The sequence below is a fragment of the Anguilla anguilla genome, chromosome 9, assembly GCF_013347855.1.
Source record: "Anguilla anguilla isolate fAngAng1 chromosome 9, fAngAng1.pri, whole genome shotgun sequence".
Taxonomy (NCBI): Eukaryota; Metazoa; Chordata; class Actinopteri; order Anguilliformes; family Anguillidae; genus Anguilla; species Anguilla anguilla.
In genome coordinates, this window is record NC_049209.1 from 2297949 (window position 1) to 2422948 (window position 125000).

Here is a 125000-nt window from a genome sequence, read left to right on the forward strand (position 1 = left end):
GTAAATGAAGGTGTAGTATCAGAGAATAGACTGCAAAGCAAATGGATTCACAGAAGTATATGTAAATGCATCAAAAAGGGACAAGCTATTTTCTTCATGTGGAGATTTGAATTAAACTTAAAGTGATAAATACATGCATGTCAACAGCAAACACATGAAAATGAGCAATTGTATGCATTTTGAGTGATACTGTCCTACACGCATGTAGGGTTACACTAGTTAAACTTTTTGCAGAAAATAAAAATGCTATACTGTGCATATTCAAGTTACCCGAGAATAAATATTACCAATACAAACATAGTTATATTTATCACTTATTTAAGTGATGCAGACAATGAACCTGGAGAGTAGAATAATTTTAAGTGTGTTCATTTCAGTCATGTATCAAACAGTTTCCTGAATTTATCCCTGTTAATACTTATCTTGTTTCCAAGAGTTGGATTTTTAAATTACAGTTACTTTCTCTCCCTCCTACATTACAAGTAGATTCAGCATTTTAAATATATGATATATATATATGATATATTACGCATTGTTTATTCCCTCTATATGCAACTATAATTAATATAACAGTGTATTCAACTTTCTCAGGCTGAGTCCATTTTATTCTCCTAAGAAAATGAAATTTACTTTCTGCAGAAGGAGTGGAACAACAGAATTAATCGACATCACAGTGTACCTCAGCATCATTTATGGTGTGTGGGTAAGAGGTGTGGGAGGTGTTTGCAATACAAATCCCTCTCCACACAATTTTTCGTGGAGAGGTAGTCCATCCCTCCCTCCCTCCCATCTCAAACAGCAGTGGCTTACACTCCACCCTGCATCTCTGTGCCGAAAACTTTGCATGAGGCGCTGAAATTACTGTTAGGAACTCTCAAAAGAGGTATGAGCGTGGGGGGGCTGGGGGGGCGTGGGGGTGGGGCCAGTCATAATTAATACGAATGAAAGCATTCAAATTACTGATGCGCATAATCGCCAACAATTCCCAACCACCCCCCACCCCCAACTCACCCCCCTCCCCAGCTGACTGCCCCCCCCCCTCGTTGCCTGTACCTGGGAGCTGGTGAGGAGTCATTAGTCACACAGGGTTTGCTCGCGCACACAAACACGCCCGGGAGAGGGGAGCACACAAACACGCCCGGGAGAGGGGCACACACAAACACGCCTGGGAGAGGGGCGCCACCCAAACACGCCTGGGAGAGGGGTGCACACAAACACGCCTGGGAGAGGGGCGCACACAAACACACCCGGGAGAGGGGGGAACACAAACACACCCGGGAGAGGGGGGCACACAAACACACCCGGGAGAGGGGCGCACACAAACACGCCTGGGGGAGGGGAACACACAAACACGCCCGGCAGAGGGGCGCACACAAACACGCCCGGGAGAGGGGCGCACACAAACACGCCCGGGGGAGGGGAACACACAAACACGCCCGGGGGAGGGGAACACACAAACACGCCCGGGGGAGGGGAACACACAAACACACCCGGGAGAGGGGCGTACACAAACAAGCCCAGGAGAGGGGCGCACACAAACACGCCCAGGAGAGGGGCGCCCACAAACACGCCCAGGAGAGGGGCGTACACAAACACGCCCGGGAGAGGGGCGTACACAAACACGCCTGGGAGAGGGGCGCACACAGACACGCCCGGGAGAGGGGCGTACACAAACACGCCCGGGAGAGGGGCACACACAAACACGCCCGGGAGAGGGGCGCACACAAACACGCCCGGGAGAGGGGCGCACACAAACACTCCTGCTGCTCCGGTGGTCCAGACGGGCGGCGCTGGAGAGAGAACGCCAGTGATTCATCCGAGGGAAAAGAGACAGACAGGTAAATAAGTCACAGCGTTTGGGACAGAGAGAGCACAGACAGCAGTCAGACAGGTAACAGGTAAATAAGACACAGTGTTTGGGACAGAGAGAGCACAGACAGCAGTCAGACAGGTAACAGCGTTTGGGCACATGCGACAGTCAGACAGGTAAATAAGAGAGAGAGAGAGAGAGAGGGAGAGAGAGACAGTGAGAGAGAGAGAGGGAGAGAGGGAGAGAGAGAGAGAGAGAGGGAGCCCCAGGGCCTCGTCATTGAGGCCTGCTCGGTCCTGACAGCCCGTCGGCCTGATTGACAGCTCTTCCACATGCCAGTCTTCTCTTAAGAGCCACAGCTTTGAGGATGAGGCCAGGCCACCAGCTCTGTCTCTCTCTCTTTGTCTCTCTGTCTATCTCTCTGTTTCTCCCTCTTACCATCTCAGTGTCTGTCTCTCTCTCTCCGTCTGTGTTTCTCTGTCTGTTTTCTCTATGTTTGTTTCTGTCTCTCTCTCTCCCCGTCTGTCTCTCCATATCTGTGTCTCTCTCTCTCTGTCTGTGTCTGTCTGTCTCTCTCTCTCTCTCAGTCTCTCGGTTTCTGTCCCTATTTCTCTATCTGTCTCTCTCTCTCTCTCCGTCTGTTAAAAAAGGGTCACACATGCAGAAGTGCCACCTCTGTCCCAGTCTAACCCTCGCCTACCCCAGTCCATTCTTCTTCATGAAGGCACACAAACGAAACATGTTGCCATAGCGAAGCGTTGGGACTGTCAGATGCGCGGGATGGCGGGAAGCCCCCACCCCCACCCCCGCCCCCGCCCCCGCCCGCGCGTTCAATGGCCTGGGTTTGCGTGTGCCGCTGTGGGAAACTTCTGGAAGCCCATCGCATTGAGGCTAACCAGAGTTCCAGAGTTTCTCCCCCTCCACCCCGAGTCCCCCCCCCCCCCCCCCCCCCCCCCCCCCCCCCCACAACCCAACCCACACCCCCCCCCCCCACCCCCCAACCTGGACTGGCCTACTGGATGCAGGCCTGGGCCGTCCCGACACAGAAAAAGACCAGGTCGTTCCCAGGAACCAATCCCCTGCTCCCTGCTTTTTTTAAAAAAAATTTTATTGGCCCTCTTAATTACACCATGTTTGGGTGATTTTTATCAGAAAGCAGAAGCTTTAAGCCTGCACGTAAAGTGGGGGTAGTGGAGTGCTCCTCGCTAAAGACTCTCCATGGGCACTTTTATGAGAACAGATTCCGTTTTATCTGACGATCAAGATAAAACCGCCATGGCTGTTCATTGCTTCGGCGTTTCTCTCCCCCCCCCCCCCCCCTTCCCAGATCTGGAGCCCGAGGAATTCCTGGGTCGGGGCAATAAATCGTCTTTTCCGACCGAATCCCTTTTTTTTCCTGAATAACTTTTGTTGACAGGGTAGGAATGTGAGCTACACCTACGTCTCTTTTTCTCAAAAAGCTCACCGACAGCATCTGCTGCAGCCCGCCGCTGTAAATTACCCTTTGATTCCAACAAACATGATGGCCGTCCTGGAAACAAAGTTCAGCAGTGCTTTATGGGAATTTGAAAAAATTAAATAAAAAATTTAAAAAAATACATAGTGGACATACTGTTGCTGGACTAAGAGCACATATGTCACTGAATAAATATATTGTGCGTCTGCTTTTGTTTTTTGGCCATCAATAAATCCACCGAGATAAATCATGGGAAAATATTTTATGAAATTTTGCGAGAAGGCCAAAATAGTGTCACAAAGTCAATGTAAGCTACATCTCAGCAGCAAGGTAACCTTGAGTTACAGTAAACCGATACTCTCTTTTCTACCTCTGCACTGCACTCAGAATATGTTTACAGCCTGTAAGGTCACAAACTCAAAAGGTTTTCCATTCATGCAAAAAAAAAAAGGAGAATGTAGACTAGTGGTTTTACTGCAGTGTGCTACAGTAGAAGGATGTTCTACGTTTTATATCAGCATGTTCGCTAACTACAAGGTTACAAACTCAAATAGGTTTCCATTCATGAAACAAAAAAGTTAGCATGTAGTGGTTTGACTGCAACATCTTCGGACATTGCAGTCTCTCAAACTGTTACACGTAGAGCTGAGTGACACGCTCGCAAATTAAACCCAAATGAGTTAGTCATACTTAATCACTGTTTTCCTTCTGCAATGGCCTATTAGGCTGATTTAGGGGAGATTACCGAGGAGCCTTCAAATGTGCTTCCTTAGCAACGGCCACTGGCGGGGGTCAGTCCCGCTCCATTTGCCAGATGGGTTCTTTCAATGTCAAAGCACCGGTGTATCTGCACGTAGTTTCATAGGTGCATAATCAAGGCGCGTTTGTCCTTCACGGATTTTTTTTTCCAATTATTTATTCACATGTCTCTTAGCAGGTATTCATCTTTGTGTCTCGTTAGAGTTTTCCACTCTCTTTGTTGACGACTCTGTGTGTGTGTGTACGTAGGGTACCTGCACTCTACCTTTTCGCAGAGCAAGCTCTGGCAGCGTTTTAATCATTCGGGCTCGCTTTTTGTTTTGTTTCTGACAGTTCTATGCCCTCGCGCGGCGACGCACAAAGCCCCCGCGAAACCGGCTCGGCTTTCAGGGCTCCTGAAGCGAAACTACCGGCTGCGCTGGCGATTCACCCCGACGCCGTGCCTCGCCGTCCCGAGGAGCAGGCTCCCGTGACAGGGCTCCGCATTCCCCTTTTTGTCTCGCTGTTTGTCAAAATTGTTTCAATATGTATTTTTTGAAACTGTAATGTTTACGCGATAAATCTTCTTGTCAGCGCAAACAAAAAAGCGGCAGAGCCCACTGAAACCTAGCCGGGGCTTCTGCAGGTCGTTTTTTTTCCAAGCCTCCGTTTCGGAGCTCATTGTTGGGAGGTAAGGAAACGGACCAGGCCCTGCAACACTGACTAAAAAAATATGGTTCTTCTGAGCACCGTTCTGCCATTGAGTCAGGCCCACCTAACTCTGTGCCTCCTGAATCAATGCCAGCGCCGTGCGCAGTCCTGCTCCAGGACGGATCGCGCCCCAACGCAGGCCTGTTTTCGCCCTGTGCCGACACAAATTTACATTACCGTCATTTTCGCTGCATTCCAGCATCAGATAACAAGAGACGGAGGGAGACAGACGGGCAGATAGAGCAGAGAAGGAGCCGTCTTTTGTCGAAGCGGACCAGAGAGAAGATCTGGGCAGGACGGAGCTGGCCAGTGCTCTCCCAAACACAGGCGAACGCTATAAGCCCTGGCAATAAATCTGTAAGTCTGGGGAGTCACAGCCAAGCCCGGCGCTGTGTACGGTGATCAGAAAAGCTAGAAACCAGATGTTGTGGAGCGGGTAAATAAGGCAATCTATCAAGAGTGTGCTTTAGCCATCAGTCAAAAAATAAAAGTTCTTATTGAGCAACCGATTTCAGCAAAAAAAACTTCAGGGAAGGAAGACCATGAAGGAAGAAGTCACAATTAACAATATTGTACCCCACGTAAAGCATGGGAAGATACTTGAACAAAGCATAATTTATGATTATGTTTATTATTATTAGTATTATTGCTGTTGTAGTAGTAGCAGTAGTCATAGTACTAGTAGTAGCACCAGTAGTAGTAGTCGTAGTAGTAGTAGCAGTAGCAGCAGTAGTAGTGGCAGTAGTAGTAGCAGCAGTGATAGTAGTAGCAATAGTAGTAGTAGTAGTAGCAGCAGCAGTAGAAGTAATAGTAGTATTATTGTATGAATCATTTTATTAACAACAGGTGTCAGGGTTATACTGATCTTGTGCTCCATTCACCTTTTCCTGTAGGTGAGCGGGTGGGGAATAAGAAGCAGAGCATTCTGGGAGAACAGAACAGGAGGGCATGGCGTCTCAGGCTGGGATAAACTCGGATGGCAAACCTCAGAGGAGAAAAACGCGAGGAAGCGAAAGCCTCTTTTCAGATGAAGAATGTACTGAGGTTGTTTTTTTCTAAAATCCCTAAATCCAGGTATGGCCTAAGTAATATTAATTTGAGGGCGTACAGGAAATGATGGCAAGGTCGTTTCCCAGACAGTGTAGAGGATCTGGGAAATTAGCAACAGGGGCAACAATTGCCATGGTTTTTTATGAGGTCAGAGACAGTGTGTGTTATCTTTCACAAACAAAAGGCTGCTGAGATTTACTGCGACTTATTTTAATTCATTGGAATATGTTGGTGTTCAGGTTCACAAAATGGGGCTTGAATTCATTCCCATAACTTAGGATGAATACAGATACCTGTACTGCTGTTTAACCTTCCAGGTGTTACAGCAACAATGATTGGACAGAATCGATGTGATTCTCAAATTCCTGTCCTCTCTCAGCAGGTACACACTATGGTGGTGAAACTTTTCCACTGTTTATTTACTGCAAGTGCTTCAAACTCCTCCTGCTCCTGTACATCATTCTGTACATCAGCCATTTCAGATAAAAACTACACACACACACACACACACACACACACACACACACACACGCAAACACACCTGCACTGAAAAATGGTTTCAGTTGTTGACTGTCCAGTCAAACTATCACCTGCCCAGTGTGTTTTTTTTCTTTTCTTTTTTTCCCCCAGTTTAAATACTGTACAGGTAACTGTACAGGTAACCATCACAAATTAATACACAGGCAGGACAGTCATCTCCCCAGCTCCCCCAGACTGGTAATTCTCCGGGTCTATTTACGGGAGAGGGGAGACAATGACACCACTGCACCTCCGGGGTAGCACTTATCTCCCAGTCATTGCATAATTATAGCACTTACTGCATAATTATGGCCCTGTGACACGGGAGTAAACCATTCTGAAATGTATTTATCTTATATCTCCCAGGAAAGGCGATTACACCCAGGGGATTGGTCCGGCTGCGTGCTTCATTCATATGGATCCACGCGGGTCGGAGCTGCTTGTGCACGCATGCATTGGGAAGAGGCAAATAACAACAGCCATTCGTGATGCCTCTTATGAAGTTAGTTATGATTATAATTTTTTTTTGCGCTGGGAACTGACTTTGCAGCGTGACTGAGTTCAGATACGCGCTTTGAAATTATTATCTGATTGTGGGCAGTGTGGCCATGCCCCAAAACGTTTCATTTTTTTCCCTCTCCATTTTAAAAGGACTCCAAAAAATATATAAGAACAGGAATGATCAGAACAAGAACAACAGTAAAGATGCTGTAATCTCTAAATTTCCCTTCTCATGCAACAGATACGAGCCACCTAACAATCACCCCCAAATCATAATGACAGGGCTTTACATAGCTGGAGTCCCCCCCCCCCCCCCCCCCCCCCCCCATATTACACAACCAGGCTTCGGAATCCTTATCTTGACACGGCTGTCAAAAAATTCAAGTGTAAATAGGCAATGCCCAAACCTTTGCGCGGGGGAGCGTGGGAGATTGTCTGCGCAGGTGATGCTGCGAAGTGTTTGAGGTAAGCGCTCGTGCTCGGATAAAGACGAGGCCCCAGAGACCGGGAGACCGCTCTAAGACCGGGCTTATCCCGCGGCGGAACGGCGAATGCCCTCCCTCCGTCCTCGCCGTTAAAGAAAACCCAATTTCCTGCTCCGCTTTCTGGCGCTACCCACAAAAGAGTGAATGGGTGAGAGAGGCGTTTTTGGGAAATTAAATTCACCTCCCCTGGAAGGAACCAGAGGAGCCCTAGGAGGGACGTGTCCCGCTGAACTCCTGGGATGTAGGCCGACTTCTGATCCCAAGAACTTTTTTTCCCTCCTTTATTCCTTCACTTTTTGGTACGGCGAAGAACACTTTGCTCTGTCTGAGCCCAGAAAGAAGGACCAGTCTCACACTGTCTGATATATATTATATATTTCCTAAATGTATGCTGAAAATACAAAATAAAAATGATAAGCACACAGTGATATGTTCTGGGTTAAATCAACTCTTACAGAGTATATATATATATATAGTCCCAATTTCGACTCATAAGTAGTCTGTATTTGAGTTGAATTAACAACTCAATCACTGAACATTTTACTGTGTAGGCCTATGAAAAAAAATGGATGGATAACACTGATTTATTTGTTGGTGCTTTTATATTTATTCGTTTATTTATGTCACTGTATAACTACACCCATACGTGCTGACCTCTTTTGTCGTATAAAAACACTGATTATACGCATAAGCCCCTGGTGTGTGCGTTGGGCGGGCAGTCCCGAAGACCTGGAGGTGTGGAATTTCGTTTTGCACAAGGGTTACCCGTCATATCATTCCGTGAAGGACAATTCTCATCTCGCAGTGATGAAGTATAGGCATGTAGGCTACAATGGTTTATTAAAACATAAGTATCACCAGGTTTTAGACTGATTGAATTAAATTGTCTTCAAAAAATTGTATTTACAAACTAAACTTATAGCACATGTAACATGCGCATTTTTCCTAAAAAGTTGGTCTGATTTTCGAACATAGACTAAATACTGAGCCTGACAATTTAATGTTTTTTTTTGTTTGTTTTTTTTGTTGCTTTTTTAAACACCAAATGTATTACTTTCTTAGCGGTTTCAATAAGCTTATGGTGGTATAAAGTTGCATTATCAATAGAAATAAAATAAAAAACAATAAGGTCTGTACTTTTAGGGTCATGGTTTTCCGCGACATTGGAAAAATGGCTTGATTATATTATGTGAAAATAAAATCATAGGCTACATAAAAATTAAAATACTCAAAATAAATTCAAGAGCACGAGAGCTATTATCCGTTTTTTTTTTTTTTTACAATTTTCTTCTCTCCTTCTCAAATGTATGGGAAGTGATCCTTTGAACAAGCCTATTCTATGATTCTGAATGAAGTGTAGAGATAGAAATAATTCTCAATATTCAGGTCAGCTCGATTTTCCATAATTCAACATGCAGACATGTTTTCTTAATTCTCAAGCTACGGCCGACTGAAGTGATGACGAAGAGGCTTTTGAGACACCGCGGAAGAATGGTTTTAAAAACATTGCAGATTTACCAGTATGTCTGAATAAACTATATTCAAAAGATATCCTTCGTCAGTTTTACAAGTTTAAATTCGATTTCAACCTGCCAAATTCATGTCTTGCTCCTTAGACAAAATCACTCCAACTTCTGAAGAACAAGGAGGTCAAATTTTCATTAGCACTGATGCAGTTAAAAATACAACACGCATACAAGCCCAGGCAGACCGAATTTTATATATTTTAATAAACTTACCACAAAGGTGAATACCACAATAATATTCTGACATTTGAGATATAATATTATTATATATATATTAATATAACACACACGCACACACATATATATATATATATATATATATATAAACACATTACTTGATACAGAAGCCATGTTCTGTGAAAAGTTAGATAATGAAAGGTTAAAGCATGAGAGCTTAAACATCACCTTCATTCGAGCCTGAAGATCCATCCAGTCATGTCCGAACATCGTTATTTAAAGTAATATTTTCCATTTCTCCCAATCTCAAGTAACAATGAATTCTTAATTCCTATAACTAATCCATCTAAGTTCACAACAAGTATAATTGAGAATGAATTATTTCTTGATTATTTGTAAACGAACGGGAAAAAATCCCGTTAATTGAAAATGAAATAAAATGTCATATTTTTCTTGAAAAAAAAAGAGCGTTTGTCGTCTATATTACGTATTATTTATTTCGCATTTTGTGCTTACATTCGTTTCAAGTGTATAAGAATTTCTATTTGCGTAAAATACATTTTAAGACACGAGTAGATCTTTAAACATTACTGTGTATGATCTGAGTTCTGTTCTGCCTGCATAATGTCTACATTATTTAAATGCGAAAATAAAAAAATAAAAATCTTTGGCATAATAAACAGTTTTTTACGCCTTACCAGTTTTAGGGTGAGAAATACTAGGTGCTTGTCTGTGGTTAACTCTACGGAAAGGCTACACTTAGCACAATTTGTGCAAGCAAAAGTTTATGGATGCAATTCATATCCAGATGGATTTCCGACATGAAATATCATTTGATGCATAAATTCACCTTAGTTCAATAGACAATTAATCAATGATATGCCATTTTATTTATTTATATTATTTAATCTAGTCTAACATCGGGATTTACCCCCTCAACAGAACATTTGAAACTCGACTTCTGAGTGATACAGTGGCGGCCTTGCTTTGAACTTTTCATACTAAAACCAACACGTTTCGAAGAAACTTCAAATATATTGCTCTTTATTTATACTACCTTGCCTTAACAATAAGTTCATATTCTCTGAAGTTTTACAGTTTACAAATGACCACACAAAAATGACACACAAAGGCGAGGTTAAGACACGCAAATGAGTCTGCGTAATGTATTTTTCAGAGGAGGACATTTTGTAAAATTATTCAAAAACAATACAGTAACTAACTAGGTTTTTTAATGATTTATTTATGTGTTTGTTTGTTTGTTAGCAACCAACAACTTTTTTCCCAACATGGTAATGACAGAGAAAACCGGTCCATCTCATAAAGATTATTTTCCTGTTGAGATTTATTATTTATTTCAAAGATGTTTTTGACTATCTAACCGAAGATCGTTTGCTTTTTGTGATTATTTTTTGATCTTGTGTTGACTAGGTAGACTTATCTCTTTTCAGGAATATCCGTCCAACGTGATCATTGATTCTTCACCTACTAATGTTTTGGACCATGAGCTTATAAATATTATAATATACCATCCATACTCTACACAGCGTGAAATAATTAGGGCATCTCTGTATAATTTGCTAATTGCATTGCTTGGCGCAAATGCAGCCGCAGTTTTCACTGTGATAGTGTAGCCTATTCATGAAAATGACAGCAATTTGTGAACTGTACGAATAATGGAAGGGTCTCAACCGGAAAAAAAATAATCGCGAGAACTGTATTATTTTCAAGTCTGACCATGGATTAAAACATCTGCTCATATAGTTATTAGCTCTTATTTCATTGTATAGGCCATCTTGCCGTGTTCATTACTTCTGCTTTTTTATACAAACATAGCCAAAAAACTATAAAAATGCATGTGTGACTGATATTATATAAATATATTCAGTCTTATACGCGATTCAATGCGTATTAATAAAGTAAAGAATACAATGAAATGGCAAACATTCCAAATTGTTTGTTTCGTTTTTATCTAACCTTGAAGAGGGCCAACAGTTCTAAACATCCACCTATAATATGTTCTCGTGCAATATCCGAACGGCAACTGGGACCGTGCCAAAGTGACGTCACTAGAGCGCGAGAGAAAGCAGCTGAAGAAAACCCCAAGCGACTCAGAGAATTCATCACTGTTCTTAGTTCGACACGGCATATACCGACCCAAAATACCTGCACAGTGGATCTATTTTACACCTGCATGGGGAAAACATAATATTCTAAAATCCTTTGTCTGTGCTGGAAGCGAACTGGTGAGTGTCTTTTCGCCAAAAGCCGCGGATGAAAACATTCATAGCACGTATATACTTCACATGTAGGGAAGACTGGCGAGCCTATATAGAAATGTGTACTTGGTAAGAAGATATGTGTTTTATCGGTGTGCGGCTAAATCGCGTGTTGAGGTATATTTGTAGGAGGAAATTTCGACAGGAATCAAGGGAGGACTTGCGAGGAAATTATAGTTTTTTCTCACCCAATAGGTTAAACACGGTAACGGCAGCGTCGTAGCCTTCGTATGATAGCTTTTATACAAGTTGACAATGGACACTCCTTGCGACGCACGTTTTTTGTTCTTAGCGCTACTAGTACTGATACTTCTACGCAAGCGTTCATCTTTGGTTTGTTTGGGTAAGTTAAATGCATCTGTATTTACATTAAAGTGAACTTGATACGCGTGCTTGTAGGAGGTCGAGAGTAGGAGGGAAAGAGGAAAGGTATTGGTTGTCTTGCATTAAATAATTACTCTGTTCGATTGTCATGTAACAACAGTATTTTCTTGCGTACCAATATTAAATACAGTGTGTGAATATGGTAGCCACTTTAAATTTATATATTATTATTGGCTATTTTCTTTGAAACCATGTTGTTAAATTCTTCTCTGTTTATCGAGTTAATGTTTCTAACATTCATTTAGCCGGCACCGATAGGAGATAATAGACACAAAAATACACCTGGGATCTAATGGAATACAGAAACGTATAACCCTAAGGAGAATTGCAAAAAAAGTGGGCTTTCTGCCTAATTGTATGAACAGGGAGAGAGATTACATCTCTAACAGTGGTGCAAATAGCAATATACTTCATCTTCGTCTCTTTGGGTGCCACTAAAGCATGTTTTTTATGTCAAAAGTCAAGTGGCAGAGGCCGAATGGACAAATGAACGCATCTCGTGTGTGTGTGTGTGTGTGTGTGCATGTGCGTGTGTGTGAAACAAGGAGCCGGGCTTTCAGTCACGATTTATTGTGGACATAAAACAAGCAAAGGGATTCCTGAAGATAAGAGAGGTTATGCGAATATATTACGATAACGATAAACTTTTGGCCTGCTCCGAGGGATTGATTCGAACCGTCTTAAAACTAAAGCTAACACAGTTAAAGTTAAGGCCAGTTTTTAATCACAAAACTTGTGCAATTTTCTGAAATTATGCTTTAAAAAATGCTTTTAATCAGCAATTGTGAAGTGTGCCTGTTTTAGGCTAATTGGAATCATCGTGAGGTTTATTGTCTTAATCCTCCGGATTTCTGCAATTACGGAATTACAGTTTTGCTAACTTTTGTTGAAATTGTTTTGTTTTTCAGGCCTTTGGAATGGAACTTAATTTGTCTAAGAATGTAATCTCTTGCGGGGATCCAGGTAATATAGCATGCCTCTCTATTTTTTGTGTGTTTCAATTGTTCTCTAGGATCTCGGTCAAACCTTTATACGACTAGGCCTACATAAAAGGCAGTCATGAGGGATTTTTCTTTAGATTTAACCTGGCGCAAAAACCTGTAAACGTGGACTTAGTTGTTACATTGTGAATGAACTGTTTGATAGTTAAGACTGGTATCAAGGCTTATGTTAATTTATTAAAGAATGTAAAATATTAAAGAATCCCATTCAGCATTTACGCTTTAAGATCGCACAGTCGGGAAGAGTAAGGCAGCCAGCGCCTTCCCTATATAACGTGTGTTCACATTTTGTCAAATCCCTTTCAAATGAAACCAAACTTAATTCGTTTTAGTATAGGCGATGCTTGTTGTTCATTCCATAGAAACTGTTTATTAAACATGCACTTATTTGGTTTATACACACACATATTTTATATATATATATATATATATATATATATATATATATATATATATATATATATATATATATATATATATATATATATATATATATAGTACAGCTGTGATTTTATGGTTATTACTGTTAATGTGTCAGGGAAAGTAAATTGGTCATGTCCTGGCCTAACTGTCGGATCTGAAAATGCTTCTAAATTGTGCTAACTGCGTAATGTTACTGCACGGACCCATAAGGATGAACCATCAAATTATGAATATTATAGACGTAACCTAAATACAGTGTCTGTACCTATGGAACCACTGCAATATATAGTGAGTTATATGTATGGTATGGTGTAAAACACGCATAGAGACATATAGTCTAATTAATGAGTCCGTTGCAAAGGAAAGATTCGGTTTTATGCATTATTTTGAATAGGCATATGTTTTTTTTATTCTTGTTTTCTTTTGAATGGGAAAAAAGATTTGGTGTGAAGTTTGTGTTTTACCTAGCCTGCCTGGCACCGTGTCGCGCAGTAGTTGTGGTCATTTGGAAAACGCCATAGTGGTCAGATTATTCCATATTTGTAGAATAAAGTGCTCTTATTTACAGTTTTTCCCCTGTGTGTGCTGTGTTCATTATAGGTTGAATAATGGAAGCAAAAATAAAGCCTTGCATCAAATGGAACAATGTTATGCTTTATGGAACCGTGTTAACAAATCACAAGATTTCCAGTTACGCTTTTCGTATGCATGTTTAACTCCAACCCGTCTTTCTTAAAAGAATATATCATAGATGCATAAACCATTCTCACCCGGGGTCAACCATACCCAACCTGCATCTCAGCTGCGTATACAATATGCGCCTGAAAGGGAAATGGGGAGCGTATACGTACCTAAACAGCGCCAAAGCTATATTGATCTTTGTAGTTAGTACATTATGACTTCTAGCGTATTATTTTCACTAGCCTGGACATATGCATACGTCTACATCCCTTATTTGACAGTTAAGTGGCAGGCTAACCGTAATCTCGAAACACCTTTCCCGGCTTTCTGCCGCAGGAACAGAAACCCAGGAAAGAACTTGTACAATACAGTTCACGATTAATGTGGACTTGCACATTCTCAGTCCTTGTCGCTGTAATGCAAACACCTGTCAGACGACGTAGTCAAGCTGGTGAAGATCTCCTAGGTTAACGTTGCCACCTGCTAGGTAGCCTGTCTGTCTCTGAATCAGTTGTGGCACAGCCTGGTCTCCGCGAGGGCAAGCACATAGGTGATGATTCCGGCTCGTGAACTTGGGCATCTTTTAACATACGCGGCGCTTGTTACGCACGAGCACGCACTGGGTTCTTGGAAAAACAACACCTTTACTTCCACTTAAAGGGCGTCAAAAGAAGGCCTTTAAATACATGTCCGCGTTCTAGATCCAACCAGCTAAGGTTTGTTTATCAGGCATTAATGCTGCTCAAGTGCCCGTCACCATGATAACGAAATTAGAAATGTGGTTGTTGGTTTTTTTTTAATTTTTTTTTTAGTCATCATTCCTTCATATGAATTAGTTACTTCTTTCTGAATAAACAGGCTACATTTTTGTTTCCCACCCGTGACTAAATTGTTAAAGCAATACCGCGTTGGAGTTTCGCCTAGATAAAGCGTTGTTGTAATTAAATGTTTTACATGAAAAGGCCCAAGGCGTCTTTTTGACAGGTGAAATATTTTCTTCCACTGCATGTGCATATTGCACTGCATGTGTATATTGCATATTGGATCACTCGTATAGTCTGCATGTCTACAACAAACGTTTTTCCGGTTTTGTGCAGACGAATTATCGTTCGAAATATGGCCTTAAGAAAATGAAGGTAACCTTTCCTGAAAAAAATTCAACACACACACACACACGCACACGCACAGAGAGAGAGAGAGAGAGAGAGAGAGAGAGAGAGAGAGTAAAAATATAAAAATTAGCTGAAATATTTTCTGTTGTCAGAATGCCCTAGCAAAGTGTGGGCTGTAATATAAAAACTGCAAAAAGAAAAAAGAAAGCATAACGTTCAGTTAAGGGTATAAATGAAACTTCACGTTATTCAGTTTACAGCCCCTTTCTCTTTAACGTCGCAAAGTGAAGAGTTTCAGACTCCCAAGGTCACCTGCTCACACGGTGGAGAAATCTATGACGAAATTCAAATCATTTTATGGCACGTGGCTGTGCTCGCGTGAGCATTTAACCAGTAGGCCTAATGTATTCATCGAAGTACTTCCACTGAAACTTCAAAAAATGTTTTTACTGAATTTAAGATTTTTGTATAACTTATTTAAGCTGTAGCATTAAGCTGCAGAACTGCATCATATTTTAAGTTAAAACCGATATAAAGATGATAGGCTCACGGACATGTCCTCGTAGCAACTAGTCCTCCGTAAAAATAAAATGTTAATGTAATTTTAATCAACTCTCTAGCAGTGTGCAAACAAAACCAAGCCAAAACAAATGAACATCTTTGTTTAATATACACAATTCAAATACATGATTAAGTAAAGTAATGTCTATTTTTAGACCAGGAGCAGTGACATCTGTTGGAACCAAGGTTGGAACCAACTGCGCGCGAGTAAACCGCGCGCTCCCCAATTAGACGTGCCCTATTGGTGAAGTGTGCTGTGAACAAGAACAATATAGCTGTTGTTTGAATAATATTATATTACATTGCCATGAAACATATGAAGGAAAAAATTGTGATTTTGGAGAGAGGTTGCGCAACCGTTGCACTGCCTGAATGAGGCGTAAAGGGAGACTTACCGGTTTGACGAGGTCCCGTGTCAAAAGTTAAATATCATAAGTGACCCAAAATGCCTCTTAGGACTGGCGCCTGTGACATGCCTCGCGACTCGACAGAAGGGAGGCAGGGCGAGCGCGTGCGTCAGGCCCGACGTGCGTCCAGTGGATGCCAGAAATTCGTTCGTTTATTCTTCACTGTTATAACCAACCATGAGAAAATAGCCTACTGAGCGTAACACCCGATCCTGGTTTATAATTGAGAGCCCTCGTGGGATTTAACAATGATAATAATCAGCGCTATTGTGGCTGAAACTAGTCTTTTTATGGTACCGTCTATTATTCCCTACTGTTTCATTATGTAATCTGTAATTGCGAGCCAGAAGTTTTATTTGCTTCATTGAAAGAGTTGTGAAATTAAAATGTAAATGCTTTTAGGGCTAAATATACATTTATTCTGTAAATAACTGTAACATTTGAAAAGTACCACGTCATAGAACCTGGGAAAATTTCGTGAACTGCTTAAAATTATTTTATGGATTTTTGTTGTTTACCTAACAAAATATTATTTTTTATTATGCCATCTTTTTCCCCCTTTCCCCCAAATCGACAAACGACATTAAATGCAATGACAAATAACTTAACGTCAATTAACGCAAGCCATCTGGATCGGCATTTATTTTAACACTCAATGGACGGATAGGTTGGTCCATTAGTAACAGGGGTTTAATATAAACGGCGATATGGAAGAGGTTCCGCTTTCTTCTGTAAAAGAATTTACATTAATCACGTTACTTATTTTGTATCTGCGGAGTCATTTTTAACCACCAGGCGACGCTACATTACAAATGAACCGGGTGTGGGAATCTACTCGAGGCAAACTCCTAACACGAGTTAAAGCGTAATGCAGCAAAACATGTACATGAATACATGAAATCCGCACTGTTTTATTGGCTCTCATTTCGCAAACAGCCCATCTCCTGACAGCTGCCAGTTTTAATAATTTGTAATGCAAGAATCATGATGAGAGGCAAGGCACACATTTTGGTAGGTACCTCTGCAAAGTAAAATGTTCAGTGTTAAATCAGCTCTTACGGAGTTGCCTACATACAGTTAGTTGGATGCATATGTACTGTGTTAGAGTTGAATTAACACTGGACATTTTACAATGCGATTTCTAAATAGAAAATAAAAACACGCTAGAAATGTCTCATAACTGTTTCCGTAGGCCTATTTATTTTCATTTATTAATCAGAAGTCATTATTCAGAACATTAGTGCACTCGAAGAATCAACTGCAACACACACAGCTTAAACGGGGTCATACACATAACTATAAACCAAAATAAATTCGAAAACTACCTTCAACGTCAATAACCAAGTGGCAAAGAATGGGGTAGAAAATAGGCTGTGTATTTTGGCGAAGTTCATTTGGAGCAGAATAACGGGTAATACCGGCATTATGAACCTCTGCACAGTAAAATTTTCAGTGTTACTCCAACTTTTACAGAGTACATATGGTCTCTATTGGACCCATATGTACTCAGTTATGGTTCAATAAACACTGGACAGTTTACTGTGTATATTGAAACTAGGTCAGTTGATTTATATTAAAGTGCCTCAGATAGATCGATAAATACATAAATAGATAAATAAATTACCAAATGTTGCTGTTGTTGTTACTACCACTAGTGCAGATCTGACATTTAAAAGGATACATAAAATATGAATTCGAAATTTTAACCAGGCTATTACAGGATGCCACAGAATTTTCTGTTTAAATGACACAGCGATCCCTAGTCACGGAGCTTTTCTTTGAAGAAACAAGCATATGTTTCACAACGAAAAAAATTTGCTCATTATCTGAGCCAATGCTTGGTTTTATTTACTTATACTGCTAATAAGATATAAAGTAGTCGCGTACTAGAATGCTATTGCATCAATTCGAGGTCAGCGATGTGATCACGTAGATTATCTATTAATACAAATAGTATAAACACGATTTAATACTGTCGCCTGAATATGAAATAAGCTTGCTCAATTAATTCCTTAGCGGGCCAATAATATATAATTGTCAACTTGATAAATATTCTGCTTTATTTTTTTCCACATAAACCCCTTGACGCGGATATTTTCTTCTAAGGAACGGTCACATCATCAGTTACAAAAAACTTTCTGATGTGCAGTAATGTGCGTGTCCTGCGTGTTTAAACTCCCTACCCCTTTTTTCGGCCTATTTTGTCGGAATATCAAATTACTATCAGAAGGAAACTTTAAAATGCACTCACATAATAAGCTTTCCTCAAGAAAGTGATCAATGAACTATAAAAACACATTTTGTAATATAGGCTTAAAAGAAAGCCAACGAAATTGGGTTATAGGCCCGCATGGTTTTCCCAACGTAACATTATTTTTACATTTTACATTTGATTTGTTAGAAGATGGCAGTTTTTGTTCCCATAATTCTTTTTCATAATTATGACACGGCATGATAACACCTTATTCAAAAATAGCTAGGTTAATGTGAATAAATTAAGTTGTTTATAATTGACAATCTCGTACGTAGTAGGCTACATACTTGCACACGAATAGGTGCGTGCGAAAACAAACATATGTTGCACACTTTGTATTCGTTCTAAGATTCGAGGAATGATTCTGAGTTCTGAGATTGTTGACAAGTACGAGAGTGCGCAGTATGCGCGTTCATTTAAAATGACAGCGTGAAAAGGTATACCCACACATTTAAGTGATACGGCGCTTCTTGTCCGCGCATAGCTTACTTTTAATAATATAAACGTTGGTATGCATTTCTGTATTTTACATGATTGTTTTGGTGCTGAAACTTAACATGGCCGACTTATGGCTAGTGTTTATTCAGCTCACTTCACATCCGACATATACATTGTGTGCATGTGTATACAAGCGCACCCAGCTGCCCAGAGCACTTCGTGCGGGCCTATTTCAAACATGCCCGAATAAAGGGCCCATTTTCTTCCGAAGTTTCCAGTGCGGCTTAAATCGGCGTGGCCTCGTGTGTTCCCCTGAGACAAATCCTGAAAGTACTCTTGCCTGCAGATAGATTAGACCGATCGTACTTTGTGGGTGGGACTCCTTCGGAGACCGGGGAGGTTTAATGGAGAGTATGGGTGGATCTAGCCGTGGCTCTAACGCGGACATTTCCATTCGATCATGCTGACTGCACTCCCTTCAGGGGGAAACCGAAAGCGTACGTGTTATCACCGCCGCGCGAAAGAAGGCCATTCTAAGGAGAATCCTTTGGAAATCTGACAGCACAAAAGCCTGCAACCTGATTTCTTTGGCGACCCTTTTCCCACAACTGTTCTGCTCAAAGGAATATCTGAACAAAACACACTGCAGTCCACAGTCGCAGGATTTGGTTGCATTCTTAATGCGGCATCATTCTTTTCAAGGTGGAATGAATTTGGACAGAATCCCTGAGACCGCGAGACCCCAGCCGACGCGCGACATGGCTTCTACCTTTCACGTGCCGAGAACCTCGAGCAGCACGCGAGAAACATTAGAAAATTCAAGCAGCGAATCATCCGATACCGAAATAGCAGGTACAACAAGCAGGGTAGAAATGCTGGAATAACTCCGTTGCTTTAATGTATGTGATTGTTATATCTTTAGGCAATAATATGCTCCAGTGTTTTGTATTTTTTGCTTTAAAGTGCAAATGTTAGTTTCAAGAGAGAGAACGAGAGAGAACGGCCGCCAAGATAGGCCTTCAAAATATAGTGCACTTGTGCTGTCGCAAGAAGCTTGAACAGTCATTATTAAAACATCTGAGCAAAAATGACAATCTCATGTGTGCCATTTTAAAAATATTTTATCTGAATATTGTTATTTTACTTACAAGCTTTTTTATGTTTAGTGCTTTAAGCTGTGGTCTTAACGCTGAATTTTCCACAGGTGAGGCGTAAACTGTAAATGACAGTTTATAAACGTATTACTTATACATGAGTAACAATTCGTGTATGCATGGTCGATGCAGATTATCTCCCTGTCCTGGAAATATAGCCCATGTTATACAGTGTTGTCAGACCATAAAATATTATCCTTTTGAGTTTATTTTAATTTTATATTGATAACAATTCTGCACATTTAATTTAAACCACGAATTTGTATCACGTTAAATCCGAGTTAATATTTACGCATTGCTTAACAGTGTTGGTAATTTCTGTCTGTGACATTGAAATGAAACCAGCTGTAAATTTCCAGCGCAAAACGTTTATTTTTATGATTTATTCAAAAAGTTTCGAATTTCTGACAACTCAGAAATTGTGTGCCACTCAGACGCAAGTAAGCCCGTAGAGTTTGGATTTTGATTAGAAACTCTCTTAAAGCTATAAGATACATTTACAAATACACACAATTGGAGTTGCATTGTGTTAATATAAAAAAACCCATCATAATTAAACTCATAAAATACGTTCTATAGCATACAACATAGTATAATTTATATATTTTGATTATGGTAGTCCAACGTTGCCATTAGATGTGTTTTTACATTTAGCTTTCTAAGGTTTCTTAGACCCAAAATTCATTAGGGAGAAGATATGAATGTGCACCTTTTCTGTCATCGAGAGTGGACCACATACCTTTGACGTAGGCTACGAGTTTGACAATACTGTGGAAATGCTCTGCCAATGCATAGGCTTTAGTGGGAAGTTCAAAATCTGACAAAAGTCGAGCTTCAGTAAATCAACGATGAATTAATGCTGGACACGAGGCTTGCCTATCTGTTGATATTTAACCAGTCGAAAGCACGTGACGACTAGGTTTTTATTTCGTGACGCAATTGCGTCGAACTAGATTGCCTTTGTAACTGGATGCATCTCTTTTCTAACGACACATTTCCCACACAATCAATTGCTATCACAGTGTACATATTACTTATGCACCGACGACGGAAAGATAAAGACCCCGTTTTGGTGCTTTAAATGTTTATTAACTGAAAATTGTGGTGGGTGCATTTAATTATGAAATCTTGGAAATGTGTCCATGTGGAAAATGGGAATTGCATATTTCCCAAAGATCATATCTGTCTCCATGTTAAATGGAATGCAACCCTGCGGTGGAGGCGGATTCCATGAACAATACAATTCTTTATAAATCCGGTAAATGCAGAAACGCATATATTCGTCTGTCGTTCTCCAGAAAAGGAAAGGAGTGCGGAACACCGAAGTGACGATGGAAACGCCGACGACCCCAAAAAGAAAAAACAGCGGCGACAGCGCACGCACTTCACCAGCCAGCAGCTGCAGGAGCTCGAGGCCACGTTCCAGCGCAACCGCTATCCCGACATGAGCACGCGGGAGGAAATCGCTGTGTGGACCAACCTCACGGAGGCCAGAGTGAGGGTAAGAAAGGGCGGAAAATCACGGAACTGTAGCGCAAAGTCGGCTACTAGGCCCTATACCATAGACATAAATGAGCAACAAAGAATCAGTCGAAGGGTTTCTTTCAAACTTAGATGACGCGGCCTTGTTTAAGTAGCCTATTAAGTTTCCACTATCTAGTAGCCCAGACAGTTCAGGAACATTACATTTTCATAACTAGAAATGGTATTTATCTTACAATTATCAACGGAGCTAACATCAAACTAACCGAGGTAAAGCATGCATTAGAAAAAAATATTGTCACTAGCTGCTCTGGGTTATTTTCGGTTTGTTTGGTTTTTTTTTCAAATATGTTCATTTTGAATTTACTCGTCTCCTGACACCAAATTTCTGTTACCAATTATCGTTAGATTTTTTTAAAAAGCCCTTCTGGGATCTGCGGAGTGCTGAAAACCACATTTATTCTTCACTTTAAAGGAAGAAGAGCAACAGCCGGCAGCATAGGAGGATGAGAAGTGGGATTATTTGAAATAGAATGATTTCACTTAAGTTATGAGTACAACAATGACACTCAGAGCAGAATCTAGACCGTTGGCTAAATTTTGGTGCCCAGTCTACCTACTATGACTAAAAGTGGCTATAAAGGAATATCAGTTAGTTTATTATAGGCTACTGTTTATCTCGTATTATTTGTGGACATATGTTATAGTATTTTCTCTGGTAATCCTCAACATATTACAAATAATTTAATTCCATTATTTTGAGTGCAGAATGGTGATGGTATTCAATCATTTTATTTTAATGCAATAGAATATGTACTTCTGCATTTTGTTGTCACAATACGCGTTGCTGTATGGTGTTTATTTTTTTGGAAGCAGATTCCTTACGTCCAACTTTTAAAATTTTACAGTTAAGTATATCATGTTCATGTTTGTATTTTTGTTTCAAAAGCCAACAGCCATTCTGAGAAACAGATCGTTCAAATACGTTGTTCAGTCATGTAACGCTTCTGTCTGATCTGATAGTGATTTATAGACCTATGGTTGATAAATAGCTTTAAAAAGCTTAAAGAATTAGCCCTTATGTTTTAGAGAAGTGTCAAATAGCGCTACCGTTTGTGATCGACATTGTTAATCGAGCAAAACAAATTGTCGATAATTTTCAATATTTGACTTCTGACACATTCGAAACAGCATTTTGGAAACAAAAGATGCGCAGGCAATTAATATATTGCCACGTCTGTTGTTCCAGTATTGTGGTATATATTGGTTTTATATTTTTTTCCATTAGTGAGCTTTGTTTTCCCACAATAAAATGCAGGACCTCGTTCGGAAGGTATCGTTTTTTTTTCAGCGAGTCAAAATGGCGGCATTAATTCGTTCAGTGCAGAGAAACACCTACATGAGTCAGGTGATACTACAGTCTTTTTAAATTTAATGTAGGCTTATGTTTTTTTGCTTAAGGTGTAGGCCTCAATAGGAACCTTAATGTGGCAACGTCAGAACCTTAATAGGCCGTGCATACCCTAACACAGCCAGAGCACTTGTCCATGGAGGCTATTGCGCATAATAATTGCTCTAAGAACCTGTTTAATCAGGTGAATAACTTTTTCAAGTGGAACCATTTCAGTAGTGTAAGGTTAAATAGCCATCTTAGTTTAAAATAATTTTACATTATGTACATTCATATCTTGTGTATTCAATCGTCGGCATATTTGCTATATTATGTCGTGCAGCACTTCGTGATTTCACTGAAGCCGCATATCCTAATGGTCGCTGATGATGATGATGATAATAATAATAATAATAATAATAATAATAATAATAATACCCGATTTCTTATGCATGCTTCATTTTTTTCGCTTCTTGTTTGTTTTATAGGTGTGGTTTAAAAATCGCAGGGCCAAATGGAGGAAGCGCGAGCGCAATCAGCAAATGGACTTGTGCAAGAACAGCTACCTGCCCCAGTTCAGCGGTCTGATGCAGCCGTACGACGACATGTACCCGGCCTACACTTACAACAACTGGACCAACAAGGGACTGACCCCGGCGCCGCTGTCGACCAAGAACTTCACTTTCTTCAACTCAATGAGCCCGCTCACCTCCCAGTCCATGTTCTCCGCCCCGAACTCCATCTCCTCCATGACCATGGCGTCAAGCATGGGGCATAGCGCAGTGCCGGGCATGCCCGCCGCCGGCTTGAACAACATCAGCAACCTTAACGGTATAAGCAGCTCTTCAATCAATTCGGCTATGTCCCCGTCCACCTGTCCCTACGGACCTCCAGGCGGCCCTTACAGTGTATACAGGGACACTTGCAACTCAAGCCTCGCGACCCTCAGACTGAAATCAAAGCAGCACCCGACGTTCGGATACAGTGGGTTGCAAAGTCCTGGCTCGAGCTTAAACGCCTGTCAGTACAACAGTTGACGAACTAGTCAATAATTTTTTTTTTTTTTTTTTTGGGACATGGACTTGCGAATGGTGCAAAAAAACAAATTAAGAATAAAAAGCTACTACAACAACAACAACAACAACAACAAAACAAAAACAACTAAACAAAACTGGATTAGTTGCAATCATGTTCAAATGGATTATGCGGGTTGTTTGTGTTTACGTATGCACAGTAATTACTTGCACAACAATTTAAGTATCCATGTTTTTTTGGATTTCGCGGTGAAGACATTCTGAGTCGCTGCAACTTTGTACATAAGAAACATACAAAGGAACAATCGCTCATTTTCGCTTGTTTGCTTTGAAGACTATTTGAAAGTTACTTTGGTTGTTGGTTCGGGCGAAATTAATGAAACTGACCGAAAATTTAATGGGATTTAAGACAGCGGCAAAAGAGATTTCTGATAGGTCTAGTTATATGTAAACCTTTATACTGCTCCTGTGTGATTTTACCGTAAGCCCTAAGTTCACAAAAGCAAGCGTCTTGTATTAGTAGAACAAACTGTCATTTTTTTACGCTGGACTTTGGAGTATTTTGTTTGTTGTTTGTTTGTTCGTTCGTTCGTGTTTGTTTGATTGTTCGTTTGCTTATATTAGAGAAACCGCATGCTTTATGAGTGCAAATTGTTTTGTTAAAATGATATTAATCTAAATGAAACGAACTAAGCAAGTTAATTATACTGTATATGAAAGGTGATTGGAAAATATCTGCATGTGTTTATGGTCATTTGTTTAAATAAACTACAGCAGGTTAAGTTTCCACTCATCCTTTTTTTCAAGGAAATGAGTCATGCGATAAGACACAGCACTGCACTAATAATTCATATGCAATTATTAATAATTAATTTACAATTATGAAATGTAATTATAAACTGTACCAGTAAATAATACTTTCGGGAGTGTAGATTAATTCATGTCCAATTATGACCGCCAAAGAGTGACCTGTTAGGCTAATCAAACTTAGAAATTCGTTTTGTAACGAGTTAATTAATTTATTCAGATTTTTTATTAGCCGACTAAATTTGCCTTTGATTTTTTCCCGCAAGTAGGCCTTGTATGAATCAATTATTAATTATTAGACGGTATATGGTGCATTAGTGTTTGGTTTTTGGTGAGCAGTAACGATTTTAGCATCTTCTTGATTTCGATTGTGATTAGCCTCTCATGATTTAATTTACCCTTAGTTTTATTCAGTGATAGCCCAACTGACTCGCTCATGATAACTCAGGTAAAATCCAAGTTAACATTTCCGTGAGCGACAATCCCTGTCTCAAAGCAAATTTCCTTTGAGAATAAAATTTGGACATTTTATTGTTATGTTACCCATTTCATTCCTATTATTTATTCATTACTTCAGGCCGCAATTAACCTAATTTAATGTTTTAGGCCTACAAATCTAAGCAAATTTGATTAGTCTGTTTTTTTTTTCCTGACCGTTGTATATTTAGTTGTCACGGAAATGTAAGATAGGCCAGCGAGTATGGCACGTAATAAGCATTAAGCTTCAAATCGTAAATTAAAGCTCGCCTATACTGGGACAACGGACGTGTCAATCAAATTCCAAAACGTTCCATTACCAGTGCCTTTCTCGAAATAGGGTGAAAAAAATGATGGGGCAATCTAACGACATCTGAAGCCCCTTTTGTGTTTTATTATTATTATTATTATTATTATCATTATTATTATTATTATTATTATTATTACGTATGCTAAATGAAACCAGTCATTCGGGAAGCAGGCCCACACGAAAACACATTGACCTTCAAACGCAAATCCTTGCGAGAGCCTACTAGTTTTGATTGTTCACCCCATATTTCACACGGCCCTTAGATACGAGTCAAGAGGTAAAATTTAATCAGACGAGTTTTAATATAATTCTGTGATTTATTACAGCTACACAGTGTCTTTTATATTCTGTTGTTTTAGTTTTGTATTAAAACGACATGCACAGTAAAATGTTTAGTTTTAAATCAACTCTTACAGAGGACACATGGTTTCTATTGGACTCATATGTACTCTGCTGGAGTTGAATTAACACTGGATATTTTCTGTGTGGGAACACGTGGGCACATAGTATATTCCTTTGTTGCTTTTAGCGCTTACGTGGAGCTAGACCCATTGTACGAGATGTAAATAAGCATTCTTTTCATATTTTAACATAGATAAGTGCTCGACTAAGACGTTAATATTTGCTGAGCTTTCAGGGAGAACCACGTGTTGGAACTGGACTAGAAAAGAATAACAAATGGGATATGTCTAAAGTTACAAGATATTTTCGTCCCTTTCAAATTTTAAGGTGTATGTTGCAGCTTGTGTAAATGAGTCCGAAGCCAACAATGCACAAACTGCTGAACTGGACACAGGCGCTAGCTAATAATAACTACAGGTACTCTGGTGGAAATGAAAAAGAGTGGCATTAAATCATCTTATTTCTCAGTTTAAGGAAGCAATTACGTAATTTCTAAAATCGAATACAATTCTGTTATGGAACTAGCCTACATTAGGTTGCGCCTGGGAAGTAGGTTATAGGCCAGTGTTTGTTTTTCAAACAAGCCAAAATCTAAATCACAAATATAGGCTACAGTCGTGCCGACCACCGTGGTATCCAGATTTAGCAATAGAAGTCAACATACAGTCTCGCCCACGTTTCTAAGCAGAATCGCAGATAAGTGCAGTATTTTACGCGCTGCCTTCAAATTCGCTTCTCGGCGACATCAACGACATGGTCTGTGACACGTTTTTGCGGGTAGTTACAACACACCGCGCGCAGCAGCATTCTGCCGCGAGCTCCTGTGGTTTCGCCTGGGCCAAACCATAGATTACAGGCACAGTAGCCGAATGAATCTTTGTCCACTAACCACCCGTGATATGTTGAAATGTCTAGTTTGCTGGAGTTTTAGTCACTATAAAACAAATTGCATCCAACCATAACCGTACATACAGTGACGCGTTAGTCTGAGATTATTGAACTAGGCCTATTTAGGACTACATAAGTCATTTAAATGTTTTTTTTTTTCCTTTTTAATTCGAGATTCGACAGTGAATATGCAGTCACCTGCACAAAATATACGCACATACAATGCGTAAATACGCACGCGTCAATATGCCCCAGAAACATTCAGATTTAGGAAACATCCCAACATCTTCCACAGCAGAAACGATTCAGGAAAACAGTCTCGACGCGGAATGAAGCCATAAACCCGGTACGGTTTTGCAATTGCTATGGAGTCGTCTTTGAGGTAGGCCTATCCCATTTAAAATATTCCACATGACACACAAAAACAAGCCAAGTAATATATGATGGCATTAATATCCTTTTCGTAACTATGTAAATGGATTTAAGATTTAAGGTATCGGCTTTATAAGGTGCTCTCGTGACCTTTCAGCCCGTGTCACGCTCTCTCAGACACCACTGACTGCATAATCAATGCGGTATCGCTCCACAGCACCATACCAGCTTTTCCCATATCTGTGTTATTGACACAATTGAGCAATATTAACACAACTGTCTACACCAAACCATGTCTTTTGTCAGCTTTGTTTGACCTTTACACCCAGTAATATGCGATGGTAAATATAATGATTGATATATTGTGAACAATCCATACTGCAATTGTATGCATTTGGCAGCCACCAGGAAATCTTAAAGCGTTTTCATTGTGTCAAATGAAATCAAGTGTATAAATGGTCTATTAAAATATTTACAAATATTGACAAATTTTCACATCAGTCAGTATATACTGACTGATGTGAAATATATATACATATATATAGTGAAATGTCCAATGTGAAATTTAAATCAAATCTTACGCGACCACAGCGACTCATGTAAACTCTCTTAAGAATTGAATTGATACTGAACATTTTACAGTGTGCGTGTGTGTGCGCGCGCGCGCGTGAATGTGTGTGTGTGGGTGTGTGTGTGTCTATATACCTTTTATCAATAAATTGCTACCTAAAGAATAATCACAAACCATACACTGCATACAACTTAGACGGACTCTGAAAATGACCTGAAGTAAAAAAGGCTTTCTTCCCATGAGTCTCTGCGCTCGAATTTGAATTGAACTAAGTGCACAAGGAAAACACAGGTCTATCACTCAGCGCCGGCAAATCCGGGTTGGATCCTATTTTTCTTACGACGGTGACTTATAAAGCCAATACGTCCCAACAAGTTAGTGTAAATAATAATAGTAGTGATCAAATATAACGCGTTTCAAGAGAAATCTCAAGTTGAATTTCCCAGCAACCCACTTTTCTCCTTTCAGCAGAATGAGACACGTATAAATGCGCGCCGTTTGTTATCATAAATATTTATGGTAGAAAAGGCATCATTAATTTATGCAGCTGTGGCACGTCATAAACACAGGACAAATAATATCGCCTACTGAGTGGCTCAGAAACAGACTGCCTGTCAGATACAGTGCGATACTGTTATCTTAATGAGCTTCTATCAATGGACATTATTGATTTTACTATCGAATCGAGAAGAATTCCAATAAAAATGACAGGGATAATAAATATTGATGGGCATGCTATAAATCAGTCCTTCTCCCTGGAATTACATGTTGGATCTCTTTTCATTCAGAATGTCATCTGAAGGTTTTTATTTATTTTTATTTTTTTTTACTTGTTCATGTGCACATATTTGAAAAGATAATTTGAGAAGTTAATGCCGCCCCCCTAACCCCCATCCCCCGGCACTAAAATAATAAAAAAATAACTCATGTAAAATTGTGGAGAATGTAACTGCAAAGTGAAAACTATGCTTGGAGACTCAAACAAATAGCTACAGTGCAATTATTTAGATATCTTTTTTTTAAATCCACACAGTAAAATGCTCGGCATCAATTCTGAGCCAAAAAAGCTATGACGTGCGGTGTCATAGTGAAATATATTACATCAGGGTTTTCTTTAACACTAATTTTATTATTATTTTTGCATATCTTGATGTCGCCAAAACAAATCAAGTCAAATATCTACAGTGACTCCTCCTAAGAGTGGTGATAATGCTGAGAATCAACCTCCCTGGCACAAAGCAGCCGGACGAGAACCTGAAAACCTGCCAGTCACTGAGCTCAGCAGCACAACCCCCCAGGTACGTCTGTCCCCCACTACCTGTGACCTGATCACAACAGCACAACCCCCCAGGTATGTCTGTCCCCCACTACCTGTGACCTGATCACAACAGCACAACCCCCCAGGTACGTCTGTCCCCCACTACCTGTGGCCTGATCACAACAGCACAACCCCCCAGGTATGTCTGTCCCCCACTACCTGTGACCTGATCACAACAGCACAACCCCCCAGGTATGTCTGTCCCCCACTACCTGTGACCTGATCACAACAGCACAACCCCCCAGGTATGTCTGTCCCCCACTACCTGTGACCTGATCACAACAGCACAACCCCCCAGGTACGTCTGTCCCCCACTACCTGTGGCCTGATCACAACAGCACAACCCCCCAGGTATGTCTGTCCCCCACTACCTGTGACCTGATCACAACAGCACAACCCCCCAGGTATGTCTGTCCCCCACTACCTGTGACCTGATCACAACAGCACAACCCCCCAGGTACGTCTGTCCCCCACTACCTGTGACCTGATCACAACAGCACAACCCCCCAGGTACGCCTGTCCCCCACTACCTGTGACCTGATCACAACAGCACAACCCCCCAGGTACGTCTGTCCCCCACTACCTGTGACAGATATCAGCACTGCCAGGTGCCACAGGTGTCAATAATAAATACCTTTTTCTCTCTATTTCTGTTTTATGTTTTGCCACCATGTACAGTGACTATTCACACAAGTCTTTCAAGACCTCACGTACAGTAAATGATGGTTCACATCACGGTAACCAATAATTTAATGATTGAACTGTGCTTTATTATATAAACTGCTACGCATCACAACCATCTACGCTGCACATTACCAGTAAGGCAGATATAAAATCTTGCCTGGCCTATACTTGTATAAGGCATGGCTATATGAATAAAAATATAGGCTTTTATCAGTAGACTGGAGGGAAACAGGGTGCAAAACCTGTCATAAATAACTGCTTGGATCTGTTTGACACTCAGATAATTACCATAATCTGCAGAAACTGCAATTACAAGGCATGTCTGATTTCGTGGAAAAACATGCTTTTTTAACCAATACTTTATATCTGCGCATTTCTGCATGCATGCATGTGTATGAGCGTGTGTGTGTGTGTGTGTATGTGTGTGGTGTGTGCCTGTGGGTGTGTGTTTGTGTGTGTGTGCATGCATGCGTACTTGTGTATGTGCGTGTGTGCGCCTGTGTGCGTATGTCTGCGTGTGTGTGTGTGCACACGCTTGTGTGCTCGTGTGTGTGTGTGTTTAGGGAAAGAGATTGTTTTCATTTAAACATTCAGTCAGAGAAGAAATGAAACTGCAGCAATCCCTCCACGGAATGCTGTGGATGGTGAGAACATTCTGGCTGTTTCCAGAGATTAACTTAGTGCAGACTGTTGCATTTTCAAAACTCCCTGCAATTACAGTCCGTGCATTCTCACCCATCCCCCTCAAACTATCATCGCACACGCACTGCAATTACCAAACAATCGGACAATAATGTGATGAATATTTTTGAGAACTCATCTGTTTTTGTTGCTTTTAAGAATTTGTAGAACATAAGACCAAGAATTATCACGCTAGCATACTGACGTAGTACACTCTGAGCCTCAGACATGCGAATCTGAATGAAAGATGGACAAATGCAGTTGTGTCCACAATTACTCTGAACGTCAAACTGTAGAAGTTTTAGAGAAAGTCTAAGATAAGTAAAGTCATTCTGTCTATCTGAAATCACTAAGAATTTTGTAATAATTTATATTAATATCAAAGCTCGGGTTGCTGTGCTTACATTCTAAAACACATTTTAAAAAATATTAAGGAAAAATCTGGACTTCACTGAAAATGATACCGAGTTCCTCTCCAGTCACCAAACATTGGAACAGCCAGCTGGTCAGTAAAGGACAATGATTAACCCTTTATATGGATGTCAGTGGAATGTGCCCTAAAGACTCCACCCTAATGCTTTGCCCTCTCATTTACGATATCTTCAAGACTGTCACTGAGGTGAAGGGCATTCTAGTATTGAGACTCTCCATGATTAATTCGGATACAAGATCTACTGCAACTGTCCCACCAGCTACGAAATATCCAAATTTGCTCATTTATAGATTTATAAAATTATGTTGGCTTTTTTTGTTTAGTTCAGAAATGATAAAAGCGCTGCTCTATGACTGATCTACAAATGTACATTATGCATTTGCCACTTATTTAAACTATATCAATTATTTAGTTCTCAAAATCAATAAATTGTACGTGTTACTTCTTATATGGACTCTTCGATTTGAGGCCTAATGGCACACTAAAAGTCTAAATCCTAAAAATCATTTATGCTTTTGTTTTGGGGGATGTTTCTGAGTTTTCTGTGTAAATGTGGTCTTAATCTGTTTCTATAGACTCATTGTGAAGCCCATCAGATGTGGGCCATGAACTCAAGAGATTTTTTAAATTTATTAGAAAGAAGACTCACAGCCCCAACAAACATTGTTGTCTTTTGTCTCCTATCAGATAAAAATATAACATTCTGCATATAAAACAAAATAAGAGTCACATTGTATTTGGCGCCATCTACAGGCCCAGTGAATGCGCTGTCTGTTGCACCAAACATCTGGGAGTGAAGTTTGGTGCAACAGATTGCAAAATTCAACCTCGCAAAAAAAAAAAGAAGCTGTTGTGTTAAATTATATCTTGTAACTTTAAGAATCCACAAAGGTTTCAGGCTGTCTAAGCTTTTATATGTTTTAGGTCATTTTAAATGGCAAATTTAAACTGCAACTTGCTATAGGTATGGTAAGTGCATAAGAGTATTTAAATTGAAATTTTTACATTTTTCAAAGTGCTGTTTGAAATAATGATATATTAAAGTGCTGAAGCATTAAGCAGAGGGGCATAAGGGTGCATCTGTGTATTTTTGTTGAGAAACATCATATGTCTAGTATGGTAGCACACCCCATAACATGACCAACGTGGTTCAAAGCACTTCTTTTTTTTTTTTTTTTTTTTTTTTACAAGGGAACTGTGCTATTTTGGTTTTCAGGGCTATTCCAAAGCAGTAGCTCCGCTCTCGTTAGCAACCGACAAAGCAGTTAGGCCCTGGCCTTCGAGCGAGGAACACGGCTCAGACCTTCGCGCTATCATCATTCACAGGGATCAAATGACTGGGGCCGGCCTTCCTACCGCTCGGCTAAGGAGAGCAGCGTCGCCTTGAAAAATGTTTAAATCAATCTGTAATAATTCTTGAGATACCAGCTCCCCGAGGGACGTTAATTATGCCTCCCGCTCACACAGTCCTTTCCCTTTCGTTTTGACATTTGACCAAAGAGTGCAGACATCAACGTTTCAGAGAATTAACATTTTAACATTAAGATGTCTGAAGAGAGAGAAAGGGCCATGTTATAAATTCTCTGGTTCTGCATGTGGGTGAGATGTGGTGGCTGTGCAGCGATATGCGATGCCGGGGGTTCTGTGGGGTGAATGAATGACAGGCCCGGTTACCAGCCACATCGTCACGGGCATCGGCTGCGTCCGACTATCGAAAAAGGGCCACATCTGGATGGAGCGGGAGAGAGTCTGGCCACTGCTCCTGATAAACCCAGAGGTCCACGTCGCGGCAGGTCAGCTGGAAGGAGCGAGGCTTTGCGTCAACACAACATCAGAAGCACTTTCCCCACAGGCGTCATTACAAAGAGCCCTTAAAAGCTAACTGATCACTCTAGAGTATACACTGAAGTATCTGCCCAGAAAAAGTAAAAACAGTGGAGGAGTTGTATTTACATTTTACATCATTTGGCAGACGCTCTTATCTAGAGCGACTTCCAGAAGTGCGCTGAACTTTGAACTTCAGTTTGACAAAACAGCTTCACATCCACATATCAGAGAATTAAAAAAAACTCTCGAGACAAATCTGGTAGAGATGAATTCAATGATAGGCTACACCCCTGGCCTCCATGTTCTCTATGCCAGGCAATATTTCTACACAGGATGCTGCTGTCATCAGATTTTCAGAAATTGTGCATGAACTGTCATGTTCTGCTTCGTATCGTGAAGTTTAACTCTCACCTGTGAAGCACAGGTAACAGAATGCCTGAATGGCACTTTGTATCTGTAGTTCCACTCTGTACTATATTGACTCTGCCTTTCCAAGCCAGCTTCTGATACAGGGCAGTAGTGAATGCACTGGTGAATTAAAAAAAAAAAAAAAAAAACACCATGTTACTTAAGCCTGTCTGTGATTAAGGTAGGTTAAAAACAGAAAGAACATGGAAATGGACTGATAACAGGGCCCGTAGGCTAATATTTGTTTAGCCCTAGTTAAACGGGTGCAGAGCAGGCTACATGTAGCTTGCATCGGAGTGCCATTCGACAATAATTAATAAGGTTGTGTGTAAATTTCATTAACTACATCATAACTTTTATGGATGAGGTACTTCAGATTGCTTTCATAATTCACACCAGCCCAAGCTCCCTATTCAGCTTGAGCATGTTTCCAGCTCAGCTGTGTATCTTCAGATTATGGAGCACCGACTGGTTTAATGCATCTTTAGACCATGATATCTGTGGCAGATTCTAGATTTGGCTAAAGGAACATTATTCCACGACATGCGTTACGGTCTCAAGCTCAAACGCGCGTTTGATGAGTGATTCCACGCGAAGTTCTGAGGCAGCGAACGCCAGATCTGGGACACAACCACGCCGCGTGGGTGGCCTTTCAATGATAGCAAAAACAGGTATCTAGAACCGGACTTGTACTCACATGATAAGTCACAGGAGTATAAAGACTTCTTACACCGGCACACCGGCCTGCGCAAATACGAGCAGCTATTATAGAGTTATCGGTGCATTTCAGTGCAGGTTTCCACCATTTTGAAAAGATCGTCATGGTAACGCCGCATATAACAAAAAGGCCTTTCTTTGCGGCCGACGTTTAGGGAGGCGCGAGTAACGGTGGGTGAAGGAAAACATCGATTCTTTATTTCATAACACCACCATAAATGTATCTTTCTGCTACGCTAGCTTTTGGTCCAGTTAAATATTATATCTGATAGTGGCACGCGTGTAATTTATGTAATGTATGGGGGAATATGATGTTACAACCCCCCCCCCACTATTACAAAACAGGACAGATCCCTCCTCCCTCCCCCCATAATATAGCATGATGAGAAAAATAATTTCATATAATAAATATTTCATGTTGCGGTTGAGATATACTGATCAGCAGCCTGAAGTATTTTTCCCCTTAGAATTCACCAGAAATTATCATCTCAAAGCTGTCTTTTAAAAAAACCTAGAGGGTTGCAGTTCTCAGGGTCCATGCAATTCAGTGGATATTGGGCTGGGGGGGACAGGCTCCAGCCCAAATCAAGGTAGGTTTACACGTGGAGTGCTGAATGGATGTAATGTGTTGTAAAAGTGCATTTGGATTTCAGGCGGGTTAAATATAGCTGTAGGCGTACTGTCAGAACTAAAGATCTAAGAATGTGCTGTCAAAAATCTTTCCTGCTTTCAGGGTCTCTGCACAGCAAAGTGTTCACTTGTTAAATACACTCTTACAAAGTACATGTGGGCCCTATTTGACTCATATGTACTCTGTTAGAGTGAAATTAACCCTGGATATTTTACCGTGTAGCATTCAAGGTTCAGTGGTATCTTTCCTGGTTAGATTCACAGAAGCATTACAAAAAGGAAACTCAACAGGAACCTCTTGGAGACTGTGTGAGACAGTCCACCTACACACACAGAGGTTTGGGTGGAGACAGGGAGATACGTCACCCTCGATACCGTCACATGAATTAATCGCTAGTGCGCTTGTGAAACTCGTGAAGTTCGACGACGCAAGACCAGGTGGTCCAGAAGTGTTTCTTCCCACCAAAGTTTAAATGAAACCTTACGCCCGTGAGCCCACCCCCAATGTTTACGAAACTGTGCTTAACAATGCTGGGCCTGTGCCCTTACCCAACACCCGTTCCAACCACTGGCTCTTGCGCAGGCAGTTCCGCAGACGCCTCATTCAGAGAAAAATCCCAACGAAAAAAACCAACGAGTGCAAACAGGCTCACGTACTGCAACGCAAGGAAGTAAATAATTACTGACGATTACAGGAGGAATTATTCTCCATTAGAGGGGAGACTGGCAGTTGCTATACATGAACTATAATGAGTCCAGAGGCAACTCGTGCATTTGCACTTATATCTTGTTATGAAACTGATCTTCTTGCCAATTGGCATCATTGACTAATTTCTTCCACACGTGAAAGGAACAATTTTCTGCAGCATTGGAGTTTCTTAGAATAGTTTGTTTTGTTCAGAAGAGGCAGTTATTAGTTAAAAGGACTGCGTGCATTTGCATGTAAAAGTGCCACTCTTAACACTTCACCAGATTTAACCAGGCATCTTACCACATGAATAAAATCCAATCACCATAAACATATTTATTAAATATACAGGTTAAGATAAACCTATAAATGTTAGAATTTATGAAGGACTGAACAATTAACCAGAACAGAGGAGTGCAAAGTGAGAAATATTTTTTTCTTAATTATCTTAGGTTTTGAAATAGTAATGTTTAAATAGGACTTCTGACAAAAGATTTATTCATTTTCTTATTTTTCATTGTATTGTTTTTTTTAAAGTACATTACCATCTTCAATGGAATTTTTAAAATCCACATTTTAGATTCCCCAAACTTTTACTAATTCACAGTGATGGCATCAAGGCCTTAAATTTTTTTTTTTTTTTTAACAGAAAATAATATATATATATATATATATATATATATATATAATTACAATAGTAATTAAATAAGTAAATAAGGAGAAACAGCACAAGGCAGCCCGGCAGACCATCACTCCAAACCCCCGAACTATTCTTGTGGGGCTACACCTGGTCATTCGGTGAAGGTGTCACAAGCATAGACTCTGCCCTACAGCCTATAAATGCTTGTTGAACTATGTAATTTAACTAACGTAGCTGACCGTGACCTTTGACCTCACCCTACAAGGGAAGGCCGTCCTTTAATTGAGCAGGGAGGCAGAGATAGTGCTATAAGTGCCCCATAGGAACACATCCACTCCTACTCATCAGTGCTTCTCTACACCAATTACCATTGAGCTGTCCTGCAGCACACTTTATAGTGCAATCTCCCCCACTGTCTGGTCCACAATCACACCGCCCCCCCCCCCCCCCCCCCGCCCCCGCCCCCGCCCCCCATCACCACCACCATACCGTCTGCAATCGAAATCTCCCCCACCAGCCGGTCCACAGTCACAACACAACCCCTCCCCCCTCCCCCTCCTTAAAAAATGAAAAAAATACAATTTTCTGCTTAGGGCCCCCAAAAACACCTTAGCAAAAAAAGGCTGTCGTTAGCAGTAGCATTCCAGCGTGGCTCCAGCTGGGCTGAGTGTGAAATGTCAGCTCGTATAAACGTGCAGCCCGCAGGAAAAACTCTGCAGAGTAAGCAAACGCGAGCGGCCATTTTTCCCCCTTCACCCGACCACTGGCAGAGGGAGCCTTCTCACGACTGAAGAGGCTCGAGCCGGGCCAAGACTGAGCAGCGCGAAATGACATCCCACCTGACAGCTGTATAGGCGTGAACACACAGTCTGAATTTGGGGGGGGGGGGGGGGGGGGTGGGGGTGGGGGGGGCAGCTTTCAGTGCAGCGCAGGAAGGTTTGCTAGCATTGCCTGTTAACACTGTAGCTTCACTATAAATACTACGGACTGACAGGCAGGTTTAAGGTAAAGGGATGCATTTATTTACTAATATTAATTAAAGTACTGTACTTTTATAACCACAACACAGCTATTTTTGGAATACATTCAAAGAGGACCCTGTTTGTACACTTGGGAGTAGCCAACTACAGTGGAACACCACCATCGATACCAACCTCCAAGCTCTGTGAGCCCCACTTTAACTAAAAAATCACACGTCTGAACACAGGCATATTTAACATTCCCACTAATTAATTTTGATATAAAACATTTCTATACATTAGGCTTGATGTTCCCCTTTCGTTTAATGAGAAACAGAAGTGCACAGATTAAACTGAGGGCAGAGAAATGTAAGAAAGGGTAAAAAGACTGCTTCCTCTGGTCTGCCATTCTGAAATAGTGGCCTGAACAGATAAAATGAACAAGAATGTGAACTTTTCACAACTTTTTTTTTATAAAGTCTTCTGTATTTTTTCTGTTTGTTTCAGTATATATTTATTTAGACGCTGTCATAACAAAGTCATCTGAAATCTGGTACAAAATAAATTCTGAAATCCACCTGTACTAATTATTCTAATAAGTGTCAGGTTTATCACATTTTATCACTTAATATTTTAAAATCCCCAAAAATGTATTTTAATAGAGTCTTGAGAAATACATTTGTTTCTAATACAGTAAATGTACTTGTAGGTATTGTATTTATGTCAGTAGGATCCTTACAAAAAAATTCCTATATTTTTCTCAGGTATTATTTTTCTTCAAAAGTATGATTAGTACATTGATTTTTACGGCAACTGTGGTAGAAACAGGAGCTCATATTATAGGCCTACATTAACTATAAAATAAATGCAATTTCTTTCTCTCGCAAAGACACTCATAATCAGCATGGCCCTCATGTAAGATTTTTACAAGGCAACAGAAACAGCTGGCCTCTCTTACACATTTGATTAATGTTCAGCACTCAAAATTTCACACACTCAAGGTGTAAAAATAGACTCTGTAGGTCAGAAGGTTCCTCTGTTCATTCAGCTTTGGTAAAGGGAAGATAACTTGATATCGCTTCATAGTACAGATCTCTGAACTGGAATTGGAGAAGTACTTTATTTTGTGTGTGTGTGTGTGCGAGTGTGTGTGTGTGTGTGTGTGTGTGCGCGCGCGCGCGCGCACGAGAGACACAGATATACAGACAGCGAGAGAGCGAAAGAGAGAGACAGAGAGAGCGTCATAATCAGGTTTTTTGGTTAAGTATTAATAAACCATCAAAACAGTGCAGGCCTACTGGAACAAATAAAACCTCGTATTAAATAGATCTTAGCGGTAGCAGCAGTAGTTGACAGCAGTAGTACACCTTCCATAATGTATGCAAATAAGCCTTTCGGTTTGGTCCCCACAAGTTCCCACAAAGCTTTGATAGTACCATCTGATTCGTGAGCCCAACAGTTGCAAACAACAAAGCCCCTCTCCGTGTATTTGTGTCGATGAACGTTTCATATGGAAATATACAGGCGATGCACCCCCGCACGTTGATCCGTAATGGACATTTTTATTTGCTTCCATTCTTAGTGGAAAGAACAACCGTGCTTAAAGGTGAAAATAGTCACCCGTTTTAATTACCAACAGAGGCGTCACTAGGGGGGTGCGGACCGCACCGGGTGACACCATCAGAGGGGGGTGGCACCGAAATTACTGGCAATCAATTTTTTGTGCAGAGTTTTGTGTAGCGACGGGTTGAAACAGCGAATTTCTCCGATGCAGTTTGCTGCCGGTTGATTAATTAGCGACATGAATGCGACGAGAAGCGCTTTGTCGTCGTCGTACCCGCCGTCGACAACTTCTAACAGCACTTCTCATCACCCTTCCCACCCGTCGACAACATCGGGTGACACCAACGGTCGACCGCATCGTGTGTCACCAAACCCAGTGACGCCACTGATTACGAATCCACAGGGCTGCAGTTGGGTCAAGTGCATCTTATCTAAGAGATAATCTCAACTGAAAAATATGACAAGGCTTCAGGGCTCAGGACATTGTGAACTGCTGCAGTCACAGAGTGATCCTATCATCCAGTTCTGCACCATCATACACAGGGACTTGCAAATAATGTTTTGTCTTGTGCTAGTGCCTGCAGATCAATAAACAATTGCCTTAACACTGTTAATTGCAGTTGATTTTGTTATATACTCAGAGGTGATTTGACTGCCAATGTAACCTTTCAAGTCTAGGCTCTCTTACATGTGCAGGGTATTATTACGCTAATTTATGGACATCGTGAGCAAATTTTGATGATAACGAAATGCATCCATTTAGGCTACATAACGTAAAATAACTGATATTTTCCTTGGTAAGAAACAAAGAGTATCAGTTAGTTAACAGTTGATTGGGTAGAATGCTGAACATTTTTGTGCCTTAACTGAGAAATTCTGTAAAGGTCAACAGAGAAACAGGAGGCTATTTCGGCACAAAATATTTTCTCAATATAAAAATAGCATGATTTGTAGAATATCCGTTTTGCAGACTGTTTAAAAAATAATTAAATGCCTTGGTCAAACTAAACTTGTCAGTATAATGCAACAGAAAATAGTGATTAAAATGAGCTATTTAAAAACGATCAGCTTAAAAAATATATAAATTATGTAAGCACCGACATAATTCCCCTGATTTTCAGGATTGACATCAATTTTTATAAAAAACTCAAATTTCACAATTAAAAAAACAAAAACAAAAAAACATTTGCACAGCTGCTGATGCAACCAGTAAAGCGCACTATGACACTGGAGCTAACGGGAGCATAATGCTGCATATTCAATCACGTTCAGTTTCTACCCGTGGCTAAATCAAATGCTCACCATGTCGTGGACGTGGCAGCGCCGGATAACCCTGAAATCCTTCAGAAATAACACCAATAAAATGGACGCTTAAGCTCCCGAAGAGGCTCAGGCATCAGCACAGTCATGTCGGCATGTGGACCAGTGGCCCTCTTCACTTCTACGTTTTCTACTGTATTACTGATCTCTTATCCAGAGCGATCCCCGATCGTCTACCAAGTACTGAGGGGTTGACATTACTTTGAGACAAGTAAAGATGCAAGAAACCCTTTTTCCCCACATGTCAGCGCAGAAAAAGTATGAAAAATGTGTGCTTGAGCACAAACTAATCTTCAAGGCCGACTAGAATAGGGAAGCACAGAAAATTTATGATGATTCACAAACATCACTTTAGCGTTACAGTGATAATGTTATACAAAATACTGTAACATTTACACTACAATTATAACATCTGAGGTAAGGGGTAAGAACACAGACTGGCACAGTTCATGGTGTTTCTTTGTAAGTAAATATCATGTTGTGACAACCCTCTCCATCAGCCAGTGTGCAGCTAGAGGTACAAGCACCCCTTGGGATACTTCAAAGGGTTCTACAGGGCTCTTCAAGGTAAATGGGGTAATTAATTGGATTTATCCGAGTAAATAATCATCAAGTGATACTTACAAAATTAATTTACCCTTTAAGCCGCATGATCACAAACATGCGATTAGAATGTTTTTAACATTCTAATGCTGACAATCACGACTGGTTACTGAAAGCAGTGGAGTTCTAGAACACTGACTCTTGAATTTTGAAGGGAAAAAAACCTATTCTTCAAAGGGTTAAAGTACTTTCATTGAGGTTACAGAAAAGGTTAATAGTCACGCTTAAGAACAGTAAATGTGTCATAACTGCAAGACTCAAATGAGTATGGTCAACTAACCTGACAATCACTCTTGAGTTTAAAGCCTTATCAGAAAGGGCTGGATGCCACAATTAGGCTGGCGGTCTGCTCCCCGCAGTAGCGTGTAGCAAATGTTTACCCTCTACGAGAAAAAGAGGGGGGGGGATTATTTCCGAAAAACAACAACACCTGCGAATGAGCGGAAATTATTCGGGCCATGTTTTCACCCCTTTGGGGAAAAACAGCAGAAAGAAAGAAAGAAAGAAAGCAAGAAAAAGGAGGCCAAGAATGAGTCCTGTTTCACAGCTGCTTAATAAAGAAGGGATTAATGAGGGAATTTCTTCCAGCTTGCTTCAGCGGCCGCGCGGTAACTCGGTGGCTAAACCCAGATACCGCGAGATAATAAGAGGCCCTCTTTGCCATGTCTACTACTGCTGAAAGAAAGATAAAGTTCAGCGTAGTAAGTTTTTTGGAAATTTTGGGGATTAAGCTTTCGATGTTCTCCTTTTTTCCCATAAATTTTGCTGCTTTGGCAACAAAAAGTAAGTCAAGACAGACTGTGCCGTCAGAACGGACTATTGGACAAATTCAGTGTGCGCAAAAAATGTGACTAGATCTACTGCTCAAGCAATACTTCATTTATATTTTATTTTGTGATGATATTCGGTATTTATAAAGACTACACAAAAATATCCTCAGTGATCTATGGCAGCAGATGAATTGGCGAGTTATTACCTTGTTATAAACGCACGGCCTTTTCCACAAACAAGTCCATCGTGCGCTTACAAAGCAGCCAGAGAAAAATGCCTAAATATTTTTTAAAAATCAAAACACGCAGTTTCTCAGAAACTGTGGTAGAGATGGGGCTGAAAGAGGGGGATGGGGGTTAATTAAACCTTTACAAATAAGATGGCTTACTGCCAGGAGGATGCCAACTCATTTCAAAACAGCACAAATTCTCAGTATTACGCGGAGCAGGAGCAGCCGTTGGTCTTTGAAAGGAACGCCACTTTTCATATTTCTCGTGGCATGTGTGCGCTCCAATCAGTGGCCATCCAGGGAGTGATTGTGGTCATTCTAATTATCTACAAAGAAAGGCTGAAATCCTTCGCGCACGGCACCCAATGTGAAAAATCAGGGCTGGCCATTTCAGAGCAATTTCCCACTGCAATCTCAATTGAGCCTCTAAATGCTTCCTCGGCTAATTAAATCAACTGAAACACCATTGTTTATAAGCCATCTTTGCAACCATATCTGTAGTTCCATCCACCTTCTGTCATTATCAAACAGAATTACTCGGAGAGGAAATTATGTTTAGCCTTTAGTACGTTCTAAGCAATTTATAGGCTTTTTTTTCTCCCACATGATGTAACACGATCAGTGACGATCTAATTGGTTATCAAGGAAACCATCTCCTGATCAATTTAAATAATTGCCATATTCCTGCAACCCTAGCCTGTCGCCAATTTACCTCGGGGTCTGCTTTTTCTCAACTTTCATTTAGCATTATAGCGATTATTAAATAGCTAGCGATGTAAATTGTTGTCAAAACATTTTCTGTCCGATACCTCTTTAAAAGAAGCAACTTTTCCACACTTTGAGGAAAAATCAGAAAAGCCCCGCTGTAGTTTGTTGATGCACAGGCCTGCGTCTTTAAATCCTTATCGTTCTTATACTATCACGTCCCTGTGTAGATTAAATGGATAAATGTTTTTTTTTATTTTTTTACTTAAGCTATGTATGTTTTCCTGAACCGGACAATCTGCCCTGTAAATAAATAATTAAATGATGTAATGTTATATTTGCATCGGTTACCGACTTCCGGGATGTTCCCATGGGATGCCTTCCTTCCTCTGAAAAGAACAGAAAGCTTTCCATGAAATATATGCCCTAAACTTTCCTGACATCTTTAAAATAAGGGCTCAGTCGGGGAGTTTGAAGCGGGTTTGTGATGGGTTGCTCGCTCGGGGACACTTTGTCCAGCGCGTGTTATCGAGGCGGCAGAGAGTATGGAGACGTTGAGTGTTTTCAAACGGTCGGCTCCCACGGAGGTTCTCTACTCCGCAAGCGGGAACAATTAAGAAAACCTTACGTTTCAACCAAGGAGGAGTCAGTGAGGGTCAAGGATGTCTTCTCTTCAGGTTTTTGTTTACCGCTGCGCTGCTGTATAGAACATACTCCAGCCACAATAACTCACATCCCCGTCAGGGGCGATCAGTTCGATGTAACATTGCGCAGGCACGCATCTCAAATAACCAGAAACACCTGATGGGGGCCAAGCACGCGTTTCCCTGCGAGCCTCTTTAAGGGCATTTTGGGTTATTACCATATGATTGTCATAAAACACTGGACGAGACGTTTGACATCACAGTGGCACTCCCCATTGCGGTGGAGCTGAAATGCGTCCCTAGTTTCAAACACATGTGCCTATTATTTACAGATCGGTTTCCACCGCGCAGGACGGAGCTTAAGCGAGCGGGGTCTCTCTGCCAGGGCTAAGTATGTGCAGATTCGTCCACAGTTCCCCTCCCTCGCGATAATCAGCCAGCATCCATCGGCACCAAAATGTTATACCTCACGGAAATGGGAGGCGCAGAAACCAAAAGACCAAAACCTCCAACACCGGTGGCCTCGTGCGTGATTCAGATATGGCGCCACAAAACCTGCCACCAGGCTCTGTAATTTGGTTCCTTGCTAAAATGAATACATAAATACAACCATAAATAAATAATTATCCGCCATGCGCTGTACATGGCAGTAACAGAATGTGATCAGTCATCGAGGGCTATTTTTCAAAAAGGCTTTTGGGATCAAGGCTCTCTAAATTAGCCTGTGACTCATCAACAGACAGTGAAGTCCCTTAATCCCGCCGTACCGCAACTGTTAACTGTATTACTGAACCATCCCATTTCTGGGCCGCACCTTACAGATTCGCTAAAGTTGCTGTCTGGAGACGGGGAAAAAATGAGATCAATGAAGAGAGCTAATAGTTCCCAGTGAGAGCCCTATTTTCAGGTTGGCGGATTTGAGGCCGCTGTGCCCATTAGCTTCCAGTGATTCTGGAAAACCGCGGGAGAAGCTTGCCGTCTCGAGGGGGCTCCGCGTGTTTGTACAGGAGCGCACTTAACACTGTGCCGAACAAGTCCAATAACAAGACGTGGGGGCTTCAGAGAGAGATTTGGCCAAAGGAGCCCCTTTTGGGATAAAGAAAAAAGGAGATCAACTTGAAAAATTGCACTTGGGGGAATTCCATGAAGCCCCAAAGATTTCGTTTAGGGTTGAAAACCTAATGGGTCTAAGACACAGCGTGCAAAGGTCCACTGCAACCAGGCTTCCCCGTAACAACCAGGCGTTTTGCTTAACCCTTTCATACCAGCTTACATTTTTTTAAAAACTTTTGTGGACTTTTGGACATATACTGTGTGCAAACAAGCACGGCGACCGTTAAAGTAAAAGGTGAGGTCTGGATGTGAGGTTGTCACATCCAGTGTTCTATTTTAGTATGAGTGTGATTAAGTTAATGTTCCCTTCCCTGTCATGTATGAGGCAGTAAATAACTGAAAATACAACAGAGCACAGAATATTTGCTCACCACTGGTACATGAACTGCATCGCATTTAGTTGAGATTTGCACGTTACATGTTTTGCTGTGGATGATGAAACTCTGATGGATTCATCAGCTAAGGAAATTTCACGTTATATAACATGTGACGTCATATGCCAAGCATGAGCAAGCTGCACTGCCAAGGAGGGACAGTGATCACAAGACACGCTCCACCTGGGACAGACATTCACTTGCTAAAAACCTGAAACTAAGGCCTCAAAAATCATCACGGAACTGAATCAACACCTCTGTTACCAAGTCTCAGCAAAAACCGTGCATTCTGAGCATAAGCAGAACTCCCATTCCTAAACTTTCCTGCATCCCAGGCTAATGCACAAAGATGCTGATGTACAAAGATGCATAACCTGTTGTAAAGAGCACAAAAACCTGGACGGCTGAGCAATGAAAACAGTGCTATGGTCAGATGAGTCATCTTGTGACTCTTTTTCCTACATCTGCACAGGCTTACAGCTGGAGAAAGCCATAGGAACCCTTCTGCCCACAATGTCTGCTGCCAGCTGTGAAGCATGGCAGTGGCTTTGTAATGGTTTGGGCAGCCATCTCCTGGGAGTCATCGGGTTCGAAGATCGCTCTGCTGCGTGGTCATATTATGGCCACAGAACGTGAAGCCGGTTTACAAGACCGGGAGCACTCTACGCTGCGCGCACACACACACACACACACCGCTCCCTCATGATGTCCCTGTATAACGAGATGATAAAGCCCCAAAGCACACCGCTAGAACAGTTCAAGAGTGGTTTCATAAACACCAGGATGAAGCCAGACACCCCTCGTGGCCTTCCACAATCGCCAGATCTAAACATCCTTGAATCTTTATGGGAAGTTATACAGCACAGAGTGTAAAGAATATTTCCACCTCCTTCATTCCTCAAAGAATTTGAGGCTTTCCTTCTTTACGGAATATCCCACCTCATTCCAATAAGGGTTGAGGCTGTTCTGAAGGTGGAGGGTAGCCCTACTCCTTATTAGTTACTCGTTATTCAAATATTGTTCAGTGTTTCCTTTATTTTGTCCAACCCCAGTAATTCACGTTTGAGGTCAGAAACGTAAATATGTAGGAATAGTCATAAAGGGGCCTGTTGATGGAAAGAAGCCAAGGGTTACTCCATTTTAAAACAGTATTTAAATGCTCAAGATTGTTTAAAAAATGTCTGCTCTCAACTGGGAAATGATTTAGACTAACTACCCAGGCCGTTTCAAAATAGGATGTGTACTTCTGCGGCCACAGATAAATGGCTACTGGTTTGGTCACCATAACATAAAAAAAGATTTTCCACCGACTCCTTTCCCAAATTTGTTCTTGTCAACAAATACATAGATTTTTTATTTATTTTTTTATTTAAAAAGGTACAGCCAAAAGCACATTCTTGATTATTCTTTATTTTGATTCTCTGTATGGAATTCAGCCTCACTCACCCAACCCTACTCCTAGTTTTCAGGAATTCAGAGAGAAGTAGGTAAAATGGTAACCAAGAGGACCAGCAGGGACTGAATCTTCTGGCAGAAGGGATTTGTGACTCTCATTAAAAACTCAGAGGGGATCTAGTTTCTCAGAGCCCATCACACTGGAGATAAGCAGCAAATGGAAATCATCCACCTTGTCATTCTTCATCTCAGTCCCTCTCTAGAAAAGCCCTACAAACAGCCACCAAAGGAAAAGACACACACACACAAAATCATGTGAAAGAATTGGAAGGGAAAATGCCCAGAATGTCAAATTGGAACAACGTGAGCTCCATCTCCATCTCCGTCTCCGCGAGACACAAAGAAGCATCAAACTTCGGGGGGAATGATGAGATTGTTAGTGGTTTTTCTGGAGCAGACGAAACATTTTAACCAATTTGATTTGTTTGTGAAAGAAATCATTCTGATCGAAGCCCCAGTTGCTGCCAAGCGCGCCTCTGGTCTCTCTCACGCTAATCTGGTTTGACAAGAGCGGGTAAGAGGAGAGACGCGGGAGGTCAGCGCGAGCCCTCGACTTCAAACGCGTGGAAGTGTAAAACAGAGTTTGTTAGGGGCTAAAATAACTAACCGCGGGATTAGCGGATGTCCGCTAAGTGGCCTTGAGATTTTGCCGTTTACATCTGCAAATCTGGAAGAAAAATAGAAATTACGAATGCCAAAACACGGGCCGGTAAAAACACGAGTCTCAGGTTTTCAAAACTCCAGCCCTGCTCATATCAATGGCGCATTAACTTTCAGCCCAATCTACAGTATGTTTCTGTTACTTTTTAAATGCATTTCACGTGGCGGTAAATTAGTGAAATGCTGACTCTTATTTAAAAAAAAATAATAAAAAAAATGAATAAAATTTTTTTTTTTATAAAATAGAAAAAGGTGTTTACTTCGTATTGAAATTCATGCAGGATTAAAAAATTACTCCTCATACTATTTATTTATTAGAAGCTGTTTTCAATGGAAAGGCCAATTTTAAGAAATACTGAAATCCAAAGAGTCTCAAACTATATATATTAAGGTTAAGTACATGCTTCCAACTACATGTACTCGCAGAGGTCAGAAACCTGGACCAGACTACACCTGCAACCAATCAGCAGAGAGACTGGGCGGGGGCACACGTGAGCGATGGCTTCCCCACGAATATCTGCCGCGCTCCAGCAGCAAAAGAGCCGGGAGTGTGTCTCCTGACCCCACCCCCCCACCCCGGTAAATAAATCAGCGCTGCTCAGCTGCTAAGTGCCTTGCAAAGGCTGGCCTATACATTAAGTCCATAATGTGGACTCGGAGATAAACACTTGAAGGGTCTCTGTACTCCCCGTGAAGCAGGGTAAATCACACATCCCTCAGAGGAGTTTGACAAGCAGTCACGAGAAGCTAAAAAAAATGAGCGGCAGCCGCAAAGATGGCCGCTGAAACAAGCCGCGTCTGTGTGTATGTGAGAGAGCAAGCGAGCGTGCGAGATAGGGGTGGATGATGGACACCACAGGTGTTACCTGTAAAATTAAACACATTGTGGTGAAACACGAGCTTTTCTGAAGTAAGCCCGCTTATGTGGAAAAGGTGTCACTGTCTTTAATCAGAGCACTGATGTCGTAGATCATTTTCAAGGTCTGTATGGATTGTATGGTTTGCAGTTATGTTACTTTATTTAACCATGTTAGTCTCACAGCGATTAAAATTTATTTTGCAAGAGGGACCGAGCAAGACCAGCAGCAGCACAGTTGCATTAAGCAGTTTACGGAACACAGAGTACAAAAAGTAATGGCAGTAGATCCATCGATGGTGAAGACAACAATGAAAAATAAACCCGTGAAACACTCTTTTCATATATCCTATTTAAAACCTTATTTAGCCTTTCATATAACCTATTTAAAAGTCTAATATCACCGGTATACTTTACCATGTAGACACTTCAGACACCGTTGGCGTGTGTTCAACTTCTATACCAAACAGTAGGCAAGTGCGCTGATTTGGACATGGCCTAGTCTTGTTGGCTTAAAATAGTAGGACTTACTCTATTGGTAGGTGGCGTGTCTGATTGACAGTTACAAACTCCAACCACATATTAATGGCTGCCGGTAGTCCTCCATCTCCATCCGTTCCATTGGCCGTCGCATATTTGAAATTTGGTAGCGTGGGAGAATGATTATGAGGTCATGAAGACCTACGATGCACTGTTTGTTTATTTATTAATTTATTTTTTTACTTAGCGTCATACAACCTTCATCTGTGGTGTCAAACTGTGTCTGCAGGTATTTTTGGGTTCTCTTAAGTTAGCAACCAATGAAGGCCTTGAGGTCAAGGAGTGTGGACTATTTAGCCAGCAAACAACGTCAACAATTCGTTGGTGCATAGCCATTTAATTGGTGCTCTCCGGGACTGGATTCTGACATTTGTAGCCTACAAGTTCATGTTCCTTATCCAAAAAAAATGCTGGTATTTATTTATATTTATATTTATTTATATTTATTATATTTATATTTAAATATATTTATTTATAATTAATTCGCAGAAAGGAACAGTTTCAGCGTTCACTCGCTGAAACGGTTCTTTCCAAGATTTGAGTTCACTGGTCCCATTCGTTTACAACTAATGTTCGAGACCCATCAGCCGCAGCTGGCCTATCAACCACAGTTGTACCGCCTCAAATTAGCGCAACACATATGCAAATCATCACGCTTTCCGCAACAGTGATTCACCTGGTCATTAAAGGGGAAAACAAATGAGTCAAGGAACTTTCAGTAGTCATTATCTGAAATTCCCATGCAGAGTCTGGGTTGAATTTGATTTTAAAACACAGCTATTAAACTAACAAAAACACACACAAAACCAGTCGTTTGTTATCTTGTTTAATTGGTGAGATTAAGCCAATTTAACTGAGGCCAGATTGTGTCTCATATCACTTCAGACTGCCTTCATTGCAAAATACGTGGAACTTGTCTTGTCTCCTTGCGCCCCCTATTGGCTTGAGTAAATGTTGCCTTGAGAAGTCGCCGTTTAACTTTCAAATACGGTTGCCAGATATTTTCAGGTCGTAGGCTACGTAGGCTAATCAATAATATATCAGCGGTGACAACAAAGAGCAGTTTTACATAGTCGTGTCTTTCACATCTGACTGACTCAATAGTTGACTCCCATGACAGGCTAGCAATATTTTCCCGCCAGAGGTCTTAACAATTGACTAGCTATTATGCAGGCTACTTCTTTTGCTGCGGTTGAAACATCTTCATTTGGCTGCAGAAATAACTGCAAGCTTTTCACTTAAAGGTAATATGCCACGACATAACCTTACTGCCATTAAATGAAATTAAATGCCTCAACATAACCTTGCTGGCATTAAAATAAACGAGTTGTTAATATTTCGGCACTAATCATGTCATTAAACCGGGAGTTTTAAACGGTCATAATTTTCAGCGAACTTCACAGGAAACTGCAATGTTAAATATAGGCTACATCAAGTTGATTAAACTTGCGCCATAAGGAAATTTAACAAAAATAACATTGGCTGAGGTAAACCATGTAAACCTGTGTAAATAGCCTATGCCAGGTGAAATTACAGTTCAATGCGCAACATTTACGATACTAATGTTTCGGTCGGTTTAAAAAGCAGTATGTAGGATGCTGTTGTCCACAAGTGTTGGGCACTGTATTAAGCGGCATGGAACCTGTTCTGCAAAGCGACCTGCCCTGGAACACGACTTTGCAACCACTTATTTGTGTTCATGTAAATTAGGTGGCCGCATGAACTGGCAAAACGCGCTATTACAATCACGTGGAGAAAACCGACCAGTCTTCTACAGTAATGCAATCGTATGAGACATATGTTGGCCTATTCATATTCCACACGGTGGCACCAAATTCTTTTTTTTTCTCCAGCCGACCACAGAAAGGTCTAAGATGTCGGCTAAGAAATACATTTACGTCATACATACAGGATGACGCAACGAAATATTTAAAGGCAACATAGCCTTGTTGCTGAAGATATGCTGGATAAGCGGGAAGATTTTGTTTTTCATCTGCATTTACTGCAACCGAGTGTCGTATCGTCCGGACAGTGCAGTATACCGATAAACATAATTTAAACATCTGCAGTCTACCTGTTTTCCATGTTGTTTGATTGGCATCCTAAACAGGCTATGAAAATTGGGTGACAGTACATTGGCTACCAGGGACGTGTACAGACCTTCCGGGGGGCATAAACTCAAAATAAGAAGTGCACCCGTGGCAAGTAAATTTAAAAAATCGCTGCAGAAAAAGGGAGTCTTCTGCCATCTCAAGGCAACACATTTGTGTTGGTGTCTATCTGCGCATGTGCCGGCAGGCTTCATAACACAACATTACGAGTCTCGACTCAGCGGTAGTTCAATTAATGGGGAGGTCCCGTCATTGCACGTTCCAAAGAAGCATGCGGAAACCTGCTCGTTTGGCTAATTGGGTAAAACTGGCAACTTGACCTACTTTATGGAGAGAAATGCCAACATTCACCAAAAAAATAAAATAAAATCATGTACAGGATCCAAATCAATCTCCAATTACCCAGAAGTCATTTCAACAACGTCAAACTTTGTCTTTGAAGCTAGGAGGGGTGGGTAGGAACAAAGAGCAAACTGACAATTTAATATTATTTGATACATTCTGTATGTTTTTATCCAATCATCACTTTGCACAGACTCCTTAACACTTACACACCTTTGCTGTATTGTTGCATGTGTTGGTATAGACAGTTTCTTGCCCTAAATGATAAAAATCCTCATTTGTTACATTCTGACTGTTATCACTGTGTTGTGTGAAATTCAAAGGAACACAGAGAAGAAAAGCTGCTCAGAATTTTAATTTTTTTTCCCTCAAACATTTCAGAAATAGGTTGAACAACTTATTGATTTTACCCTAACCTACACAAACTGCATCCAAGCAACATCCAATTTCAAAACAAACTGCACACAAATGTCCGTGCTGCACAAAATCAGATTTTAAAAAATAATTAACAGAATAAACTTAAAAAACAGAGGCATGGGTTTCGTTACTCTATGCTGAACTGTATTTTACACTTTTATTTAAATTAATTCAAGTCAATAATGATTAATGTACATCCAAGTCACAGTACGTTGTAGAATCTGAATCGTTTGGAAGAGGGCCAGTCAAGCGCAGTCATGGGGGTTTGCTGCATGCATGTCACCACAGCAGAAGATGCAAATCCCTCCTGTGTCTAATCTACTCGCTGAGCTGTAGAGAGACTCCAACATCTACGATAAGCGGGCCTCCATGGCCACACTGATATTTTATATTGCATACATCTTCGGAAATCAGTCAAGTTTTAAAGGTAACTCATGTGACCCGTTTTTCCAATAATTCCCTTCGAAAGATCGTTATTTAGTCGAGGCAGATTAACCAAGGCAATCGCCTTTGGTGTCTTAAAGGGCAAACACTGTGGACCCCAGGCCTACAGAAACTGCCACCGCTGCAAACTGCGATGAAAACCTATGCAGTTTGTTAAAGTCTAAATCAGGGATCAGCAACTCACGGTCCTCGAGGGCCGAGAACTGCTGGATTTCCACCCTCCCGTTGCCTGGGAGTCAGGTGTGAAGACACAGTCTGGCCAATCAGTACCACTAATTACCCGGGAGAAAAGAAAACCAGGGCTGGATTTGGATTTGAGGGCCAGAGTTGATGATCCCTGGTCTAAATTAAATGACCCTGAAAACAGCACAACAAGCACCTGCAGGAGACCCCGGGACAGCTCCACACGCCCCGATTCAAAAGCCCCAGCAGGGGGGCAGGAGCAGCCCGTCAGTCCTGGTGGTCGTGCTCCTGCCCCGGGATGAGCCACCGTATGCTCTCCGTGCGCAGCACGGCGTAGATGGTGAAGCCGGATATGAAGAACACGGAGAAGACCAGGAGCCAGTCGATGCTTCTCACGGGCACGCTGAGGAGAGGGCCCCTGCTGTCCTCCTCCGTCACGTTCTGATCCACGCTGGCTTCAAAGCCTGAGGGGGGGATCGCGTCAGACTCACAATCAGCACGACGGGTAACGGCCTGGGCAGTTTTTTATTTATTTATTTATTTTTTTTAAACAGCCTCACTCGCACTTTAATGAGCAATGTGGCTTTAAAATCCAGCTATTTTATCTGCAATATGGTCGCCAGTATTTCTCAGAAGAGAGACTGCACACACCGGTCTGGTTAGTGATGAACGACGTCAGCGTCTCCATGGTTCTGTCCGTCTGGTTGAACCGGGCCATGGGCTTCACCCCCTGAAACAGGAGGATGTTGGGCACCGCCACCGTCCCAAAACGAGTGGAGAGGCTGAACGGGAAGAGAGAAGAGCCCGTTTAAAAATTAAAGAAGCACGAGTAAAAGCATTTAACAGACGCCAGTAACTGGGGAAATTGGATACACTTATTGCATTTGTGCATAACAGACACATACATATCCAGATTGTAGGTAAACGGTGAGCACTAGGTACCCTGTAGCGGGTAGGAAAATGGCAAGCATTTGTTCGGCTGAATGGCCTGTTCATTATGTTATGTTATTCTATGCTATGCTATGCTACGTCACGTTATGCTATGTTACCTGCTGTGCTGGGAAGCATCTAGGGCCAGGAAGTGCATGCTGGGAAAGACCCTCGGCAAGGCGTTGAAGTGTGGAGCAAGATTGGCAGAGAACTGGCACCAGGTCGTATAGAATAACACCAAGGAACACTCCGTGCTGTTGGCGTTTAAAAAATCCATCAAGTCCTGTAGGAAGAGAGATAGTGTGATGACAAGTTATAACATCCTGAGCCGCTGTGCTAATTAATGAATTTCGTGCGACTCCTCCAGGTAGAAATTTTAACCTGTCCCCAACAGAGAGATGTGGAAAGGTACCTGTGACGCGTTCAGGATCATCACTGCAAAGTTATCGATCCCCGTGATGTTCCTTTTGTCACAGCTGACTTTGTACGTCTTCGCAGACTCGGTGGAATTCTGCTCGTCCGCGGCCATGTCAACGTGTACCATCCCCAGAGTGACCGGCTCCATCTCTTCCGTCTGCTCGCCATTTGCGGTCTCTTCGCCGGTCACCGGCGACAGAATGGAATCGCACTTCCCTCCCTCCTCGCAAGGCGTAGAAAAGTCTGCCTGGAAATCTTTGATATTTTTCGGAATAAGGGACTCCATGCTGACGGCATCTGAAGGTACGTTTGTTCCCATGACCGCGTCTGCGATTTCCGCTGTCTTGTACTGCCGCTTCGGCTGTGGCTCTGGGTCGTCTGTCAGTCCCACAAAATTAGGACTGTTTTCCATGTCGGATATTAAGAAAGGGTCTTCATAAAATTTTAATTCCGATGTCTCATCTTTATCTGTATAAAACAGAAGCACTCTTTAAAAATGTTAGCTAGCGAGCCCCACACACACACACACACACATCGGAGATGGAAACCATGAAAGTGATCAGCCTTCATTCCCCACACTGGGATCAATGGTATTTGAACACTAGCTAACAGCAGAACTAATGGCTGAAATTAAAATTTCAACGTACTTATCAGGCTACATTTTACATTCACTCGCGTCAGACTGTAGGTCACAATAACTACAGTTAAGAACGCAAACACTTCATGCTAGCTCGCTGCACAATCGTAGCATTAGTCGGTAAACTTACCAGCTGATGAAGCATGGCCCAGTTCAATCACGAAGGCAGTCAAACACAGAGTGCACATAAATTCTACTGTATTTGACGACCACCCCATAATTGCACAACTAGCAAGCGAACCTTTACATCTAAGGTTCTGAAGGAATATTCTGAAGCCCGCTGTGGTAGAAATGTTTGTTAGGTCACTAAGATAAGCAGGCTACGCTAGCCAAGCATGCTAGCTAACGACATCATTCACCATAGCTTGAAATAGTGAGGCACTGGAATAATCTATTTCCAGGGCAAAGGTTGTTTTCCTTTTCACGTTGTTTGGCAACGTTTTTACCCTTTTCTAAGATTAAAAATGTTAATTATATACTTATATTTCACGGAATGTATTCTAGATCTTCTTTCGATCATGAAAAAGACATTAATGCACCAGAATTCTACTTATCACGTGATGTAAATAAGGACTGCCTGGCCATTGGTCCGCGCCCATCACGTCATCTGCCTGCAGACGTCGTGCAGATTTTGCGCCGAATGGATTTGTAAAAAGCCTTTTTATTTTGTAAAAGTTGGTGGCTGCGACCTAACATAGTGCTCTAATTTTGGTGTCAGCCATTTTGTAGTGTGTCCCTTAGCACAAAAAGGTAGCTTATAATTAATTGCAGAATGTGGTGTACAAACTGTACACTTTCCAGAAGTGGTGTATCCTAGAATAAGTATTTTGTTCAAACACTCACTCCCTACGCCAAGTAGGAGGCATTCAGTAGTACAAGTTCAAGGCACCAGAAAGTCTACAGCATAATGGAAAATGTGTGTTCTATCACATCTATCTAATCTTGTCATTAACAAGGTGAAGCATAAAGGTAACATAAAATAATTCACAAATGTTCCTCTACAAAACACTTAAGAAAATCTGAAATCTGAAAAAATAGTTGATAGAAACTGTAGTGTATGCAATCCTCAAACTGATATGCCTATAGATTCTGGAAAGATGCTAGTTTTGTTGTTGATCATTATATTCTGACTTTATTTTTAAATCTCAAAGTGTGGTCTTTGGATTAACTAACAATAGTAAAGAGAACAGAGATCAATTTTTAAAAATTAATCTGATTATTTTCTTAGCCAAATATTTTCAGAAAACCAAATTTAGAAATGTAATGCAAGAAGGCATAAGATGTGTAGACTCTAGCCAACTGTTGGCTTAAATTAAGTAGATAGATTCTGAGACACAACAAAATCAGCACACTGCAGCCCTCCAGAATTTAAATCAGAACATGTTCTAATGAAGGTCAACTTGCAGTCAAATGTTAACACAATGGCCAGGTTTCAAGAATTCTGAACAAATACATAAAAGCCTTGCATAATGTGATACATGAAAGCATTTTAAGTGCCACTCTTCTTTTGCCCTAAATTTCATAAGTAATCTTAGGGTTCTGTAGATACAATGTACCTAACCTAAATATCACCCTATTATTACAACATTGTTAAAAGAGGCATACATCTGCATACCATTTATGCGCCCAAAAACAATTTAACAGCCCGTAATAATTTAGAGAAACACCGTAACCTGTCGAATAAAACATATTAATTACTGTGCACCAGCAAAGGCGAGGCTCTCTATCAGTCTAACCACAACCCATTTCATCCTGAAGTTTGATTAGTAGGTTCCTTATCAAATGATGTTTTTTTTTTTTTTTTAAGACTGGAACACAGTCATTTTTTACCCCGAGATGTTGGAACTAAAAGGTAACATTTCCAACAATGTACTGCAGTAAATTAATTATTTATACAGACCAGCGTCAAACTGGGGGCCGTGTCATAACGGTAAGTCCTTCGATTATTTGTTGTATTTTTTTGTACATTCAAATATGTGTGTGGGATATTATCCATAAATCCATGTGTAAAACAGCAAATGTCAAGATACTGATTTAAAGTTTATTACACAACTTGTCTCCACACTCGACAATCATGCAGAAAAAGCAAAAGAAAAAAAATGTATAAAATAAAATACATATTTTATCTATATTGGTTACAATGTGTTGATTACTGGGCTTAATTTCCAGCTAAATAATTTGGTCAACATGTATGTCTGATGAGAAGGAAAAATCATCTTCAACAACTGAATTACTGGAAAAGACTAACTGAAGTCCATGAAGGTTTCTGCAAGAAGAACTGTGAAGAACTGCAAAAAGAGAGAGAAAGACAAGCCTTTGAAAACAAAGATCAGCATGGGATGGTACTCTGGGTTGTAATAACTGTACAATTTCAATATACGTATGAGCAAAAACACCAACACAATGTATCCATTAGTTTGCATACATTGCTCTTCTTTCCCAGCTATTCACGAGTCTTATTCTGGTCGAACCGTTTTTTGCGTCTCATTTCATTTTGGACATGGACAATATACCCTGTCAATACACCCACACAAAACCAGCACTGTGCCTCATAATATTCCAACACAAAGACTGTCAACTGCCCACATTCATCACAAGACTTAAATCAGTAAAGCAGGAATGTCCACTTTGGAATGCTGCTTGTTATTTTAGTCCCATGTATGCGTGTTCTCCAGTTTGTTTGTTTTTTTCATGGGACACTTCACACAGATTCTTTCCTACTTGGGTTTTTAAAAAATGTAGGTTCACAAACATATTTTTAACAAAGAGTTCTAGCAAGCAATATATCAGTACACGTTCGATAAACAAGTGATAACTCTCATAGAAACCAAGCACAAATGGTCATATAATATGGACAACAGGGATCATTCTCACAAGACATCCAAAAAACAAAAAAGGTACATTTTTTCCATACCCCATGTTCTCAAAGTAATACACAAGTTAACTGAACACAATTGAACTGCACATTGTATTAACAATGTCAAATGACAAAGCCCATCTTCATAATAACACAGAGGCAGGTGATAATATCAATATGTTGTGAGTATGAGTTTATAAACATCGTATCAAATATGAAACATTGCTACATATAGGCACTACAAAAGAATGTAAAATTGCACTGCAGTGTATAGTGTAAAGAAGCAGTGGTCAATGTTCTTTGCTGAATTCATTTTGTTTTGTTTTTTTCTTAGGTGTTTATCATTTCCAATAGACTTACATTTATTTGGAAAAGCTCGGGAGGACAGACAATTTCTAAAATCTACCAGCATACAGCATACACACTTCAGAATACACCATCAACATATGCGGTCTTCGTTAAAAAAACGAGAGAAGACACGAATTTCCGATTTATAATAAAAATAGTAGAGGTAAATACTGTAAGTGCTCTTTTGCCTGTGCGAGTTGCAGAAAACTACTATTTAAAATGAGAAAATCCTCTTGATTTCAATTCAGCTGCTTTGATTTTTTTTTTATTTTATGAATGAGCCAAGCTACCATGCACAAAATTGTAAATTCACACAGTTTTTTGAGAGTTAAGAGGCAGATTGCAGATTCTTTGGTTGAGGGAAAAATCAAAGATAAGAGAAACAATTGCAGGAAATCAAAACTCACCGAGACCTAATTAAGACGGTTTAATCTGGAACTTGAATGTTTGTTTTTCTCTCTCTTTTTTTAATTTTTACAATACAAATACCCCTTTTACATGGATGGAACCAGAGAGAACCTGATTGGAGTTTTGGAGGACCAATTTCTGCACAAAGCTTTCAAAGCATAAAACTAATTGTATCAATAATTATAATATGGTCAGATCATAAAACACACATAGAACACCAGCAAGAATATTGCACTCAAATGGTATGCCACAGGGCTGTAACACACCAGTGGGTTCATATTATTATTAATAATAATAAAAACAGCCAAGTATGAACTTTTGATGTTTCACAAATGTTAGTTTGTTTGCCCTTGGACTTCCAATTTATCATGACTCAGTGAGACGGACAGAAAAAGTTATCTTGTTTCACAAAATGACAGAATAGAGTAAAATCAAAGACTACCCTACCATTCACACCAGCAGGCACACAAATATAATCTTTTAAACGATATATATATGCTTTTATGTGACAACTTAAAACGTGTTCTCTTATTTACCGGTGACAGATTCTTGTTAGTAGTAGCAAAATCCATGAGTATTATTGTAAATGGACTATTATTAGTCCTACTGAAAGCTGTACAAGGACGCTATATTGAATTGACATTAAATTTTTTCTTTCATCAGCTGTAATATACATCCATCAGACCAAGAGTAAATCTATGTATAACTACACACCATTTGTAAAAGCATATAGCTGGCTGATTGTCTGTCACTCAGATGCAATTCATAGCACAGACAGCCATGTTTGTGGCATTGTACTTGAGGAATGCCATCTTCCCTTATTACGACAGACGACAGAGAGCCATTTGGTGCGCAAGGCAATAAACAAGAACACACATAAAACACCATTAACTATTATCTAACGCACTCCTCAAATCAAACAGGCCATACGTCAGATTTATTCTGAAGAGTGGTTTCATCTGTAATAAAAAATATAACAAAGATATTTTTCATAATCCTTTTGTGTAAATCTTGAAATAACTCATAGTTAAAACTTCGACCGTGACAACAAACCTGCGTGAGTACATTCTGAGACAAGTAGCACCATTTCTCTGGGAACCAATAGCACGGCCTTAACGGTAGAAACCTAGGAACATTCTTTAACTCCCGTTCACTGCAGATTCACACCCACAAATACAATGACAAGAGGAACATCTTAACTTCATAGGTACAATAATAATAAATAATGTTTTAATTTAATAAAAGGTTTGTCTTAAATTGGTGCTATAGCCCATGGGGGTTACAAATAACTTTCCATTTTGAAACCGATACATTTTGAAGTCATTTCAGTTTCAGATCATGATTTCAAATTGCTGTGCTCCATTACTTGAGAAAGGTAAATAACCATCACTGGACATACACCCAAAATATTCGAATGGTACAAATCACAATCTTTTATCCATATTTAGACCCACGGAAACATTAGAGCTTTACAATTTGGCAAACATTTGACTCCTGAAGTTTAAGAAGTGCATCAAATGCTTTAATGCATTGCACTCTAAAGGGACTTTAAAAATTATTCTTATCTGCTATCCTGTCTACATGTCCTAACTATATATTTTTATCGTTGTGGCATAACATTTGAATCAACTACAGTACACGGCCAAAAGTACGTAGACACCAGACACCCAACATCTCATCCAAAATTACAGGCATTAATATGGAGCATTGCAGCAGGGATTTGCTTCCATTCAGCCAGAAGAACATTAGTGAGGTCGGGCACTGACTGGGCGATTAGGCCTGGCTCGCAGTTGTTTTTCCAATTGATCCCAAAGGTGTTGGATGGGGTTGAGGTCAGGGCTCTGTGCAGGCCTAGTCAAGTTGTTCAGCACTGTTCTTGACAAAAACATTTCTAAATGGACCTCATTGTGTGCCCGGGGGCATTGTTATGCTGAAATTGGAAAGGACCTTCCCCAAACTGTTGGGGAAGCACAGAATTGTCCAGAATGTGATTGCATGCTGTAGCATTAATATTTGCCTTCACTGGAACTAAGGGTGCCTAACCCAAACCACAAAAGACAGCCCCCAGACCAAAGGGTGTCCAGATACTTTTGGTCATATAGTGTACTTTCCAAAAGGCAGCATATTTTTATTTTTTCCTGTAGCTAATTACAGTTTTGACTCTTTGCCTTGAACTCTTGCATCAAATATATTACAATATTAAAATACAGATTCAAAAGACAAAAACATTTTTTTGATAAGGTGTTCATATTTCTGGTGTTGTTTATGTCAGCATGCACTGGACAGTTAATTCAGACAAGACATAAACTGTGGGAAACTGGTGTTGGGTACTCCAGTAACAGGTTCTTTTTTTCCGGCAGATGTCCTGTGGCAAAAGAAAAACACCTTCTTACACGAAACTACAACCACTACAACCAAAACTGCGTTTCAATTTTTTTGTTTTGCACACAATATATATTTGATATATATTCATATGAAAAACACACCTGATTTAGGCAGACACACATTAGAGGTACCGTGTCAATATGAGGATTTAACTTTGAAGTAAACTTCTTACTTAAAAAAAAAATAAAATAAAAAAAATAAAAAACACACCTACATCCTCACAAAGAGCTTTGGAAAAGTTAAACATTAAGCACGCTCTCTAGTCCAGAGCCTCTAAGAGGGCATGCACTCAAGCTGTTTTTACTGCTGCCAAGCAAAGCGATAGATAGATATGAAAGCGGGACATTACTCGTTAGCTTCCTTGTCTTTGCCGTTGGGCTCGCACAAACCTCTCTTGTGCATCATGGTGTAGGGGAAAGCCGCGCCGCTGCACGCGCCGTAGCCCAGCTTCGTCAGGCGGGACAGGGTCTTGATGCTGCCGGGGGGGCGTCCCGGGCTCACCTTGTAGCCGGCGGCCTTGGTGGTGCCCAGCGGCCTCCCCGGGCTAGTTTTAAAGCCGGCCGCCTTGGTGGTGCCGAGCGGGCGGCCCGTGCTGGTTCTGTAGCCCGCGGACTTGGTGGTGCCCGACGGCCGGCCCCGCCTCCCCGATTTCCCGGCGCCCTTTTTTTTCTTGGAGTCCTCGGGCTTCTCGCCGTTTTTGACCCCGCCGGGCAGCGGGAGGGGTTCGTTTCGGACGTCCTGCCGCTGGCAGGGCATGGGTTTCAGGGTGTTCTGTGGCAGGGGTGGCAGAGGGGGCAGGGGCATTTGCAAAGGGGGTGGGGGAGGAGGGGGGTAGAACTTTGACTGGGAGGTGCATAGGTCAAAATGACTGGTGGGGTGGCGCCCATCTTCAGCAAGGCAGGACGGTCTGCCACTCATGCAATAGTCGTTGGCGTTGCTGGAAACCTGGCGCATCATCTTCTGTTGGGGGGGGGGGGGAAGAAACATGCAGACATAATGTCGCTTTGTTGGGTGTCTTAAAGTTGTTGGATACCACATGTGCACGTGCAACTGCAAGCAGCTTTGAAAAACGCTGATAATTGCAGAGCCCAGAACAAATCACAGAAATGATCAAACGGTAAACTGTACAGGCTGTGAATGCCATTGCATACATTGCAAATATTCGTCTACAAAAAATAATACATAATTAGATAATGTTAGTCTTAAATCAAATGTTCTACTAAAAGGCAAGAAGTTCTTTCTAGTTACTTTATTAGGAAGTAATGGTAGTAAAGTGCATCTAGAAGCCAGCAAATTACGAGGCATAAATTAAATTGTCAGGAGCATGACAGTAATTCATTTAGAATGTGTTTTAAAAATTAAAATAAAAAATAAAAAAACATTGTTTCGAGCCCTCAAACTATCGCGAATCTTCTTATAATGACAACCAATGTCATCACAATCCAGCTAATACAAAACACAAACAGATACAATGCAAAATATTCGCTCGTCCTGTAGTTGCAAGGTGCTTGTTTACGAAGTTTTTCGGGCAAAAATAAAAACTTACAACATTTAGACGTCATTCTGATGGTTAATTGATTTTATGAACATGCCAAAAGTTTATTTTTGTCAAAAACATTTTTCCAGAGCGTACGGATCCACTCTATAAAATAAAACAAAGCAAGCCTACATTGAATGACTATTATATGAAGGGTCGATACGGAAGCTCTCAAACTAGTTAGCTTGCCAGCTAAAGCAATCGGCCTGGAAACTCTGTTTACCTATCTTTATTATTCAAAGGCAGCAAGCTTGCCACCCCCTGCATTTTTTGTAATAACAGCTATGCGAAGTATAAACGTTTAACTAAAATGTCGATGTACATTGTCCTCGATATGGAAATGTAAACATAGCTACAACATATGTCAGTAGTTAAACAGATATGGCACACCGTCTGCAGGAGTGGTTGATAGCTAGTCTAGCTAGCAAGCTAGTTTCATAGTGGGCAATGGGTGTATCGAGAGTAAACCTTTTCCTTTGATCTTGAATAAAAATTAATGTTTGGCATGCAGTGGCTAGTCTTTAAAATGTTTTGCTGGAACCGAATTCTACTACTAATCCCGGGTTTAAAAAATAAACAACTGCACTCAGAGATTTATTTCCCCTGACGTTATACTGTACAGTTAACATAACGTTACAGTAAACGAACAAAAGGGTTCTTTGTTTTAGCGATAAATCAAGATGAACAAACGGCGCAACTTCATGATTAAGTCATTCAAATAGAAAAATTACACAAACTGTCTAGCGATAGGACATTTGGGCTGTATTTGACCTTACAGAAATATGTAATTTAAAAAAAAGAACAAATTACTGTACCTCGATTGTTTGCGGATCATGGAATGCAAAGGGTTAAATAGGAAAACGAGAGATCTTCCATCCTTTAAATTCTAAAACGGATTCATTTTTACAGCAGATCGCAGGCGATCGACTGCAGAACGTTCGCCGAACGTCTCCTCCGAAAAAATGAAATACTAAATGCTGATTATTTTCGAGGTATATATTCCTGCTGGGTAGAGGTTTAGATGAGAAAGGCAGCCATTTCCATTAAAAAATTAAGACAGAAGGGAACCCGGCGCATGCGCACACTGAACGAAGGGGAAGGGGCTGCAGGCAACAAGATAATACAAACACACTGATTTTTAATTTAATTAATTAATTTAAAGATTCGTACTGTTTCCTGAAACAAGCCGTTTTGCAGGAACGCACACCGATTTAACATTGGGAAACGGTAAGCAACCGGGGTTCGCCGCGCCTACGAGAACGTATGCGATTACGTCATAGGAAATAAAATTAGACGCAATTAAAGTTTAAAACCGAAGCGGATCTTATGGCTGGTCCCCGGAATTAATTGCCATTATTATTTTTAAAGAGTTCGCTGTAAAGTGTAGGCGTGGCTTCATGCTCAACACAATCAGAAAACATACCGATAATGTCAAATCGATTCAGCTGTATTTTCAGCGTGTGGTTTTTATATCATGAATTATTTAACTATGCAGAAACACCACTCCCGAATATACAGACAAAGAAACTGTTTGTTTACGACCATTCCAACAGTTGGATTGTTTTGGTTTAAAAAAGAAATAAAGAAAAAATAATGAGAGAATGAGTTAATTAAAACAGTAAAACCATAAACGTGACACCGACTATGTATGAATACAGTGCTGATTAAATAAAGAATAAAGCATGCATAATCAAGATGTCGATATCAGATTTATGAATTTTTCCTCAGGTGTTCAAGAAAATTTATACTTGACCACAGACAAAAAACATAAGTCTAACCTATACATCTGAATTTTTATTACTGGAAAAAAACAAAACATAATCCATCAATCAGGGGTCTGTTCACATGTGGGAAATTGCTTGAATATTTTATTGTGCTAAAAAGAAAAAACATGAGAAGTCAACAGCTTGATTTTCATTGTACAACTCAATAAGCAATTTTCTTACCTTGGGGTATGGGCGCTAGGTACAAACGAAAGTTCTTAATGTACAATCCTTTTATTTGCCATTTTAAACAGAATAAAAAATATTTTGCATGTGAGACATTTAAACTGGCCACTAGAATTATCCATAACCCTGACCAAGAGTGAGTGACGTCTTCGACCGAATACACATATACACAAAAGAGGCTTTTTCCAATCATGGTCGACACAGAGAGCACAACACATCACACGGTAGCGGAGTTGATAATTTTGTAATGTACCTACAGAAATGGGAAGCTTACCTATGGGGCCTGCTACAGGAAATATTCTGTGTCCAATGCACTGGAATTAAAAATATACTAAAACATACTCTCAAATCAATTTTTGGACATAATGAAGATATTTATCCAGCTTCGATTCCCATTCTTCTACAAGACCTTGTATCTTCCTTTGCTGGTTGGCTGGTAGGAGTTTTGCTGAAAAGGAAATTAAATAAAAGGTTCAAATTACGTTCGGTTTTACTTGAGGGTAACAAAGCAATGACTTTCATTTACATTTTATATACGCTCACGTACTTAGCAATCACATGCAGACACACACATACATACACACGCATATACACACGCACGCACTCTCAGGCACACGCATGCACACACACACACACACACACACACTCAGGCACACGCAGACACACACACATACATACACACGCAAAAACACACACAGGCACGCACGCACGCACACACACACACACGCATATACACACGCACGCACTCTCAGGCACACGCATGCACACACACACAGGTTTAGCATTTTCAACTCAAATCTCTCCCCTCCAAACGAGCAGAAGGTGAAAGAGAGCGAGATGGCACTCACTAATCTGATGAGCTCCTCTTTGATGAGCCGGGTGATCTCAGCCTTCGCCTTCTGCACAGCCAGCTCGTTCGCACCTGAACACAGTGTTGAGAAAAACAGACGGAGGCGTTAGGAGGCAGAACAAAAGGCCCTGCTGGACAGGAGTGGAACTGCGCGGTGACGCTGCTTAGTGGTGAAGCGGTCGGCGTGCGGGACTCACTCTCGATGGCCAGGTAGATCTTCCGCTCCCCCTCTTTGGGCTCCTTGCCGGGCGGGAAGTAGGTCCCTCGGATGGTGATGGCCGCCTCAGAGTACTCTCCGATCCTCTGCAGCGCTTCCTTAGAGGTGACCTTCCACCTGGCCGTCTGCAACACAGACAGGAAGTCGGGCGTTACAGTTTCCTGTCCGCAGAAATCAGCCACTTCTGCTACTACCACTGTGGGCTTACCGTGGGGGGGGGGGGGCACGCGAGGGGGGGTCTCACCTGGGGGAAGTCGTTGATCTCCAGCTCCTCCTCGTAGCGCTTGATGGTCTCGGACTGCTCGGCGTTCTGCCGCTCCTCCTCCATCTTCTCCACGGGGATGTAGTTCAGCTTGGCGTTGATCTTCTCCGCCAGCTGCTCCGCGATGGTCTTGGCGGAGACCGAGGGCGCCAGTATCGTGCCCCCCCTCAGGATGGCGTTGGTGGCCTGCTGCATCACATCCTGTCGGGGGGAAGGGGATGGCGAGGGGTGAGGGTTGGGGGAAGGGGATGGCGAGGGGTGAGGGAAGGGGATGGGGAGGGGTGAGGGTTGGGGGAAGGGGATGGCGAGAGGTGAGGGTTGGGGGGAAGGGGATGGGGAGGGGTGAGGGTTGGGGGAAGGGGATGGCGAGAGGTGAGGGTTGGGGGAAGGGGATGGGGAGGGGTGAGGGGGTCAGTGACTGCAGCAGCTGCACAGGTATGGGTTTTTTTTTTCTCAGCGGAAACGGCGGGACCCACCTGAGCCTCCGCCCCCAGGTTCTTCTGGGCGTTGATTTTGAGGGCGAGCCTCTTGGCGATCTCCAGCTTCTGGATGTTTCCGGCGGAGGGTATGGCGAGGCCGGCCAGTCCTGCCGCCGCCGCCGCGGAGCCCCCGCCCCCTCCGCCACCCCCGCCGCCCCCGCCCCCGGGCGCAGACAGGTCCTTCACCCTCTTCTTGGAGTTGAACATGCTCTCGATCTGCTCGTCGATCTGCGCGGGGGAAATCATCCAATCACGTTAAAGCATCCTGTCTCTAATCACGGAGACTTCACACTGGACAATGGCGTCTGCTAATTAGCAGTAAAATAAAGTGACGTGCATCAATCGGCTGAATTATACGTGTACCACACAAACGGATGCACCGTCATATTTATGGGACCAAAATAGTCATTTACTTCAGAAAGTGCTCCCTGCATATACTCAGCGAAACCCCAGAAATAAGTATATTATCTGGGGATTATATAAATTTTGCCAACTTAACAGCTTTCTCCTCCAGTGTATTGGACAGCTACACTATAGTAGGCAGGTGCGCGGATTCGGATACGGCCCGTTAGGATAGGGTGGGGGGGGGTGTGGGGGGGGGGGGCGGTGGGTGTGGGGGGGGTGTGGGGGGGGTGTGGGGGTGGGTGACTCACATCCAGCGCCGTGTCCTCGTCGTCAGAGTCCTGCAGGCCCAGCGCGGCCTTCTGCAGCTTCTTCCTCTCATTGGCCAGGGCGTGCTCCGTCTCGTCGAACTTGAAGCCCTTCCCCGAAAAGCCGCTGCTGCTCCTGATGCTCTTCCCCTCCTGAGAAAGGGCAGAGACGGGCTCAGCGGGACCCTCCTCCACACGACTCCCCAAACACCACAAACCTCCGCCAACCGTTCAGCTCCCCACAGGCCCAACCCCATTACACTGCACTGGAACTGACAACAGCGCCATCGCTGCCAAGAGCGAATACTCCTGCCCATTTATGTCTTTTTTAATACTTGCCTCACGCTGTTTTCTGAAGTGATGTTTTTTTTTTTTTTCCCAGTTACAAAGAACATTTCTAATTTCCGCTTGAAGGCAAGAAAGTTCAAAACATTAGAAAACTAACAAAACATGCTGATAGCCCGCTCAAGGTTGACTAGGTTTTGCCTACGTGAAACCCACAACTATCCTTGAGCTTTGTCTATCTGCATGCAGCTACAAGTGGCTTTCTTCACAGTGACTGAAAGAGCGAAGACACACTGTAAAGTTAAACTGCAGTCGACGCTAGCCGGGGCGGCTATTTTTGGAACATCGCTGCGGTTTGACTCGAGAGCGAAAGCAGCGAGACCGAGGCTCCTCACCGCTTTCTGCTGGTCTTTGAAGTTGAGCCAGAGCTGCTCCAGCTCCTTGGGCACGGGGGACCCGGACAGCTCCAGAGCCTTAATGATGTCCCCGGCGTATCGCACCTGGTCTTCCGTGATGAACGTGTACGCAAACCCCTGGAACACAAGGGAAACAACGACCCCCCACTCAGACTTACACTCAGGGAAATGAGTCACTAACACACAGGCACTCACTTTTTACATGGAAACTATTCTTAGGAGTCGTGCATCAGCAGCCCACTGTCTTTAAGGTGAACAAGTTTCTGCTCAAAGATGAAGTGGTGGCCTAAAGTTTTAAATTAAATAATTTTAGTAAGCATAGAATTATGTTCACACTAGAGAACCAAAGCTTTATTTAGCTGAACTTAAGACCAGACTTAAGACTTAAGACAAAGAGTGAGAATCTGGCGGTTCTGGCCGAAAAGCAGAATTCGGTTTCTGGAGGCCCACCTTGTTCCCAGCCCTCCCGGTCCGTCCGGCCCGGTGGACGTAGTCCTCGTAGTGGTTGGGGCAGTTGTAGTTCACCACCAGGATGAGGTGCTTGACGTCCAGGCCCCGAGCGGCCACGGACGTGGCCACCATGAGTCGGCACGCCCCGTTCTTGAAGTCGTTGATGATGCTGTCCCGGTCGTACTGGTCGATCCCTGGGAAGGAACGGTCCTCGTTACTCAAAACACGCCCCTCTGCCCACATCCCAAACTCTTCCACAGAACTTACTCACGGCCTCAGGATAAACAGAAGCGCTTTAGGAGAATGACAATCACTCTATGAAACTCTGAACCAGTGAGAGGGAGGCAGAAGGTGAGGGACATGGAGAGATAGACTGAAGGGGAGTGAGGGAGATGGAGAGAGAGAGAGAGAGAAAGCGAGTGAAGGAGAAGGGGAGAAGGGGAACAAGTGTGATGGAAAGAGAGAAAATGAGTGAGTGAAATAGAGAGAAGGCAAGTGAGTGAAATGGAGGGACAGAGAGAAGGCGAGTGAGTGAAATAGAGGGATAGAGAGAAGGAGAGTGAGGGAGAAGAGGACGTAGAGGTGGAGGAGTATCTGCGCTCTCCTGTACCTCCGTGCAGGGACATGCAGGGGTAGGAGGCCTTCATCAGGTCCTTCAGCAGCCCGTCCGCGTGCTCCTGCTTGTCCACGAAGATGATGACCGAGCCCTTCTCCTGGTAATGGCCCAGGATCTCCAGCAGCTTCAGGAACTTGCTCTCCTCGTCGATCACGATCTGAACAAACGCACAAAAACCCTCAACTGCACGCTCCTTAAAGCTTGAGACTGACAAACGCAAGCCACAGCCCAACACACTATTCCCACCCTGCTGCAACCACACATTTGTGTTAGCCAGAGTCAGCCTCTGGACCATAGACTGATGCAGAGCTGCATTTGTGCACTGGTGTCCACCAATAAACAAAAATCTACAAGTGCGTATCATTGAGATGTCCACTATTAATAACAGGTAGGGTTCAGTACCAATAAGTAAGAAATAGAGGACTTTGGGCAGGTAGGGTAAAGCAGCAGTAAGGTATAGAGGATCATGGGTAGGCAGGGTAAAGTAGCGGTAAGGTATAGAGGATCATGGGTATGCAGGGTAAAGCAGCGGTATGGTATAAAGGACTCTGGGTAGGCAGGGTAAAGTAGCGGTAAGGTATAGAGGATCATGGGTAGGCAGGGTAAAGTAGCGGTAAGGTATAGAGGATCATGGGTAGGCAGGGTAAAGTAGCGACAAGGTATAGAGGATTATGGGTAGGCAGGGTAAAGTAGCGGTAAGGTATAGAGGATCATGGGTAGGCAGGGTAAAGTAGCGGTAAGGTATAGAGGATCATGGGTATGCAGGGTAAAGCAGCGGTATGGTATGAAGGACTCTGGGTAGGCAGGGTAAAGTAGCGGTAAGGTATAGAGGATCATGGGTAGGCAGGGTAAAGTAGCGGTAAGGTATAGAGGATCATGGGTAGGCAGGGTAAAGCAGCGGTATGGTATAAAGGACTCTGGGTAGGCAGGGTAAAGTAGCGGTATGGTATAAAGGACTCTGGGTAGGGAGGGTAAAGTAGCGGTAAGGTATAGAGGATCATGGGTAGGCGGGGTAAAGTAGCGGTAAGGTACAGGGGAATTTACCACGTGCTGCTCCACGTCGGAGCACACCACGCTGCGGCCTCCCACTTGCACCTCGATGGGTTTGGACAGGATCCTCCGCGCCAGCGCCTCCATGGCCCGCGGGAAGGTGGCGGAGAACATGACCGTCTGCCGGTCGGGCCTGATGTTGTCCACAATGCGCATTACCTGGGACACACACAGGGGGCGCTGCTCTCAAAACCAACACAGCCAACTCAACCTGACAAAAAAAAGGTCATCACCCTTGACAAACCTCCCCAGCGTCTTTATCAGAGGTCTGTTAATATTAGGGGTGAACAGTATGAATAATCTGGGGGGCGATATGAATAACCATGTACCCAAAAGTTGATGTTAAGCAATTTCCGGTTGATACCAATATGACCCCAATATTACTGTGCATCTCTGGTCAAGGTCTTTTGGAAAATAAAAGTATGTTTCATATTGGGAGTACAACCGCACATGCACAAAAAGGCGTTTATACACAAAGTAAGTAAAAACAGAGCGAAGCCCAGGGCTCTATAATCAGTCATTAAAGCTCGGAGACACCGACCTCCAGGTGGACACCACTCACCTGCGGCTCGAACCCCATGTCAAACATTCGGTCCGCTTCGTCCACCACCACGTACGTGACCCGCCGGAGATTGGTCACCCGACCTACACCCAGGCACAGACACGGGCAGACAGACAACCAGTCACTCCCGAGCGAGAGCGCTCTCAGTTCTCACATCAAACTGCCATTTTCTACTGGGTTAACTACATTTCACAGCACACCACTTTTTTTTTTTTTTTTTTTTAAACAACAACATTTAAGTAAGTTCCTCTGAAAGCTAGATCTTTAGTGGCCAAATTGAGGTTTTAGTTTTTCCATCTTGCGTACCATCTCAAGAGCAAGGAGACCCTGAAAAAGCCAGAAAACAGCCACACAAATATAAGAGAGAGACTCTGCCACATGACCCATTATCTGAGCGGCTTTTCACCTACAAAAAAACATATTAGAGATTACCGCGCATGTGTGGAAGAAAAAATTATATCTTCACTGATCTCTTATAAAAGATATAAACAGCAAGGGATATGCACTACATTTTGTTTCACATAAGTTATTATTCATGTGGCTGTTGCAAATGCAAATTCTGAAGTCCTTAAATAACGGCGATACCCAAATTACCTTATACACAGAGATGCAAACATGTCTAACACATTCACTGAAATCATTTTTACAGGTGAAGTCTTCCGTATAATAGGCGATTCCGTCTATACTGCTCTATACCTTGTTCAGAGTCATAGGTACCTTAACCATGTGTCAAGCAAGTATATTTGTGGAACAAAAAACTGAACACAGGTAAGAAACCTACACCTCTACGCCAAGCTAAAATCCCCAGGTAGTATTATCTCCGCACCTACCTTTGGCTGAATTATCTTCAGGAATACTTCATTAGTCTGGAGGATAAGTTTCCCAAGGTGGTCAAATAATGTCAACAGTTTAGTAAGTGGAACGGATTTGACTCACAAACATCAACAGTCCATGCGATGCATGACAACTCTGACTGACCTCCTTAAAGCTGCAGTACCCATCTTCTGATACGCACTCATGCAGAGCATTTCCTTAACAAATATGAAGCTGGCTCAGTACCCAAATAGCAGCAGTGTCATGAGATCAAAGTCCACTGTCTAGCTTTCAACAGAGCGCTGCCAAATTGAGCACTTGGGGTTTGACAAACGCAGTCTAATCAATGTACAATTTCAGTAACAAAATTCACTTTTTATTGCCTTTGAATCAAGTAACTGTTTTTGGATGAAGCCAGTGATTGCCACTGAAAGCATGCTGATGTGTTATTGATTCCAGAGTTGTTGAAATCCTGCGATTCTTGGCTGACGGTCGCAGCATAACGTCGGGTTTCACTGACATTAGGCCTCTGATACACTCCCTCGTGTTAATCACACACTGATCTCATTAAAAACACCTCAGGCAGGCAAGCAGCTAAACAGGCTTTCCTGTACTTCAACTCTACAAGCACCACTGGAGAAAAAGAAAAAAACATTTATGATGCAAGGTTATTTCAGTGTGCTAACCTTTTAAAAGGGCTTCAAAAAAAGGTGCTTTTTCTGTTTTGTTTATATGGAATATTATAGAACAGAACTCAATTTAAAATAATTTAAAATAATGCGCTTTTTTGTCTTCACTGACTCTGCACTAGCATGTGAAGAATGCACAAGCAGTTATTTTCAGTGTCGTTTGTGTCTGTTTTCCACACTGCCAGGGTAACAGGCCAGAGGTAAGGAATGGAGAACGCTCAGCCCCCTCAGCTTATTGATGCGAAGTTCAAATCTTAAGGCAGACAAAAATCTACACCCAACCAAGGTTCGCTATTTTAAGCAATTTCTTGCAAAACTGCAAAATGCAAATCAATTAAATGAAAATGGCTTGCGTCTGCTGTGCAGGATTCATAATGTGTAGGGAGAAAACGAAAGACAGGACTGTCCCTGTTCAAATTATGTGCCCCAAACAGGGAAGTGTAATTCAGCAAAACACTGTCCCCATATTTCATGTGTGGACACGCTGGTTAAAACACGTTGAAGCTGGACAACCGCTGGTCCCTGTTCAGCGTGAACACTGACTGACTGACCACGTTGGTCACAAAGCTACACCCTGAGCCGACCAGAGGAGGATGGGTTCCCTCCTGAGGTTTCTTCCCATCTGTCACAGGGAGTTTTTCCTTGCCACTGTTGCTTTAGGCTAGCTCCTGTGGTGGTTTAGGTCAGGCAGGGTTGTCTATGAAGCGTACTGCGACAATTGTTTGCGAAATGCGCTATATAAATAAATTTTGATTTGATTAATTCATTTGATTTCATCGAATTGGGTCTGATCCATAACCAGTTCTTGATTTTCATTCAATGCACACTGTAGGAGATGCAGGTGAGTGTTTCACAACAAAGTCTCACTTTGAAAAGCTGATTATTTGACAAATGGGCAGGGCAAAATACCTTTTCAAAAAAACAGATACTGCAGCTTTAAGAACAACAGCACCAGACATTGCTATGAATTTAATTTAATAATCTATAAGCATAAGGCACAGTTAAAAAAAAAAAAAAAAATCCTAACACCTGAATGTAGGCAACTCACCACTGTTGGCACCTAACATATCAATCATTCGCCCTGGCGTACAGACGATGATCTCCGCTCCTCTCTTCAGCTCAGCGATCTGGGAAAGGGAAAGATTAACCAGGCAAATCAGTGTTTAAAAATCCATTCATTTTTAAATCAGTCAGTTGCAAAAAATTTAAATCCCTCAATTAGCTTTAAATCTTTACAGTGCAAGATCACAAGCAGGCGAATAGAACATTCTTGGAACTGAACATTCTGATGCTGATGTCACAATCACTGCTGGTGACTGAAGGCAGTGGAGTTCTAGAACACTGATTTAGAATTTTGAAAAAAAAAAAAACATTCTAAAAAGCCTGCTCTTCTAAAGGGTTAATATACTGAGCTCACTGCAGTATATAAAGCCAGCCCCTAGCCTTCAGTATCAGCCTGTACATGGTAAAAGAGCAGTTTTAACCCAGACAGTGACTCAGGGGGTGGAGGATACCTGCTCACTGATCCCAGTGCCGCCATACACACACACCACCCTCAGGTTCAGTAGTTTGGAGAACTTCTTGCACTCTTTGGTGATCTGCAGCGCCAGCTCTCTGGTGGGGGTCATGATTACCGCTGTGGGACAGACGGCAGGTTAGACTCCTTTGGCAGAATTAGTAGAATGTAATTAAAATAAGAGTAATAAAAAAAAACTAAGAATTAGGTGAACTAAATGATCAAGAGAAACCTGACATTAGCCCTAATGTCAGCCATTTCATTTTAATGCCACATGGTAAGAGTGAAATCAGTTTGCTGTACAAAAATGGCTCTCTTTAATAAACAAGAACAAGAACAGCTTATTATCAACCTGTTTTGCAACTGTTTTTAAGGCGAAGCAGTGTCCTGTGGTTTTTATGAGCATTAGATACCATGAGGCTCTTCAGGGACCCACAGGTAGGATTTCAAATCAGCATGAAGGCATTTTATATGACTATGAGTCAGGCCAGTTAAAGTCAGACTCCAACACATCGTCCCATAACAGAGGTGGCCCGTACCATTTAATTCTGCAATTCTGCAGTTAGTGCAATAACAGGTTATTCTGCGATTGGAGAAACGGATGCAGGAGGAGACTGGAAGCCGCTGCCCTTACCGATGGGGCCCTCAGACTCCTCCAGGGGCCTCTGGTCCAGGATGTGGCGGAACATGGGCAGGAGGAAGGCGATGGTCTTCCCGCTTCCCGTCTTGGCGATCCCGATGAGGTCACGCCCGCACATGATGGCGGGTATGGCCTGGGTCTGGATGGGCGTGGGCTTCTCGTAACCGTGCCTACCACAGGGGGAGGGGCAGAGCTGTTAAGTGTGTGTGTGGCACAGGGTACAAAGCTCCTACGCGTGTGCGTAGGGGTCTGAAATGCTTTGGGATTGCAGTCTAGAAATAAGCCAATCCCAAACTACGGAAGTTATGTTCCCCATTTCAAACGAAGCAGAGCAGTCCATCGCCTGTTTCGATTAACTCAACACCCTCAGCCTACTCCCATAAGCCCTGGAGCGCCTCAACGTTTGTACGCACTGCACGTCCATTTCAAATCTGCGTGTTGCAAAACAAATCACCATGACGATAACGGAAAAGACGTACTTTTTGAGCGCACATAGGATCTTCATGGAGGTGCCGCACTGCACCCAGGTTTTGATTGGCTTAGGGCAGCCTTTACCCTTCACCATGATCCCCTCCAGCTCTAAGCGGTACACGTTCACCTCTGCAGAGAGAGAAAGAGAGGGAGACATAGAGAGTGCAGAGAGAGAGAGAGAGAGAGAGAGTGCAGAGAGAGAGAGAGAACAGTGTGTAACGAGAGCAGTGCAAGACATATAAAACAAGCTGTATCGATCCTGGATGCTGATTGGCTGAGACCGTGTTATGCCTAAGAACGCCCCTGTAGCTGTGACCGCGTTCGCGATACAGCACGGCTTCTCGTGCCGTATCGCTCAGGCCTGAACTTCATCTCCCCAGCTGCGTGTGGCCGTCCGTCAGACTCACCCTCCGGCGTCATCTTGGCCAGCTCCGGCACCTCCACGTAGAAGTTCTTGCGGTACGGGTCGTACTCGATCTTCTGGTGGTCCACGGGCTCCAGAACCTTCCGCTGCTTGGTCTGGTAGCCGGTCAGCGCCGTCTGCAGGTCCACCTCCTCCTCCTCAGAAGAGTACTGTCCAGACACAACAAATCAAGCGCCTGACCTTTAGCTCTGCACACAAACCGTAAGGGATTCAGGCATTATAGTGGCATAACAGGAGGAGACCCAGACTCTTATCACAGCAGGGTTGGAGTATGTGCTTATCACACACAACCGCAAAGCCACTAATTCAACCACTGTTGGACAGAGAAAGATTAGTTTCAGGTGGCGCCCCACGACGCAAACATTTTAACTGCCGATGTTAGAATTACATTGCAATCACTGAGCAGACCCTGCCATGCAACCATCAGCATTACTCACTGTACAAAGTACAGAAGCCCATTCATAATCAATAAGCATAATATTAACCCAACAAACAACAATGCCCACTGTAACAATAGTAAGTACTAATAGACAGATAACCTTCACACAGCTGCACCCATGACATTGGGACTGTTTTGTTAAGACAAAGGCCATTTTAAAAGTCTGGCAGAAGGTCAGACATCTAAAGAAAGAGCGGTACCTCCATGGCGTCCTGGTCGTTCTCCATCAGTTCTCCTTTCTTTTTGGTGGTATGAGGCGCCTTCTTTGTGGTTAAAACCGTCATCACCTTGGTCACCTTCATTCCCCCCTTCTGTTGAAAGCGATTCAAGATGAGAAAGTGCACTTCAATGCTTTTAGGTGTGAGATCACAGTCATGTGATCAGAATGTTCTTACGTGAACATTCTAATGCTGATGTCACAATCACTGCTGGTGACTGAAAGCAGTGAGGTTCTAGAATGGCTTATAATTTTGGATTAAAAAAAAAAAAATTCTAAAAAACCTACTCTTCAAAGGGTTAAAAAGCAGCTTGTACCTGTCCATGCAACAGACTGTGTTCAACTTGAAACAATTTAGTTTTGAGTCATGAACTTTTGACACTTGTGAATCAACAGCTACCAAAATAAGAGCGTACGCAGAGGACCCCCATGGTGCCCGACCCTTACCTTGTCGTTCCCTCCTCTCATGCTGCCCATGTTAAACTTCTTCACCTCCTCCTTCACCTCCTCCATGTACGCGTCCAGGGGGTCCAGCTCCTCGCCAGTCTCCTCTTCCATGGGCGCAGCCTCCTCGGGGGCGGCTGCTGCCTCCTCCTCCTCTTCCTCTGCCTCTGCTGGAGCCAGTGCCTCTTCATCGTCATCTAAAGACAGAAAGAAAGCCATCACAATAATAACACTTAACAAAAATGATCTTCCTCCTTCTCCTCATAGCTGCTTATGAAAGGAAGGAAAGAACATTCCACGCACATTTCTGTCTAAGGACGTTAAGTTTCAAACAGGAGTTTCTGGGTGGCTGCTGAGGGACCCATCCTTCTGAGACATTGTTCCGGTGGTATCCTAGCAACCAGAGCATCTTTCATCCCCGTATTTAAAAGATTTCCCGCCTCCTTACCATCATCGTCTTCCAGACTCCACTTCTTCCCCTGCTTCATCTCCTCCAGCTCCTTCTTCAGCTCCCCGATGTTCTCCATGGCCTTCCTCCTCTGCTCCTCCCTCCATTTCTCCACGCGCTCCTTCCTCTTCCTCATCTCCTCCTCCAGCTTGTTCTGGTCAAAGTCTTGCTGCACAGGGGAAAAAACACGAACACAAAGACATGTTAACAGCACACATAAAAGGGTTGGTTCTAATTTAGCAAGAGAAAGACACTGCGGACAATAGCCCCTATTCTCCAGTTTGAAATGAAAATATGACCAGCTTTTTGACACCGGTGACAGTCAAGGATCAAACCTGTGGTAAGTGGACCCAGCTTGCCGTCGAGGAGAGTACATTTATCAATTTGGCCAGTTGGGGGCCGTATAAAAGGATAACTTACATCTTCAACCTTCTCTTCCTCCTTTTCTTCCTTTATCTTTTTCTTCTCTGTAGTCTGTTCATTGTTGTCTGACCTTTCCTTGCTTTTGGACCTATGAAAAACCACAACAAGACAAACAGAGTTGAAGCAGCGAGAAAGACAGCATGTCATTATATGCTCCAATAAAGCTTTCATGAAGTGATACGTTCTTAACTTCACAGTCAATCGCACCAAGTGATACACTTCAGACAGGCAGGTTGAACCTTTTTTTCTGAGAAAGTGATATTGCGTTAAGAGTATTTGTGTAGGCGGCAGCTGACAGGTCATCGCTTAAAGAGCGTTTTTACAAGCAGGTGCTCACCTGTCGTCGTTTTTCCTGCTCTTGCTTGGGCTGGCCGAGCGGGACCTGTGTCGGCTCCTGCTCCTCCTCCGCTCGCGACTGCGGCTTCGCCTTCTCTCCCGGCTCCTGGATCGCCTATAACAGATATCAATCACCCTCTTCAGCACCGAGTTCCAACTAGCATCCAGAGCTTTCCACAAGACGTTAACATTTAAAAAAACCACTCTTATCCAAAACTCACATTCTTCAACGTCGATGTTTTGTTTAAACATTTCACGTTACGTACTTTGCTCAAGGGCGCCGCTGTACTCTCTCACCTGGGACGCTTCCGGTCTCTGGAGCGCGAGCGGCGACGCTCTCTGCTGCGCGACCGTTCTCTCCGGCCGCGGTCGCGTTCGCGGTTGCGGGAACTAGCCCTGTCCTCGCGCTTCGAGCGCTTCTCCGGAGACCGGCTCTTCGACCGACTCCCCGAACGACCCCGCGAAGCCGACCGCTTCCGGTAGTGCCTGAGGAAGTGTGAGTGCGCAGATCAGTTCATCCATTTTTTATAAAAACACATGACATCTTAGACATGCCCCCCCCCCCCCCCCCCCCCCACAACTCTGGGAAAACAACAAATGGTCCCCCCCAATATTATCATGTCATATTAGGTGGTATAGTTAGAGCCCCCCCTCCCTTAAAAAAAACCCCAAAATGTATTCCCTGTATGCTGCCCCCCTCTACATGCTTGTGAAGTCCACTGAAAGAGCAGAGGTCAAATATAGCCCAACACATGTACACATATACGATCGAAATGTTTTCAACATACGTCCCAAAACTGAACGCACACTGTAAACGTTTTAAAGACTTTTTAATGGACTTGTGCGAATGACATTGGAAACTGCATTATATATCAGGGCTCTGCAGTGCTCCCGTTTTAGGAGCATTTGCAAACCTACTAATTTGGATGCATTAGTGCGCTCCTATTGGTGCGCTCCTTTTTCAACTTAGGTCAGAACCTAGTATATGTCTGGACCGGCCGACCAATGGTGTAACTTCATAACTCGGACGACCAATGGTGTAACTTCATCACTCAGTCACAGACATTCGCGTTTGTATGGCTGGCGACGCTGTCGTTATATAATCAATAAAGTTCTTTAAAAACCCAAAAGTGATAGTGTTGAACCCGGTATACGTTGGTTAGATGATGTGTCATTAGATATTTAGCATCACGCGATGTACAGTTGGGGAACCACTGGTCTCAGGCCATTTACGCATGATCCACTTGAATATACCGTCGGTTAATTATCTACAACGAATGCGAACTACTCTTTGTAGGTTCGTTCGTTAGCTAGCTAGCCACTTAGCTCAAAACTGGATTTTTAAATATTTTTCCTGCTGATCTTGCATGTGAAATAACCAGTGTAGCTAGCGAGCGAACCCACAAAATTAACGTTATAACGTGGGGTTGCCGAAAAGGCAAGGAGTTTGATACAAGCTAACTAAGCTGCGTTAAAGTTTATGTCAGTTAAACATACTAAGTAGAGTAAGCACAGGCCGATACAATTAGATATATAAAAAACGTGGTTCGTATAATAAGATAGCTAGCTAACTACCTAGTAGGCAGTTACTTTACAGTACCATGTGAATACCAGCATCTTACCAGCAAACCTTTTGTATGCCCTCGCTATGTACTCCGACCAAACACGCCACGCACAAACACGTAAAAGCTACTGCAGGTCAAAATTCATAGCCAAGCACAGCTAAATATACGGATAAACTTTATAGATTCAAGTTAATTATTTTGCATTCACTTGTAGCGAATGGTGAACTGCTCCATGTAAGCGTCCCTTTATGTGGGGCCTATCAAAATCATTGCTAACTGGCTAGGTAGCAAGCTAACTTTAGTCTTCACAAAGTATATAGTAGTGAGAAGGCAAATTATCAGACATTTTTTTTTACCAGCAAAAACTGAGCTGCGTGTACTAACCTCGACTCTCGTCCCATGACAGCTGTGTTAACTCCACAAGAAACTGCAGCGTATTTAAATGACTGGTTTCGTTTTCCTCCAATATTATTTTACTTCGCAGTCCCACAATCCTGAACTGGCGTTATCATTTTGCGAAAGCGAAGAACGTCAACATTAAAAACTACACTGCCCCTAGTGGTAGGATGACTTGTTAAAATGTAGCTTAGCAAAAAAAGTCTGAAGACAATAGGTTATTGAGTGATTTATAATTTTGATCTCTTTGGCAGTCAGTAATTATAACCCTACTCGATATCATCTTGGATAAAATCCAGCTTACTATAAAAGCAGTATGACATAGCTTGCATTTAATAGGCCAACTACCTATACCTACCTTTGTCCAGCAAATTATCTTGTTCTCCCCCATTTTCCTTCATGGACTTCCAGTAAAGCAAATACTGCCCAGTTGAGGAATGCTGGTTAATGATACTTTTGTTTTGAATCTGGGTGGCACTAGATATGCAGAGGTGTCCCAGAAAGCACCTTTTCTGGGAGTCCTTAAGCAAAGGTACTAATGTTTGAAACCAAATAATTTCACAATGGGATGCGTCGGATCATAGAGCCTTTTAAGGGTCCACCAGAACACATATAGGTTGATATATTTTACAGTAAACCCCTGAAACACATACCTGCATTTTCATCATCCAACAGGATAACATAACAAAATATTCAATACGAGAGAACAGTGAATTACAAGAGTCAAATATTTGCACATAAAGATTCAATAATTTAATTTGGACTTAACATTTCACATATTTAACACATACCATGCTATGACACAAGGAAACTGATAGTTGGACAGCTAAAATATACATGACAGAAGTACTAACAATTTATTAAGTAAAGATATACCAATAACTTCCTTTACAAGATTCTGTAGATGTAGGCTGCACACGGAGAAATAAATTAACAGAAAACTACTCATTATAATACTGTAACAGGATGGCTATAACACATAAAACAATTCCAATTTATAAAATAATTACATGGCTTTCATTTTAAAACACCATTAGTATAGAGCACATTTATAGGTGTCATACATTAGTTTCTTTATTTTGAGTACAATGATTGAAACACAGGTAAACACAGTAGTGAAATGTAGTCTCCAGTGTGCACTTATTTAGCTTATCTGGCGGGGGAGGAAAAAAAAACACTATTTAACTTTAAAGTTCAAACTGAGATTAGCGTTTTACATGGTCATATGGTCATAAAGCAGGTAGAATTATGCAGGTCTTTGCAGGTAAAATGGATTTAGTTAAGTCCAAATTTGAGATGCTATAATATCCTTCTCACCAGTCTGCGCTGTGCTGTTCCGTTAAATTAAACACCCAGAGACATTTAATCTCTCAACAAAACTCTGACACCTCTGCCGGCTTACCGCGAACATCTGCTCAGCACCCTACGAACGTCCGTCCGTCCTGTGCACCTTTGGGGAATTCCTTCTGGGCTGGGCGGTGCCAAGGCACAGCCCAGGGGATACGGTGGGGTGGAGTGGCCAAGCAGGGCGAGGAGAAATACGGGGGCGTCGAGGCGTCCCGCGTCCGCCGAATCGAGAGAAACGGCCGACTGGGGGGGCCCGGACGCGCCACCCCCCCCCCCCAATCAGGGGATCTCAGAGCCGAACAGGAGGAGGACCTCGTGACACACGATGAAGGTGAAGAAGTAGACGCAGAGGTCGGTGAAGACGTCGCCCATCTTGCTGTAAGTGTCCATGGAGCGGTTGATGACCTCCGCAGGGATCCCCGACAGCAGGAGGGCGGCGGTCAGCACCGTGGTCTTCTTCTTCTTCTCGCCCTGAGGGGAGACGAGGACACGCCGTGAAGCTATACGCACAGAACACCCCCGTCACATGACCTCGGCTTCTCTAGACGCAGCTCCCGTGGGACCTTTGGCCACTACTCGCAGGATAGTCAAATCACCACATCCATTCCATCTCTACTGGTCCATCTGTGTTTTATTTGACCTATTCTGCGGTCAAAAATGTACTAGTACTTTCTGTTGTTAACATGTTGTAGGCATATACATAATCAAAAGAGAAATAATAGTCAATACAAAAAAAAAAAAATGCTGTAACTCACCTTTGGGAAGTATTTATACAACCCCATGTATGCCAGCTGGAGGGTGAGGAATGGTGCAAATATGGACTGCAAATAAGAAAAAAAGTTTGTTTAGAACAGCATCACAGGACCATCACTCCCCATAACAGTCCCTTGCTTAAGTTCAGAATGTGCTACAAAGGGAGACCTCAGGTGATAAGAAGTTATCTGGAGGTTGTCTGGAGGTTATCTGGAGGTTAACGGACAACGCCGCTCGCCCTTGACTCACCAAGTACTTGCAGACAAAGACCCGGACGGCGATGGCGAGGATGATGCTCCCGAACACCCTGAACAGACGGAAGGAGTCCAGCTCTTCCGGCTCCGAGCCGCTGTCCTGGGACGTCTTCGCCCCGGCCACCTGGGCCCGCAGCCTCATGGCATCATCAAAGCGCGACAGGTACTTCTGAAGGCCCCGGCGTGGGGAGCGGGAGACCCCGTCCCCTTGCATCTCCCCCTGGGCCCTTTGCCTGAGCGCACCCCCCTGCACCACCACCACCTCCTCCTCCTCCTCCGCATCGCCGCTCAACAGGTCCCCGCTTTCCGGGACGGGTGACCCCCGCCTCTCCAGAAGCTCCCCGTGGTGGTTGCCGCTGGTCACCGCGGCGGCAAAAGGGGAAATTCTCCCGGAGGGGACGGGCGTGGACCAGGGCTCGGTCCGGTCCAGATCCAGGTGGAACCTGGCCTTCATTCCAGGCCTGTCAGCTTCCCGTCGGGGTGGAACAGGAGAAATCGCCGTAAGACACTGCTGTTACCATTAGTCTTATTTTGAAATTGAAGGTAACATCAGGTCATCTCCTATGTTCGTTCTGGCTACAGGTTAAATAAGGAGATCTGATTGGCACTATGTCAAATAATACTGTAATACGATAGACTATATTAAATTGTTATGCTCGGCACATATTCAGTCCAATTTTCATAAAACAATATATATACTGGTGCGGTTTTCAAGTTTGCAATCAGAGGAACGTCGGACATTCACTTGCTATGAGGAAGATCATCCACAAGACTACATTGCATTACCCATTTGATTATAATGCCTTGAATGTGAATAGCTATGTTTTATTAACGACATGCACAGAGCGTTTAATCAGTGAAGCTTCGGTTGTCACGGTAACTGGTAATCTAAGAAGCTAACATAATGCAGGCTACATGTTTTTAAACTGCCTCTGCTAGGGGGGTACCTCCACTTGCACCTTAAACACATTTACATTTTAGAATGCATTCAAAATATTCAGCATACTTGATCGCCATTACGTGTAGAGCGTGCGTATCGATTCACATAATGAAATAGTACACCATTTGCAATGGTAGCTGATTATCTATTAATAATTGATATTATCATTGTTCGCAACTCGTAACTATGCATACATTTATTGCACATTTATCTGTGTAGCAACAGAATTATACAACTAAACAGCATGTCTCTATCTTACCGTTGGACTCCCCATCGTTTTTGCTATAGCCTACGATTCTGTTCATTCTGTCTTCAGAATTCATCAGCAATTTTCTCCTGCGAATTTCTGCTCTTCTCCTTGAAGCAGAAAGACCGCTCTTTTCTTCAGGAGTTTTCGGAGTAGCGTCCTCAACAGATTCCATTGTTCAACAAATCCTGTGAAGATTATATTTGAACGATCGGCAGACAACGTAGTAAACACCACGCTTACTAGTTATACTGCCTGTCGAGGGCACTCAATGTAATCGCTACAGGCCGGGCGGTGAGGGATGGGCTGGGCTGACGTTTCCCTATGGGCGCACTTTGATGATGTCACTACGAAAACGCACCGCCTATGCAGTGCGGATACTGTCACCTGCGGTGAAAGAACTCGGTTATGTTCAACTTGGCATTAAAAACTCTGCGGACTATTTGGGAAAACCGGTTATATTAAATGTCCAAGAGCGGAACAACTGTCGCGAATACTCACCGATTCTTAAATGCGTCACTGCTTCTGGTTAAGTGCATGACGTGCACCCCCACGAAACTCAAGCAAACGTCAGATGTTTGCAGAACGTAGCAAATATTTAGTTGATCATCTTGAACAAGCCTGATAAAGAAGAAAAAAAAGATCTATTCCTATTGTGATTGTAGAAGTGCATGCATTAGCCTACGTTCCTTAACGAAATTATACTCGTTTATTTGGTTGACAGATGGTTGGCAAGTGCTGCTTGCAGTGGTTTCAGCCGTTTGCATCAGCTGTCTTACCGGTTTACATGAACATTCAAAGCACCATGCAGTTTACTCCAAAATTTAAAACTGGTGTCAAAATATCTAGAATGTCAAATATTCTAAATACAAGCACAATTCATTCACAATTTACCCAGTAGTACATGCCATATATTATTTAAAATATCTGGTACATATTTAACTGGAATGTTTCTCTGCAGAAATGTCCTGATTTTTCTTCAGTTATAAAATAAAATAAGCTACACACATGTTTTGCAGATCTAGCATTTAATAGTTACAGAAATGTACACTACTTTACAAAATTGTGTTCACAATGTACAAGTGTGATTTGTCACCATAATGCAGAAACCTGAAATCATAAGCAGTCACCACTGAAATCAATTTCAAGCAAACATCCCAACTAAAATCTTCACTGACATCTGCATGGAGGAACAGGTTAGCAAACTGTGAACTCGTCGGAAAAATGGTCCCACAGCTGTTTCCATGGTTTCAGGGGGGAGAAAATAATGGAATATAGAATGATAAAGCATTTTGATTTTATTCATGTTTTGAACAATCCCCTAAAAAGTGAACAGAAAAGTGGACGCTTTTCAATTAAAAATGGGTTATATTCTGAAAGGAGACGTGTAAATAGTCACACTTTTTAAACACTGCCAGCATTCACTACTACATTCAAATTCTTACTCCTTCATATTAATTATGACCATATTAATAAGTCCACTCTGGAAACATACACAACTGCTAATTAAAATGAGAATTTGGACAGAAAGACATTGCACTCAAATGAAAAACAAACTTTACATTTAACTGCCTACTTTACTCAACCCACAACCATTTTCCCAGATATCCCACAGCTTCAGACACTTAAAAGCTCCCCCTGTGCACAATGGCAAAAATTCATTGCAGAGGTTGACAGAGTCAGGACAGAAATTTCATCGGATCAAAGACGTGGTCTTTCGGACAAAACATAAATCCTTTTTAAACATTAAAAAGTTACCATTCGAAATTCTGTTTCTTTATGACAAATCAGCGACTAGGTGTAAAAGTCCCATCCAGTTTATTTTGTAGCATCATTTCACAGTAATATGTTTCTACTGAAATCAACATTCCATTACCATTATAGTGTAGCTTTTCCAATATACAGTTCTCAGTAAAGCACAATTAAAGATCACAATGGCTTCATTACGTTCATGTTAAAGAATTTGCCCTTATCCTATTATATTAAAATATTTTATATATAGTGTCTGTATTTAAACACAAAGGTTTAATAGTAAAAAGTGAGTTCCCATACAAGGTAATTAAAGAATTAAATCCAAAACAGGGATTCTGATAAATTAAAAAAAAACAAAAAACAAAAACAAACAGCAACTTCAGAGGTGTTCCAAATTTCCAAATAGTGAGAGATAGACCTTGGAGAAGAATATATAGTTAAGAAATGGTAGAATGGCTTTACGTGACTTATTGGACACAGTCAAGGCAGCTAATTGTAGAGGTAAGATCACCTTTGAAGTCCGACTGTTATCACTTTGCTCTGACAAACCAACACATTTGTTCGACGCATATCAAAAAAGAAAAGTAAAATAAAAAATAAGCACACACATAACCTCTATCCAACAGCCTACAATAAGGAAGGGTGCAGTTCTTAAGCAAACAGGATTTCTGAATCCCTGAAGGCCTTTGCTGACGTAGATGGTTTGCTTCTGTTCCCAATGACACCGAAGTTCACCAGGTCACCAGGAAAAACTTCAACAAAGTCACACAATATTACCCCAGAAAGTATAAAGTATGATACATATATTACTTTCTTATCAAACATAAATGTGCTTTTTCCCGCTTTTTTCTGTTATAAACAAAAGGGTTTCACGTGACCTGCCATTAACTGAAAAGCTCGTTACCAGCAGCATTCCGAGAAGGACAAACACTGACTTTTTCTTACCTTGTGAGACAGTTTGCAAAAATTGGTTTTCATAATGTTCCGACTGACTGAGACACCAAAAGCCAGCAAAGAAACACCTGTTTATCCCTGCCACTCTCCCCCCACAACACAAAGAAATACCGCATTGAGTCCATAGAAGGGCTGCCCCCCAGGAGAGGCTGAAGAGGGACGCTAAGCGCGAGCCGTTAGCCACAGACCCCGCCAGACTGAAGACCCGCCAGGCTGTCCGTTGCTCAGCGACACGGAGGACACAGTCCCGCACACGGAGATCCCCCAGCCTAGCCGGGGCCCGCTCACTTGCTCACTTGCTGTTGCAAATGGAGCAGGAACTCGTAGTAAGACAGAGCAGACTCAGTCCGATCCTCGACCAGGAGCTGCATAAAGCTGGCTTTCAGCGGGCTCTCGTCCCTGGAAAGAAATGCATGATGGGTAAAAGCAAGCGGTCACCTGACCTGCTGACGTCTGATCCTGCTCTTCGCCTTTAACCTTTGCCACAACGACAGAACGTACCTCCCCTAGCACATAAAACCAGTGCTCCCGTGGAAACATCAGTCACATGACTCAGCTGTCCAAGTCATGTGTCTGAGGTCAGAGGCAGAAGGGCTTTGTCTCAGCAGAGATTCAAACCTGGAGCCCCCGGGGACCCCAGCCTACCTGATGACATGCAGCACGGGGAAGAAGGGCCGCTGTTCCCTCAGCCAGCCGAGGAAGGCTCTGGTCCGGATGGACTCGGCCGTGTCCAGTTCAGGGAGCTGGTTCTGTGGATAAACAGCACACAGTGTAAGTACAGCGGGGTTAGCAGGACAGATAGCACACACAGGGGTGTAAGGTGCAGGACAGACAGCACACACAGAGGTGTAAGGTGCAGGACAGACAGCACACACAGAGGTGTAAGGTGCAGGACAGACAGCACACACAGGGGTGTAAGGTGCAGGACAGACAGCACACACAGGGGTGTAAGGTGCAGGACAGACAGCACACACAGGGGTGTAAGGTGAGGGACAGACAGCACACACAGGGGTGTAAGGTGCAGGACAGACAGCACACACAGAGATGTTAGGTGAGGGACAGACAGCACACACAGAGATGTTAGGTGAGGGACAGACAGCACACACAGGGGGGTAAGGTGAGGGACAGACAGCACACACAGGGGGGTAAGGTGCAGGACAGACAGCACACACAGGGGTGTAAGGTGCAGGACAGACAGCACACACAGGGGGGTAAGGTGCGAGACAGACAGCACACACAGAGGTGTAAGGTGCAGGACAGACAGCACACACAGGGGTGTAAGGTGAGGGACAGACAGCACACACAGGGGTGTAAGGTGAGGGACAGACAGCACACACAGAGGTGTAAGGTGCAGGACAGACAGCACACACAGGGGTGTAAGGTGAGGGACAGACAGCACACACAGGGGTGTAAGGTGCGGGACAGACAGCACACACAGGGGGGTAAGGTGCAGGACAGACAGCACACACAGGGGTATATATAGAGAGGTTAGCGGGATGCTTACCATGTTCTGAGGTACAGCAGCACAGTTGGGTACTCCCAGCACCTGCACCAGGAAGTTGGGATTGCAGTTTTTTCCGACCCAGAGGTACATGACCTGAAATAAGGACAGACTACTTTCAGTGCCAGCTTGTGTGCGTGTGTGTGTGTGTGTGTGTGCGTGCGTGTGTGTGTGCGTGTGCATGTGTGTTTGAGTGAGATTGTGTCTGTGAGGACACGGGAGAAAAGAGATACAGTGAGAAAGAAAGAAGAGAGAGAGAAGAGACCATGAGAGATAGAGGGAGACAGAGAGTGAGAGAGAGAGAGAGACAGACAGAGAGAGAGAGAGAAAGAGAGGAGCGAGAGAGAGAGAGAGAGGGCAAGAGAGAGGGAGCGCTAACCGAGCCGGCGTCCATGAGGAAGGCTCCATCGCGGCTCAGCCTCTCCGCAGACAGCTGCAGGATTCGGGGCTGGGGGACGGTGCGCTCGCTGATGTTCAGGGCTCCCTGCGGGGGACAGGTTAGCGCGGTCAGCGGCACTGAGGCATTGTGGGAAAAGCTACGCTCGACTCCCTGCTACCCCACCACCCTCCCCTCCCTCCCTCCCTCCCTCCCTCACCTCGTCCGTGAGGTCGTCCACCCTGTACAGCGACGGGTGGATCATCAGCATCAGGTAGGACAGCGGCTGGAACTTGAGCTGGCACATGGCGAAGACGCGGTCGTCCAGTCGCGTGCTCGTACCCGTGCGGAAGGCTTTCTGCAACCCAGAGCGAGAGTCACACCGTCAGCGCCGGCCGGGACGCGTCACCGTTCGACAGCCAGCGCAGAAACACCAGCAGAGAGCAAGCCGTCTGAGAGAGAGGCTGGCGAAGACGTCCGCAAGGTTCATTCACTACCATTAATGTCAGGGCCAGTAATATACTCTACTGGCCTTAATGCATGGAGGAGCTGCTTCAGAAAGACAGAGAGTAGAGACATACTGTAGACATGAGGGGGGTTTACCTGTTTAAGCAGGGCCAGGATGTAGAGGTGGGGGGGGGGGGGGGGTTCACCTGTTTAAGCAGGGCCAGGATGTAGAGGATGGGGGGGTTACCTGTTTAAGCAGGGCCAGGATGTAGAGGTGGGAGGGGGGGGTTCACCTGTTTAAGCAGGGCCAGGATGTAGAGGATGGGGGGGTTACTTGTTTAAGCAGGGCCAGGATGTAGAGGGGGGGGTTTACCTGTTTAAGCAGGGCCAGGATATAGAGGGGGGGGGTTTACCTGTTTAAGCAGGGCCAGGATGTAGAGGGGGGGGTTTACCTGTTTATGCAGGGCCAGGATGTAGAGGGGGGGGTTTACCTGTTTAAGCAGGGCCAGGATATAGAGGGGGGGGGTTCACCTGTTTAAGCAGGGCCAGGAAGGGGGGGGGGGGGGGGGATTCACCTGTTTAAGCAGGGCCAGGATGTAGAGGATGGGGGGGTTACCTGTTTAAGCAGGGCCAGGATGTAGAGGATGGGGGGGTTACCTGTTTAAGCAGGGCCAGGATGTAGAGGATGGGGGGGTTACCTGTTTAAGCAGGGCCAGGATGTAGAGGATGGGGGGGTTACCTGTTTAAGCAGGGCCAGGATGTAGAGGATGGGGGGGTTACCCGTTTAAGCAGGGCCAGGATGTACGGGGGGGGGGGGGGGTTTACCTGTTTAAGCAGGGCCAGGATGTAGAGGCGGGAGGTTTACCTGTTTAAGCAGGGCCAGGATGTAGAGGGGGAACAGGCAGAGACTCCGGGGGGCCAGTAGGCCGGGCTGCTGGATGGTCAGCACGGACGAGCGGAAGACAGACAGCGAGTCGATGGCGGCGTTGGTCATGGCGTCCCGGGCGTCGCTCAGACTGGCCGTCACAGAGCGGTCCACGGCTAGCGGACACAAACATGCGCGTTAGCGGGCGGAAACCTGCGCCAGGTGGGCCCAAACAGGTAGGTCCAGGTAGGCGTGGGGCTCATACCCATGTTAGCCAGCAGACCACTGATGGCCTGGACATCAGCCCCGGCAAAGATGTCCGACAGCGAGTTGACCACAGGCAGACACATGGTGTGGACACGGATCCGCCGCTCTCCTGTGGAAACGAGGTACAACAGTTGAGACCGTCATCAGTTGCCACCTGGGAAATGTAGTCTCCAGATGAAGATATCATGCTAGGATGCAAAACTGATTCCTAACCCATGACAAATTTGCACCAATGAGACACGAGGGGGGGGGGGGGGGGGGGGGGGGGGGGGCTTTTGAATGAAGCAGCTTCTTTACCCTGCCGACCTGACCAATCACAGGGCTGGAAAACCCCCGCCCCTTTGTGAGCTCATAATGGAGCGCGCACCTTTGCTGGACGTGTAGAGCAGCGCGGCCTGGAAGGAGACCACCTGCGTGTCCAGCAGGTTCTCCTCGATGGACATCTGCACGGCGAAGCCCGCGTCCGGGTTCACGTTGGGCAGCGACAGCAGGTCCGTCGAGCGCACAAAGAAGTTCCCGTGGAAGGTGTGTATGGACAGACCTGGGAGGAGTGCAAACCAAACGCACGACAGGTCAACACCTCAACTTTCACCTCCAGCTCTGTCCATCCCCAACTTTCACCTCCTGCTCGGTCTATCCCCAACTCAACCACATCATCTACTCACGCACAGTACGTGTGTGTGTGTGTGTGTGTGTGTGTCAGTGTGTGCATTTGCGTGTGTGTGTGTGTTTGTGGTTTCAGCTCCAGCAAATTAAACCGTAATCAACATGCAAAAACAGGTGAGGTCATCGCAGTACTCTCACATTACTAATAATGGCCAGTAATAATGAATAGCTAATAACCAATAAGAGTAAAGCAAGGGGGTTAAATGAGGAAGGTTAACCAGGTGCAGACTTCCTTGGTCCAAAACGCCGCTGAGCCAGAGGGGAAACCCGCAGAAACAAACGCACCTTTCGTGCAGCGTATTCTCATGACGGCCTCGAAGCCGATCTTGCGGGTGAGGTATCTCTTCAGGTCCTTCTGGAAGCAGTGCACCTGGGCGGGGTTGTGCTGGTGGTGGTACGACGGGTAGTAATAGATGCTCCCGGCAGAGTACCTGGATATGCAGCCTGGGGGGGGGGGGTGAGGGGAACGCCGTGTGGATCCATTAGCACGATAGCATCAGTTCTGCAGCCTTTGGACCACACTAACCCCCAGCCACCCAGAAAAGGGGGCTGCAGTGGGGTATAATAAATAGGGAACTGGGTTGTGAGCTAAAGGTTGCAGGTTTGATTCCCAGGGCAGTGTCACTGTACCCTTGAGCAAGGTACTTAACCTTAACTGTGTCAGTATGTATCCAGCTGCAAAAATGCAAACTATGTAAAAAAATGTCAAAACAGTGCAAATCTGCAAAATGCCTGTAAGGTAATGTAACGTGTAATATAAGGTAATATAAGGTGATGAAATGTTATTTTTAATGTACTGACCTAAGGAGGCCAAGTCGCAGTACTGCCCGCTCAGCAGAAACAGATCCACAGCCACCTGCTGGCCCGAGCAGTCCAGCGCCAGCTTCTTGTAGAAATCGGTGGCGGGAGAGAGGTGCGGTACATCCTGAGACGCAAAAACCAGAGAATAAGAACAAAACGCTCAGAAAATAAACGCTCAGAAAGCTGCCTGTCTCTTTAAGAGGGCGGGGCTTTCATGAAAACCCATTATGCAGAGCAGACTGTGTGCTGTAAGTGACCGGTGTCTGCGGGCACCTTAGCGGACGCCCTCTGGTTGGGGTCCTCCCTGGACTTGAGGGCCCCCACCCCGAGCGAGGGCAGCTGGGTCTGGAAGACGGACACGCGCCCCCCGGTGGGCGAGAGCAGCTTGAATGCGGCCTGCAGGGCGGGGCCGAGCGCGGACTGCGTCTCCATCGTCTTCACGAACATCTGCGGCAGGGCCTTCAGCAGGTCCTGCACCAGCTGCGCAGACAAAAACAACGGCGTGGTCCGTTAAAGGATCGGGGGGGGGGTGGGCGCAGAATGCAGAGCACGGGGTAAACACCCCCCCCCATCCCCGCCCACCCCTACTCTCCACAGCCAGGAGGGGCTGTGTGCCACAGCTGCTCTCCTCCGTCCCGCCCCCCCTCCCCTCCCCTCCCTCCCCCACTCATAAGTCCCATTTCTGAGACTCTCAAACTGCAAAGCATGCTGACAGTTCAAACACTGAGAGGGCCCGCCACCCCCCACTGCAATGAGGCTTCAATAGAGCACAGCTCAGAACAGATTATTAATTAATGACAAAGTATTAAAAAATCATGCCATCATTTTGTCAAACAAATAATGCATTTTCTACGCCGCTTAAAAAACAGGAAGTCAACATTGACGCATTCATGTGGCTTTTACGAATGATAGGAACACACATCATCAGCCCCAGCTTTTCAGACAGCACGACCGTGGATAGTTTTGGGTAAAATAGATTAAATGAAGAACAAATAGAGAAGCTTTTTTTTTAAAGCAGGACCTACCTCCTTGCACTCGTTGAGGTTGACTAAAAGGCTGTCTGGCGTCGGTAAGAAAATATCTGCAGGGGAAAAAAACAGCAGAAAGAAGAGAGCAGAACGGCCATTTTAGATTTACTGGCCCGTGGCCCAAAACAACTCACTCACACCTCACAGACCTATGAAACAAAAGCATGAAGCCTTATGCCCTTAAATCTAACACTACACCGGGCTGTGGAAATGCTTCACAGTACCTACAGAAAATTAAACAAACAAACAAACAATAAAGTTGGGAGTGATAAACGATGACTCTCAAACAGTTTCCAGTTGCATCCAAGTTTGTTCATTAGGGTAGGCTCCAAAACAAAGGATTTTAAATTTGGTTGATTTCCTTATCGTTTTCAAAGTTACAAACATTTCAGAGAGGCAAACTAATGCCATTCCCAGTGTGTTCGTATCACAGAGGTTCCAAAGCAATAACCGCAAATGAAACAATTACACATTTCAACATGCATGAACACCTTTCCAGGGCATTAGTCAAGTGGAATAATTTACACTGTTCATATTTAGAACTTGGAAAATGCGTTGAAAGAACAAGAATGAACGAATGAATGAGTGAATTAATGAACAAATGAATGAGTCAGTGAATGAATGAATGAATGAATGAACGAATGAATGAATGGATGAATGAATGAATTAATGAATTAATTAGTGAGTGAATGAGTGAATCTTTCACTCCCTTCGATGGGAGAAGGCTGGACTATAAACAGGTGAAGACTGTGCCCAGGTCAGGTACATGACCCCAGAGGGCAGTCGCTCCCTCACCATCGATGTCTGAGATGATGAGCATCTGGGGCTGGGACAGGCCCTCCTGCAGGTTGTAGAAGTGGACGGTGCTGTCGAACGTGATGAAGCCGATCTTCGTCCTGGAGTCCCCTGGAAGCCTGAGGGGGAACGAGGAGAAAGAATGTTCCGTATCACCCTTTCCAAAAAAACCCCGTGTCACCGTTTCTGTCGCCAGCCCTGTGTCACGGTTTCTGTCGCCAGCCCTGTGTCACGGTTTTGATACCAGAGCTCTGTGTCACCGTCTGTCGCCAGGCTCGGCCTAATTTGCATGGTGCGGATTTCGGCTCGGTAATGAAACTGCCACAGGGGGCTCAAATGGAGGCAGCAGCTCCACACACATCAGCTGCAGCTGCACAGAAGTTTCACTGCACACAGAAAGCACCGCTACTCTGATACAGACACAGTATAAATAACACACAACCTGAACGCTATGGTCTCTGCACAGAGAAAGCACCGCTACTGAGATACAGACACAGTATAAATAACACACAACCTGAACGCTATGGTCACTGCACACAGAACGCACCGCTATTGAGATACAGACACAGTATAAATAACACACAACCTGAACGCTATGGTCACTGCACACAGAACGCACCGCTACTGAGATACAGACACAGTATAAATAACACACAACCTGAACGCTATAACTGGACTCCACCACACCATCACCATTATGAAAAACCTTAAAAGTAAAAATACCCCACAGAGGGTGACTTCAGCCATTCTCAGGACTATGAAAGGTAGCTAAACTCCTAGTATGACTCATTATGTTTCTGTTCCGCATTTCTGAACATTATCAGTATGTTACTGTACCACTGAAACATAATTTCCATTCTAATTTACCAAAGATCCCTAGACTGGACCCTTTAGCCTGGCTTGATATTATAACGATTATAATAAAATAATATAATAATAATCATAACTTCAGCCTAGCTGTTAGATCTGTTTGCCAGCAGTATGAACTTACGCGCTGATATTGTCCAGGAGGGACTGACACACGACGTCCAGGTACCCAGTTTCCACGGCATTGTGGGATACGTCGAGGATGAACAGGTACACGGCGGGCTGGGGGGGTCGAAGCTGAGAGACAGAGAACACAGGTCAGAGAGCCAGGCTGTGCACAGGAGAGCCAGACTGTGCTGGGGTACGCACAGGAGAGCCAGGCTGTGCTGGGGTACGCACAGGAGAGCCAGACTGTGCTGGGGTACGCACAGGAGAGCCAGACTGTGCTGGGGTACGCACAGGAGAGCCAGACTGTGCTGGGGTAGGCACAAAACAAGCACAGAGCGCATTTAAAATCATGCGCACAAAATTCAAACAGCATCCAGTGTTCTGCTGCAGAGCAAGTGTAATGGTTGAAAGAGGATTTGAATGATTTTTTTTAAATGTGTGTTAGAAGAACACCTTCAAACTGACTGGGGTCCAGTGTAGTAAAATACAATTTCACCCGATTTTCAAGCAAAATAACATGCCGGAAATGACAATTTCCACATCCATGCAAAACACATTCAGTCCAAACGAAAACAAACCACAGGAACACGTTGCCAGACACTGGCAAGCTGACAGATCGGCCGTGACTGCGTAGTGCAACAGGCTGCGTAGGTCAGGGAATTGGGTTTGTAATTCAAGACGCAAGCAGTTTTATAAACAGATCGTATGTAAAAATAAATCAATAAAATAAAAATATAATACATAAAACAGCATCGGTTCAATGCAGCCCTCCACCTTCGCTAATGTGTGGTGAGCTTTCTGGTGCAAAAATGGCAGCCGTGCATCACCCAGGTGGGTGCTACACATTGGTGGTGGGTGAGGTGAGTTCCCCTTCACTGTAAACCACTTTGAGCGTTCGGAAAAGTGCTATATAAATATAAACGTAAGGATGGGGGTGGGTGTTTGGCAGGGCTGGATTACCATGTACTCTGAAGGAGCGATGAACTCAATGGTGGGGTTCTGGACCTCGGGCCTTTTGTGGGGTTCCCCGTAGGATCTGCTGACGGGGTTGTACATGAACTCCTCAGGAACTGCACACAAAAAAATGAGGGGTAAACGCATTACACAGACACCCAAATACAGGACGGCAGGACTGAGCTGAATGCGCTCAGATCAATGTGTATGCACACAGTGGGTAGGACAAGGAAACTGGCGATGTTGTAACGCATATAATGCAATTAGCACACGATCCACGAAGGTCCACCCACAGTAACCTAATCACCTCCCCAGTCTAAAAAAAAACAGCGAGCGATGTCATGGCAACGCACAGACTGGACCTCTTAGACGCAGAAATCATATTTTCGGAAAAGAATGGGGACAATTTTCAGAATGAGGTTTCAAGCGCTAGGGGCGTTGGTCTGGCTGACCTGGAGTAGGTAATCTCCTGAAAAACTGACATGCTGAACACCCCCACCCCTGCAGTGCAGCCTGACCCCTGACCCTTGACCTCTGACCTCTGACCCCTCCTCGCGCTCACCGTCATTAACTCTGTAGCACAGGTTGCATTTCCACCTCCTCTGGTCCAGGAAGGAGACGAAGGGGTTAATGTAGGTTCGGCAGGACCGGCAGCGCACGATGGTGCTGGAGGTGACCACGGGCAGCTGCTGCAGTCGCCAAAACACACAGGAGGGGGAGGGGGAGGGGGAGGGCGGAATCATTTTAGCCACGTTTTTAAGATGCGTCGACAGCTCGTACCACATCCATACAATCTGAATTCTATTAACAGTTTAATTAATCCACAATTCATGCAATTCAACTTATGTCTTTTCAAAAAGTCATTTCTTTTTCTTTAACACACACACACCCAATGATGTTGGGTAATTAGAGGACATCCACACTGTGAAAACTCCAGACAGTTCATGTTTTTATGCAAAAGGAGGTTTAGGTGCTGCCAGGTCTAACCCAGACAGTTCAGGGTTTTATGCAAAAGGAGGTTCAGGTGTTGCCAGGTCTAACCCAGTTCAGGGTTTTAACGCTGTGAACAGAGGAGGCCGAGGGGTTGCCAGGTCTCACCCAGTTCAGGGTTTTAACGCTGTGAACAGAGGAGGCCGAGGGGTTGCCAGGTCTAACCCAGTTCAGGGTTTTAACGCTGTGAACAGAGGAGGCCGAGGGGTTGCCAGGTCTTACCGAAAGGTCTTTAAACGGGTGCAGCAGCAGCCCCAGGGGGAGTTTAGCTTTGTTTAACAGGGACTGGGTCTGAGGGATGCTGGTGAGGGTGCATCGGAAGACCCTGAAGACAAAAAAGAAGCAAGCAAATACCCGTCAATCGACAGAAGCACACGGACATTCTTACAGGACAGAGTCAGACAGGTTTCTTAAGCGTGTACATTCACACCCTGTACACATGGACAAGCACACGGTCAAGCTAAGGGACTACTGTACAGTAGCATTAGCGAGCTGGGCCAGAGGGGCGGAGCCATTAGCGGTAACTCCAGCTACAGGTGACTAATTAACGGACTGTGAAAATGAACGCGGGGTCTGGGAGACACGAGGCAGAGTTTACAGATTCTCCCAGGCCCTGGAGAGGGAGGGCCAGGAACAGCCCCTCTGTGTGGGGGAACAGGGGAACTCAGTCCACCCTGCGCGAGGTCAAAGGTCATAAAACACCACATTAATAGTGCACATTACTCCACTGTCTGCCATTCATAAAGGTAAAGAGATCCCAGTGTGATCAATAAAGACAAGTGGACGCGAGTTTAATCAGTCAGTGAGTCACTTAAGTGGTCAGCAAGTTACTGAAGTGGTCAGTGAGTTACTGAAGCTGCCAGAGAGTTGCTGAAGCAGTCAGGGAGTTGTTGAAGTGGTCAGTTAAGCGGTCAGAGAGTCAGTTAAAGTGGTCAGTGAGTTCCTTAAGCGGTCAGTGAGTCAGTTGAAGTGGTCAGTGAGTCGGTTAAAGTGGTCAGAGAGTCAGTTAAAGCGGTCAGAGAGTCGGTTAAAGCGGTCAGAGAGTCGGTTAAAGCGGTCAGAGAGTCGGTTAAAGTGGTCAGAGAGTCAGTTAAAGTGGTCAGAGAGTCGGTTAAAGCGGTCAGAGAGTCGGTTAAAGCGGTCAGAGAGTCAGTTAAAGTGGTCAGAGAGTCGGTTAAAGCGGTCAGAGAGTCAGTTAAAGCGGTCAGAGAGTCGGTTAAAGTGGTCAGAGAGTAGGTTAAAGCGGTCAGAGAGTAGGTTAAAGCGGTCAGAGAGTCAGTTAAAGTGGTCAGAGAGTAGGTTAAAACGGTCAGGGAGTCGGTTAAAGCGGTCAGGGAGTCAGTTAAAGTGGTCAGCGGTGCGCAGGGCGTGGGACAGGCACTCACTCTGGGCTGCAGTTGACTCTCTGCAGGTCCTGGGGCAGGCAGGGCATGGGGGGGGGCACAGGCCCAGGGGGGAGGATGCTGCGGTCCTGCAGGAGGTTCACCACCCTCAGGGCCTCGGGGGTGTGGGACTGCAGGCTCAGGCCCGCCATGGAGGGGTTGAGCTGGGCGGGGCCTCCTGGGGGCTGGGCAAACACAGGACAAGAGCTCCAATACCTGCTGGGCCGGGGGGGGGGGGGGGGGGGGGGGGCTTCCGTCTCCACCAATCAGCCGCGACCAATGAGCAAATACTCCAATGCAGGAGTAACCAACCCTATACCAGGATCTACTGTCCTGCAGGTTTTCACTCCAGCCCTAGCAAAGTGCACCTCAACAGCTAGAGATCTGTATGAGCCGCTAATTAGCAGAAACAAGTGCGCCAAACTAGGGTTGTAATGAACACCTACAGGATGACAGATCTCCAGGAGCAGGGTTGGCTACCAGTGCTCAAATGGCCATTTACTCATGGGATAAGGACATAAGAACAGTCTTCACCTGTTACTAGTGAGCTTATGCAGCCGTTTCGCTAAAATGCCAATCCTCAGATCTCATCAAAGACAAGGCTGATTAAATAATTAAGGGCATAAATATTAATGAAATCCAGGAAGAGACGTGGCCCTCCTTGCCCACCCTATGTGACCAGACACAGATCAGCTGCCTACCAAACTATAAATAAACCATAAAGATTTCACAGTACAACACTGCATGAGATTAGCTTTGGAGTGTAAACGGGTATTGCACTGGGACAGGGCAGATGTGAAAGCTGTTGATTTTGGGGGAGGGGGGAGGTGGGAGGGGGGGGGGCGCTTGTACCTGCGGATACGGCTGTGCCGCGGGACTGTAAGGCTGCTTCCTGGTCTGGGCAGGGGAGGAGGGACTGGACACGTTTTGGTAGCCCGGGGGGAGCGTGGGGTACGAGTGGCCCATTGGCCTGTTCATCCCAGGCTGAGGTGGTGGGGGCAGGCCGGCTGAAATTAAAGAGTTAAATGCATTATAAAAACCGTAAACACGGCACAAACCAACTGCCAAACTTAACCACGGCACAAACCAACTGCCAAACTTAACCACGGCACAAACCAACTGCCAAACTTAACCACGGCACAAACCAACTGCTAAACTTAACCACGGCACAAACCAACTGCCAAACTGTAAACACGGCACAAACCAACTGCCAAACTTAACCACGGCACAAACCAACTGCCAAACTTAACCACGGCACAAACCAACTGCCAAGCATAACCACGGCACAAACCAACTGCCAAGCATAAACACGGCACAAACCAACTGCCAAGCATAAACACGGCACAAACCAACTGCCAAGCATAAACACGGCACAAACCAACTGCCAAGCATAAACACGGCACAAACCAACTGCCAACGGAAACACGGCACAAACCAACTGCCAAGCATAAACACGGCACAAACCAAATGCCAAGCATAAACACAGCACAAACCAACTGCCAAGCATAAACACGGCACAAACCAACTGCCAAACTTAACCACGGCACAAACCAACTGCCAAGCATAAACACGGCACAAACCTACTGCCAAGCATAGCCATGACACAAACCAACTGCCAACGGAAACACGGCACAAACCAACTGCCAAGCTTAACCACGGCACAAACCAACTGCCAAGCGAAACACAGTACAAACCAACTGCCAAGCGTAACTACGGCACAAACCAACTGCTGCAGCTACTGTCAGACACCCTGCAGGAAACTGTGTCAGAAAGAAGCGTAAACATGCAGGGTTAACATGGGCCAGTATAAAGGGCTCTCTCTTACCCATGTGTTTACCATGTGTACCCGTTTCCAGATGGTCAAAGGCAGGAGGGGCTGCTGTGACATCACCGGTGATGGGTGGCTGTCCAGCTCCTGAAACATCGAATCAGAAACATCATGATCATTCACGAGACGGGGTGCGTCTGTTTAACACAACTGCTTCTCCTTCTACACCCCCAAATAACCAAGGCTAAGGGTCAGCGCACAAGAAGCACATTTATTCTGATAATTTGCATTCGATGGCGAGTTTGGAAGGGGACACGAGAGAGAGCACATTCACAAAAAACGACACCAGGACCAGAACCTAAATGAAACTATGACGAGGGAGGGGTCATGAACGTGGGGGGGGGGGGGGGGGGGGGGGGGGAGGAAGGGGGTGTCCACCGAGCCATTTCCAGGACAAACACGAACACGACAACGCCGGACGGAGTCATGATGTCACACCTGCGCGCTCGACGCCACGCTCGTCGTACTCGTCATCGGAGGGGGGCGAGAGCGGGCGCTCGGCCGGGGCAAAGCTACTGGCCGCGTCTCCCCAGAGACGGGCTGGCGTGGACAGGGCGGGGGGGGGGGGGGGGGAGAGCAGAGACGGTTACATCATAAACACAGCCCACAGCCCAAGCACCACTGCGCTGTGGTGAGTCCTCCTGCAGGTGTGCTACAGGCCCCGGGCCTCACCCGTCTCTCAGACCCGGGAGGGGAACCCCAATCGCGACGCAAAGCTCCGTTTGAGCCGCTCCACATTTCACTCAGAGCAGGCGAGAGATCAGAGGGGGAGCCGCCAGAATGTGGCGGGTGCGCTGAGCTGCAGTGCACTGTGGGAAATTTCTAACCCGTTAACCCCCGTGTTCGGATTGAGTCAAACTGAACTCTTAGTCAAAACAGGAAGGATGCTTTGGAGAGATGAAACTAGAGAAGAAACCAGGGTAAAGTCGGTGCTTGTTCTGAGTTTCTATTTGTTGTACATCACCTGGATTTTTTTTACCTTTATGGTTTCTTTGAATACAAGATAGATTAAAAAAAAATAACTGACACTTCCAGGACAAAAAAATAAACATCAACTATCTAAAGCATTACATTTTAATTTTTCACAGATAAACATGATGTAAGCCTCTCATGCCATCATTAAATCTTCATCACAAAAAATGAACAGCACAATCACTGTTAAAAATGACCTCGCAGAGGTAGGCTAAATGGCAACCATTATATATACATATCCTTCAAATTGATTGGAATTGGAATAAAGATATATATATTTATAATATATATTTTGTCTATATTTCAACAAAATCCCAATAATGTCCTGGGTATATTTCACCCAGGCTAACAGTTTCTCGTGTGCTGCTAAGCAAACAGAGCACAAGGGCTGAATATTCTGAGCACCGTTTATATTTCTCAAACACAGCAGCGATGCAAGCAAACACTACACGTTAGCGTGTGGAGTCAGAGTTGAGCTTCCATGCTGCAGTTTGTGTGCATCTGAGGGGTTTGTGTGTATCTGACGGGTTTGTGTGCATCTGAGGGGTTTGTGTGCATCTGAGGAGGTTGCGTGTATCTGAGGAGGTTGTGTGTATCTGAGGGGTTTTTGTGTATCTGAGGGGTTTGTGTGTATCTGAGGAGTTTGTGTGTATCTGAGGGGTTTGTGTGCATCTGAGGCGTTTGTGTGCATCTGAGAGGAGTTTGTGTGTATCTGAGGGGTGTGTGTGTATCTGACGGGTTTGTGTGTATCTGAGGGGTTTGTGTGTATCTGACGGGTTTGTGTGTATCTGAGGAGGTTGTGTGTATCTGAGGGATTTGTGTGTATCTGAGGGGTTTGTGTGTATCTGAGGGGTTTGTGTGTATCTGACAGGTTTGAGTGAGTGAATAATGGACCGTACCTTCATGCTGCTGAGGGAAGGGGGGCGGTGGGGTGGCAGAGCCAGGAGCACCAGTAGGGGGCGGCGTGGGCCTCATGGTGGGGGGGGGCCCGGCGGCAGGCGGGGGGGCATAAGGCGGTCTGCCGGGCTGATACACCTGGGACGGCACTGGGCTCATCGAGGAAGGGGCGGAGCCTGGAGATGAGTGACATGGACGCCAGACAGACAGAAGAGACCGTTAAATACCACCCCCACCTCCAATCTGACCACACCCTCTTTTTTAATTTCACACTGACCCACGAAAGATTATGCGGGGGATGACGTTGTGCGCCTCACACCACCTGTAGTCCGTTTGAGCCTGAGGAACAGGAGCGGACTCAAAGCGAGGGTCTCTCGCCAGAACTCGGGCGGTGCCGCCGGGAGCGGGCGCGATGCCAGCCGAACGGGCGCGATGCCAGCCGAACGGGCCGACCCGCCGTCGGCGAACAGCGGCCAGCGCAGGGACGCCAGCGCCACGGTCTCCCTCACCAGCGGCAGAACCGAACCGTCGCGGCAAACAACCACAACGCACGGCACAGCGCGGTCTCTCGGTTACCGCAGGAACTGATGACATCACGAGCCACGCTCACGCGCCCGCGACCTTTAACCCCGTCAGGCCTGCGCCCCTTCGCCACGACACGGTCCAGGCCGAACTTTGGTAAGCACAGCGGGGGCAGCGGTGCGCTTGGCTGGGGCACATCTGACAGGCGGGTTGCGCAACGGCACTGGCGAGGTCGGGAAGCGACAGCAGCTCCGGGCGAGAAGCAGGTCGCTCGGCACAGAGCACAGAGAACACACCCCGCTGTGTATCACCTTCTCATGCAAAACAATGAAGGCCATATTGCGTGTGATAATGCAAACATGGCCTGCTCCATCTTTTAAACTGCCGCTGGAGCGGGCTCCCGCTGCTCGAACGTCGGCCTCCACGGGAACACCAGCGGGAATGACATCACGTCCCGTTATGACATCACAATAGAAACCCGGAGCCACTGGCAGAGACCGAACTATCCCTGTCAGCTCTGACACAGAGCACAGTTTCATTCAGAGCAACGTCCGGGACACCGTATCACACATCGGCTACGATGAGCGTGACAAGCAAGGCGGCCTGACTTAGCCTTCATCTCAGAAGCGGCCGTGACCGAGGCGCGCAGTCCTCAGCGGGCCTTCGTGACACAGAAACATCGTTCCACGCTTCCCCAGCAGAGCAGATTCAGGCGGTGCGGACTGGTCAGAAGTGATCTCACGCTGTGACGCGGCACATGGATCACTGCCAGAGAGATAAGCCCTGCCAGGCCGAGGCCAAAGTTCACCTCCAACATCAGCCAGTGTGATCATCACCGTGCTGGGGCGTTCAGGCCTGGCTGTGCTGGGGCGTTCAGGCCTGGCTGTGCTGGGGCGTGGCTGTGCTGTGCTGGGGCGTTCAGGCCTGGCTGTGCTGGGGCGTGGCTGTGCTGTGCTGGGGCGTTCAGGCCTGGCTGTGCCGGGGCGTTCAGGCCTGGCTGTGCCGGGGCGTTCAGGCCTGGCTGTGCTGGGGCGTTCAGGCCTGGCTGCGCTGGGGCGTTCAGGCCTGGCTGTGCTGGGGCGTTCAGGCCTGGCTGTGCTGGGGCGTTCAGGCCTGGCTGTGCTGGGCCTTTCAGGTCTGGCTGTGCTGGGCCGTTCAGGCCTGGCTGTGCTGGGCCGTTCAGGCCTGGCTGTGCTGGGGCGCTCAGGCCTGGCTGTGCTGGGGCGTGGCTGTGCTGTGCTGGGGCGCTCAGGCCTGGCTGTGCTGGGGCGTGGCTGTGCTGTGCGATCCACAACGCCACCTCTTTTCGTAGCTCAGTTTCTAAGCCCAATCTGGATTCTAACGCTTGTCTTTGTGAGCATGGTAATCAGAAGTCACCTGGGCTGGTAGCAATACTGGATTTCCGGTCATGTTCTCGCCCTTCGCTGTTTTTAGCGAAACCTTAGTTTTGCAGTTAAAGATGCGTCCCTGTATTTGAAATGTGTGGGGGTGGGGGGTCAGCACTTACCTGGGGGGGCGTAGCTGTTGAGGGCGAGGGGAGAAGGCAGGTGTCCTGGGGGGTGTGAGGCGCTGTACGAGAAGTGGGGCGGAGCCATACTGGATCCTGGTGACGAAGGCGTGGGCGACGCGGTCACGTGATTTCCCACAGGTCCCTGGGGCCAGCTGGACAGCAGGGGATTCTGGGAGCCGGGAGGAACGGTGAGCGGGGAAGGTGCGGGCGGGGTCATGTAGCCACGGATGTTGGGCGGGGTCGGGGTCAGCATGTGGCCGTGGGTGATGTGTGGGGGCGGAGACGGGTGCGTGGCAAGGGGGGAAATGGGCGAAGGGGTCAGGCGGCCGCGGACGTTAGGGGGGGACGGGGTCATCATTTGGGCGTGGGTGGTTGGCAGGGGCGGGGTCATCATATGGGCATGGGTAGTAGGCAGGGGCGGGGTCATCATATGGGCGTGAGTAGTAGGCAGGGGAGGGGTCATCATATGGGCGTGAGTAGTAGGCAGGGGAGGGGTCATCATTTGGGCATGGGTAGTAGGCAGGGGCGGGGTCATCATTTGGGCGTGGGTAGTAGGCACGGGCGGGGTCATCATATGGGCGTGAGTGGAAGGTGGGGGCGGAGTCATGTGACCGTGGGCGGCAGGTGGGGGCGGGGTCATACTCTGAGGCGGTCCAATGGGAGCCGGCGACCGGCTGGTGGGCGTCGGCCCCGGAGCCGCCTGATAGGAGCTGGGCGGGGGGGGCGCTCTGATAGGGGCCGGAGTTGTGGAGTCCGGGAGCGCCGGCATGCGGGTGGGCAGACTTGGCGGGAATCTGGTTGGGAAGCGGGGGCGGACCCGCCATGCCGTAGCCCTGGCCTACAGGCTGCAGCGCCACAGGGGGCACGGAGGGGCCTGGAAAACCAGAACAAAACGCAACGAGTTAACCAGGGCAGCTCTACCTCCAATTCAACACCTCAGCTGCCAACAACACGCACACGACAAGAAATACTGTAAACGGTTTTTGTTACTGCCCCCCTCCCCCCGAAGAAATATGTGAAAATAGCTGAAGCCTCTCTGCCTCAGCTTTATCCCTCGGTCTGTCACTGGAGCTCGCCAGTCAGGCGTAATCTGGAGGAAACGAGGGCATGACACCCCACCCCACCGCACCGCACCCCACCCCACCGCACATTCCGACGTCGGATGGATGTCAGCAGGTCAAAGCAGGTCATGGACGTCGATTAGCGGCGCGGAAATTAAAGTTTTTGGGGTTTTTTTTGATGTCGGTAATTTGATGAGAAAAACCGATGTGTCTACAGGTAGAAATGCGGTCGTGACATCGCTCAGTCTTCCAGCCGCGACGCGACTCAGATGGGGCACAGAGCCGGATTATAATCCCTGCGTCTGGATTTACAGCAGCCGTCCACTCGCTCACACACGGAGGGGGACACGCTTACGGAAAACCAGGAATCAAACGGAGCAGGGGCAATAAAAATAATTCTGCACCTGAGGAGGCAGGTGGAGAGGTTTTCAGGGTAAACACTTAAAATACTTCACCAGTGGGTTGCTGAAAAAAGCAGACAATTCCGAGCCTGCGGTGCACAGGAAGCCTACACTGAGCAGATCGTAGTGCAGCTGCCACAGACAGAGCATGTGCAGCAACACAGTAGACATGCTGAGGTCAGGAATTAAAAAAAACACTAAATGGCGAAAAAATAACAGCAATCGCCGCGTTTCCGGCAAATGGGGAAATCTCTCTAAGAACTGCAAGGCCGACCCGGCGGCTAGCGGCAAAGCTTCCATTCAGACAACAGCCCTGGAACTGCCACAAGTCAACAGAACCCTGAGGAAGAAGTGCAAGGTTAGATGCACAAAAGAAAGATTCTTGGCTAAACGGACTGCATAGAAATTCTCTAATTCATCTGACTGGCTTAACAGACAGGAATTAATAAGTCACATACCAAGATACTTTATATGCACTGCCAGTCCAAACTGGTCAACCAAACCTTTCCTGTTTTTGCATTTGTATACAAACCAGAAATTCCAAATCAAATTCAGACAGGGCTGCCTCAACAGCCAATGAAAGTGAAACGTAGTAAGGTAATGCTATGCAAAAGTGGGCAAAATATACACGCACTCGACTTGGACAAAAGGTTTCAGATACGATGGTGTCGAGTCAACAGGCATTAATGCAGAAGGAAACCAAAAAAAGCAAATTAGGAAACCTTTAAGGGGTGGAGTACTTCCAAACGCACATATTAACAATGGGTTTATCGGGATTTAAAATAATAAGGAAGACTCAGAACTAATCAGAATGGTTGTGCTCAGAGTTCAAAGATCCTCGTGGGTACAGAGGTTCTGGCGAAGAGATAAGACTAAAGCCCTCATCGACAGTCCCAGCAGTAAACGGCCTTTCCTGCTGCCACTGAAGTTCCCTCAGAGCACAGTGCCCTGCGCTATGAGCAAGGAGTTCATCCGGCCAGCGGCGCTCCCGAACCAATCGTTCTGAGAAGGGGTCAGAAGCCTGACAAACCCCAATTATCTGTGGCAATAGGAGTATGATACCTAAATCTTAAGGAAACATCAGTTTTTACGTTCTATATAGAAGAAGAAAAAAAAACATTTTGAAAATAAACAATTGTATGAGAGGTGCGTTTTTGCAGGCATGACTGCTGTGCAGACTGTCGTTGCTTTTAAAAGGCCTATTGAGACACTGAGGAATAACAGTAAAAACATACAAAACTCTCCCATAGTACATTTCCCAAAAAGTGACTACATGGCAACTTAAAACTTTGCTGACTGATTCGTTGGCGCTTTATACTGCTGGCTCGCGCGCACATGCCACATGTACACACTGCACTTGCGATTGATACTGCGCCAAAAAAGTTTCACAGCGCCGAATAACTGCAACGCCAGACGTAGTTGTTAGGGTAACACTCATATCGGCGTTTGTCCACGTTAATAAATAGCAAACACATTGTAATGAACTGTAGGGAAATGGGCTAATTACGCACGGCAATCACGTGACCACAATTCGCTAACAAAACCCAAACAAAAAATGACGGGCAGCGTTTACGTCCCACGTTGCCAAGATACGATGACGAAGATACCTAGAACCAGCTTAATTATTTTAAGTGGAGGTGGAGTTTCATTCTATGGACTATTCGACAACTAGATCTTGAAAGGTATCGATCTATCACAAGGGTGATTTTGACGAATTCATATACTCAAAATACAGTTTTCAAACGACTCGTCTTCAGTTAGTTAACTCGAGTAAATTCAATTACACTATTCAAAGGTCCCATGTAATTTAGAATAGGTCGATAGTTATGAATATAACCATTAATTCGGTACTATCCAGTATTTCCTGTTTGCTCTGAAGTGTTACACTACTAAATACATTCACACTAGTAAATACATTCACGCTCGTGTTCAAATTAAAATGACTTATGACTGATATAAAGTTTTTGGTTAAAACATTTTTCTAACATGTATCTTATTTTTAACATTCCTACGATTCCACTACTAGCGGAGAAGTTAGCGGCGACATTATACCCTGAATGACATCATGAAACTTGTGCAATTTCAACTGGCTAACGTTAGCTAGCAAGCTGGCTACAAAGTAACTCAACACGCTGCCACAGAAATGTATCCATTTACTCTCCACTCGACTTCCTTTGAACGCTTGGTTAAATGGCTGCACTATACTCAACCAGTCAGCAATATCTTACGGTCTATGCATCGTATCTTTATCTTATCCCTACGTAGGCAATCGGCTAGCTAGTGCTAGCGAAGTTAGCCCTATCGCAAGTTGTGAGCTGGATGGCTAACGAACTGTAGCTGTCGTTAAACTTTTCAGCTAACTCTTAAAGACAGTTTCATACGTCCGCAAGAACTGTGAGATAAAACCCCAAACAACAGGCCAGTTTAAACTAAATTACTCACCATTCGTGTACGGCTGTCCTCCCGCCCCATTCTGAGAGTTGTACCCAGAATTTGACATCTTGAAATTGATACCAGAACAAATTTAGCTAGCGGTGTCTAGCTGGCGAATAACACACCGTGAAACCTAGCTGGGTAGCCAGTGAAAACAGCTATACTGACGGACCGATTTGGCCTCTGACTAGGAGGTCGATGTTTAAAAAACAGCCTAATACAGAAGCATGATTGGGGATGTTCCCCGGGTTTCTGGGGGTACGGGCCCTGCTTGGTAAAAGTACTCGCAAAATCCTCCTCGGCTCGCACAGGAAGTAGGGATCACCCTGGATCAACGTAGACGAGACAGACGTACAACCCTCCTCACACATGCGCAGTTGGTACACGTGGCATTTCCTGTGCAAGGAACTTTTTTGTCGTACGAGAAACAAAACAAGATCGAACGCTGCAGTATACTTGAATTGTACTTCAAAAAGCCCTGAAGGAGCGTTTACTCTGCATCGCGAACGAGAAGTGTGTAATTCCTTGATAAAACGAAATTATCTCGCCAATCAAATACATTTCATTGCCTGAAAAATAAAATATATGTATTTCAAGCGTGTTTAAATCATAGAGTTGCATTTTGGTCAGTGTGGTAATTTTTATATTTGTTTATATTCTGCTCCATACGCCACAGAGCTTAAAAAATTGTCCGAAAAAAATAATCTATTCGAGCATGGATTCTGCCCTCACTCTGACACTACACGGGAATACAGGGACCAATTACATTCTTGTTTCCTTATCGGGCACATTATTGCGAAACACGCGCAGGAAGAAGTTCTGTCAGGATCTGGGAGCAGTCAGTCGGCCATTGATGTGTGTCGTGGCTCTGTAACAAAACACGAAGACAGAAAGGAAAGGTGAGATATAGCACGTACGGGAAAGGAGAGCTGTTTTCATTATTTTAATAGCAAAATTCTTCACCACACTGATCACAGGTACGTACGGAAGTGTCTGATCGCTATTCCCGGCTTGTCTAAACTATTAGATAACAGTTAGCTGGTTGCCAAGCTAACTCGCCAGCCAATGTCTATCTAGCTCGCTAGCTACCTAGTTAGCCAGACTATTTTTCATTATTTTCGTATCAAAAATATTCACCACACTGATCACATGTATGTACTGAAACTTGCTATTCCTGCCTCGCCTTAATTATTAGATAGCTGGTTGCAAAGCTAACCTGCCAGCCAATGTCTATCTAGCTAACGTTAGCTATCTAGCTAGCCAGATAGAGCACGGATAGAAACCGCTGTCAATTTGTGACTCTTCGGACACGTCAATTATTATTCTTATGCATATAGCACAGATCAGTTGCAATCGGAATTAATCAGTTTATACGCAGTATCAGGCTTGCTAACATTACTTTCAGTAGTGTATGTAGTACCTCCTCGTTAGTTGGATTCGGACGTACCGTAGTTATATAGCTAGTTAGCCAACAATTGTGAGCTGGACAGATATCAGTAGATCCAGGTATGTTGGCTATGCTGACTGTGGAACATTTGGCTCACAGGCTGGTTAGATTGCTTAACAGATAGCTAGCTACATCTTTAACTGCAATGTTAAGAGGCAACTTAATTTGCCTGTATCTAAGTAGTGTAACGTTAGCTACCGCTACTAACCTCACTAATAGACCGACAAGCCCATTAAAACATTTAGCTACGTATCTAACGTTAGTGATGTTTGCTTATCCTAATGAGCTAAGTCACAAATGCTTTCAGTGACTTATTTTACAGGTTGCCCAGCAGGTCCCCCAACTCTGAAAAAGATTTTGGTTTTTGTCCATAACCTGTTAGGTGGCATACCGATTGTCCATCCACTTGTGTGTGAAGTGATGTGTGAGATCTGCTTAATACTGGTCTTGCCTGGACATTTGGAAAACTTGCATTACCTTAATCGTTACTGCATCTTCTATCGTGTGCCGTCTGGCAACGAGCTGATTCAGCTCGCCTAAGTGGCTTTCCTTGATAACATCCTGAATTTCTGTACTTTGGCTCCGGTGATGCAAAACGCTGAACTTGAAGTGAATAAAAAGGGTCTCTTGTGCGCACAGACGGAACCGACTTATAATAGCTTCAGTTGGTATTCATAGTTGGTTCAGGCTTTTGTTGACTTTTTGAAAAGTTTTTTTTAATCTGTTGAGACTGATGAGGCCCAATTTCATTCTGTAACAAAGTTAAATGTGAAAAATGATCCCCACGACATGTACCCTCCTCAGGCATTTTTTCGGTGTTGAATTGTGTGCTTTATATCTTGCACAGTTTCAGTTATCGTGTTGTAACTAATCAACAAAGAGGCACTGACAGTGACGTGTCATCTTTGAATAGCAGATCATTGCGGACGGTGAATCTAGATCAACAGTTACGCTCTTAGTAATCTTGTTTAGGTTTACTGCTCTTGTAAAGTAAATCTTTTGGGGATCTCGCACAGCTGGTATCGAAATAAGTCTGGCTGGAATATGGAGTGTACCTCAAAAAGAAGCAGAATATCCTGAACTGTGACCTCAGAACTTTGCGGATGATTATTTATTTAGCTGTTCAGATTTGCCGCTTTTCAACACGTTTGCAGTGCCCGTATAAATGCTCCTTTCACCAAGCCTGATGCCATGGCAACCGGGTCAGCTGGGCGTAAACAAATGGGAGATGAGAGGCCAGCTGGTGTATTTTTGGATGAAAATCATCTCCGTGTCACTTGTGCTGCTCACGTGCCGAGACAATGTCCACTGGGATGTCTGTAGCACGCGCAACTCTCCTTCCAGCTCATTTTGCGTGCAGTATGGGCACATGAATGCATTGGCAGTTGCTGTAAAAAAATGTCGAGTTTTAAGAGTGCATGCAATTAAAGGGCAACGGTCAGTCTGTATGTATTTTTTTTTTTTTTCTTCCCATTTTTACTTTTGCATTTGGCAATCAAGAATCTCTTTCCTGTGTAGATTTAGAATTAACGTTTACCAGTTCAATGCAAGTTACTTTGAATTCAGTGCGAGAACAAAGGTGTATACCATTATGTGTGTTTATTCACAGGCATGACTCTGTGTAGAATATACTGTAGAATGTAATCTGGTGAATGTTGTCTTTTTTTGGGGGGTCGGGCGGGGGGGGTTAATAGTAAGTTCCGAAAAGCGTATTTGCTTGGCATGGACGCCTGTCAAGTTAATCTACACAAGGCAGCATGTAGAGTTGTTGTCGCACTATTTAAGCCCATGCAACCTGACCCAGGTTCACTTCCTGCTTGTAGTGTGTGAGAGGGGAAGAAGAGTCTGCTGACGTGTGGTTTTTTGCCCTGTCTGCATGTTCGTGACCTTTGCCCCCCCCCCCCCCCCCCGCCCCCATACTTTACCCCCAGCCCTGTGTCCGCATTGTGTAATCAGAGCCACAGGTAAGATGGCATTGCATTGATTTGTGAAAGAAGCACGGTTACAGCAGAGCTATCGTTGAAAATAAAGGCCTGGTCCTGTAGCCATTGTAGGGTTTCACCACATAATAAACAGGTCCAGGCTGAGGACAGCAGAAGCAGGGTTTTCCTTTTCATTCCACTCCAATGGTGCTGTGAAATGAACCGGGGGAGGAGGGGGGTAAAATAGGCTTATGTTTTGCAAGAGTAACCGAGAGGAGATTATTCCATAGCTGAACCTGAAGCCCATTTCACCACTCAAATTCTAAGTAGCAGGAGTATTAAGAGATTTGTCCACCCTTTTTTAAATTTCTTTTGTCCAGTTAATTTGTACACGTGATGCTTTGACGTAAAATGATGCACTGTAAAAGTTCCATATTCCACTGATACCCACATTTTATTGGTGTAGGTATAACCTAAACGACTTGTTTCTTTTTGTTTTGTTGTTGTAATATTGGACTAAAGACATTGTGCACAGATTGCAGGCATCTTAAAATCCAAGCTATGTCCTAGTTTGTCGTCATCTGTCCAAACCATGCTGTTTTACCAGGAAAAACATCCTGTGACAGTTTACACTTACGTTCTCAGATTCACGTGCAATTTGTCCTGAACTTTTGTTTAGATAAATGCATAGACAATTTAATATTAATTTAAATATAATTTTATAATAATAATAAATACTTTCTTTCTTGGTTCCTATTGTTATGTAAGAAACCTGAAAAATAAAGTAGACCTAAATTCGGTAAGGGCAAAGTACATTGCAGCTAGATTAAACCTAGCCTTCTCTTAGCTGTCCTGTAATTCTCAGACTATGTTAAAGTTGCAATAACTGTATGCTAAATATTAACAGACTGGCATGAGGGGGTTTTTTCATACAGTTTGCTTTGAAAGCATGCAGGCGAATCTTTTCTGCAGGTCCTTCGTGTTGAATCACGGCTGAATTCTTCGGTGTTTGCGTTGGGTAATCGTTCAGCCGGTTCATTCTCAGTGCTGTTTTGTTTGATTTGTTTATTTTTTTAAGAAAAAAAAAAAAACAGGCAGTACGGGTTTTGCCTGATGACACTGTGGGTCTGTAGGGCTTGGAGCGGTTCTGTCCCAGCTCCCACACTGCCCCCCCCCACCTTGGGCGCAGCTGTTTGTGTTTCTACACGTCCTGCTTGTTCCCCTCCTTCGCCAAGCACAACCTCACTTCCTGCTTTTCTTTTTTCTCTTTCAGGATTGACAACATCCGGATATGTCCTTCATATTTGATTGGCTTTACAGTGGTTTCAATAGTGTATTGCAGTTATTAGGTAAGCACTTGATTTCATGCCGCACACAGTCCAAATCTAGCACACACACACACACACACACACACACACTTTTATCAAAGCTGTTTTTCCCAGGACTAGTCCTTCTCTTAATCTCAGGTATCGCTGGCCAGTGAACACACACTCCCTACTTGCCTAAATGCTTTTACAGGAATTTTCTAATGGGAATTGCTTGACTTGTTTTATATTTATGAATTTGTTTCCCTGTATATCACATATAAATGTTAAATGACTTGAATTTGCGATTGTCCACTGAAACTTAAGAGTTTGCTTCCCCTTGTGGACAAGAGTGGTACTGTAGCATCATTCTGGGGCACCTTGGCAGGTCTGTCCAGGGGAGAAGCCAACCATTTTGCGTCAGACTTTATGGGCCAAAGTACAGAGTGACTGTATGGAAGACTTGGGCCTACAGGGTTGCATCACACCTGCAGTGCTCTGTGACTAACGGTGAAAGATCACTCTCTGTCACTGCCACTGTAGCAGCTCAGTATTCATGAAATGCCATGACTGAAGACCGAACAGCCACAGATAGCATATCAAACCAGAACCAACCTGTGAGCAGCCACATAAGGAGGCATGGGGGTGAAAGTAGATAGTAGATCTGGATATCTGGTCTGTGTATAGAATATCTGTGTTCTGTTCTCCTCAATTTCTGTCTGCCGTGTTCCAGGACTGTACAAGAAATCTGGCAAGTTAGTGTTTCTTGGACTGGACAATGCTGGCAAGACAACCCTACTGCACATGCTCAAAGATGACCGATTGGGACAGCATGTGCCCACTTTACATCCCAGTGAGTTTCAAACTTTTCTGCTGAACTTTACTCGAACCCACAGCCGCAGGCTTGTCTTTGCTTTTCTTTTCTCCAGCAGCTTAAAACGAGCGGCCATCTTAGAGTGAAGAGACCAGGCGAGTTAGCCATGTGATCTTCTGCTCTCACTGACCGATGATGCACGGCTGGTCACCCGTGGCCCAGATAAATGCAGAAGTTTCATAAAGTTGAATAAAGTTCAGGAGTTTGTTGCTTCGAAGCAGTCTGTCTCATTCAGTCTTTTCCTTTCAAATTAAACTAAGGATGAAACGGGAAGGTGGCGACGTTCTTGTGACGAGAATCGTACTCCGTTCAAGCTGAGTCGTCAGATTTAAGGCCTTGGACGGTTTCATATGTATTGTGTTTTTATGTTGTATTTATATGTTTCTGGACTGGGTCCATTTAGAAGTGGTGTAGCCCCCATCAGAGAAGACACACGTTTAGTCTTTATCCGCGGCTGTAATGTAAAAGTGCAGTTAGCGTTTGTTAGCGGCTGTATTATTAAGGCTGATTGGAGCTAATGCTAACGTGAGAGAGCTAACCAGCGCTCTAACTGTCCCGTTTGTCCCATCAGCTTCTGAGGAGCTGACGATCGCTGGCATGACCTTCACCACCTTTGATTTGGGTGGCCACGCACAAGGTATGCACCCCACCCCCACCCTCTCTTACCTGTGTGTTCACTTTCACCTCTCTCTCACCTGTGTGTTCAGTCTCACTTCTCTCTCACCTATGTGTTCAGTCTCACCTCTCTCTTTCTCCCCTGTGTGTTCAGTCTCACTTCTCTCTCACCTGTGTTCAGTCTCACCTCTCTCTCACCCATGTGTTCAGTCTCACCTCTCTCGCTCACCTGTGTGTTCAGTCTCACCTCTCTCGCTCACCTGTGTGTTCAGTCTCACCTCTCTCTCTCTCCCCTGTGTGTTCAGTCTCACTTCTCTCTCACCTGTGTGTTCAGTCTCACCTCTCTCTCCCCTGTGTGTTCAGTGTGTGTTCAGTCTCTCTCTCTCCCCTGTGTGTTCAGTCTCACTTCTCTCTCACCTGTGTGTTCAGTCTCACCTCTCTCTCCCCTGTGTGTTCAGTCTCACCTCTCTTTCTCTCACCTGTGTTCAGTCTCACCTCTCTCTCCCCTGTGTGTTCAGTCTCACCTCTCTTTCTCTCACCTGTGTTCAGTCTCACCTCTCTCACCTGTGTGTTCAGTATGTGTTCAGTCTCACCTCTCTCTCTCCCCTGTGTGTTCAGCTCGCAGAGTGTGGAAAAACTACCTCCCCGCCATCAACGGCATCGTCTTCCTGGTGGACTGCGCAGATCACCAGCGACTGGGCGAGTCCAAAGTGGAGCTCGACGTGAGTCTGCCCCCCCCCCACCCCCCCGCGCAGGGCGCTGCGTCTCACGCCGCCTCGCTCACGGTCTTAGAGCACACGGCACAGCGTGTCACTCCCAAACGGTTCAGCCCCTTCAGCAAACACGCCGCCCTGCCCCCGACACCGAGGCCCACAGCGCCTGTCCCGCCCGTCCCGCCCGTCCCGTCCCGCCTGTCCCGTCCTGTCCCATCCCGCCCGTCCCGTTCCGTCCCATCCCGTCCCATCCCGTCCCACCTGTCCCACCTGTCCCGTCCCGCCCGTCCCGCGGCTGAACGAAGGCCCCACTCTGAAGCGCCACCGTCGGGCTGCGTTATTGACCGAGCTTCAGGATGCGCCCGCCCTGCGTGGGGGGAGGGCGTAGGGTAGGAGGGCGTAGCGGGGAGGGCGTAGGGTAGGAGGGCGTAGGGTAGGGTAGGAGGGCGTAGCGGGGAGGGCGTAGGGTAGGAGGGCGTAGGGTAGGAGGGTGTAGGCGGGAGGGCGTAGGGTAGGAGGGCGTAGCGGGGAGGGCGTAGGGTAGGAGGGCGTAGGGTAGGAGGGTGTAGGGGATAGGAAGAGGGCGTAGCGGGCTGCACTTCTCGCTGCTCAGCTGTTGGCAGGCCTGTAGGCCCCAGGTGCTCTCTGTATCCGGGACGTCATGTTTGCTGAAGCTCTGCTGATGTGACTGGAGGCTGAATGTGACACTCATTCCCACCCCCCCACACTCATTCAAGCCGCTCCTCTCGTCAGACAAACGTCTGACCCCCCCCGCGGCAGCGTGGAGTTAGTAATGCTCAGGGTCTGGATGCTTTATCGAGCCCTGAACCACCGTGTCACCCCGTCTGCGCGTGATAGCCCCACTGAGGCACCGTCTGATTGGCTCAGGGTCCGAACGCGGTCGTTTCCGGGGGGGAGGTGCATCATGGGAGCTTTTCCCCAGCGCGCGCTGGACGCGTAGCGACTGACGCTCTCTCCCACTCGCTGTCTCCCGCAGGCACTAATGACAGACGAGACCATCGGAAATGTGCCTATCCTGATCCTGGGAAACAAGATCGACAGACCAGAAGCCATCAGCGAGGAGAAACTGCGAGAGCTGTTCGGCCTGTACGGTCAGACGACGGGAAAGGTAGGGAGCGCGTGCGCGAGCCCTCACACCTGCGCCTCCCCCCGCGCGCTGAGAACCACCATCTTTCACACGCTCTCCTCTCTGCCTCGTCGCCGTCTGACACAGGCACGGTGACCTGCTGCGTGCCAGAACGCATTTTCACACGGCTGCTAACCAAGGGGGCTAGATCCGCATGGTTAGGGAGCTGGGCTCATAACCGAAAGGCTGTGGGTTGAGTACCCAGGTAGCACACTGCTGCCGTACTCTTGAGCAAGGTTCTTTACCTGAACTGCTTCAATAAATATCCGGCTGTATAAGTGGATTGTGTGTAAATAACTTAATCTGCGTAAGGTGCCCTGGAGTGTCTACTGAATGCCTATAAATATATTAATAATTAACTGAATAAATAAATAAAGGTAAGCAATGATCGTAAAGATCCACACAGTGCTGATGAAAAGACTGATTTAACTCTTTGAAGTGTAGTTTTTTTTGTGATGTTTTTTTTCTTCACAATTCTAAGTCTGTGTTCTAGAACTCCGCTGCTTTCGGTCACCAGCAGTGATTGTGACATCACCATCAGAATGTTCAATTAAGAACATTCCGATCGCATGTTTGTGACCTCACGACTTAAAGGGCTAAAGCCGTAGTGCTGTGGAATGAGGTGGTTGGGGTACAGGTTGGGTGTTGGGCGTCCTTTTTTCCGCACCCCCGTGACCCTGCTCCCGGGTTCTCTTCCAGGGCAACGTCCCGATGAAGGAGCTGAACACGAGACCACTGGAGGTGTTCATGTGCACTGTGCTGAAGAGGCAGGGGTACGGGGAGGGGTTCCGCTGGCTGTCCCAGTACATCGACTAGAGCAGGAGAGGAGCCGCCCACCACCATATTCAACCCCTCCTTCGGTTATGAAGTCTGCCTCTGCTCTCACAACACAACAGCCTGAACCCAACAGACTTTTTTATTGGTTGAACATTTGGTTACACAATTGTCATACTTTTTCTAGAAAATAATATAGTATTGACTCTGCAGGAATGTCAAGTCCAAGGTTGTTGAATTCTCCCATTTTCTTTTTTTCTTTATTTTTTTTTACCTGCCCCTTAAAGATCGCTGCGTAATTCCAAACCCAGTGGATGATTATTTAGAGAAATATCAGTGCCCCAATATCTTTCGAACATTGAGACCAGAAGTCAGTAATGGCATGCTTCTGAGTGCACATTTTTTAACAGCAAAGACTTGTAGACATGTCAAACACGTGACCTACAGTATTTAACGTTCATGTTAATTTTCTTAGTTTTTTTTTTTTTGAACGATTTCAGTAAACATGTGGCCACTTATACATGTTACCTTGAACTTTTTGTTTATTTCTGGCTGCAACCTTTTTATTTTTCGTTTGATATAACCACAGCATTGCAAACAGTGCCCCTTGTGTCCTGAGTCTTCTGAATGTTTATGATGGTGTGCGTGCGATGGAACCTTTGAGAACAGGTATGTTTCATACACACTACGGATGGTCCTTCGTCACTCGTGTGAATGGGACGCACGCTTCTTTGACTTTTCAGGCGACGCAGTGCACTTTGGGATAGAAAACACGAATGGAGGGAGGTTGTAGCCGTTATTAAGGGGGGGGGGGGTGGATGCCAGATTGTTCTTAAGTGAGTTTGAGGTATGGTTTTTCGGTTGGGGCTTCAGCAGATTAATTGATGTCGAAGTTATCGTGAGAAGAAGGAACAGTACCTAGCTGTGGGTGGAACTGTTGGAAGTAGCGTGATTGTAACGTGCAGTAATCATTAGACATGGTTTTTATTCTGCAGTACTTGCAAGGTCGTAATCTTGTTTGCGGCATACTTGGGTCCTTTTGACATCGATTGCGTACACAAACCTGGAAGGATGTCGATGTAATACCGTGACTCCAAAGAGAAACCGTGTGAAATATGAACATGTATTTAATAATCGAGAACAGGTAGGCTAAACGCGAGGAAACGAATATATGAAATGTATACGAACGCCATACATGGATTTAATGCGATTTCCAGAGTAGTGCCCAGTGTAATCGCTGTGCATTCCAAAAACAAATCTGCATGCCTTGTCCTTTAATCTTTTTTAATGACCACATAAAAATGGAAGTTGACAATGCAATAAATGCCAAATTTCCAGTTGAAGAATTGAGAATAATCTCATTAAAAATAACTTAGTGGAATGGCGCATTAATACACATTTTATGTTCTGTTACTATTTTCTCTCGCCATTTCCTCTTATATTCTATACTTCATGAGCTGTTCCATTAGGATAAATTCCTTGTTGTTTGCAGCAGAAATTGTAATAAATGTTTGCAATGAACAATAGACTATAACGTGTGTTCAATTAACAAACCCCGACGTGCTTAGCCACGTGTATGTGATGAGTATAGCTATGCTAATTTGTTTTGCAATCACGTGCAGCATCTTTATTGCACTCATGAAAGTTGTGTTTTATGTGGCATCAAGAATGCGCAAGTTGCGTACTGTTGCGTCATGTCATTAAGATTGTTCTGGAACAGGATCAGATGTGACTCGTGACTTTTAACACTATACATTTTCCATTCGAACACCTCGTTCCACGATGAGGTCCATTAGCCGTAATAACATCGGGAAGCGATGTGATTTGGGAATGAAAAAATGTTTAAAATAAACGGGCTGTTGGGGATATCTGGAGGGGGTTTGCTATGGGGGAAACACTGGTGGGCAACAGTCAGTCAAGTGTACGTAAGCCTATTTACAAACCATGGAGCACGTGTTTTACAGACACAAACCTATCAATGTCAATAGATATACATATAAAAGATAACTGAATATATTATACGTACAAGATCAAATTACATTCTGTAAGACAAAAGGCGTAGGCCTAACTGGGAAGTATCTTTCGAACAATTGCACAAATTACTGAAATACGTAATGATGTATAAGGTGCATCGTCGCTAACAAAAAACTTCATTTTTACATTTTGAAACGTTGCATTTGTAAAATTATACCGCATTGCGCAGCTGTCATTATGTAATTTGATAATGTGGCCTCCAGAGGGCAGTATAGGTCATTGTTTTCAGGGGAAATGTTTAGTGTTAGATTCTGCTCTCGGAAGAAGCAACGCAATGTAGGCAAACTCCCAAATGTTCTTGATACGGAGTACGATCTGTCATGTCCTGAAAATTCGTTATAAGTACAACAAGAACAGCAATAATGATGATACGTTTACGTATAAAGTTCCTCGTGATCATTGCACACTATCAGATCATGCATGCACACCCCTACAGCTATGACGGGAGAGAACAGCACCAAGGCCACCGCCAATAGAAGTTTCCCACAAGTCTTGCTGCAGCCCTGTTCACCCCCAGTCCGTCCCTCTTCCTTGGTTACGTCGTTGCCCGGCCTTTCAATGGCCGCGCTCAGAGTGGGCACCGACTCTACCCGCTGCCCAGGACCTCCGCGGTGACATGGCTGCGGTTTGGATGCCCTCCTTGCGTCTGCGCCTGCGTCTCCTGGAGCGCTCCGGCTGCCCGGCCCGCGGCTCGATTGATGTGTAAATCCCGGGCTCTCTGATGTTTTCGCCGCCGCCTCGCCATCACCAGGTGGCGAGCCTCGGTCTGGAAGCGGCGCGGAAAGATGCCCGCTTGGGGTCGCGCCGCTTTGTGAAGGAGACGCGGGGAGTCCATTCTCCACTGACAACATCGTCCGAGGCTGCATTGGCATATTTGAATGTTTGTCCGGGATTTGGGATGAAAGGCAAGGAAAAGAGAAAAAAAATCCTAAAAACCAAGTGTCCTGTTGCTTGTTTGAATGATGCTGCTGAAACAGTGCCGCACAGAGAACAGAAGTTATTTCGAGGAGTGCGTGATGTGGGAATTTATGGAACCGATATCAGTAACCCATATTCATTTGACTGGTCATATTGGCTGATGCTCTCCTGTGTAACGTTATAGTACACATGCCCAAATGCAAACTGCAAGCAAGTTCCACATTCGTGGAAGATGTAGATGAGATCAGCTTAAAGTTTATGTAGGAAAAATGCAACTAATTTTATGTGCGCAATAAATTATTTCAGTTTTCTTAGGATTAAACTGAAAGCATGCGTATAGGGATTTGTTGAGTCTGCTATAGCTTTGTGTGTAAAAACAATACATTGAAAATAAAATAGGGTCAAATTACTTTGTTTGGGCTACTTTTTGACTATGACATTGTCACTTCATTTACAGCATCGCTCAAAACCAGTCAAATCAATGTATCACATTTCAATGGTTTTAAAACAGCAACGCAAGTAGAAAAAAACCATGAACATTTACAAACATTTTTCCCGTTTCACATGAAAAGCCGATTTATATTTCTCAGAGGTGTACTTACTTTCCTCTCTCACACGCTCTTCTCCAGAATTCTCCTGGCTTTTCTGTTGGGGCGTTTAAGTAGCACAGTACTTCAGTTCCTTCAAATCACCTTCTCGCGTGCTACACTTCCTTCTTCTCAGTCTTTTCATCTCGAGCCAAGTGCTTCACGTGGCGACCGAGCCGTTTATTATCAAGGAAATAATCGGTAAATAATGTTCTCGTATTCCTCAAGGGTGCCAAAATCATATGTTTAGATTCAAGCACAGAATGAACCGAAGTTATTTTCACGGTAGGCCTTTTGAAGTATAAATGTCAGTAGGCCTACATGGAAAGGCAAATTCTTAATAAAATCATAAATATTTCCCATTAAATATTTTTATTCTATGAAATATTTTCCATTTATTAATACTGAAAAGATGCCATCTTTTCTTTTAAATGTGTGGTGCTACAACTCAACACAACTGCATGTTAAATCATACACAGTTCAATATGTCTAAGCAGGCAGGCCACTGGCAGATACAAAACTAAAAATGAAACCCCTTTTAGTCCTAAAGCCCATTTAGAAGCTTAATTTAATAATAATCTTTGCAAGCCTGCCAGCCTGTGCCATAAAGCCACTATAACTGATTCAGAACGCCGCTGCCTTGTCTTCAACCTTTTCAAGTTCTCGCATGTCGCTCCCCTGCTGAGGTCACTCCGCTGGCTACTGGTCACCGCCAGGATCAGGTTCGAGGTCCTGACTCTGGCCTACACCTCAGCCAACAGGACAGCCCCCACCTACATACAGGACATGATTCAATCCTACACGCCAGCTCGACCACTCCACTCTGCTACACGCCAGCTCCACCAGTCCACTCTGCTCCACCCCAGCTCCACCAGTCCACTCTGCTCCACTCCAGCTCCACCACTCCGCTCTGCTCCACACCAGCTCCACCAGTCCACTCTGCTACACTCCAGCTCAACCACTCCGCTCTGCTGCAGCAGGGCGACTTGCACTCCCTGCCATCCGGGCGAAGGGTTCTCACTCATCCCTGCCTCAGAGCTTCTCCACCCTAGCCACTCGGTCACTGCCCATCATCTGCCATGGTCTGAAGATGCATCTCTTCAGACTGTACCTGGGCTAACTTTAACCACTCTGCGAGGCACTCCCAATCTAGGATCGCTCTTATTACCTGAATCCTTCTATCTCAATCCTTCAGCACTTTCTTGTTACACTTGTATCTCCATCCAGCACTTATATTGCGCTTGTATCGTTATCTTGATGTTGTAGCTTATCGTCACGCCTCCTACGTCGCTTTGTATAAAAGCATCTGCCAAATAAACGTAATGTAAAGTAATGAAAAAATAAAATAAAATACAAAATCACAGAAAATGACCCCACAGACTCAACTTAAGAAGAACACCCTTTTTTGAAAGCAATTAAGAGAGTCTCATCCACAGTGTCCTGTCAGCGTTTCCCTAAAGGGGGCGAAATGAGATGTCCCCACTCTCCCCCCGTAAGGATGCCAGTTTCAGATCTTTGTGTCTGCTTGTGTTCTGCTCATGATTGTTGCAAATTATGCTTTCCTGGCCTCCCATCTGTTGTTATTTAACAGATTAAATAGCCAAGAACCTAAACAAGCAGACATCATGTTTAATTGTGCTGAAATGTCTAGCAGCAGATGATTGTGAATCTTTTTTTTTTTACGAGCTGCCGCAGCGCTGTTGTTTTAGTTAGTAATTCATATTTTCGGTTCACACTTCAAGCATTCTGACACATGGGCACATGAGCCGGTCCATCGATTTATGATTGACACATGATCTGGCCTCATAACACAGCCTGTCCCCGTGTTTATGCCGAGGACGAGAGAGCAATATCTCTGAACACGGCTTTCCAATTAACACGCTTTTAACACAAATAGTCGCCTGAAGAAATTCATCCATCCATTATCTGAACCCACTTATGGTGAGCAGGGTCGCGGGGGGGGGGGGGGTGCTGGAGCCTATCCCAGCATGCATTGGGCAAGAGGCAGGAATACACTCTGGACAGGCTGCCAATCTATCGCAGGGCCTGAAGAAATTATGATCCAAAAATACTGACAATTATCATATAAATTACATAAAATTTCTTCTGAGGGAAGCAAGAGAGAAGTCCTCGCCAAACACCCCTCTGATTCCGAGCGCTTTTATATCGAATTCAAAAGAAAGAAAGAAAGAAAGAAAGAAAAAAAACAAATCCTATTTTCAGTATTGGATTACCTTGGGACAAAGATTAAAAGAGCTCAAAAATGTCAAGAGCTCGACTTCAGTTGTGAAAGGGCTCGCTTGGCTGGAAGGCCTAACCCTTTTCCTTGCAATGTTATTAATACAAAATAAACAAATTATTATCATTATTATTATTATTATTATTATTATTATTATTAATAATAATAATAATAATAATAATAATAAGAGCTGTTGCCTCACAGCAAGAAGGTCCTAGGTTTGAATCTCAGCCTGGGCCTTTCTGTGTGGAGTCTGCATGTTCTCCTTGTGTCCACGTGGGTTTCCTCCCACAGTCCAAAGACATGCAGGTAGGCAAATTGAAGACCCTAAATTGCCCGTAGGTATGAGCGTGTGAGTGTGAGTGAATGGTGTGTGTGCCTTGTAGGGCTGCAGCTACGAACTCTCAGGCCCAGGACAAAATATGTTGTGAGGGCCCCCCAATATATTTTGTAGCAAATTAAAAATAGCTGCGCCCCATATCCTGGGCCCCCCTCAGGCCTGGGCCCAGGACAAAATGCCCCAGTTGGCGACTGGCGACCTGTCCAGGGTGTATTACTGCCTCTCACCAAATGCATGCTGGGATAGGCTCCAGCAGCTCCCTCAGCAACCCTGCCCACTGAGTTAGACAATTTATGGATGAGTAATAATAATAATAATTCAGATGTTTCTTGTTACAGATTACAGATATACTAATTATGTGATACTGTTTATTCTGTACTTTTCTCTTTCTACTTCCTCTCTTCATAGATTTGCCTGATGTCTGCGGTCTTCCAGGGTCATTTAAATATTGCACAGACCATGAATCACAAACAGAATAATATGGCTGGAGGAGAAGACTCCCGGTCTCGGTTTTAATAACAGGCAGAACCTTCTCCCCACGTGCGATCCTCCACTGGCCCACAATTCCTGCCTTCAAGCAATTACTTCTCCCTGTTTACAGTTTCCTGCCCTTCACCCAGTGCCTGCAGGGATAGGCTCCAACACAGACCCCACCCATCCCCCCACGATCCTAACCAAAAGTAAGCAGGGCTAGAAAATGGATGGATGGACATTTCCACTATTTCATCATCTACAATACAGGTCTAATCATCCAACCGGACAGGCTTATCCCACGGGATGGAACTATTCCTCAGCGTTTCACGCTTACGTGGAAATAAACTGAGTGGAATTTTCTTTTACCGTCAGTGTAATTGTCCCATTGCCTCAATTACCAAAAACGTGACATCAAGTTTTTTTCTCTCTCACCGTTTCTTGAGAAAATCTTTTTAATCCTTCCTAAAGAATTGTAAATTAATAGGTATTGAATGTTTTTTAATACAAGGAAATAACAACAAACGTCCTTGCCCTGGCTCCCCTGTCCATAAAATACAAGTTTTCAAGTCTGGTAAAAAAAGAATTTTGTAATTGTAAGGCCAGTCCAAAGAAAGCATCCAAGTGTTAATGAAGAATGCTCATTCAAGTTGAACACTGTCTGCTTAATTCAAAATAAAATAAAATAAACACGACGTTGGCACCATGGTCTTTCAACACTGGTCATTTGGAGGCCTGGACAGGTCCCCGAAACACACACCCGCTGCTAATTAAGATCGAGGAAGCGCGCTGGTTTCAGATATCGCTTCCGGGTGAGAGAGATTAGCGTTTCGGTTGAAAGCTATTCTGACACGCGGCCTCGGGTCACGTTCTGTCAGAACGAGGGCGTACATTTCACGCGCAGCGTTTTATAAAAGCGCTGTTATTAGAAGGCAAGGAGGGAAAACGCATTCCTTTCAAGCGTTGCTACTTTGATGTTTTTTTTTTTTTTCTGCCGGTACGATACACAATACTTACCGCTCTATTGTATCCCGCTCAATGGATTTGCAGTAAGTGTCCACCCTAATGTTAAAGTACTGTAGTTCAATGACACAAGCAGGTCACCCCAAATACTGTAATTCTGCAGCGCTTTCAGTATCGTGATGATGGATAAATGCTGTGAAGCTGTGATAAAGGCGGGAAAGAAATGGGCCACTTTACTCGACAGGATTAGTCACGCATGTGCGGTACCCAGCAATCACGGGCCTATGACATCGCCAGTGGATCCCAGTCACACGCACAGCACTGTTTTTTCATAGTACCACGTTGGTGCACAGTAAAAGAAGTCTCACAAAAAAAAAAAAATCTATCAATAAGGTTCCCTAGTTGTGACTATAAAGACTGTGTACTAGTTCACATTCACACAAGTTATCTCTGCCATTTCTCCAGGCGGCATAATGATGACAGAAAGGACTTTGAGAAGAGTTGGAAGAATATTTCCTAATGGGATTAGTTAGGTTTAGTGCACCCCAAAATACAGCAGCATTGGAGGGAACTGAAGCTCAGTGTCTTCCCCATAAAAAAAGGTTAATATTAATATAATAGGTTAATATTATGTATTTTCCTAGAGGACATGCTGAACTGGGCCTTGCACTCTGGTCTTATCTGTGTGGGAAAATCGTATAAAGTGATTGAATATGATGCACTGTCTGAAGGAAATATTTACAGACATTATATACCTGGAGAATCCAGGCTTTAATATTTTTTGGCTGGACCGCAACAGCAGGGCCAGCCCTACAGACGCGAATGTCTGTGACTGAGTGAGTGACTGAGTGAGTGAGTGATGAAGTGACAATTGGTTGGCCGGATCACGTGTGTTAGGTCCAGCCACACACTAGGTTTTATCCTGGTCTTGTTTCCACAGTGATCATCGGCATTACAAAGAGATGCGCAAAGAAAGGGGGGGAAAGTTCTGCAGGGATACACAAGCCCAACTCAAGGAACTATTCAGGAAATAATAATTCGGGGGAATTTGTGTCACCACGACAACACGCAGCAGGAAAGATTACCCTGCAGTCCTCTGAAAAAAAATAAATAAATACAAAAACACTTCCTTGTTTTCATTCAGCAGCAGGCATCCACACACCTTGAGATAAGAAGCAAAACAAAAAAAAAAAAAAAAAACAACACCGAACTGGAGAGAAGCGTTTCTATTTATAGCATTGGGGAATAGAGGGTGTCACAGAGCTGCGTCCTTGAGCACTGAACCCCCACACATTTACACCCGCTGTCGAGCTTTACGGGAGCGGCGAATCTGACCGCAGCGCCAACCTCTCCTGTTCAGAGTATCCACACACAAACAGACACAAACAGACCGGGGAGATCGGCAGATCCGCACACCCCCCCTTTTAAGGAAACGGAAATAAGCCAGGGGTGCTGTCATTTTATACAATCTGCACCAATTAAACTTCTCTCAGTACAGATGACCATTCAATTGCGAAAAATATAACAACTTGATGTAATGCAAAAATCTACATCTTCATAGACTGACATACAGTACTGTGAACCAAGCAATCATGTAAATAATATTAGGTGAATCCCACCAAATATGGGAACATGCAACAGGTTCTGACAGGTCACATAACTGTGGTCATAAAGACATGCACATGGCCAGAAAAACTGGGTATGCTGCAGCATTAAAATGATGCTCAAACTGGTATTTAAGAAGCCTAATGTGTGCCAAGAAAACATTCCCCATACCATTACACCACCAGCAGCAGCCTGCACTGTTGACACAAGGAAGGATGGATTCATGGTTTCATGCAGTTTACAGCGAATTCTGACCCTACCGTATGCCTGTCAGGAGGTCAGCTGCTTCTGAGATGCTGGAGATACCAGGGCTGGCACTAGCGATCATACCAAAGTCACATAGATCAACCGTCCTAACGTTTAGTCGACCAGCTACTGAACCTGTTCACCATGTCTGCAGGCTTTTTGTACTGAGTTGCAGCCACATGATTCGCTGTTTGGAGGAGCAGCCTGTTTGTGGTTAATGAGCAGGTGTACCTAATAAAGTGACTGAGTGTATGTGTATTTGCTTAGCATGGACAAATCAGGAATATTTCCTCATACAAGAGATATTTCCATGAGGAGAACAAGGTGTACAAAATGGTGTGTGGGAGAAGTGCCTCAATTTTGACAGAATAACCTGCATCCCTCCACCAGCCACAAGATGTCAGTAGTGAGTCAAGATCCAGATTGGCCAACACGCAGACGTCCTTCCAGTATTTATTTACCCTTTAGATTCCCAGGCCTGTCTCTGACGTTTTCTATGAGGCAGTTTCTGCTGACAGACAGCAGGCTGCCAAGGCAACAGCCACCCAGCCACTCCACTGCCCGTTTCTAATGGAGGTGATGCTTGTTGTTTTGGCAAAACTCACTGTGATGATAATATCCCCCCAGAGAGGCATCCACTGTCGTTCAACTGTGACAGGACTGTGCCGGCTCCTCCTAGTGTCAGGATGACCCAACTACAGTATCTGGGGGGAGCCCCTCTGAAAATGATTTGGGGGAGGAGGGGGGGGAGAGACAACATAGTCCATACTAAATTATGAATGATATAAGTGCTCAGGCTCCTGTTCCACCCTGGATCTCTCTGTAATCGTCCAATGAAAAAAAAAAAAAACTGCAAGCACCACATAGATATACTGCAGGACAATAAATAAAGCACACATGTATGTGGTCACAACCAGCCGCTAACCCAGGCAGGTCCATGTGAACGATCTGAAGCCCAAATCACGTCCGTTCCACCCAAAGCCCCCCCAGCCCAGTGCCTGTCCCTCTCCCGGGTCCTTTTTCTTTCTTTCTTTTTCCTCGCAAACTTAAAGCAGACCCCATATTTCTGCCTCCGGGGGGCGATTTATAGGGCCCGAGTAGGAAGCGGCACTTCAGCGGCTGCAAGAGCAGGGCTGGACCGGGCCCAAAAACAACAATAACAGACCGTGAGTCACTTCCAGAGAGGGACCCGGGCCGTGTGTTAAACACAAGCGCTTCAGAAAGTCATCCGTGTTGCTCTAAGACCAGCAGGCCTTTAACTCACACCAGACAGCACAAGCGCACGCGCGTCGACCGTGCAGCCAGTGGGAACCGCTCCGCAGCCGAGGCAGTCTCCAGGGCGCCGCGCAGCCGTCTGCGAACGCGCAGTCGCACAGCCTAGCGGGACTGAAGAGCCGCGGTCACAGCGTATTTTTAGTTTGCTCTATTAATCACCCAACCGTGCGATTAACAGGCTTTCGCCATTTAAGCACCGATAACCTTTCAGATTCACCGCGATAATTTATACGCTTTGATAACAAATACAATGCCAATATGCTAACTAAATAAATTGCTTTGTTACATTACATTAATTTGGCAGACGCTTTTATCCAAAATGACGCAGATGCTTTTTATCCAGGGTGCAACTAAAAACATAATAAATTCTGTAATCGAACAGGTAAAAGTAAACTTGTTAAAAAAAATTAAATAGTAAATAAAAACAATGCCTTTCTCCCTTCGTCATTATTAAAAAAATAATTTAGGTTTCTCTTAAGTTAAATATTTTTTAAAACTAATTGTCACCTGCTCAAAAAATGTTTGGTTAATCGATGCATTATTGGCAAATAAACTGAAACGCCTCATTTACATTTTGTCCATTCAGAAGAAGCCTGCAGCCATAGTGGCGAACACATTAGATCCGATTAGTGTACATTCAACACAAAATTGCCAAATGTAGACCAAGAGCTGGGAGCACAGTGACTTTTCAGCGAAGGAGATGTGTTATTACATGGCTGTACAGGAGGTGTATTATTACATGGCTGTACAGGAGGTGTATTATTACATGGCTGTACAGGAGGTGTATTATTACATGGCTGTACAGGACATGCATTATTACATGGCTGTAGAGTAGATTCATTATTATGTAGCTGTATAATAAATGCATTATTACATGGCTCTAGAGTGGATGCATTATTACGCAGCTATATAATAAATGCATTATTACATGGCTCTAGAGTGGATGCATTATTATGCAGCTGTATAATAAATGCTTTATTACATGGCTATAGAGTGGATGCATTATTACGCAGCTGTATAATAAATGCTTTATTACATGGCTATTAGAGTAGATGCATTATTACCTGGCTGTAGAGTAGATGCATTATTACATGGCTGTGCAGAAGGAGGATTATCACGCCTGGCAGAGGAAATGAGACGGGGAGCCGGAGGTACACAGAAAGCACTGCTTTATTGACTGCATTGGTCAACCACACCAGAGACTGCTGGGATGACAAGGTCCAGGGAGGACTGGGAGGACAACAGTGGACGCAGCCGTCGTTAAGGCAACACAAACAGCATGCAGGTACAGTCACATTAAACGTCCTATTGCTTTAAAGATCGATTAAACATGGAAAATGTACAAAAAAGGAAAAAAATAGGTTTTTGCACTAATGAAAAATACATTTTTTGTCGTTTCTTTTGTCCTACAAAGATTCTAATACAAGAAAATAAATATTGCAAAAAAAGCCAAAAAATAATTTAAAATAACTCTTCTTTTTTTTTAATATATCTTCAATATTTCTCTTTTTTGCTATTAACAAATGGCACAACATTCTTTGAAACAGAAGGATAAACTCCTGCAACATTCATATTATCGTATCAATATAACTGACGCAGAGCGGAAATGTTTCAGGAATTGTACACAGCGACAGAAACGCCGACGGCACTAAAGGACAAATAAAGACTGCCAGACCGCCGCGGTTTAGCGCCCCCTGGCTGTGGCCGCGGCACGGTGACTCCACGGCGGAAACGGAGCGGATTCGGCAGGGGTGCTTGGTCCCCCTT

The 125000-nt window shown here is 44.2% G+C and overlaps 7 protein-coding genes and 2 long non-coding RNA genes across 18 annotated transcripts; 2 read left to right on the plus strand and 7 right to left on the minus strand.

Moving 5' to 3' along the window:
- Positions 1–11122: 11122 nt before the first annotated feature.
- On the plus strand, positions 11123–24355 carry pitx1 (paired-like homeodomain 1). 2 transcript variants are annotated; one of them, XM_035432905.1, is made up of 5 exons: positions 11123–11219; positions 12545–12599; positions 19216–19365; positions 20966–21168; positions 23028–24355. In XM_035432905.1, exons 2-5 carry the CDS (start codon positions 12554–12556, stop codon positions 23574–23576), a joined length of 948 nt encoding a protein of 315 aa, XP_035288796.1. In that variant the 5' UTR covers positions 11123–11219; positions 12545–12553; the 3' UTR covers positions 23577–24355. The 2 variants fall into 2 exon arrangements, with proteins under 2 accessions (XP_035288796.1, XP_035288798.1); XM_035432907.1 differs by lacking the exon at positions 19216–19365.
- Positions 24356–31127: 6772 nt separating this feature from the next.
- LOC118235504 lies at positions 31128–41067 on the minus strand. 3 transcript variants are annotated; one of them, XR_004766861.1, is made up of 5 exons: positions 40848–41067; positions 40152–40254; positions 34648–34754; positions 32755–32871; positions 31128–32314 (listed from the first exon to the last, which is right to left on the minus strand). It is a non-coding gene; the product is annotated as an uncharacterized LOC118235504 (long non-coding RNA). The 3 variants fall into 3 exon arrangements; XR_004766863.1 differs by lacking the exon at positions 40152–40254; XR_004766862.1 differs by lacking the exon at positions 34648–34754.
- An 8940-nt stretch (positions 41068–50007) lies between these two features.
- Positions 50008–53269, minus strand: txndc15 (thioredoxin domain containing 15). Its single transcript, XM_035433901.1, has 5 exons — positions 52830–53269; positions 52058–52530; positions 51765–51928; positions 51367–51497; positions 50008–51179 (listed from the first exon to the last, which is right to left on the minus strand). Exons 1-5 carry the CDS (start codon positions 52915–52917, stop codon positions 50983–50985), a joined length of 1053 nt encoding a protein of 350 aa, XP_035289792.1. The 5' UTR covers positions 52918–53269; the 3' UTR covers positions 50008–50982.
- A 5287-nt stretch (positions 53270–58556) lies between these two features.
- On the minus strand, positions 58557–61501 carry c9h5orf24 (chromosome 9 C5orf24 homolog). Of its 2 annotated transcripts, none has more exons than XM_035433650.1 (3): positions 61050–61501; positions 59087–59657; positions 58557–58677 (listed from the first exon to the last, which is right to left on the minus strand). In XM_035433650.1, exons 2-3 carry the CDS (start codon positions 59652–59654, stop codon positions 58604–58606), a joined length of 642 nt encoding a protein of 213 aa, XP_035289541.1. In that variant the 5' UTR covers positions 59655–59657; positions 61050–61501; the 3' UTR covers positions 58557–58603. The 2 variants fall into 2 exon arrangements, with proteins under 2 accessions (XP_035289541.1, XP_035289540.1); XM_035433649.1 differs by having other exon boundaries at positions 59047–59657; positions 61050–61491.
- A 583-nt stretch (positions 61502–62084) lies between these two features.
- Positions 62085–76964, minus strand: ddx46 (DEAD (Asp-Glu-Ala-Asp) box polypeptide 46). The gene is made up of 23 exons (XM_035433648.1): positions 76830–76964; positions 75178–75366; positions 74882–74995; positions 74542–74632; positions 74122–74290; positions 73677–73870; positions 73213–73323; positions 72557–72722; positions 72158–72278; positions 71673–71848; positions 71037–71158; positions 70571–70649; positions 68021–68103; positions 67453–67617; positions 66403–66565; positions 65793–65986; positions 65322–65459; positions 64645–64794; positions 63989–64219; positions 63495–63713; positions 63231–63375; positions 63032–63105; positions 62085–62631 (listed from the first exon to the last, which is right to left on the minus strand). Exons 1-23 carry the CDS (start codon positions 76844–76846, stop codon positions 62584–62586), a joined length of 3159 nt encoding a protein of 1052 aa, XP_035289539.1. The 5' UTR covers positions 76847–76964; the 3' UTR covers positions 62085–62583.
- Positions 76965–77571: 607 nt separating this feature from the next.
- Positions 77572–80729, minus strand: camlg (calcium modulating ligand). Its single transcript, XM_035432217.1, has 4 exons — positions 80395–80729; positions 79191–79663; positions 78944–79009; positions 77572–78659 (listed from the first exon to the last, which is right to left on the minus strand). Exons 1-4 carry the CDS (start codon positions 80555–80557, stop codon positions 78468–78470), a joined length of 894 nt encoding a protein of 297 aa, XP_035288108.1. The 5' UTR covers positions 80558–80729; the 3' UTR covers positions 77572–78467.
- A 933-nt stretch (positions 80730–81662) lies between these two features.
- Positions 81663–104142, minus strand: sec24a (SEC24 homolog A, COPII coat complex component). 4 transcript variants are annotated; one of them, XM_035433210.1, is made up of 24 exons: positions 103769–104141; positions 100265–100738; positions 99862–100228; positions 97835–98008; positions 95961–96050; positions 94988–95142; positions 94139–94320; positions 92976–93078; positions 92326–92452; positions 91770–91879; positions 90826–90938; positions 89835–89953; positions 89037–89092; positions 88285–88491; positions 88012–88135; positions 87496–87654; positions 86912–87085; positions 86543–86653; positions 86278–86453; positions 85186–85323; positions 84969–85073; positions 84593–84685; positions 83734–83837; positions 81663–83487 (listed from the first exon to the last, which is right to left on the minus strand). In XM_035433210.1, exons 2-24 carry the CDS (start codon positions 100631–100633, stop codon positions 83373–83375), a joined length of 3471 nt encoding a protein of 1156 aa, XP_035289101.1. In that variant the 5' UTR covers positions 100634–100738; positions 103769–104141; the 3' UTR covers positions 81663–83372. The 4 variants fall into 4 exon arrangements, with proteins under 4 accessions (XP_035289101.1, XP_035289098.1, XP_035289099.1 ...); XM_035433207.1 differs by adding an exon at positions 85660–85687 and having other exon boundaries at positions 86306–86453; positions 99862–100738; XM_035433208.1 differs by having other exon boundaries at positions 92326–92449; positions 99862–100738; positions 103769–104142.
- Positions 104143–104540: 398 nt separating this feature from the next.
- On the plus strand, positions 104541–114083 carry sar1b (secretion associated, Ras related GTPase 1B). 2 transcript variants are annotated; one of them, XM_035433212.1, is made up of 7 exons: positions 104541–104658; positions 108402–108477; positions 109166–109285; positions 109878–109943; positions 110540–110643; positions 111632–111763; positions 112481–114083. In XM_035433212.1, exons 2-7 carry the CDS (start codon positions 108420–108422, stop codon positions 112595–112597), a joined length of 597 nt encoding a protein of 198 aa, XP_035289103.1. In that variant the 5' UTR covers positions 104541–104658; positions 108402–108419; the 3' UTR covers positions 112598–114083. The 2 variants fall into 2 exon arrangements, with proteins under 2 accessions (XP_035289103.1, XP_035289102.1); XM_035433211.1 differs by having other exon boundaries at positions 104569–104736.
- Positions 114084–114552: 469 nt separating this feature from the next.
- LOC118235652 lies at positions 114553–116943 on the minus strand. Of its 2 annotated transcripts, none has more exons than XR_004766894.1 (2): positions 116110–116943; positions 114553–115554 (listed from the first exon to the last, which is right to left on the minus strand). It is a non-coding gene; the product is annotated as an uncharacterized LOC118235652 (long non-coding RNA). The 2 variants fall into 2 exon arrangements; XR_004766893.1 differs by having other exon boundaries at positions 114553–115557; positions 116110–116940.
- Between the last annotated feature and the right edge of the window lie 8057 nt (positions 116944–125000).

Excerpts from the sequence above, each read along its gene's own strand:
- pitx1 (XM_035432905.1), top strand. The coding sequence starts at position 12,554 with ATGGAACTTAATTTGTCTAAGAATGTAATCTCTTGCGGGGATCCAG. Across the intron at positions 19,366-20,965 it reads ATCCGATACCGAAATAGCAG|AAAAGGAAAGGAGTGCGGAA; the intron begins GTACAACAAGCA and ends GTCGTTCTCCAG. Across the intron at positions 21,169-23,027 it reads TCACGGAGGCCAGAGTGAGG|GTGTGGTTTAAAAATCGCAG; the intron begins GTAAGAAAGGGC and ends TTTGTTTTATAG.
- txndc15 (XM_035433901.1), bottom strand. The coding sequence starts at position 52,917 with ATGGGGTGGTCGTCAAATACAGTAGAATTTATGTGCACTCTGTGTTTG. Across the intron at positions 51,498-51,764 it reads GATGCTTCCCAGCACAGCAG|CCTCTCCACTCGTTTTGGGA; the intron begins GTAACATAGCAT and ends CTTCCCGTTCAG. Across the intron at positions 51,180-51,366 it reads GTTCATCACTAACCAGACCG|GCTTTGAAGCCAGCGTGGAT; the intron begins GTGTGTGCAGTC and ends TCCCCCCCTCAG.
- c9h5orf24 (XM_035433649.1), bottom strand. The coding sequence starts at position 59,654 with ATGATGCGCCAGGTTTCCAGCAACGCCAACGACTATTGCATGAGTGGC. Across the intron at positions 58,678-59,046 it reads AAAGACAAGGAAGCTAACGA|GACATCTGCCGGAAAAAAAG; the intron begins GTAATGTCCCGC and ends CTTTTGCCACAG.
- ddx46 (XM_035433648.1), bottom strand. Across the intron at positions 74,996-75,177 it reads AGAGACCGGAAGCGTCCCAG|GCGATCCAGGAGCCGGGAGA; the intron begins GTGAGAGAGTAC and ends TATCTGTTATAG. Across the intron at positions 70,650-71,036 it reads GCACTGGGATCAGTGAGCAG|ATCGCTGAGCTGAAGAGAGG; the intron begins GTATCCTCCACC and ends TCCCTTTCCCAG.
- camlg (XM_035432217.1), bottom strand. The coding sequence starts at position 80,557 with ATGGAATCTGTTGAGGACGCTACTCCGAAAACTCCTGAAGAAAAGAGC. Across the intron at positions 79,010-79,190 it reads TCTTTGTCTGCAAGTACTTG|TCCATATTTGCACCATTCCT; the intron begins GTGAGTCAAGGG and ends TCTTATTTGCAG. Across the intron at positions 78,660-78,943 it reads TGTATAAATACTTCCCAAAG|GGCGAGAAGAAGAAGAAGAC; the intron begins GTGAGTTACAGC and ends GTCTCCCCTCAG.
- sec24a (XM_035433207.1), bottom strand. The coding sequence starts at position 100,633 with ATGCCGGCGCTCCCGGACTCCACAACTCCGGCCCCTATCAGAGCGCCC. Across the intron at positions 95,143-95,960 it reads TACACATGGTAAACACATGG|CCGGCCTGCCCCCACCACCT; the intron begins GTAAGAGAGAGC and ends CTTTAATTTCAG. Across the intron at positions 85,688-86,305 it reads CGGAGTCTCTGCCTGTTCCC|CCTCTACATCCTGGCCCTGC; the intron begins CCTCTACATCCT and ends CCCCCCCTCCCA.
- sar1b (XM_035433212.1), top strand. The coding sequence starts at position 108,420 with ATGTCCTTCATATTTGATTGGCTTTACAGTGGTTTCAATAGTGTATTG. Across the intron at positions 109,286-109,877 it reads TGTGCCCACTTTACATCCCA|CTTCTGAGGAGCTGACGATC; the intron begins GTGAGTTTCAAA and ends TTGTCCCATCAG. Across the intron at positions 109,944-110,539 it reads TTTGGGTGGCCACGCACAAG|CTCGCAGAGTGTGGAAAAAC; the intron begins GTATGCACCCCA and ends CTGTGTGTTCAG.